Source organism: Rattus norvegicus, chromosome 8, assembly GCF_036323735.1.
Source record: "Rattus norvegicus strain BN/NHsdMcwi chromosome 8, GRCr8, whole genome shotgun sequence".
NCBI classification, from domain to species: Eukaryota; Metazoa; Chordata; class Mammalia; order Rodentia; family Muridae; genus Rattus; species Rattus norvegicus.
Window position 1 is genome coordinate 7,849,270 of NC_086026.1, and position 129,650 is coordinate 7,978,919.

Consider the following 129,650-nt stretch of genomic DNA (forward strand, 5'->3'; position numbering starts at 1 on the left):
GATACTGATTTCCATTTTTCCTTCTATCCCTTCATGATTGACAGATTACATACACTTCTTACTCTGGGGTTCATACTGACCATTTTTTTCCCAAATGCAAGAAGACTGAAACTGACACTGTAGTTAGATGCTGGGTCTTCAACAGTGACTATGGAAGAGCTGACACCTGTACTTGATGACTAGTTCTATGGTGCATTTTCCAATGGTTTTTCTATCAAAATACACCTCTAGCATATTCCTGCAGTCTTATTCAACAAATTTCATGTTGTTTTGGTACTGCTATGGTATGACAGGAACAACATAATTGATAACAAGGCATGGAAATTCACAGGTTAAATCCCAGCTCATGAGAGGAAGAAGCAGAAGGACTTGTATGATTTTGAAAATAAATTGTTCTACTTAGTGGGATTACCTACCAAAACAGTGGAAGAAATTTATTTTATACTTTCCTACATCTCCCTTAGTAGTACATTGCCCTTACCTTTTCCAAACGAACACCCTGTCCAATTTTTCCAGTTTTATTCTTTATATAACATGGGTCCTCCTATTCCCAATCTCTATCTCATTTAAGTTCATTGTTTATGTTGTGAACATTTTCCTTTAGTCAATAATCCTTTAGGTGTTCAACAATTTCTTTCCAAAAGCAACAGCTATGGATTGTAATATCTTTACTTAGTTTCATTTTGTTGGTTGGATAAAACATTGTGATGGAAAATGACTTAGTGTTGATAATGTTTATGTCACTTATGGGCTACTGTTCACTGTCAGGTTCACTTGACTCTTATGAACCAGATGTGTGTATCACCAAGGATACATGTGTTGGAATCGGATTAGTAAAACTTGGAGGTGAGGTTGCTGGGAGACCATTAGGTCATGAGCAGAGAACTATAACAGATAAGACTCACGTTTCTATTCAGGAAAAATACAAAGGGACTCCTCTGTGTGAATACACAGAAGAGGGTCATTTAGGAATCAGAAAATGGCCTCACGAGGCCATTGAATCTGCACAAACTTTATGCTATACTTCCTAGACTTCGGATACATGAGAAAATTTTCTTTTGTTCAAGACAGAGGCCATTTCATAAAACCAAAACAGACCAAAAGGAGCTATGGAGTCCAGTCACAACAGATATACCTACAAAGGAACCACTAGGCATAAGGATTTGGCATCTTGAAGGTGTAATTGAAAGAGGATAAGGGCCAGAGTATCCTGGAGTTTGTTGTGAAATTGTGTCAGCTGTCAATGTCAGACAGTACACCCACGATGTCTTATCAACTTGACTGTTTAAACATGGGCTGAACAGGGACAAAGATAGTTATCTAATATAGATATGAGGGATGTGTCTTCTAAGTTTGTTCCTTTTAAAATTATTTTGTAGGATTTTAGGTCCTTTGTTTTGCCATGGGCATTTCAAATCATTTTATTAATTTGTACTAAAAATTATTGAGAAAATTGTTATTGAGTTTAAAGAAGGTAAGTAGATTAATTAGCACACATTTGAAAGGCCTTCTTCAGTAGATTTTAGAACAAGTCGCTGGAAACTTTAATATAATATGAGGTCGAAAGTTTGCTTACTTGTTAAGGTCATGTAATATTCTCATAAAGGACATAATTTACTTCACAACATATACTTCAGGGGATCACAACCACCGATAACTACAGATCAAGTGTATTTGTAGTTAAGTACCTCTTTATGGTTCAGAAGGCATCTAAATGTGCTTATTATACAGAGTAAGAAGAGGATATGCATATATGTAAATACATAAATTAATAAATAAGTAAATGTAAGGAAAATAGTGCTAGATGTATTAGAAATTAAATTCATATATACTTAATAAGATAGAGTAAAGGAAAATAAATCTTAAATAAGATGTACAACCAGCTTAGGGTTTTTGGAGTTTGTATATATAGGATTTGAGAGAGGACCACTCTACAATGTACAACTGTATGTGAATTCATCTCTGGAAGATGCTAATTCTCCTCCTCTAAGTAGTTAATACTTGTTTACAATACTTTTCCTAGGGATGGGACTCCATGAATTAACTTTCATTTTCTGAGATAGTTTAAATGTTCTTATGCTAATGTAGGACTCCGCATTTTAAATGTCAATGTCATGGTAAGCCTGCTCTCCTTTTTTTCATATATATAATAAATTTTAACATATATACTCAGTCTTAGTTTTAACACAATTTGTTAGTTTCTCCTTTTAAATGGAATAAGCTATATTTCCATTTATATATCAATATTATTTGATTAATAGTTACCACTTTTCATCTTTTACTACCTTTTTAGACTCAACAGTTTAATTTTGAGCATCTGTCAATTTAGAAAGCAAGAAACAGTCTATCAGAATGGGAAGGTCAGAGGCCTTATAGGTTGAGAGTATTAATAGAATACATGTGCTATGAAAGTAGTGGATTCACTGTTCCCTGCTCCCAAACCGCTTGGGAGAGAAAGCTCACTGCCCGGACAGGTGGGCACTCCTGAGACTACAGAGTGGGAGAGACCACCAATACTGCCTACCCTTGCCCACATCCCTGGCCAAGAGGAAACTGTATAAGGCCTCTGGGAACAGGAATATAGAGGCACTCAAGCGGCAGGTCCCCTGCAGTCCAGACACTGCCCAGAGCTGAAGGGACCTGATCAAAAGCTCCCTGCACCCCAATCTGTGGGAGGGAGAGCTAAACATTCAGAGGGGCAGACATGCCTGGGAAGCTAGAAGAGACTACATTCTGCTCACATTTATGACTTCAGAGGAAAACACCTAACATCATCTGGGACCCTGTTGCACAGGAGTCCCAGGAAAAGGCTGCACAGGCCCTCCTGGTTGCTGTCATCATGGAGAGCTCAAACGCAGCCCACTGGAGGAACTTCAGCAATGGGGTCACAGGTAAGACCAACTTTTCTACTCCAAGCAACCTGCCTGGTGGACTCAGAACACAGGCCCACAGAAACAGCTGAAGACCAGTAGACAGGTAAGACTACACACAAGAAACAGAACACTCTGTTCCCATTACTGGCTGAAAGAACACAGGAAAACAGGTATACAGCATTCCAGGAACACGGGCCTAAAGGATGGTCTAGCCACTGTCAGAAATAGCAGAACGAGGTAACACCAGAGAAAACCTGAGGACAAGAGGCAAGTGCAGGAAACCAAGCAAGAGAAACCAAGACTACGTGGCATCATCAGAGTCCAATTCTTCCACCAAAGCAAACACTGAATATCCAAACACACCAGAAAACCATGATCTAGGTTTCAAATCACATTTGCTCATGATGATGGAGGATTTCAAGAAAGACATAAATAACTCCCTTACGGAAACGGAGGAAAACATAAATAAACAAGTAGAAGCCTATAGTGAGGAATCACAAAAATCCCTGAAAGAATTCCAGGAAAACACAATCAAACAGGTGAAGGAATTAAAAATGGAAATAGAAGCAAGAAAGAAAGCACAAAGGGAGAGAAACCTGCATATAGAAAACAAAGGAAAAGAGAAGGAGCAATAGATACAAGCATAATGAAGAGAATACAAGAGATAGAAGAGAGAATCTCTGAAGCAGAAGATTCCATAGAAAGCATTGACACAACTGTCAAAGATAATGTAAAGCAGAAAAAGCTACTGGTCCAAAACATACAGGAAATCCAGGACTCAATGAGAAGATCAAACTTGAGGATAATAAGTATAGATGAGAGTGAAGACTCCCAGCTCAAAGGACCAGTAAATATCTTCAACATAATTATAGAAGAAAACTTCCCTAACCTAAAGAAAGAGATGCCCATAAACATACAAGAAGCCTACAGAACTCCAAACAGATTGGACCAGAAAAGAATCTCCTCCTGCCACATATTAGTCAAAACACCAAATGCACAAAACAAAGAATGAATATTAAAAGCAGTAAGGGAAATAGGTCAAGTAAAATATAAAGGCAGATCTATCAGAATCACTCCAAACTTCTGACCAGAAACTATGAAAGCCAGAATCGTGAACAGATGTCATACAAACACTAAGAGAACACAAATGCCAGCCCAGGTTACTGTATCCAGCAAAACTCTCAATTAACATAGATGGAGAAACAAAGATATTCCAAGACAACACCAAATTTACACAATAAATTTCTACAAATCCAGCCCTACATAGGATAATAAATGGCAAAGCCCAACATAAGGAGGCAAGCTACACCCTAGTAATAGCAAGAAACTACTCATCGTGAGAATAAATCAAAGAGAAGAAAAGCACACAAACATAATCTCACATCCAAATACAAACATAACAGGAAGCAACAATCACTATTCCTTAATATCTCTCAACATCAATGGACTCAACTCCACAATAAAAAGACATAGATTAACAAAGTGGATACTCAATGAGGACCCAGCATTTTGCTGCCTAAAGGAAACACACCTCAGAGACAAAGACAGACACTACTTCAGGGTGAAAGGCTGGACAACAACTTTCCAAGCAAATGGTCTGAAAAAGCAAGCTGGAGTAGCCATTCTTATATGTAATAAAATCAATTTTCAACTAAAAGTCATCAAAAAAGTTAAGGAAGGACACTTCATATTCATCAAAGGAAAAAAATCCACCAAGATAAACTCTCAATCCTAAATATCTATGCTCCAAATACAAGGGCAACTACATACATAAAAGAAATCTTACTACAGCTCAAAGCACACATAGTACCCCACACAATAATGGGAGGAGATTTCAACACCTCACTCTCATCAATGGACAGATCATGGAAACAAAAGAAAATAAATAGAGACATAGACAGACTAAGAGAAGTCATGATCCAAATGGACTTAAATGATATTTATAGAACATTCTATCCTAAAACAAAAGGATATACCTTCTTCTCACCACTTCATGAGGTGTGGAGGGCCGTCCTCACATTCTCCACTGTAAGATGGCGCCGATATCCGGCAGGATGCACCTAATAAAAGGGCAATACGCAAGCGCCTGGTAAATTCCTCACTCAGGGGGACACGTATGCTGTGGTATGTCATCTGGCACATTTGGCAGCGACCAGCCAGAGAGTGACATGTCCTAGGTGAGGATAGTTTCCTATATAAGGGATGGTCTTTCCCTCACTCGGGGTCTCTGTATTGTAAGCTTGTGCTCTCACTCTCAAGATGCATTAAAGCTGTTTCTGCAGAAGGATCCTTTGTGTCCTGCGTCATTCTTGCTGGCGAGACGTAGCGTGGGACATTTGGTGCCAGAAACCCGGGAAAAAGACCTCATCAGCACCTCCGGAGACCCCTTGGTGACAAGGAGGATTCAGAACTGCAGGTAAAAAAAAATACGTTCAGAGAGGCATGCCTTTCTTGGATTTTGGTCTGGGGTTGTCGCTGCCTTGGGAAGGATTTGTTGAGGCTATGGTATTTGTTCTCGGAGCCACCCTACTCTTTCTTATTATTATGTACTGTTTTCACCGTTTCTGCTGCTAAAAGGACAGCAGCTGGAGGCGCGCCTCAGTCTCTCATAAATAAGTGAGCTTCACGCAGCTCCCTTTTACTGTTGGGGAGCAGGGACGCGATAGCACCGCCCGGGAAGTGCGCATAAGACTCCCGTATATAAGAGAGCAGCGTGTCTGTTTCTACTCATGCCTTGTCAGATGGACGTAGATAAGCCGCCGGGCATTCTTGGTCCCTCATGGGATCCTCACAGTCTGTGATCACGGCTTTGGAAACGGTGCTAAAGCAGAGGGACATTAAAATTGGAGGAAGAACACTTAAAAACTTTGTGAAAGAAGTGGACAGGGTGGCGCCTTGGTTTGCCTGTTCAGGATCGTTTACAATCACCTCATGGGACAAACTTGGAAGGGACCTAGACAGAAAATTGGTGGAGAGAGATCTGCGGCTAGGAACTAAAGCCATATGGAAACTAGTCAAAAATTGCTTAGTAGATGAAGTGTGTAAGGCAGCAGTGGTAGGAGGTCAAACCGTACTCAAGATGGTCCAGGATGGGATGTCAGAAACTGAACGTAGTGAGAGATTAGGCACGTGCAAGAGAAAGGACGTCCTGAAAAAGAAAAAGAGCCCTCCCGTTAAATCCGCGGACAAGGAAGGGTTAAAGCTTTCAGATTCCGGCACTTCCCTCTCTACACAGCAACCGGGAGGGGGAGCCAGCATATACCCTGTGAAAGAGCTAGAAGTGCTGAACCTCCACAGTTCTGATAGCTCTGAGAATGGAATCTTAGATTCAGAGGAGGAGGCCGAGTTAGATGAGGAAGCAGCTAAATATGAGGAAGAGAGATATCACCCCGAGGAACGAAAGGTAGATAATAGAAAGCTTCTGCCGCGGCAGTCGCCAACCGCGCCCCCTCTGTATGAGGCGCGCTCTTGCGCATTCTCTTTAGTCCCCAATAGGGTGAGAAGGAAGCTGCGCATGATGTTCCCAGTCTTTGAGACGCAGGAGGGTGAGCGGGTTCATGCCCCAGTCCAATATAACCAAATAAAAGAGCTGGCGGAGTCTGTCAGAAAGTACAGAGTTACAGCCAATTTCACCCTAACCATTCTTGAAAGGCTGGCCCTAAATTATTTGACACCCGCCGATTGGCAAATGATTGCAAAAGCGACCCTTGTGAACATGGGCCAATATATGGAATGGAAGGCCCTTTGTTATGAGGCGGCTCAAACACAGGCCAGAGCTAATGCCACGGCGTTAACGCCTGAGCAGCGAGAATGGACGTTTGAACTCTTGACAGGACAGGGTCGCTTCGCAGCGGACCAAGCTAATTACCATTGGGGCGCTTATGTTCAAGTCTCCAGCTCGGCCATTAACGCCTGGAAGGCACTCACCAAGAAAAAAGGGGCTGATAATCAACTTACTCGTATCATCCAGGGACCTCAGGAACCATTCTCAGACTTTGTAGCCAGAATGACAGAAACTGCGGGACGAATATTTGGCGATGCGGAGCAAGCAGCGCCTCTTATAGAACAGCTCGTTTTTGAGCAAGCCACCCAGGAATGCCGGGCAGCTATAGCCCCCAGAAAAAATAAAGGATTACAGGACTGGCTCAGAGTCTGCAGAGAACTCGGCGGGCCCCTTACTAATGCAGGCTTGGTGGCCGCCATTCTCCAGTCCCGGCCATGCCCCCTTAAAGGGACAGATACAAGATCATGTTTTCAATGTGGAAAAATGGGCCATTTAAAAAGAGACTGTAGGATAACCAAGGGAGACAGGAGGCCTGCAACTATCTGTGTCCGATGTGGCAAGGGATACCATAGGCCTGACCGGTGCCGCTCAGTGAGGGATATTAAGGGCAAACTACTCCCTCCCTTAGAAGCTCAGCCTAATGAGATGTCAAAAAACGGATCGTTGGGCCCCCGGTCCCAGGGCCCTCAAAGATATGGGAACCGCTTTCAGAAAGCCATGACCCTGACAGAGGAGACTCCCCAAGAGGTGACACAAAACTGGACGTGTGTGCCGCCTCCGACTTCTTTCTAATGCCCCAGATGGGCATTCAGCCAATTCCTGCTCAGACTGTGGGGCCTTTGCCCCCAGGAACCATAGGCCTTGTCCTTGGGAGAGGATCTCTCGCCCTACAAGGACTGATAGTCCATCCAGGCCTTGTTGAAGCTCAGCACTCTCTTGATATTCAGATTCTTTGTTCAAGTCCCGATGGGGTTTTTTCCATAAGTGAGGGAGATAGAATAGCACAGTTATTACTCCTTCTGTGCTCCCAAACCACAATACAGGATACCAAGGGGCCCATGGTGTCCACTGGTAATGATTTGGCATATTTGGTGGTTCATCTTAACAACCGCCCAAAATTGAGCTTAGAAATAAATGGATAGAAATTTGAAGGCATTCTGGATACTGGGGCTGATAAAAGTATAATTTCCTCAAAATGGTGGCCTCCATCATGGCCTACCATAAGATCTTCTCACTCACTACAAGGCTTAGGCAACCAGTCGTGCCCTAAAATCAGCTCTACCACTCTAACTTGGACGACTGTCGATGGCTGACAGGGACAATTTGTTCCCTATGTACTTCCCCTACCTGTTAATCTTTGGGGGAGAGATGTTATGCAGACCATGGGACTAAACTTATCTAACGAATACCCCCCACAAGTGGCCCACATGATGTCCAGGATGGGCTATAAGGAAGGGAAAGGCCTAGGGCGATTAGAACAGGGCTGTTTCATGCCCATTGAACCAGTCGCAAACCCCCATAAACAAGGCCTGGGTTTTTCCTAGGTGCCATTGAGGGTTCTATGCCCATACCCTGGCTTACAGATGAGGCTATATGGGTTCCTCAATGGCATCTATCCTCTGAAAAATTAGAAGCTGCCACTAAATTGGTTAATGAACAATTGCAGCTTGGTCATTTAGAACCGTCCATTTCACCATGGAATACTCCTATTTTTGTGATAAAGAAAAAATCAGGAAAATGGAGACTTCTCCATGATTTGAGAGCCATTAATGCACAGATGCGTTTATTTGGCTCGATCCAACGAGGCCTACCCTTACTCTCCACCTTACCTAAGCAATGGAAGATAATAATTATAGACATTAAGGATTGTTTCTTTTCCATCCCCTTGTGTCCACAGGACAGACAGAGGTTTGCATTTACTATACCAGCTACTAATCATCTTGAACCTGATAAGAGATTTCAGTGGAAGGTCCTACCTCAAGGCATGGCCAATAGCCCCACTATTTGTCAGCTATATGTGCAACGCGCCCTTGAACCTATAAGGAAGCAATTTCCATCTTTGCTTCTGGCTCATTACATGGATGACATTTTAACATGTGATAAAGATTTAACAACCTTACAGACCTCATATCCCATCTTAATCAAAACATTGGGACGATGGGGACTACAAGTCGCTGTAGAAAAGGTTCAAATTGCAAAAATTGGCTCATTTCTGGGATCGGTCATTTATCCTGAAAAAATAGTTCCCCAGAAATTAGAGATTCGCAGAGATCATTTACATACCTTAAATGATTTCCAAAAGTTATTGGGAGATATAAATTGGCTGAGACCATTTTTAAAGATTTCCTCTGCTGAGTTGAAGCCCTTATTTGATATTTTGGAAGGGGACTCTCATATCTCCTCTCCGAGAGCATTGACCCCAGCTGCAAACCGGGCCTTACAAGTTGTAGAAAAGGCCTTACAGGATGCTCAATTGCAGTGCATTGATGAAACCAAACCTTTTGATTTGTGCATTTTCAAAACTGTGCAATTACCAACAGCTGTCTTGTGGCAGAATGGGCCTTTATTATGGATCCATCCCAATGCATCTCCTGCTAAGATTATTGACTGGTATCCCGATGCAGTCGCTCAGCTTGCACTCCGCGGGTTGAAGGCAGCTATTACTCATTTTGGGAAAGAACCCAAAACTTTGATAGTACCATATACAGCCATTCAGGTTCAAACTTTAGCAGCTACCTCAAATGCTTGGGCAGTGTTAGTTACTTCCTTTGCTGGACAGATAGATAATCATTATCCTAAACACCCCCTATTATGTTTTGCTAGATCACAACCTGTTGTTTTCCCTCGCGTCACATCCCACAGACCGTTAAAAGAAGGGATAACAGTGTATACGGATGGGTCAAAAACAGGGGTGGGAACATATGTGGTAAATTCCCAAGTGTTCTCACGACAATATTTTGAAACCTCACCCCAAGTGGTAGAATGCCTAGTGGTCATGGAGGTCCTTGAAAAATTCCAGATGCCTCTAAATATTGTTTCAGATTCCTCCTATGTGGTCAATGCTGTTAATATCCTTGAAACCGCCGGCGTAATTAAAACAACTAGCAAGGTAGCAGAGATTTTCCAAAAAATCCAAATTATTTTAATAAATAGGAGATTCCCTGTATATATTACTCATATACGGGCCCATTCTGGACTCCCTGGTCCAATGAGTTCAGGGAATGATTTGGCTGACAAAGCCACAAAAATGATAGCTGTGGCCCTGGCCTCTCCTCTAGAGGCCGCTAAAACTTTTCATGGCAATTTCCATGTTACCTCGGAAACTTTACACTGCCGCTTCTCGCTTCTCTATAACTAGAAAAGAGGCACGTGATATAGTCACCCAATGCCAACAGTGCTGCCAGTTCCTCCCAGTTCCTCACATCGGGGTCAACCCGAGAGGAATACAGCCATTGCAAATCTGGCAAATGGATGTTACTCATAATTCTACTTTTGGAAAATTACAGTATGTGCATGTATCTATAGATACATGTTCTGGCATTCTACATGCCACCCCAATTACAGGAGAAAAAACAACACATGTCATTCAGCACTGCCTTGAAGCATGGAGTGCTTGGGGAAGGCCAAGATGTGTAAAAACTGACAATGGCCCCGCCTATACATCTCAAAAATTCCATCAGTTTTGTGCTCAGATGCAGGTTACCCATCTGACGGGACTGCCCTACAACCCTCAAGGACAGCGAATCATAGAGCGCGCTCATCGGACGCTCAAATCATATTTAATAAAACAAAGAGGGGGAATTATGATAGAACTTCCCCCAACAACCCGAGTGGCCACTGCTTTGGCCCTTTTTACCTTAATTTTTTTAAATCTTGATGAAGCTGGGAAAACAGCGGCTGAGCGACATTGCTCAGAGCCCAAAAGGACAAAAGAATTAGTTAAATGGAAGGGTGTATTGACAAACAAATGGAAGGGCCCGGATCCTGTTTTGATAAGATCCAGGGGAGCTGTTTGCGTTTTTCCACAGGATAATGATAATCCAGTTTGGGTTCCGGGATGACTTACTAGGAATATCAAGACAGAGGACCAAGAAGATGACAACTCTGGTGATCCTCATGCTGATCCAGGGAGTGCCAATAAAAGTGCAGAGCGAACTACGGTAGGGAATAATGTCAACCTTCCCCCTCCCAATGCCGGTGATGTATAATGCCCAAGTTTTTTCCACGTTTCTTTACTACCAACAAAGAGTTGGGACTAGCCTATTTACCATTAGATTCCCAAATACAGCAAGTAAAAGAAAATAGGACTATTCCCCTTAAGGGCAGCCTTTGTTTTGGCATATTCAACAAAACATCTTCTGATCTTCCTTGCATTATGTTGAGTAATCAATCTTCTGCTTGGTTAAGGGAGGCCACATGGGGAACTGGTGAGGAAGACATTGTGGCTAATGCCACAGTTCTCTATGGTTGGTGGCCTTACATTAACTCCTCCACCTGCCCTCTCTGTCAACCAAAGTTGGCACCCTTTTGTAGAGGGACCCAGGATGAAAAACTTACTTTGCCGTGGACTGGTTGCCAGTCCTGGGACTCTGCCTGGGCAGTCCAGAATTTTTTCTCCTTCTCCCCTGATTTGGGAGGCGGAGTGAACTTCACCACCATTGATCCTAGACGGTCCAATAATAATCCCTTTGATCAATGGATGCTTTGTGGCGTTAATGGTAGCTGCACTGATCTTACGCCCATGGTGATGCTACTTGGAGGAAAGGGCGAAAAGGGACGGTTATCATTTTTCTGGACGGGGAATATCCACCCTTCAGCCTCTGTCTGGACAGCTACTCATATAAAATATAAACCTTACTGGAGCACGGGGTTTAACCCTGCTCCGGTTTGTGTCTGGCCACCATTTGTGTGGATTATAAGTAATGCCACTAAAGTTTCTAATTTGAATTGTACATACAGTTCATGTTTTTATGCCCTGTGTTGGGATGCTAGCCAATATTCCATAGCGGTAGTTACCCGCATGCCTCGCTTTATCCCGGTCCCAGTTGAGACTCCAGGGACCCTGACCTTATTTAGAAGAAAAAGAGATTTTGGCATTTCTGCGATCATTGTTGGCATTATTGCTACAATGGCAGTTGCTGCCTCGGTTACCGCCTCGGCATTGGCCTTGTCAAACTCAGTAGAGACAACCCAAACTATCAATGATTTATCGGCTACCGTCTCTGTGGCTCTGGACAGACAGGCCTCGGCTAATACTCAGATACAAGGAGGCCTCATGCTTGTTAACCAACATATAGATCTGGTCCAAGAGCATCTAGACATCCTATGGCAACTGGCCCAGCTTGGCTGTGAACAAAAGCTCCCCGGCCTTTGTGTCACGTCTATACAGTATGAACAATTTACCAAAGCTGCCAATTTGTCTAAAACCCTTTCACAGCATTTGTTACAGAATTTGACCTCGGATTTTGAGCAGACACTCAGGGAACTGAGAGCGGCCATCATTCAAGTAAACTCTACCCAACTGGATCTGTCTTTGACAGAAGGATTGTCATCCTGGATCACCTCAGCAGTCTCTTATTTTAAGGAATGGGTGGGGGTGGGACTGTTTGGAGTAGTTCTCTGCTGCGGATTAGTGTTACTCCTCTGGTTGCTTTGCAAATTGAGATTTCAAACAAAGAGGGACAAAATTGTGATCGCCCAGGCGCTTATAGCCCTTGAACAAGGTGCGTCAGCCAATATTTGGTTAACCATGCTAAAGCAATAAGTCGCTGGCTGGACAGCTCTTGCACTCCTAGAACCTCGGTTCATTGCACAGGATTAGAGTGTCCGGCTTGAGCAGCCCATGAGGGATGACAAGCTTAGTATCGCACAGGGAAGTTCTACCAAACATGCTCCCTGGAAGGCATGTCATATTACATGAGGGTATCTGCCCCAGTTTTCCCTCCCTTGAAAAATGGCAGTGTGATGGGTCGGGAGTGCCCTGGGTCTCAACAACAGCTTAAGGGTATCTCTCTTGTACAGGTTCGCCAACTTTGTGCGAGGATATGACCTCTGCCTTCACCCTCCTATTTATGGGTGTCCTATTTGCTTAAAAACAGAAAAGGGGGAGATGTGGAGGGCCGTCCTCACATTCTCCATTGTAAGATGGCGCCAATATCCGGCAGGATGCACCTAATAAAAGGGCAATACGCAAGCGCCTGGTAAATTCCTCACTCAGGGGGACACGTATGCTGTGGTATGTCATCTGGCACATTTGGCAGCGACCAGCCAGAGAGTGACACGTCCTAGGCTAGGATAGTTTCCTATATAAGGGATGGTCTTTCCCTCACTTAGGGTCTCTGTATTGTAAGCTTGTGCTCTCGCTCTCAAGATGCATTAAAGCTATTTCTGCAGAAGGATCCTTTGTGTCCTGCGTCATTCTTGCTGGCGAGACGTAGCGTGGGACATGATACTTTCTCCAAAATTGTCCATATAATTGGTCATAAAACAGGCCTCAATAGATACAGAAAGATAGAAATAATCCCATGTGTCCTATCAGACCATGACGGGCTAAAGCTGGTCTTCAAAAACAATAAGGGAAGAACGCCCACATATACATGGAAGTTGAACAATGCTCTACTCAATGATAACCTCAGGGAAGAAAAAAAGAAAGTAACGATTTCTTGGAATTTAATGAAAATGAAGGTACAACATACCCAAACTTATGGGACACAATGAAAGCTGTGCAAAGAGGAAAACTCATAGTTCTGAGTGCCTGCAGAAAGAAACAGGAGAGGGCATATATCAGCAACTTGACAGCACACCTAAAAGCTCTAGAAGAAAAAGAAGCAAACACACCCAGGAGGAGTAGAAGGCAGGAAATAATCAAACTCAGAGCTGAAATCAACCCCGTAGAATTAAAAAGGACCATACACAGAATCAATACAACCAAAAGTTGGTTCTTTGAGAAAATCAACAAGATAGATAAACCCTTAGCCAGACTAACGAAAGGACACTGAGAGTGTGTACAAATTTACAAAATCAGAAATGAAAAGGGAAACATAACTACAAAATCAGAAGAAATTCAAAAAATCAGATCCTCCTTTCAATATTCAACAAAACTTGAAAATCTGGAGGAAATGGACAATTTCCTAGACAGATACCAGGTGCCAAATTTAAATCATTGAACAGATAAACCATTTAAACAACTCCATAACTCCTAAAGAAATAGAAGCAGTCATTAAAAGTCTCCCAACTAAAAAAAGCCCAGGCCCAGATCTGTTCAGTGCATAATTCTATCAGAACGTCATAGAAGACCTCGTAGCCATACTATCCAAACTATTCCACACAATTGAAACAGATGGAGCACTATCGAATTCCTTCTATATTTCCACAATTACACTTATTCCTAAACAACACAAAGACACAGCAAAGAAAGAGAACTTCAGACCAATTTCCCTTGTGAATATCGATGCAAAAACACTCAACTAAATTCTGGCAAACCAAATCCAGGAGCACATCAAAACAATCATCCATCATTCTCAAATAGGCTTCATCCCAGGCATGCAGGGATGGTTTAATATTCAGAAAACCATCAACATAATCCATTATATAAATAAACTGAAAGATAAATCCACATGATCATTTCATTGGATTCTGATGAAGCATTTGGCATAATTCAACACCCCTTCATGGTAAAATAACTAGAAAGAATAGAAATTCATGTCCAATACCTAAACATAGTAAAGGCCATATAGAGCAAACCAGTAGTTAACCTTAAAGTAAATGGAGAGAAACTTTAAGCAATCCCACTAAAATCGGGGACTAGACGAGGTTGCCACTCTCTCCCTACTTATTCAACATAAGATTGAAATGCTAGCCAGGGCAATCAGACAACAAAAAGAGATCAAAGGAATTCAGATTGGAAAAGAAGAAGTCAATATATCGCTATTTGCAGATAATATGATAGTGTATTTAAGTGATCCCAAAATTTCCACCAGAGAACTACTAAACCTGACAAACACCTTCAGCAAAGTTGCTGGGTATAAAATTAACTCAAATAAATCAGTTGCCTTCCTCAGCACAAAACATAAACAAACCGAGAAAGAAATTAGGGAAACGACACCCTTCATAATAGTCCCAAATAATATAAAAACATTGGATTTGGTTTGCCAGAGGTGACTTTAATCTAGCAAGTGAAAGATCTGTATGATAAGAATTTCAAGCCACTGAAGAAAGAAACTGAAGATCTCAAAAGATGGAAAGATCTCCCATCCTCATGGCTTGGCAGGATTAATATAGTAAAAATGGCCATTTTACTAAAAGCAATCTACAGATTCAATGCAATCCCCATCAAAATACCAATACAGTTCTTCAGAGAGTTAGACAGAGCAATTTCCAAATTCATCTGAACTAACAAAAAACTCAGGATAGCTAAAACTATCCTCAAAAATAAAAGGACTTCTGGGTGCATCACTATCTCTGAAATCAAGCATTATTTCAGAGCAATAGGGACATAGGCCATTGGGATAGAATTGAAGACCCAGAGATGAATCCATACTCCTTGATCACTTGATTTTTGACAAAGGAGCCAACACCATCCAATTGAGAAAAGATAGCCTTTTCAGCAAATGGTGCTGGTTCAACTGAAGGTCCACATGTAGAAAAATGCAGATCGATCCATGCTTATCACCCTGTACAAAGCTTAAGTCCTAGTGGATCAAGGACCTATACATCAAACCAGATACACTCAAACTAATAGAAGAAAAAGTGGGGAAGCATCTTGAATACATGGGCACTGGAAAAAATTTCCTGTACAAAACACCAGTGGCTTATGCTCTAAGATCAAGAATCAACAAATGGGATCTCATAAAACTGCAAAGCATCTGTAAGGCAAAGGACACTGTTAGGATAAAATGAAAACCAACAGATTTGGAAAAGATCTTTACCAACCCCACAAGTGATAGAGGGCTTATATCCAAAATATACAAAGAACTCAATACGTTAGACTTGGGAAGAGACAAATAACCCTATCAAAAAATGTGGTTCAGAGCTAAACAAAGAATTCAGAGCTGAGGAATGCCAAATGGCTGAGAAACACCTAAAGAAATGCACATCTTTAGTCATAAGGGAAATGCAAATCAAAACAACCCCAATATTTCACCTCACACCAGTGAGAATGGCTAAGATCAAAAACTCAGGGGACAGCAAATGCTGGTGAGGATGTGGAAAAAGAGGAATACTCCTCCAATCCTCTGGGATTGCAGACTTGTACAAACATTCTGGAAATCAGTCTGGAGGTTCCTCAGAAAAAATGGACATTGAACTACTTGAGGACACAGCTATACCTCTCTTAGGCATATACCCAAAAGATGCCCCAACATATTACAAAGACAAAATCTCCACTATGTTCATATCAGCCTTATATATAATAGTCAGAAGCTGGAAAGAACCCAGATGCCTTTCAACAGAGTAAGGGATACAGAAAATGTGGTACATCTACACAATTGAATAATACTCAGCTATCAAAAACAATGACTTTATGAAATTCATAGGCAAATAGATGGAACTGGAAAATATCATCCTGAGTGAGGTAACCCAATCACACATGGTATGCACACATTGGTAAGTGGATATTAGCACAAATTCTTGAATTACCCTAGATGCACAGAACACATGAAACTCAAGAAGGATGACCAAAATGCCAATGCTTCCCTCCTTCTTTAAAAAGGGGAACAAGAATACCCTTGGGAGGGAATAGGGAGGCAAAGTTATAGAACAGAGGCAGAAGGAACACTCATTTAGAGCCTGCCCCACATGTGGCCCATACATATACAGCCACCAAACTAGATAAAATGGATGAAGCAAAGCAGTGCAGGTCAACAGGTAGCAGATGTAGTTCTCTCCTGAGAGACGCAACTAGAATATAGCAAATACGTAGGCGAATGCCAGCAGCAAACCACTGAATTGAGAATGGAACCCCCATTGAAGGCATCAGAGAAAGGACTGAAAGATCTTGAAGGGGCTTGAGACCCCATATGAACAACAATGCCAAACCAGAGCTTCCAGGGACTAAACCGCTACCCAAAGACTATACATGGACTGACACTGGGCTCCAACCTCACAGGTAGCAATGAATAGCCTAGTAAGGGCACCAGTGGAAGGGGAAGCCCTTGGTTCTGCCAAAACTGAACCCCCAGTGATCGTGATTGTTGGGATGGTGGTGGTAATGGTGGGAGGATGGGGAGGGGAACACCCATAGAAAAAGGGATGGGGAGGGGTCAGGGTGATGTTGGCCTGGAAACCAGGAAGGGGGAAAAAATCGAAATGTAAATAAGAAATACTCAAGTTAATAAAGATGAAAAAAAGTAGGGGTTAAAAGTGTAAGCACAGTCAGGAATGGTGATATATAAGAAAGTGTGGGGTTTGGATAACAAAAACAAAAAAGAAAAAGAAAAATCGATTATTTTCAGATCTACTTTGCACACTAATTTAAAAGTGTAGTAGTGGCTACTTAGAAGGCTGAGTGGTTAAATTTATGCAGTGCTCTTATAGCATATGAAAGTTTGGTTTCTAGCACCCATGTGTGTGACACAAAACTCTCTGTAACTCCAGCATCATGGAATCTGATGCCTCTAGACACAGAGGGCACTTGAATCCTCATGCACATAACTACATACACAGACATGGACATTAAAGTTAAATCAAATATTTTTAAAGTATAATTTATAAGAAAGAAGCCTTTAATGGCATGTACCATAAATGGGAGACAATGTTTCTCCCATAAGATATGGGATGATAACTGAATACTCAATGCCAAATGTGAGATATTTCCCTATGACTCAAGGAGGCCCCAGAGGGTTCTAAAACAGAAAGGACATCTCCACTGCTCTTGGTTGTCTCCGTGAACAAAAGAATAAGACACTGTACCTGAAGACAAATTTTATTCTGGCTGTAGCATATGGAGAAATCATGTTGGAAATGACCTAGAAAATTTCCTTTCTGCTGGGCACTTTTCATTGTCTTAGAACCTGATGTGCAGACTACTGTGGGAGAAAAGTTATCAGTAGTTTTACTCAGCAAGTTATATTGAATGCTCTAATGCCTATTTGCCAGGCAAGATGTGCATACTGGTGCTATCATTGCACAAATGTTCTGGGAGCAACAAACTCCACTTATAGTAACTTTGAAGCTTCTACCACAAGAGTAAAAGAATTCATGGCTGGCAACGTAAACTTGGTAAAAACTCATGGCTGAGAAGTGAGAGCCAAAGGTTTGTGAGTATATAAATGCAGTTTGACTTTTTAAGGACATTGGGTTAAACTGCTTTTTAAATATTTATGTTTGTACATGTTCATTAGTGTTCTCCACTTTGGACATAAAAACTTCTAGGTAGAGTGGGCATCAATACATGCAATGACAACGCCATCCTCTGCTACATATGCAGCTGTAACCAAGAGTCTGCCCATGCATAGTCTTTTAATAGTGGTTTAGTCCCTGGGAGCTCTGGTTTGTTGGTACTGTTGTTCGTATTGGGTTGCGTGACCCTTCAGTTCCTTTAATACTTTCTCTAATCCCTTCAATGGGCACCCCGTTCTCAGTTCAATGGTTTACTGCTAGCATTCACCTCTGTATTGGACATGTTCTGGCTAAGCCTCTCAGGAAACAGCTGTTAAAAGGCTGCTGTCAGCATGCACTTCTTAACTTCAAAAATATGAAACACATCACAAATTTGTGTGTCATCCTTGTGCAGGGTCTGTGATATATCATTCCCCTTTTAGTATATTTGCTGCCGAGACAAGCACATGACATACTATCTTTTCCTTCAATGTATGATCCTGTAAATGGCAGATTCTTAATAGAATCTCCATCTTGTGGGGTATTTCAGTCCTTGTCATTCATCCTGAAATCACTTACACAGGGAACTAATCATGGACACTACTGTACATATTAACTGAACTTTTGCCCTCAACTGTCAAGGTCCTACATTCTGGATCTGGCCTCATTGTTTCTCTCGATTATATGCTTTCATCCTTGCTAGCATTTGCTTAAACGTTCCTAAAACCATCTTTCAGTTAATAAATCTTCAATTTCTCTATTCTTGGTGCAAACATGTGAGTGTTTTGTGGATTCTAGTATAGGAGTTGACTGAGAAATAGTACTATATGCTTCCACAATTTTGGAGTTTTTTCCAAAGAATTATTTTGCTTATAGAGATAGATATTCTATATACCCATACCATCTAGCAAGGCCAATACAAAATTTGGCAGAGGGATAAGGAAACTCTCACAACACATAGTGAAGCATCAGAAATGAAAGTAAAATTATGATGTTAACTAGATTCTGTAATGTTGATATGCTGGGAAACTTCAAGCCTCAGTGGTTACCATGTGGTCCATGCTCATTGTTAAGTCGTTGTACTTGAACATTAAGTAAGCCAAAGGTGCAAAATAGGGTAAAGAAAAAAAGAAGCTATAGGAAGAAAGAGAGCCTAAGCTAACTGAAAAAAAGGTATGCAAGAGCTGTCCTAACCAGAAGATCTGTACTAATTCTTGAGTTATTCCCTGTCAGGATTGAATGTTTGTTTGATTTTTCAGAGATTTTCCCCCTGTTGTTTTGAATTATTGATGCAGAAACAACAAGTTTCATTAATAAGGGCATATACAGATCTGACTTCTGCAGAAAGGGTGTCTAGAGTTTCTTTATTCTGGAGGACCATTTCTGTCAGGAGCTGAGGTGTTGTTTGTACATCTTTAGTAGAGACTGTGGTCTTCTAGGTTATGTGATAGGAAAAGTAATTGTTAATATTAATTTTTGCAACTGTGGTCATCCTTGACCAAAATAATTCTCTGAGATTATTGCAAATTTGCCCACTTCTGACCAGTTTCTGCCCAAAGCTACAGACATTTTGTTTTTCTCATATTTTCTGCTAGGGACTGAACATAGAAATTCCTTCTTTAGAGAAGTTCAGATGGAGAAAAGTTACAGGGGATGGGAACTCTTCTAAATCTCTTAAGTATGACAACATCTTAAGTTTTAGGTCTATATATAGGTCTTCGCTACACAGAAAGTAATTGCCTTTCTCTTTAAGTGTTACTCCACTGTTTGGTTTCTGAATCTAAATGAGCTGTAAGCTGTTGTAATTTACTAGGATAGAAAAGTCATAAGTTTTGAGGAATAGGATCATTCCTCTCTGATGTTTGCAGGTAATTAGAAAAAAAGCAGGGGCAGTTCAGAAATCTGCCCATGATTAGCTTACAGATCTATCCAGGCACTTGCATTAGTTTTTACCTTTCTCCTCCTACCATGCTTTTTGCCTCAGGCAAATTCTTTTCTTTCCTTTTGGAAATTTCAGACAAGACATCATACTGTATCCTTTGGTAACCTGGATTTTCTTATATAGACAAGGCTTATCAGTCACTCACAGATCTCTGTCTGTCTGCCTTAGAAGGGTTGAAATTACATTGCAGGCCACTATGCTTTTAATTATTTTCTTTCATAACTTTACTTTTTTTCTTTCAAAAAATATTTTAAACGCATAGCATATGCGTATTTTACCTAAAAGCATGTTTTGTGTAACATGTGTATACCTACTGGATTTAGTGTCCAGAAGAGAGCATATTATTCCCTGTAACTAAAATTATAGATGATTGTGAGCCACCACATGGATGCTAGGACTTGAGTAATTGTCTTTGAAAGAAAAGCTGAATAATTTCTTCAGCCGCATTAATTTAATTTTTTTCATTTAAGCTTGATAATGTATACGATGAATTTTAGGTTAAAAAAACTCCTATTACCTTGTCTGCTCCTCAAAGGCCCTCTCGAGCTCAATATTCTTTCCAAGAAATTCTCATATCTTCATCATGTTTGAGACATAAAATGCTGCTATCACATCATGGATATAGGATACAATGGAGGTTTTGCTTTTTTTCTGATTCTTTCACAGAAATCTAAAGGAGGCACCAGAAATAATCCATGATAGATTCGACTGTGTGCTTTCTCTTGAGATGATAGCATGGTAAAGGGTGCCACATCTGTCTTTCTGACCAAGTCTAACCACCATCTATGCAGACACTATTTTGTTGCATCAGTACCTCTTGCCTTCCCTCTCAGATGCAAGCTTTTCATTAAAGGCTGAGGTTGCTTGGGGAAGCTGGGACCAAATGCTATACATTTTCATTTTCACTATATATGCTAACTATTAGAGGAAGCAGTTTTTGTTAACCTATAAGAAAGCAATTATAGGAATATGAAGAACTCTCCTGTGAACCAGTAGTCTGGATGATGAGAACCTGGCTTCAGAGGCTGAAGGCTTTCAACACTTGCAGGTGACAGTGCAAAGGGATTAAGAAATGATCTCTATGAAGGACTAGACATATCATTTGTTTGATCTGGAAAAGAGAAAATGTTGAGCCTTGTTTACTAAAAAATAAAATATATAAAAATGTTTTAAATGTAAGAATTTCAAGGTGTTTACATCATTTTAATGATATGAACCTATGTACCTATTCCTGAGTCATCCATGATCTTTGTGTCTGGTTATAATGTCTAACTAGTAAGTTACACATAAATAATGCCTCAAAACATAAGTGTAAGAAGTGGAAGACTTTGCCATTAACACTGAAGTCACCTGGATGAAGGCATTGATTATCTAGGTTTACTCAACAGAGATTTTCACCATTCTTCCAGATTGTCTATTTGGAAAGTTCTGTATGTATGAAAGTAGGAGAAACTCTCATGTGCACATCACAGATCTTAAACAATTACACATGGAAGACTAATTATCCCTATCACTTCTCAATCAACCAGCTTCCTTGGGAAGCAAACCTGAGTGTAGTTTTTTAATTTTTTTCCTCATTAATTTATGTATTGAATCACTGTGCATTCTGATCACATTACCTCCTCTCAATCCCTTCCCCTACCTCCCTTGTCCTCTTCAGCACTGAGAAGGGAGTAGATCCCTCTTGGGTACTAATCCACCTTGGCACCTCAAAACACTGCAAGACTAAGCAGTTTTGCTCTCTCTGAGGCCAGACAAGGTAGCTCACTCAGGAGAACAGGATGCTCAGACAAGCAACAGAAATAGGAGCCCCTGCTCCAGTTGTTGGGGAACGTGCAAGAGGACCAAGGAGTTTAACATCAATATATGTGACCCCTCATATATGCCAGTTCTCATCTTCTCTCTGACACATATTCCTTCCAGCATCCACTTGTGATGACTATTTCATTTCATTTTCTGAGTGAGATTCAAGCATCCTACCATCAGTCCTGCTTGTTATTTAGCTTTGGGCATATGGATTATAGAGTGAATATTCTGTACTTTATGGCTTATATACAGTCATGAGTACATACAGTGCATGTACCTTTGACTCAGGTTACTCCAATCAAGATGTTTTTTTACTTCTATCCATTTGCCTGCAAAAGTCATGATGCCCTTATTTTTAATAGCTGAGTAGTGCATTGTATAAATGAACATTTTTATTAATCTATTCCGCTGAGTGACATTTTTTGTCTACTACAATTAAAGCTATGTTCATAGCAGTCTTATTTATAATAGCCAGAAGCTAGAAAGAACCCAGATGCCCTTCAACATAGGAATGGATTCAGAAACTGTGTTATACCTACACAATAGAGTACTACTCAGTAATCAAAAGCAATGACTTCATGAAATTCATAGGCAAATGGAATGAAGTAGAAAATTTCATCCTGAGTGAGGTAGCCTATTCACAGAAAAACACACATTGTATGTACCCATCGATAAGTGGATATTAGCACAAAAGCTCGAATTACCCAAGATGTAATGCACAGACCAAAGCTCAAGAAGAAGGAAAACCAAAATGTGGATGCTTCCACTCCTTCTTAAAAGGATGAAAATATCCATAGGAGGAAATATGGAGGCAAAGTTTAGAGCAAAGACTTCAGGAAAGTCCATTCAGAGCCTGCCCGACATGTGGTCCCTATATATACAGCCACCAAAACTAGATAAATTTCATGAAGCTAAGAAGTGCATGCTGACAGGACCAGATATAGACATTTCCTGAAAGACAAAACCAGAGCATGTAAAATACAGAGGTGAACACTAGCAGGAAAGGAGGAATTAGAGAAAGGATTCAAAGAGCTGAAGGGCCTTGCAACCCCATAAGAACAACAATGCCAACCAACCAGAGCTTCCAGGGACTAAATCACTAGGGAAAGACTATACATGAACTGACCTATGGCTCCAACTGCATATAAAACAGACAATAGTCTTGTTGGAGCACCAGAGGAAGGGGAAGCCCTTTGTCCTGCCAAGGTTGGACCCCCAGTGCAGGGGAATGTCAAGTGGATTTGTAATGGGGGTGAATGGGTGGGAGTACCTTCATGGAGAAGGGAGAGGGGATAGGGGGCTTATAGACAAGAAACTGGGAAAGGGAATGTCATTTGAAATGTAAGTAAAGAACTATATCCAATAAAAATGAATAAATTAATTAATGAAAAAAGTATTGAACAATTGACTGCAAGCTAGGTCACTACATCTACACATGTCCAAAAGAGCCAAATAGTATTCATTGCTAGTCAAGGTAAAGGAAATAATTTTTTAAATTTTTATTAGATATATTTAATTACTTACATTTCAAAGATTATTGCCCTTCCTGTTTCCTATTCATAAACCCCCATGCATTCCCCTCTCCTTCACCCATATGGGTATTCCCCCTATACATCCCCCATATTGTCTCTTCTTTATTCCCCTGCACCGGGGGTCCAACCTTGCAAGGACCAAGAGCTTCTCCTTCCCCTGGTGCCCCAACAAGTCTATTCTCTGCTACATAAGCAGTTGGAGCCCTGGGTCAGTCCATGTATAGTTTTTCCCTAGTGGTTTAGTCCCTGGAAGCTCTGGTTGTTGGCATTCTTATGTTTTATAGGGTTGCAAGCTCCTTCAAATCTTTCAATACTTCCTCTAATTCCCCCTTAAGAGGGTCCTATTCTCAGTTCGGTGGTTTGCTGCTAGCAATGACATGGTCTGGATGTATTTCAGAAGAGATCTATATCCGGTCCCTTTCAGCATGAATTTTCTAATTTCATAAATCTTAATTAGTTTTGAAGGCTGTATACATATATTGGCCACATGTGGGTCACGCTCTGAATGTCCATTCCTTGAGTCGCTGCTCTAAACATTGCTTCCATATCCCCTCCTGTGGATTTCTCCCCCCCCTTTAAGAAGGAGTGGGAGCATCTGCATTTTGGTCATCCTTCTTCTTCAGCTTCCTGTGGCCTGTGGATTGGCTTCTTGGGTAATTCATGATTTTAGGCTAATATCCACTTATCAATGAGTTCATATCAATTGTGTTTTTCTGTGATTGAGTAACGTCACTCAGGATATTTTCTAGTTCCATCCATTTGCCTATGAATTTCATGAAGTCATTATTTTTGATAGCTGAGTAGTAAACCATTGTGTAGATGTAACACATTTTTTAAATCCATTCCTCTGTTGAAGGGCATCTGGATTCTTTCCAGCTTCTGGCTATTATAAATAAGGCTGCTATGAACATAATGGAGCATGTGTCTTTGTTTTATGTTGGAGCATCTTTTGGGTATATGCCAAGAGTGGTATAGCTGTGACCTCAGTTAGTGGAATGTCCAAATTTACCAGTTTGCAATTCCACTAATAACAGAGGAATGTTCCTCTTTCTCCACATCCTGGCCAGCATCTGCTGACACCTGAGTTTTTCATCTTAGCCATTCTGACTGGTGTGAGGTGGAGTCTCAGGGTTGTTTTGATTTGAATTTCCCTGATGACTAAGGATGTTGAACATTTCTTTAGGTGCTTTTTGGCCATTCGAAAAGTACATAATTTATATACTGTTTTATGATGGTTAATCCTCATTGTAAACTTGACAAGATTTAGAAATACTTGAGAAATACACTTATAGCACCTTCATAGTGTGTAGGAGGGAATTTCCATGCATATTTAATGAAGGAAGTACACTTGAAATATACACAACTCTATGCCACGTGATGGATTCTTAGTATGAACAAAAATTGAATAATAAAGCAAACAAGAAAGCTGAGCACTGGCATCCATTTTTGTGCTTCCTGACTATGAAAAGAACATAACTATTACTTCACATTCCACCCACCATGCATATCCTGTCAGGACGGGCAATATCCACTTTAGTTGTAAGCCTTTCCTTACTAAAGGTGTTTTTGTCTGGTCTGTGGTAACATGGCAGGATATAAAATATAGAAAGGTACCCAATACAAGTTTCTGCCTACTGTGAATCACATTGAACAACAAGAAGGCAAAAATTCAAATTGTACCACTTTATTTGGGGTACTATCCGGTTCTCAGAAATATTTACAGAATTTTTTCTTGTAATCATACCAAGATTATAATAATCTAACTATCCTTAATATAGGAACTGTATAAATTGTGTAGAAATCACACAATAAAATAATGTTCAGAAATATGAAGAATGCACATTCATGTAGTAAGATATGATAATCTCGAATTGAGCTATGAGTATATTGTAAACACACAGCAGTGACACTAATTGGGCTTGAAATGCAGCTCAGGCAGCAAAGTGCTTGCTTGGATGTAATTTGATTCCCAAGTAACATACACAAACCAGTAAACCAAACCCTATGTGGTGGGGTTAGAATTCAAGTCAATAGTAGAAAGCTTCTCTACTATTGACTTGATTGAGGTCCAAGATTGAGGTCATGGGTTAAAGCCCAATGTTAGAATAAACAAAGGATACAGGATAAGTACTGTAAGAATTAAAAATATATAACTAAGAAATTTGGCAAGATTCTTCTGAATCTTCAGGCAGAAATCTTTTACTGTGTTCCTGGAATAAGGCAGTACCACTGGAGATGTGCAAACTATAACTGACAATTGGATTTGGTGTAAATATTCACTAGTTTCAGATAGTCCCAGGTATGAAACATAAATCTCAGAAAGTGGGTAAAGACCATACATTGGAAGATAAAAATCTCCTTCAGAATATGTAGAGTTGAAACCCTGTTTCCAACTGCTGGGAGGCCACAGATGTGTTCCTTACAACTAAGTACCAACCTCAATCCCTCTGTTTTTGCCAGCCACTGGACTGGAATGTAGGGGCAGATATGGAAGATTCCAAACTGGAACATCATTTGCCTCTCTCTCTCTCTCTCTCTCTGTCTCTCTCTGTCTCTCTCTCTCTCTCTCTCTCTCTCTCTCTCTCTCTCTGTGTGTGTGTGTGTGTGTGTGTGTGTGTGTGTGTGTGTAACACACTGCAATGGACATTTTGGGAAGAGCAGCTGTAAATCTATAGAAATCTGTCCTCATCTTCTATATTTTGGGTGCCAGTAATATAACTCCCGTCATTAGGCTTTATATCCCAAAGTTTTACACACTAAGCAAACCACCAGCTACCTAATTATCTGATTTAAAATTTGAAAGCTGAGATGACTCAGGGTATAAGGGACCAAGTGCCAAGCCAGACTACTGACCTCAAACTTCAGACCCAACGTGGTACAAAGAGATCATGGAGCTCAAACGTTGTTTAGAACATCTATACATCTGTCATTTCATGTGAATAATCTGAACACAAACACAGAGGCTGACACCCATCCACATATTAATAAAAGTGAAAATTTTTAAATTGAATTTTTAAATGGCTGAGAAGCACTTAAAGTAATGTTCAACATCATCCTTGGTCATCAGGGAACTGAAAATCAAAGCAACCCTGAAGTCCCATTTTATACCAATTAAAATGGGAAAGACCAAAAGCTCAGGTGACAGCATATGCTGGTAAAGATATGAACAGAGAGAAATACTTCTCCACTGCTGGTTGAATTGTGAATTAGTACAAACAATCTGAAAATTAAGCTGGCTTTTCCTGAGAAAATTGGAAATAGTTCTATCTCAAAACCCAGCCTTACCACTCCTGGACATATATGGAAACAATGCTCTACCATACCACAAAAACATGTGTTCCACTATGTCAAGACAGCCTTATTCATAATAGCCAGTAACTGGAAACAACCCAGTTGGACCCGAACCAAAGAATGGATACAGAAAATGTGATTCATTTACACTATAGAATATCATTCAGCTATTAAAAATGAGAATATCATAAATTTTTAGGTAAAGGGGTGGATCTAGAAAATATCGTCCTGAATGAGCTATACAAAATGACATGCATGGCATATACACACTGATAAGTGGATATTAGCCATAAAGTACAGGATACCCATCATACAACCCAGAGATTGAAAGAAGTTTTTCAAGAAGAAAGGCCCAAGTGAGGGTGCTTCAATGCCACTTGGAAAGGGGAACACAATACTCATGGGAGGTAGATGGAGAAAACTACCTGAGTGGAAAGGGGGGCACATGATCATATATTGGAGAGAGCTCAGAGAAGCCCAGAGGGTCAGGAGAAAGAAGGGAAATATATAGCTGCCAGGGGTAGGGAGGGTGAATGGGAAGAACCTCTAGAATGTTCTAGATACCTGGGATGTGAAAGGCACCCAGGAATCAATGTGGGTGACCCTAGCCTAAATGCACAACATAGGGAGATGGAGAGTCCATACTGAAGAGTCCAGCTTATGTAATTCAAAGGAGCCCCCAGTAGAGGGATGGAATACCAACCCATTTTCAAATTTGTGGCCCAGAATTGTTCCTCTCAATGAGAAATGCATGGACAGAAATGGACCCAAGAGTGAAGGAATGACTGGTCTGTGACTGGTGCAACATGTGATTTTGGAGCCTAGCATGGTTGTCCTCTGATAGGTTGTACATCCACCTGACTAAGACATATGGAGAAACTTACAGCCAACCAATGGTCTGAGGTAAGCAACCCCTATGGAAGAATTAGGGAAAAGATTTAAGGGGCCATAGGGGATGGCAACCCCAATAGGAAGTGAAACAATGTCAACTAACCTGGACTCCAGGATACTACTAGAGTCTATACCACCAACCAAAGACCATACATGTGCTGTTCTGAGAATCTTGAAAAATATGTAGCAGAAAACCTACTCTCTTGCCTGGCCCCAGTGGAAGAAGATGTACCTAATCCTGTAGAGACTTGATGTCCCAGAGTAAGAGATGCCATGGTTTGGGGAACATTTTCTCTGAAATACAGAAGAGGGTGGATAGGGTAAAGAACCCTGAAAGGGGGGACAGGGAGGAGTAGCAACAGTATGGATGTAAATAAATAAATTAATTTCAAAAAATAATTTAAACAGCATATAGTTCAAATTAAAATTTTTAAAGCCTTCAATTTATTACAGATCATGCAAAAACATATGATGATATACATTTAGTCAGAAAACATGATGTAGAAATCATAGTGAATTCTCCAGATATGGTCATTAGACAATTCTTTCCAGCATGCTCCAGGGTTAAGACTCAATAAATAGCACTGAAAAAAAGTTATAATGATATCACTATTTGTAAATATATGACTTTAAAATTTACAATATATAAAAAATTTATTATGACCTATTCAAAAATTTAGAAGGCAACAAATATATACTGTATATGTAATAGTGTAAGCAAGCTATGTTGCTATAAGATTATAAAAAATGATACTGTCTTTTACTCCACACTACATCCTCCACCACAGTGCCCCAAGATATCTGGTAGATATCCTCATCTCAGTCAGCAAACCCTCTAACCTGCTTTGTTCTATTCCATATCACACTGCTGATGACTTGTCTCTGAGACTGTCAATAATCTCTTTACTCATCTAGTTCCAAGGCAGGTTGCACCATGCCCAAAATATATATCCCAATTCTGTGGCAGCCTAGTTTCACCAGCCACCACATACTCTTCTGAAGTTAAATCACCATATGAAAGAACACACAATACCATAACCTCTGATGAAATTGATAAGATTGAAGAAATTGCCCACCTAGTCATCAAAAGCCCTGTACATATCAATCTCTTACGTATATTCCTAACACCCTGTAAATATGCAGAGAGGAATCTTAACATCAGCCTCCATGTTCTCTCTGCTACTTCCTCTCCTGCCTCACACCAGTCTCCTCTCTAAAAAACTTCTCCCACTTATCTTTCCTTCTATTCCAATGATATGCCTTGTTCTATCTTGTACCTGCCTTTGCCTGTATGACATATTACAAAGCTATTTCTTGGCAGAGTGTCATGGAATTCCTAGAAATTTCATTTGTTTACAATATTGTCTGCACATTTTAGGTTGTCCAAAAATGTAAATGTACTGGTACAAATAGAAAAGTAAAGAAAAAATTGAAATAGAACTGACTTCAAAATCTATGGAATTATTAGGAATAAATCTAAAAAATTAGAAATTTTTGAAGGATAAAGAAGTACATGTGCATGTGACCACCCTGGGGAAATGAACTCTGGAAAGGGAGTGCTCTCAGTCTGTGATATCTGAATCTAGTCACTACATGGAACTGAGAATGTCTGTTATATCACATTCAAATCTGTCTGTGCCTGTGAGATCATTTCTAGAGATGCGGTAGATATATCTGACCTAACCTCTTGATGTAATATAATAATGAATTTGAAAATTGAATAGATTATTGATAGATCTATATCTTGCTTGGTGGATATAAGCCACTTAGGGTAAACCCATAGTGGTTGAATCTTGTAATCATCCCTTCCTATTTTACCCTGGTTCCATAAGGCCAAGAGTTGAACATCTCTGTTCCAAAATAGCCTAACATTATAAGGTAGAAACTATCTCAAATCATGAGCTTAATAAATTTTTTCTCTCAAACATCATTTTGTTAAAATCACAGGAAAGAAACACTTCCTAAAATATCCTCTTATGTGTATGGGTTAGATTGAAGACAGGGAAGTTATATTTATCTGGCCACCCTGTCAGATACAGAATCTTCATAGAGGATGGGTCTCAGGACTGGACTGTCATATTCAATACTTTTCAAAAATCAGTGCTCAGTGCCCAGTGCTGTGTGAAACAGTCAGAATGTGTATGTTGAATAAGTACAGAAAAAGTAGAACAAGCAACTTGTGCCGTGCATCTATTGTGTTGGAGGGACAGAGGGGAAAAAGGAAGGAAATCATGATGTGAGAATGAGGGAGTGCCAGGGCCGGTGGGAAGCAGAGAACTTCACTCCAGCCTGTTGGACTTTTGAAACATCAACAAATCATGCTGACCAGGGCTATGAGGTTACAGGAGCACAGTAGAGACTCACCTAAAATCTTTCAGTACAATTAAGTATCAGGTATATGCTCTATTGCAGAAAGAGCTGCCTGAGCAGCAGTTTGTTGTTACTGTCCGACTTCCATGCTCAATAGTCCCACTGAAGCACTCAGCACACTTCTGTCTTCCATAGTCAAATTTTCCATCTATAGAAGAACAAATTCAAGAGGCAAAAATGTGAATATCAGTGGAAAGAGTGGTTGAGTCAGTAAAGGCTCAGATGGAAAGTACTTTAGAAATAAAAGCATAACTGAGGTGGGCTCACTGGGACATGATCCTTCAACCATTAATCTACCCCACAGGTGGGATGTCATTTCCAAGAGTGTTGAATGGAATTTTAGAATCCAATCCCTACAGTACTAGACAATATTAACCCAGAATTTCCCTGAGGATCAACCAGACATCTTTCAAAACATTTTTTCATCATTTGTTTGTTGGTCTGACTATCGGTCGGTGGGATCCATTAAGAGAAGCAAAGGGGCTTTTCCCTCCTTGCCATCAGTATCCTGGTGATGGGTTAATCACTGCAGGGCAAGCAAGATTACTTTCAGAGCTCCTAGAGCTTACATACCTTTATAGATTACAACTGTGGCACAAATCTCATCAGGTTTAGTCTGGCATATAAGTCTTCCAGTCACACAATTCCCTTCAGAACTGTACCTATTACACAGGAAACACTGCAAAGCTGAAATACAAAAGCCAATGTAAGTCACTCATTCAGGATCCAAATTCAAGCACCAATTGTAGCTGAGCTAGTGGCTCTGGTGAATTAATAAGCAATACCCAAGAAAAGATCTGGCTGTATGCTGAGATAACACATTCATGAAGGTTCGTGACTACAGGACTCCTCAAAGGAAATGTTGGAAAATCAATGCAACCTCATACCATGAGAATAGACCAAGTTATCAGAATGAAAAATAGAAGTTCTGATGTGGGGTCCCTAATGCACCATACAGAATGATGATTCTGAAGCATCTAAAAGAGAGAGAGGTGGCAGAAAGGGACAATAGTCTGACATTATTGGGCAGGATTGTATTCAAGGCACAAACAACAAGGGAATGCATCTCTGATACAGGAAATCCTCATGGCAATCCATTTTAAAGTTAGTATTCTATCATACTGGATTGGATGAACCAATATTTTCATTGTTTTCACCCTGGTAATGAATATCATTTCCCACTTACAATCCAAATATAAGCCAATTTGTATGTAAACTTGAGGAAATGAACATGTTTAAGCACTACAGAGAACAGACATGAAGAGAGGTGGAAAGGAGAAAGAGAGAGAGAGAGATTATGACATGGAACAGGAGAAAGTATAAAGAGAAGGACAGGAAAGTATCTTTGAGTGTGCACAGCTGAAGCAAGGCGAGGAAGTGGGTATGTATATCAGAATGAAGCAGGGTCAGTTCTAATGTTATCTGATTTCATGCTACTCACATCCCCTAATCTGTAGAATCAGTGTGTCTGCCCATCAGTGCCAACCATTACCATGTGCCAGGACGTTACCTTGAAGGGAGATCACCATCAAAGACACGCCCAGTAGAGGAAACAAGATATGCTTTCCCATCGCAGTGTGATTGATCTTCAGACCAGAAATCAACAGAGGAGAGGACAGAGTGCACAGGACCCTTATTAGGAAGGCAGGTTAATATTGTAGCCTAGGTTAGGATGAACAGCCAATTGGATACCAGGAAATGGACTGAGCATACAGCCAGAGTGGAGCACAGATTTTTACTAACTTTATGGTCCTAAAATTATCATCTGTAATGCTTGCATTTAGGGAAAACTTAAATTCAAGAAAAACCGAGTCAGAGATAATCTTTCCCTTGGTGCTTCCAGATCTTTTCAGGAACCTGCAGTGCAATCTACTGGCCAGAAGGAAAATTGCCTTCAGGTACTTTTTTTGTGTGGAAGTATGTTAAGTTATATCTTGAGCACTGGTGACTTTTGAAACTCTAGATAAGGCCTGAGACTCCGAATATCCAAGCAAATATTCTCTCCCCTTTTAGAATACTAAATTGAAGTATGTTATTCTCTTTTTAATAACAACAACCAAATGCTCAAAACCAAAAAACTGATAATCTATATATCTTTCTGTGTTTAATCACTGCATCTCGGTACTCAAAGTTTTATCTCTTGCTGCACTTGCCACAAAAACTTTCAAATAGGTACACATGGCTCTGAGATTCAATCCTGTGATCTGATGGACAATACATTGGAAGCATGATATGCACTCTACTCTGAATTTCTATGTAGAAGAAAACTACTTGTTTCAACTTAATATATCAAACTTAAATTTCTGTGTTCATGGGAATGGGATATATGCCTACATATGACTTTCATAGTTAAATAAAAAAGTTGTAAAACAAATAGCACATTTATGTTTGTCTTCCAGAGTCATTCTCCTAATAGAGGATATGAAAAAATGAAAATTAAAGATATTTGGGAAAAGTGTGAGAAAGGAAAACAGCCCTTCATTGAGGGTCTGGTTTTCCTGTACTGTTGATGATTCAGTAAGCTTCAGGAATCATGGATAAAGTCTTAAGAGATAATAGATTTCCTTAACACATATCTGATGCCCTAGTTAGACTTTATTGCCAACCTGGCATACCCTAGTAAAGGGAATATTAATTGAAAAATTGCCTGAATCCTATTAGTCTATGATTGTGACTGTGAGTTGTTGTTGTTGGCCAGTTGAGGCACAGTATTACATATGCAGTATCAGCATTAGGCAGTAATAATCTATCTGAGAGAAATGAGCAAGTCAAACAAGAACAATGTGCCTCTATGATTTCTGTTTCAGTTCTTGAGCCCTTGCTCTTAAGTCCTTCAAGAATTACCATGGCCTGGAAATGTAAGCGAAAAATAAGCCTTGACCTCTTTCAAGTTGCATTTGGTGATAGTGTTTGTCATAGTAACAGAAAAAAAATGTTGGAAAACATAGGAAAGATTATAAATTAACTTCATTTTTTACCACCCAAATGATACATTACATTGAGTTTCTCATATTTACCTTTAATTTTTATAGTCATAAATCCTCCTGACATCTTTGTTTTATATGAAATTTTTCTAAACATTTAACATTGTAGTAAACTGTAGTGTGAACAATGTTTAAAGGTATATGGTTCCACTTTTGAGAAATAATATCCTCAAATAATTCATTTTAAATACAGTTTACACAGACACTCCCTTAAGGAGCCCATTTTTACACATTTGTATTGTGAAAACACAGGCTTTCTGTTTTAAAATGTGCAAAAAGAAAATGTTAGAACATGATTCATGCCTCTGCTTGTCTTCCTTCCCATGCTTCTCTGTAAACTAAGACTGTAACAGGATTATCAAAAATATGTGATTGCATTTCTCTATTTCTCTTGGGTGGGTGGAGTAAGCAGTTTGGAGGGCCTCCTGGAAATTAGGTTTTAGCTATAGCCAAACTTCCTCCCCTCCAGAAAACATTATACATTTTCAAATTTTAATCTATCTATCTGAATTATGAACACCCAAACACAAGTGCCCGCAAGCAAACACACACGCACAATGAGAGAGGGGAAAAGGGGAAAGGGAGGGAGAGAGGGAGGGGGATGGAGACAGAGAGGGAGAGGAACAGAGACAGAGACAGAGACAGAAACAGAGACAGAGACAGAGGCAGATTGTGCCAAAAGGAAAGGTTGGATAAAGACGGAAATCTCATTAGATTACAGTATAGGACTAAGTGGAACTTTGTCCAAGTCTTTTCCTGAGAGAATTTCTTTGTCAAAAACCTAACTTAGAGTCAGTGTTATATATTTATTGTATATTTTTATTTAAATTTCAAATGTTAAACCCTTACCTGATTTCCCATCCATAAGCCCCTTATACCATCTGCTTCCCCTTACTTCTATAATGGTGTTCCCCTCTCCAAAGCCCCCTGCTTCCAGCCTCGCTGCCCTGATATTCAAAAGCACTATGGATCCAGTATTAGCAGAACCAAGGACTTCTCCTCCCATTGGTGCTCAACAAGGCCATCCTCTGATAGATATGCACTATCCTCTGATAGATAACCACTACCCAGTATACACATGGACAGGCCCATGTGTAGTGGTTTAGTCCCTGTGAACTCTGGTTGGTTCGAATTGTTATTCTTATGGGGTTGCAAGCTCCTTCAATACTTTCTCTAACACTTCCAATGGGGACCCTAATCGCTTTTCAATGTTTTGATGCTAGCATTTGCCTCTGTACTTGTCACACTGGCTGAACCTCTTAGGTGACAGCTATATCATGATCTTGTCAGCATGCACTTCTTGGCATCAGCAACATTGACCAGGTTTGGTGAATGTATATATATAAGCGCTGGATCTCCAGGTGGGACAGGCTCTGAATGGCCATTACTGCAGTCTCTACTACAATCTTTGTCTCCATATCTCCTCCTAGGAATACTTTTTCCCCCTTTTATGAAAAAGTGAAACATCCATATTATGTTAGGCCTTCTTGAGCTTCATATGGTCTGTGGACTGTATCTTGGGAAAATTGAGCTGTTTGGCTAATATCCACTTATCAGTGGGTGCATACCATATGTGACTTTTGTGATTGGGTTATCTCACACAGGATTATATTCTCTATTCCATCCATTTACCTATGAATTTCATGAAGTTGTTGCTTTTAATAGCTGAGTTGTACTCCATTGTATAGATGTACAATATTTTCTATGTCCACTCCTCTGTAGAAGTGACTCTGAGTTTTTTCCAGCATCTGGCTATTATAAATAAGGTTTCTTTGAACATCGGTGATCATGTGTCCCTGTTATATGATGGAACATCATTTGGATATATGCCAAGGAGTGGTATAACTGAGTCCTGAGGTAGTACTATATCCAATTTTCTGAGGAAACACCAGACTGATTTCCAGAGTGGTTGTATAGCTTACAATCCTACCAACAATGGAGGAGTTTTCCTCTTTCTAGACATCTGTACCAGCCTCTGTTGTAACCTGAGTTTTTCATCTTAGCCACTGTGACTGGCATGAGGTGGACTCTCAGGGTTGTTTTGATTTGAATTTCCATGATGACTAAGGATGTTGAACATTAATTTAGGTACTTTTCAGTCACTCAATATGCCTAGATGAATATTCTTTGTTTGGGTCTATACCACATCTTTTAATAGAGTCATTTGAATCTTGGGATTCTAACTTCCTTTGTTCTTTGTATATATTGATATTAGCCCTCTATCACATGTAGGATGTGTAAAGATCTTTTTCCTGTCTTTTACTTGCCATTTTATCCTATTGACAGTGTCCTTTGTCTTACAGAAAGTTTGCAATTTTGTGCGGTCCCATTTATCGATACTTGATCTTAGAGCACAAGTTATTGGTGTTCTGTTTAGGAAAGTTTCCCCAGTGTCCATGAGTTCACGTCTCATCCCCACTTTACTTCTATGAGTTTGAGTGTATCTTGTTTTATGTGGAAGTCCTTGATGCAATTGGACCTATGCTTTGTGCATGGAAATAAGAATGAATTGATCTGCATTCTCCAACATACTGACCTACAGTTAAAACAGTACCATTTGTTGAAAATGCTATCTTTCCAGCTTCTGGCTATTATAAATAAGGCTACTATGAACATAGTGGAGCATGTGTCTTTGTTGTATGTTGGAGCATCTTTGTTTATTTTCCCAAGAGAGTTATAGCTCTGTCCTCAGGTAGTGGAATGTCCAATTTTCTGAGGAAACTCCAGACTGATTTCCAGAGTGGTTGTACAAGTTTGCAATCCCCCCAACAATAGAGGAGTGTTCCTCTTGCTCCATATCCTTGCCAGCATCTGCTGTCACCCGAGTTTTTTATCTTAGCCATTTTGACTGGCGAGCATTGGAATCTCAGGGTTGTTTTGATTTGCATCCCTGATGGCTAAGGATGTTGAATATTTCTTTAGGTGCTTTTGGTCAATTCGATATTCCTCAGTTGAGAATGTTTTGTTTATCTCTGTACCTCATTTTAATGGAGTTATTTGGTTCCCTGGAGTCTAATTTTTTGCGTTCTTTGTATATTTTGGATATTAGCCCTCTATCTGTTGTGGGATTGGTAAAGATCTTTTCCCAATCTATTGGTTGCTGTTTTGTCATAATGACAGGGTCTTTTGCCTTAAAGAATCTTTGCAGTTTTCTGAGGTCCCATTTGTCTATTCTTGATCTTAGAGAATATGCCATTGGTGTTTTCTTCAGGAAATTTTCCCAGTGTCTATGTGTTCAAGACTCATCCCCACTCTTTCTTCTATTAATTTGAGTGTATCTGGTTTGATTTGGAGGTCCTTTATCCATTTGGACCGAAGCTTTGTACATGGTGATTAGAATGGATTGATTCACAGTCTTCTACATGCACACCTCCAGTTGAAGCAACACCATTTGTTGAAAATGTTATCTTTCTTCAACTGGATGGTTTTAGCTCCTATGTCATATATCAAGTGACCATAGGTGTGTGGGTTCATTTCTGGGTCTTCAATTCTGTTCCACTGACCTATCTGCCTGTTTCTGTACCAACACCTTACAGTTTTTATAACTACTGCTCTGTAATACGGCCTGTAGTTAGGGATGGCCATTTTTACTATATTAATCCTGCCAATCCATGAGCAAAACAGTCTTTCAATTTCACTTCATACCAGTCAGAATGGCTAAGAGCAAAAGCTCAAGTGACAACAGATGCTGACAAGGATGTGGAGAAAGAGTAACACTCCTCCACTGTTGGTGTACACCACTCTGGAGATCAGTCTGGAAGTTCCTCAGAAAATTGAACATTACACTACCTGAGGACTCAGCTGTACCTCTCCTGGGCATAAAACCAAGAGATACTCCAAAATACAACAAAGACACATGCTCCACTATGTTCATCATATCCTTATTTATAATAACCAGAAGCTGGAAAGCACCTAGATGCCCTTCAACAGAGTAATGAATTTTAAAAAAAAAGTGGTACATCTACACAATGGAGTAATATTCAGTTTTCAAGAATAACGACTTCATGAAATTCATAGGCAAACGGAATGAACTAGAAAATATCATCCTAGTGAGGTAACCCAAGCACAGGAAAACACACTCGGTATGCACTCATTGATAAGTGGATATTAGACCAAAAGCTCTAATTACCCAAGATGAAATTGACAGACCACAGGAAGCTCAAGAAGAAGGATGACCAAAATGCGGATGCTCCCACTCCTTCTTGACAGGGGAAGTATTGAAAGAGCTGAAGGGCCTTGCAACCCCATAATAACAACAATGCCAACCAACCAGAGCTTACAGGGACTAAACTGTTGGGAGCAATGCCATTAAAACCCTCCATTATTAATGTTATTGTTATGATTAGATTTATGTACGACTGGGTTCATGGAAAATCCCCAGCCAGCTGCAGAACAATATACATCCTGGTGGTCAGGATGAATAATGATATGATAAATTTCTGACCTTGCTGAGAAATACTTCTTATGTCAAGATACCCAATGTGATTACCTGTAACTTTTCTGAAAAACCAACATCCTGTTGACATCAGCTGATCACACAAATACTGTGTCCTTGGCCTGCATAAATATTTCCCACTTGCCCCCTCTCTCTCTGTTACCCCTGTTATGGTATAAATTCAGCCTTGGGAAAAAATAAAATTGTTGCCTTGATCAGACTCTTGTCTTGGCGTCCTTTTTGTGTCTCTTGTTCCCCATTCTCTTCCAAGTACACTCAGCACCCTCGTTGACACTAAACCACTGCTGAAAGACTATACATGGACTGACCCAGGGATCCAACTGCATATGTAGCAGAGAATAGCCTTGTTAGGGAACCAGTGGAAGGGGAAGCCCTTGGTCCTGCCAAGGTTGGACCCCCAGTGCAGTGGAATGTCGGGAGGGGGTGGTAATGGAGGTAGATGGGGGAAACACCCATATGGGGGATAGAATGGCGATGTGGGCTTATGGACAGGGAACTGGGAAAGGGAATAATATTTGAAATGTAAGTAAAGAAATATATCTAATAAAAAAAGAAAAAAAAGAAAATCCTGTCTTTGTTCTATGGGATAGTTTTGGCTCCTTTTTCAAAGATCAAGGGACCAAAGTTGTTTGGGTTCATTTCTGGGTTTTAAATTCTATTCCATTGATCTACCTGCCTATCTCTGTACCAATACCAAGCAGTTTTCATCGGTGATATAGATTGAGGTCAAGGATGATGACTCCCCCAGAAGTTCTTTTATTGTTAAGGATAGGTTTTTCTATCCTGGATTTATTTTTATACCAAATAAATTTGCAGATTGTTCTTTCTAACTCTATTAAGAATTGACTTGGAATTTTGATGGGTATTGCAGTGAATCTGTGTAGATTGCTCCGGGCGAGATGGTCACTTTTGCAATATTAATCCTGCTAACCTATAAGCCTGGAAGATCCCTCCATCTTCTGAGATCTTCTTCAATTTCTTATCCAGAGAAATGAAATTCTTGTCATACAGATCTTTTACTTGGTTGGTTAGCATCACACCAAGTTATTTTATATTATTTGGGACTATTGTGAAAGGTGTCATTTCCCTAATTTCTCTCTCAGCCTGTCTATCCCTGGAGTAGAGGAAGTGTACTGATTTTCTAGAGTTAATTTTATATCCAGCCACTTTGCTGAAGTTGTTTATCAGGCTTAGTAGATATCTGGTGGAACTTTTGGGGTCATTTAAATATACTATAATATCATCGGTAAATATTGATATTTTGATTTTTTTCCTATCCAACTTGTATTATTTGACCTCCTTTTGTTTTCTGATTGTTATGGCTAGAACTTTGAGTACTATATTGAATAAGTGGCAAGAGAGTGGACAGCCTTGACTAGCCTTGATTTTTGTAGGATTCCTTCAAAATTCTCTTCATTTAGTTTGATGTTAGCTATGGGTTTGATAAATATTTCATTTATTATGTTTAGGCATGGTCTTTGAATTCCTGATCTTTCCAAGCCTTTAACATGAAGGGGTGTTGAATTTTGTCAAATGCATTCTCAGCATCTAATGAGAAGTTCATGGTTTTTTTCTTTGAATTTGTTTACATAGTGGATTATATTGATGGATTTCAATCTATTGAACCATTCCTGCTTCCCTAGGATTTATCCTATTGATCATGATGGAAGATCACTTTTATGTATTCTGGTTTTCAGTTTGTAAGGATTTTATTCAATATTTGTGCATACATATTCATTTTTTTGACCCAATTGGTAAGATATAATTGCCCACTTAAACATACAATGCCCGGTGCTATCCATCCCTTAGGAACATTGATAACCTGTAAATACACAGAGCAGAATCTTAACATCACTTGCCATCCTGTCCTGCCACGGCTTCTCTCCCTCTCTCCCTCCTGTCTCTCTCTCTCTCTCTCTCTCTCTCTCTCTCTCTCTCTCTCTCTCTCTCTCTCCCTTAGTCTCCTCCTGGGTGCATACATATTCATAAGTGTAAATGATCTGATGTTCTTTATCTTTGTTGGGTGTTTGTGTGGTTTAAGTATATGCTATAATTGCTGCTTCATAGAAAGTATTGGGGAGTGTTCCTTTTGTTTCTATTTTGTGGAATAGTTTGAACAGTATTGATATTAAGTCTTCTAAGAAGGTCTGTTAGAATTCTTTAGTAAACACATCTGGTAATGGGACTCTTTGATATTGTTGTTGGGAGACTTTTAATAACTGCTTCTAATTCTTTAGGAGTTATGGGACAGTTTAGATGTTTTATCTGATCCTGATTTAACTTTGGTACCCGGTAACTGTCTAGAAAATTGACCATTTTATCTTGATTTTAAGGTTTTGTAGAATATAGGCCTTTATCATAGGATCTGATGTTTTTTTTTTAATTTCCTCATATTCTGTGGTTATTTCTCTCTGTGCCTTCTGGTTAGTCTGACTAAGGGTTTATCTATATTGTTGATTATTCCATTCTTTGTATAGTTTTTCTTGTTTCTACTTGGCTGATTTCACCCCTGAGTTTGATTATTTACTGCCAACCACTCCTCCTGGGTGTATTTCCTTCTTTTTGTTCTAGGGCTTTAGGTGTGTTTTCAAGCTACTAATGTATGTTTTCCAAATTCCATGTGGAGGTACTCAGAGCTATAAGGATTCCTCTTAGCACTGCTTTCACTATGTCCCACAAGTTTGGGTATGCTGTGCCTTAATTTTCAATATACTCTAAAAAGGATTTAATTTCTTTTTTTATTTTTTCCTTGACCAAATTATCATTGGGTAGAGCGTAGTTCAACTTCCATGTGTACATGGGCTTTGTGTCAATATTGTTGTTATTGAAGAAAAGACTTAGTCTGTAGTGATATGATAAGATGCATGGAACTATTTCAATCCTCCTGTATCTGTTGAAGCCTGTTTTCTGACGAATTATATGGTCATTTTTTGAGAAAGAACCATGAGGTTCTGAGAAAAAGGTATATTCTTTTGTTTTAGGATGAAATGTTCTATAAATGTTTGTTAAGTCCATTAGGTTCACACATTCTGTTAGTTTCTCTATGTCTCCATTTAATTTCCAATTCCATGATCTTTCCATTGATGAGAGTGGGATATTGAAATCTCCTACTATTGTTGTTTGAGGAACAATATGTGTTTTGAGCTTTAGTATGGTTTCTTTCATGAATGTAGTTGCCCTTGCATTCGAAGCATACATGTTCACTTTTAAGAGCTCCTCTCAGTGAATTTTTTTCTTTGATGACTATGAAGTGTCCTACAGAACTCAAAATAGATTACATCAGATAACAATTCCTCCTGTCACATAATACTCAAAACACCAAATGCACAAAACAAATAAAGAATTTTAAAATCGGTAAGAGGAAAAGATCAAATAACATATAAAGGCAAACCTATCCGAATTACACCAGACTTATCACCAGAGACTATGAAAACCAGAAGATACCAGGCAGATGTCATACAGACCCTAAGAGAGCACAAATGCCAGCCGCAACCAGTATATCCAGCAAAACTCTCAATTAACATAGATGAAGAAACCAAGATATTTCATGACTAAACCAAATTTACAATATAACTTTTTTTAAATCCAGCACTACAAAGAATAATAGATGGAAAACTCCAAGACAAGGAGGGAAACTCCAGCCTAGATAAAGCAAGAGAGTAATCTCCTTGAAATGAAACCAAAAGAATAAAGAAACACAAACATAGATCCAACTCTAACAACAAAAATAACAGGAAGCAAAAATCATTATAACTTAATATCTCTTAACATCAATGGATTCAATTCCCCAATAAAAAGGCATAGAATAACAGACTGGATATGTAAAGAGAACTCAGCATTTTGGTACATACAGGAAACACAACTCAAAGACAAAGACAGACACTACCTCAGATTAAAAGCCCGAAAAACAGCTCTCCAAGTCAATGGTTCAAAGAAACAATATGTAGTAGCCATTCTAATAACCATTAAAATCGACTTTTACCAAAAGTTATCAAAAAGGATAAAGAAGGACACTTCAGATTCATTAAAGGTAAAATCCACCAAGATGAACTCTCAGTCATAAATCTCTATGCTCCAAATACATTCATAAAAGAAACCTTACTAAAGTTCAAAGCACACATTATACATCACACAATAATAGTAGGAAATTTCAACATCCCACTCTTATCAAGGGACAGATCATGAAATTGGAAATTAAAGAGAGAAATAGAGAATCTAACAGGAGTTATGAACCAAATGGACTTAACAGACGCTTACAGAACATTCTTCCTAAAACAAAAGGATATGCCTTCTTCTCTGCACCTCATGGTACTGTGTCCAAAATTGACAATATAATTGGTCACAAAACAGGCCTCAATAATTACAAGAAGATAGAAATAATCCCGTGCATCATATCAGATAACCACAGACTAAGTCTAGTCTTCAATAACAAAAGAAACGATAGTAAGCCCACATATCCATGGAAGTTGAACAATGCTCTACTCAATGATAATTTGGTCAAAGAAGAAATAAAGAGAGAAATTAAAGCCTTCTTAGAATTTAATGAAAATGAAGGGAAAAGTTTCCAAACTTATGGGACACAATGAAAGCAGTGCTAAGAGGCAGAAGCAAATACACCTAAGAGGAGCTGAAGGAAGAAAATAATCCATATCAGGGATGAAAACAACTGTGTAGAAACAGAAAGGAATCACCAAAACTAGGCACTGGTTCTTTGAGAAATTAGATAAACCCTTAGCCAGACTAACCAGAGGGCACTGAGAATGTATTCAACTTAAGAAAATCAAAGAAAAGGGAGAGATAACAACAGAACCTGAGGAAATTCAAAAAATAGTCAGGTCCTATTACAGAAGCCTATATTCAACAAAACTGGATAATATGGAGGAACTGTACAATTTTCTAGAAAAATATGAGGTATCAAAATTAAATCAGGAACAGATAAACCATCTAAACAACCCCATAACTCCTAAAGAAATAGAAGCAGTTATTAAAAATCTCTCAAACAAAAAGAGCCCAGTTCCAGAAGGGTGTAGTGCAGAATTATATCAGACGTTCATAGAAGACCTCATAACAATACTGTCCAAACTATTCTACAAAATAGAAACAGACAAAGCACTACCAAATTCCTTCTATGAAGCCACAATTATGCTCACACCTAAACCACACAAAGCCCCCAAAAATAAAGAGAACTTCAGACCAATTTCTTTTATGATTATTGACCCAAAAATACTCAATAAAATTATCAAAAACTGAATCCCAGAACACATCAAAACAATTATCCACCATGATCAAGTAGGCTTCATTTCAGGGATGCGGTGATGGTTCAATATACGTAAATCCATCGATGGCAATGAAGCTTATTTGATCATGGTAGATGATGGTTTTGATATATTCTTTATTTTGTTTGCAAATATTTTATTGATTGTTTTTCTTTAATGTTTGTAAGAAAAATTCTTTGTGAAGTCTTTGTGTGGTTAAGGTACGAATGTGATTGTTCCCTCAAAGAATGAATTTAGCAAAGTTTCTTCTGTTTCTACTCTGTGCAATGCTTTGAGGAGTATTAGCAGTAGCTCTTCTTTGAAAGACTCATAGAACTCTGGGCTAAAACTATCCTTTGGCCTTTTTTTTTGGTTTGGGAATCTTTTAATGCCTGCTGCTATTTCCTTCTCAATCAACAGACTATTTAGTGTTTCTTATCATGATTTAACATTGGTAAGTAATGTATATCTAGAAAAATGTTCCTTTTATTTAGATTTTCCAATGTTGTGAAGTACAGGCATTTGAAGTAAGACCTAATGACTGTTGAATTACCTCTATGTCTGTTATATCTCTCCTTTCATTTGATTATGGTGATTTGGGTACTGTCTCTCTGTGATGTAGTTTGTTTGGTTAAGGATTTGTATTGTTGATTTTTCTCAAAAATCATGTTCTTGGTTTCTTTGGTTCTTTGAGTGGTTTTCTCTGTTTCTAATTGATTGATTTCAGCCATGTGATTAATTATTTTCTGCGACCTACTCCACTTGAGTATGTTTGCTTCATTTAGTTCTAAAGTTTTCAGATGTAAATTTAAAATGTTAGTATGAGAATTCTCCAATTCTCCTATGAAGGCACTTAGTACTATGATCTTTTCTCGTAGCACTGCTTTCATATTGTCCCATGGTTTGGGTATTTTTGATTATTTCCTGCCTTCTACTCCTCCTGGGTGTATTTGCTTCTTTTTGTTTTAGAGCTTTTAGGTGTGCTGTCAAGCTGTTGACATATGCTCTTTCCTGTTTCTTTCTGCAGGCACTCAGCGCTATGAGTTTTCCTTAATATCTCTCAATATCAATGGCCTCAACTCCCCAATAAAAAGACATAGATTAACAAACTGGATACACAACGAGGACCCTGCATTCTACTGCCTACAGGAAACACACCTCAGAGACAAAGACAGACACTACCTCAGAGTGAAAGGCTGGAAAACAACTTTCCAAGCAAATGGTCAGAAGAAGCAAGCTGGAGTAGCCATTCTAATATCAAATAAAATCAATTTCCAACTAAAAGTCATCAAAAAAGATAAGGAAGGACACTTCATATTCATCAAAGGAAAAATCCACCAAGGTGAACTCTCAATCCTAAATATCTATGCCCCAAATACAAGGGCACCTACATACGTAAAAGAAACCTTACTAAAGCTCAAAGCACACATTGCACCTCACACAATAATAGTGGGAGATTTCAACACACCACTCTCATCAACGGACAGATCATGGAAACAGAAATTAAACAGTGATGTCGACAGACTAAGAGAAGTCATGAGCCAAATGGAATTAACGGATATTTATAGAACATTCTATCCTAAAGCAAAAGGATATACCTTCTTCTCAGCTCCTCATGGTACTTTCTCCAAAATTGACCATATAATTGGTCAAAAAACGGGCCTCAACAGGTACAGAAAGATAGAAATAATCCCATGCGTGCTATCGGACCACCACGGCCTAAAACTGGTCTTCAATAACAATAAGGGAAGAATGCCCACATATACGTGGAAATTGAACAATGCTCTACTCAATGATAACCTGGTCAAGGAAGAAATAAAGAAAGAAATTAAAAACTTTTTAGAATTCAATGAAAATGAAGATACAACATACCCAAACTTATGGGACACAATGAAAGCTGTGCTAAGAGGAAAACTCATAGCGCTGAGTGCCTGCAGAAAGAAACAGAAAAGAGCATATGTCAACAGCTTGACAGCACACCTAAAAGCTCTAAAACAAAAAGAAGCAAATACACCCAGGAGGAGTAGAAGGCAGGAAATAATCAAACTCAGAGCTGAAATCAACCTAGTAGAAACAAAAAGGACCATAGAAAGAATCAACAGAACCAAAAGTTGGTTCTTTGAGAAAATCAACAAGATAGATAAACCCTTAGCCAGACTAACGAGAGGACACAGAGAGTGTGTCCAAATTAACAAAATCAGAAATGAAAAGGGAGACATAACTACAGATTCAGAGGAAATTCAAAAAATCATCAGATCTTACTATAAAAACCTATATTCAACAAAACTTGAAAATCTTCAGGAAATGGACAATTTCCTAGACAGATACCAGGTATCGAAGTTAAATCAGGAACAGATAAACCAGTTAAACAACCCCATAACTCCTAAGGAAATAGAAGCAGTCATTAAAGGTCTCCCAACCAAAAAGAGCCCAGGTCCAGACAAGTTTATTGCAGAATTCTATCAAACCTTCATAGAAGACCTCATACCAATATTATCCAAACTATTCCACAAAATTGAAACAGATGGAGCACTACCGAATTCCTTCTACGAAGCCACAATTACTCTTATACCTAAACCACACAAAGACACAACGAAGAAAGAGAACTTCAGACCAATGTCCCTTATGAATATCGATGCAAAAATACTCAATAAAATTCTGGCAAACCGAATTCAAGAGCACATCAAAACAATCATCCACCATGATCAAGTAGGCTTCATCCTAGGAATGCAGGGATGGTTTAATATACGGAAAACCATCAACGTGATCCATTATATAAACAAACTGAAAGAACAGAACCACATGATCATTTCATTAGATGCTGAGAAAGCATTTGACAAAATTCAACACCCCTTCATGATAAAACTCCTGGAAAGAATAGGAATTCAAGGCCCATACCTAAACATAGTAAAAGCCATATACAGCAAACCAGTTGCTAACATTAAACTAAATGGAGAGAAACTTGAAGCAATCCCACTAAAATCAGGGACTAGACAAGGCTGCCCACTCTCTCCCTACTTATTCAATATAGTTCTTGAAGTTCTAGCCAGAGCAATCAGACAACAAAAGGAGATCAAGGGGATACAGATCGGAAAAGAAGAGGTCAAAATATCACTATTTGCAGATGACATGATAGTATATTTAAGTGATCCCAAAAGTTCCATCAGAGAACTACTAAAGCTGATAAACAACTTCAGCAAAGTGGCTGGGTATAAAATTAACTCAAATAAATCAGTTGCCTTCCTCTATACAAAAGAGAAACAAGCCGAGAAAGAAATTGGGGAAACGACACCCTTCATAATAGACCCAAATAATATAAAGTACCTCGGTGTGACTTTAACCAAGCAAGTAAAAGATCTGTACAATAAGAACTTCAAGATACTGAGGAAAGAAATTGAAGAAGACCTCAGAAGATGGAAAGATCTCCCATGCTCATGGATTGGCAGGATTAATTTAGTAAAAATGGCCATTTTACCAAAAGCAATCTACAGATTCAATGCAATCCCCATCAAAATACCAATCCAATTCTTCAAAGAGTTAGACAGAACAATTTGCAAATTCATCTGGAATAACAAAAAACCCAGGATAGCTAAAGCTATCCTCAACAATAAAAGGACTTCAGAAGGAATCACTATCCCTGAACTCAAGCAGTATTACAGAGCAATAGTGATAAAAAACTGCATGGTATTGGTACAGAGACAGACAGATAGACCAATGGAATAGAATTGAAGACCAAGAAATGAACCCACACACCTATGGTCACTTGATTTTTGACAAAGGAGCCAAAACCATCCAATGGAAAAAAGATAGCATTTTGAGCAAATGGTGCTGGTTCAACTGGAGGTCAACATGTAGAAGAATGCAGATCGATCCATCCTTATCACCCTGCACAAAGCTTAAGTCCAAGTGGATCAAGGACCTCCACATCAAAGCAGACACACTCAAACTAATAGAAGAAAAACTAGGGAAGCATCTGGAACACATGGGCACTGGAAAAAATTTCCTGAACAAAACACCAATGGCTTATGCTCTAAGATCAAGAATTGACAAATGGGATCTCATAAAACTGCAAAGTTTCTGTAAGGCAAAGGACACTGTGGTTAGGACAAATCGGCAACCAACAGATTGGGAAAAGATCTTTACCAATCCTACAACAGATAGAGGTCTTATATCCAAAATATACAAAGAACTGAAGAAGTTAGACCGCAGGGAAACAAATAACCCTATTAAAAATGGGGTTCAGAGCTAAACAAAGAATTCACAGCTGAGGAATGCCGAATGGCTGAGAAACACCTAAAGAAATGTTCAACATCTTTAGTTATAAGGGAAATGCAAATCAAAACAACCCTGATATTCCACCTCACACCAGTGAGAATGGCTAAGATCAAAAACTCAGGTGACAGCAGATGCTGGCGAGGATGTGGAGAAAGAGGAACACTCCTCCATTGTAGGTGGGATTTCAGACTGTTAAAACCATTCTGGAAATCAGTCTGGAGGTTCCTCAGAAAATTGGACATTGAACTGCCTGAGGATCCAGCTATACCTCTCTTGGGCATATACCCAAAAGATGCCTCAACATATAAAAGAGACACGTGCTCCACTATGTTCATCGCAGCCTTATTTATAATAGCCAGAAGCTGGAAAGAACCCAGATGCCCTTCAACAGAGGAATGGATACAGAAAATGTGATAAATCTACACAATGGAATATTACTCAGCTATCAAAAACAACGAGTTTATGAAATTCGTAGGCAAATGGTTGGAACTGGAAAATATCATCCTGAGTGAGCTAAACCAATCACAGAAAGACATACATGGTATGCACTCATTGATAAGTGGCTATTAGCCCAAATGCTTGAATTACCCTAGATCCCTAGAACAAACGAAACTCAAGACGGATGATCAAAATGTGAATGCTTCACTCCTTCTTTAAATGAGGAAAAAGAATACCCTTGGCTGGGAAGGGAGAGGCAAAGATTAAAACATAGACTGAAGGAACACCCATTCAGAGCCTGCCCCACAGGTGGCCCATACATATACAGCCACCCAATTGGACAAGATGGGTGAAGCAAAGAAGTGCAGGCCGACAGGAGCCGGATGTAGATCGCTCCTGAGAGACACAGCCAGAATACAGCAAATACAGAGGCGAATGCCAGCAGCAAACCACTGAACTGAGAATAGGTCCCCCGTTGAAGGAATCAGAGAAAGAACTGGAAGAGCTTGAAGGGGCTCGAGACCCCAAAAGTACAACAATGTCAAGCAACCAGAGCTTCCAGGGACTAAGCCACTACCTAAATACTATACATGGACTGACACTGGACTCTGACCCCATAGGTAGCAATGAATATCCTAGTAAGAGCACCAGTGGAAGGGGAAGCCCTGGGTCCTGCTAAGACTGAACCCCTAGTGAACTAGACTATGGGGGGAGGGCGGCAATGGGGGGAGGGTTGGGAGGGGGACACCCATAAGGAAGGGAAGGGGGGAGGGGGATGTTTGCCCGGAAACCGGGAAAGGGAATAACACTTGAAATGTATATAAGAAATACTCAAGTTAATAAAAAAATAATAAATAAAATAAAAAAAATTATAAGGAATATTGGGGACTATTCGGGCAGTCATCTGTCTCTGTCACCCGTTAAGTTTTGGAAGCTGTGTCGTTGTGCTTCCTGCATATTCAGGCAATATTTAATTTATTGTCAAAGGTTTGACAGAGTTGAATACTAGCTATAGTCTCACAATTGAACTTAAGTTGTTTTGCATTGAAGCTGTTCTACATTTAGAAGGATGGTTTAAATACAAATTAAATTTCGTATAGAATTGTAAGCTCTTTGAGTTAGGATAGATGATGAAATATTTTATCTATATTGCCAAGTATATTGGACTAAACCTTATAAGTATAATTTATGTTTAATAATTCTCATGATTGTTTCAAAAATAGTTTTCTGCTGTGTACTATTTGTTATTCTAAGAAAAGAGCCATTTTAATTGTGCAAAAAATGGAAAATGTAGTGGTTTGTCCAAAAGCTGATTGTATTCTGATGTTAATACTGGTTCCTCAAGATTTGTTACCTTGTTGAGCACACAATTACATACACAGGTAATGTCAGGTAGTTGGCCAATAAAAAGTTAGAGCTGGTTATTGGATAGTGGAGGAGAATGTGGAACTCGAGGCTTGGGAGTGGGGCACATGTGAGAAGAGAAAAGTTAGTGAAGGAAGGAAAGAGGATAGAGGAAGAGGAAGAGAACCCTCAATGGACCAGAATCATGTATCTGGGAGAAACTTCAAGTAGCAAGATTTGTTATACATTGGGAATAAGCTAGTATAGTACTAGATCTGACCAGTCTAGGCATGTAACTCATAATTATAAATCTCGGTTTTCTGTTTTTTAAATGAACTTAATGGAGCTGGGAAGTCCAGCAACATAAAATCTACAAAACAAAGAAAAATTAAAAGCTGAAAGTGAAAAGGGCAAAGTGATATACAAAGTCAGAATTATCAGAATTGCATGAGACTTCTCAAAACAGTATGTAAAAGCTAGAGGTTCCTGGACAGATGTGATACAGTCTTTAAGAGACCATAGAAGCTAACCTAGACTACTATATCCAGTAAAAACTATCAGTCACCATAAATGAAGAAAACAATGTATTCCAAGACAAAACCAAATTTAAACAATATCCATCCACCAATCCATTCCTACAGAAAAGTAAAAGAAGGTTAATTACAACAGTGGAAACACGATAAAATTAATTTCACACCAGGAAAAACAAAAGAAGGAAAGTATGTACACATACATGCATGCATGTGCACATACCCAAATTCCATTTGGCTCATGACTTCTCTTAGTCTGTCGACATCACTGTTTAATTTCTGTTTCCATGATCTGTCCATTGATGAGAGTGGTGTGTTGAAATCTCCCACTATTATTGTGTGAGGTGCAATGTGTGCTTTGAGCTTTAGTAAGGTTTCTTTTACGTATGTAGGTGCCCTTGTATTTGGGGCATAGATATTTAGGATTGAGAGTTCATCTTGGTGGATTTTTCCTTTGATGAATATGAAGTGTCCTTCCTTATCTTTTTTGATGACTTTTAGTTGGAAATTGATTTTATTTGATATTAGAATGGCTACTCCAGCTTGCTTCTTCTGACCATTTGCTTGGAAAGTTGTTTTCCAGCCTTTCACTCTGAGGTAGTGTCTGTCTTTGTCTCTGAGGTGTGTTTCCTGTAGGCAGTAGAATGCAGGGTCCTCGTTGTGTATCCAGTTTGTTAATCTATGTCTTTTTATTGGGGAGTTGAGGCCATTGATATTGAGAGATATTAAGGAATAGTGATTATTGTTTCCCGTTTAATTCTTATTTGGATGTGAGGTTATGTTTGTGTGCTTTCATTCTCTTTGTTTTGTTGCCAAGACGATTAGTTTCTTGCTTCTTCTAGGGTATAGCTTGCCTCCTTATGTTGGGCTTTACCATTTATTATCCTTTGTAGTGCTGGATTTGTGGAAAGATATTGTGTAAATTTGGTTTTGTCATGGAATATCTTGGTTTCTCCATCAATGTTAATTGAGAGTTTTGCTGGATACAGTAACCTGGGCTGGCATTTGTGTTCTCTTAGGGTCTGTATAACATCAGTCCAGGATTTCTGGCCTTCATAGTTTCTGGCGAGAAGTCTGGTGTGATTCTGATAGGTCTCCCTTTATATGTTACTTGACCTTTTTCCCTTACTGCTTTTAATATTCTTTCTTTATTTTGTGCGTTTGGTGTTTTGACAATTGTGTGACGGGAGGTGTTTCTTTTCTGGTCCAATCTATTTGGAGTTCTGTAGGCTTCTTGTATGTCTATGGGTATCTCTTTTTTTAGGTTAGGGAAGTTTTCTTCTATGATTTTGTTGAAGATATTTACTGGTCCTTTGAGCTGGGAGTCTTCACTCTCTTCTATACCTATTATCCTTAGGTTTGATCTTCTCATTGAGTCCTTGATTTCCTGTATGTTTTGGACCAGTAGCTTTTTCCGCTTTACATTATCTTTGACAGTTGAGTCAATGATTTCTATGGAATCTTCTGCTCCTGAGATTCTCTCTTCCATCTCTTGTATTCTGTTGGTGAAGCTTGTATCTCCAGCTCCTTGTCTCTTCTTTTGGTTTTCTATATCCAGGGTTGTTTCCATGTGTTCTTTCTTGATTGCTTCTATTTCCATTTTTAATTCCTTCAACTGTTTGATTGTGTTTTCCTGGAATTCTTTCAGGGATTTTTGTGTCTCCTCTCTATGGGCTTCTACTTGTTTATTTATGTTTTCCTGGAATTTTTTCAGGGATTTTTGTGTCTCCTCTCTATGGGCTTCTACTTGTTTATTTATGTTTTCCTGGAATTCTTTCAGGGATTTTTGTGATTCTTTCAGGCATTTTTGCGATTCCTCTCTGTAGGCTTCTACTTGTTCTCTAAGGGAGTTCTTCACGTCTTTGTTGAAGTCCTCCAGCATCATGATCAAAAATGATTTTGGAACTAGATCTTGCTTTTCTGGTGTGTTTGGATATTCCATGTTTGTTTTGATGGGAGAATTGGTCTTGGTTTCTGTTGCTTGGGTTCCTGCGCTTGCCTCTCGCCATCAGATTATCTCTAGTTTTACTTTGTTCTGCTATTTCTGACAGTGGCTAGACTGTCCTATAAGCCTGTGTGTCAGGAGAGCTGTAGACCTGTTTTCCTCTCTTTCAGTCAGTTATGGGGACAGTGTTCTGCTTTCCGGCGTGTGCTTTTTCCTCTCTACAGGTCTTCAGCTGTTCCTGTGGGCCTGTGTCTTGAGTTCACCAGGCAGCTTTCTTGCAGCAGAAAAGTTGGTCTTACCTGTGGTCCCGAGGCTCAAGTTCGCTCTTGGGGTGCTACCCACGGGCTCTCTGCAGCGGCAGCAACCAGGAAGACCTGTGGCGCCATTTCCGGGAGCTTCAGTGCACCAGGGTTCCAGATGGTCTTTGGCTTTTTCATCTGGCGTCCGAGATGTGTGTGCAGAGAGCAGTCTCTTCTGGTTTCCCAGGCTTGTCTGCCTCTCTGAAGGTTCAGCTCTCCCTCCCACGGGATTTGGGTGCAGAGAACTGTTTATCCGGTCTGTTTCCTTCTGGTTCTGGTGGTGTCTCAGGTACAGGGGTCCTGCCGCTCCTGGGCCCTCCCCCACGGGAGCCCAGAGGCCTTATACAGTTTCTTCTTGGGCCAGGGATGTGGGCAGGGGTGAGCAGTGTTGGTGGTCTCTTCCGCTTTGCAGCCTCAGGAGTGCCCACCTGACCAGGCGGTTGGGTCTCTCTCTCACAGGGTCTGGGGGCAGAGAGCTATTCCTTATAATTTTGAAGCATCTATCTTCAGTCATCTTGCCTAAACATCTGAAAGACCTTAAGAGAATCTGGTATTATGAAAGACTAGCTACTCTGTCTTGGCAGAGCTTAGCAGTTGATGACCCTTCATCTGTTTGCATTTTGGACAGCAATGTGTCTATAGATGAAATTAGGGTATTTCTTGCTTATAGGCTAGTCTGCCACAATTAAAGCAACTCCACATGGAGGTATTGAAGCTCAATACATTCTTTGAAGTGGAATGGGTATAATGTAAGGAAGGAGCAGACATGTCTCATAGTCAAAAGATCTTTTAATATTGAAACAAAATTGAGTGTCATATTCTATGGATCTCTGATGGCTTGAAGACCATTCATCTATGTGTAACACAAGTGAATTGTTAAACATTAATTTTAAAGATTATTTTATATATGAATTACCCTGAAAACATTGTATTGTATCAGCAGCTGACTGAGATAGATGCAGATGGTAACAGACAACTATTGGTCTGAGATTGGGAACAATTATGGAAGAATTAGGTGAAAGGTTGAAGGGGATGGGAACCTCATAGGAAGAAAAACAGTATCAGCAAACCTGGACTCCTCAGAGCTCTTAGAGACAAAGCTGCTGTGGAGAGCATACCATGACCTGTATGGCATCTAGGACCCTGAGAAGCAGAAGACACTTCCCTGCAGGGGAGCTATCATCAGGAATAATGAACTGGCTGCAGCAGGCCTGGATGGAGATATCTTAGAAGCCCACGGCAGCTCCTTTTAAAAAAAGTTGGTCTCATTTCTCCTGACAGTTCTCTCAGCCCTGGATGATGGCTGTATAGATTTCATTTGTGTTTAGCTGCTTTTGAATTGACCTTGCTGTGTGTGAATAATTATTCCATTATATCTGACTTTCCTATATCTTTCTTCTGTTCTGGTGAATTATGTGAAACTAGATGTTCCTTAATGTAATGATTCTTAAACAATTAAAAATTGAGGCATAGGGAAACAGCACAGTCATAATGGTCCAGGTGTTTGCTGTGTGCTCTCATTTTGGAAACAATGTTATTAACTGCACAATGGTAATTCCAGATTAATTTTGACTTGCATGAAAGTTGAAAGAAATCATGTTTAGTAATATCAGAAAATGAACAGAGCTATGTATTACTAGAGTCATACTGGGTTTATTACCAAAAAGTGAGGGAATTTGCTGGAATTATGAAAAGGATTAGTATGAGAGATAAAGTCATGGGATAGGGGAAAAATGTAATAAGGGAACAGAAACATGAGTCACTTTAATTCAGAAAGGAAAAAGCAGTTGAAATTTTGAAATGAGTTATACACATTTGAGAGTGGTTTCTTGTAGTGTTATGTGGGTCCCATGTCCACTCCGCAACTGCGCATAGCTGCTCAAGGGGGTAGGATCCAGGAAGTTGACCATGCTTACCCCATGCCATCTCCAGGTGGGTGTCAGGCTATAGAAATGCTGCAGGACACTGCTCCAGTGGTGGGAAAGTACAGTCTGAAGTACCTGACAGTTGGACCTGGCTGGGGTTCCCCGGGCCAGCAAGAAGGCTGGGGCTGTCTGGTTCTCAGACTTTTAGGCATCCAGGCACTGCTGGAAGCCCCAGAAGAACTGACAACAGAGGATTCAGATTCCACATTTGGATCTAGCCTGAGGTTGAAGGGGAACGAGGGGAGCTCCAGCTGGTTCCATAAGGATAGTTCTTGGCTTGACAGTGGCGAGCTTAGTCTGGCTTGGTTGTAGTGGCAGCCATGGCTGGGAGAGCAGAGAGACCTTTTTCGGAAGATTAGATAGTGGCTCTGTAGGCAAAGGCCTTCTCTGTTGTTCACCATGTTGAATCCCAATAAAAAGAGTCAGTCCATGGTTGAAGACATTATTGTCATGGCAGAGAGTGTATGTGTAAAAGTGTACCACATTTCTCAGAATGGATCAGAGAGTGTCTAGGAAGGAAAATTTATTGGCTAAGCCTCCAGGTATTTAGGTGCCTCATTATAATGGAAATCTGTCTTGAGCTTTTGTGACCTGTGGCCATAACCTCTACCTGTAGAGGGGCTTGAGGCATTGCCCTTACATGACTGATGGTCTCAAATTTATGGGGGCCTGCTTTCCTAGGAGTCAGGCAAAATATGTACTGAATTTTCAGTGTCACTGGGGGATTTCTAGCTGAGCTACACCAGAAACCAGGCCACCTTTTACAGGTCCACAGTTCCTTGTTTCCTTTGGATATGTATGGATAATAAATTATAGAATTCATAAAATTATATATTAGTAAATTATGTCAAAACACTGGAACTCTTAGGAGAGTCTTGTGTACAATTTACAGAATCAGAAAGCTAGCAGAACTGCTGAGATAAGGGATAACTTGATTCTAATCACTGCAACCTCAAACTTTGAGTGAGTGAGTAGAGAGAGAAAGGGAGAGGGAAAGAGAGAGAGGGGGAAAGGGAGAGAGAGAGAGAGAGAGAGAGAGAGAGAGAGAGAGATAGAAACCTCAAACCTGAAATTTGCCTGTCAGCTTGTACCCAAAAAAGTTGTTTGTGTGTGTTTATTATGCACCTTCCAGATATCTCTGCTTCCAGTGGAGAATGTAAATCCAATGTCATTGAGACTGTGTAGGGCTCAAAGTGAGCCTTAACTACTGGGAAAACCTCCACCCCAAATGAGACATGAGAACAGAGCTCCATGCAATCAGCCCCTTGTAGTGAGTAACTAGAAGGCAACCCACAATGGCTTTAAAAACCACTTTTTATACTTTTAGGGGTACAGGTGATATCAGCAAGGTTACAGTTTAAACTTATTGGCTAAGCATACTGACCTTTGAATCTATTGGCTAGCAACCATATGACAGGCTTTTGAACTCTATCTGGGACCAGAGAATCAGGTGACTATCAGTCAGTGCATGCCACGTTTTTATAAGAATGCTCCTACTCTTCCCAAGAACTGTGGGTGGAGAATGGAACTTGGCCTATTCTTGACCCAAGGCAGGAAATTGGTACTCAGCCTAGTCTTGACCTGAGGCAGTGAGTGTAAGGCTGGCAAAAGTCCCGAGTCCTTCAACTGGACCCCAACATTAAACCACCAACTACATACACCAAAGCATACATAGGCTGGTCTGTGCCTCCTTGGCACATATGTAGCAGAGGACTACCTTGTCTGACCTCAGTGGGAAAGGATATGCTTAATCCTATAAAGACTTGATGTCCCAGAAAAGGGGGATGCTGGGGCAATTTTGTGGTGAGTGGTTGGGTAAAAATGGGTAGGTTGTGGGGGAGAACCCTCTCATAGGCAAAGGGGATTGAGGGTATGTAATATCAATTTAAAAAGAGAAAGAAGTGTGTCATAGAGGGAAGGAAATATCCTTAAAATAAACAGGCTGTTTTAGCTCAGCAGTGTTTTCCAAATACAGTGTTTTTCAGAAGTCATAGTTTTTTGTTCATTAGCATTTAAAAATTTTAAGGTTACTAAAGTACTATGTAATCTATCTCTGGGAAGGGTCTTTGTTGCTCCCTATTGTCTGTTAAGCATCTCTTTAAAGTACAATTAGACATATCCACAATTGACTGTCTTATAGGATTATCTGGTATGCCTGTTGACCAAGCCAGCTCAGTCAATAAACAGGGTCTTAGGGAAGAAGTGAGGATTGTAAAGGAAAAGAGAATTCAACATTATAACATGATTCCAGCCGGTTCTGAGCCTAAAACTGAAACAGGTTAATTTTCTCCAGTCTGATTTTATATCATTCTAGATATATACAAAGGCTATGATCAGTCCTAAAGCATATACAAAATGGTCAAAGAACAAAGCATAAGCAAAACTCCCATGATTACAGTATTCAGATTGTTAACAAGATCCATCAAGATACAAAGAACACGTTCCTCAACTATATTCATCTTGAGTCTACTTCTTTGTCGTAGCCAATGTCAAATTCTTGCCAAATTCCTAGAAGGTGACACTAAAAGCACTCCACAGCTTGTAACATACTATGTGTTATACTATGTAAAAAAATTGTCTCATGTCATTAGCGATAAAAGCCAGATCAAAGTCAGTTTATGCTTGTATATTTATTCCGTAATGGCCATAACTTCTAACACATGTATAATGTTAGAATCAGCTGATTCTGAAGCTTGACGGTTGCTCATTACCACCCTGAATATGTGTCTATTGTATGGTGCACATATCTTAGTATACTAAATTTGTAAAATTGAAAAGATTTATTTGCCAAATTTCATTTCTTTGGGTACCCTTAGGAATAATTCTTGTACGTAATGGAGTTTGGTGGTATAATACACAAGTGAAACATCACCACACAATTTCCTTGGTTTATTGCCAAGTTATAGAGAATTGTATCTTTAAACCTTTGCTCTTAATATGGTGAGTTTTCTGAAATTCTGAAGTCTCTAGTACACTTCTTATCCATAGCCGATCAATTTTAAAATTACCTTGTGCCAGAGGGCCTGGCAGACCTGTATAAGATCTGGTATGTGTTATATACAATGGATAATTCCTATTTCAGATCATTTGTTGTAGTTGAATAAACAGTGAAGGCAATTCAGAATCATTCTGAATAAGTTTGGCAGCCTCTATGGGTAAAACACTCTCTCTCTGCATATGGAGAGTCAGGTACTACATTAAGAGACTCTTAAAAAAAATCTAGTAACACTGTAAGTATTGCATATAATTCTGATTTCTGAACGAATGTATAAGGACTCTTAACCACCTTACTTACATATGATTTATATCCTGCCTTTCCTGATTTATTTGCATCATTGTAAAATGTCAAGGGTACAGATATTGTAAATCCTTTTGTTATACAAGGTAGAATCAAATTAGTTCTTTTTATGAACTGAAATTATTTGCTTTTAGAGTATTCATTGTTAATCTCTCCCCAAGAAATTACTGCAAGCTCTTTGCCAATGTTAATTTTGTATCCATAATGAGACAATCTCAGCATTAGTAAAATGTACCACAATCTCAACCACCTCCTTTGCAATTGTCAAAGTCTCATTTTCCTTTAATATCAATTCAGACACCTTTCTCCATAGGTTTTCAATTTCTTACATTTTGCACTAAAACTATCCATTCTAAAATATAATCTTCCCTCTGCATAAAGAATTGCTATAGAGGATTAAGAAGTAGAAGGCAAGATAACTACGATGCAGAACATCCATGCAACAGAATGATCTGGATGAGTATCCTGTAATTTTCTTTCTATCAAAGCCAACACCTTCTCACCCATGGTTGATAGGATTTTTTTATATCTTTATCACCTTGTAAGATTTGAAATATATTACTTAGGTCTTCAGTAGGCAAGCCAATTGCAGACTACCACCAGTTATTATTTCCCTAGTAGCTTCTGGAAATCATTGAGTCATTAATTGGTTTCTTCTGATTTGCACCTTTTATAGCCTAACAGTTTGTAGACTTCTTCTATATTCTAGATAACTAATAGAATCCCCTCTTTGTATTTTTCAGAGGAAATTTGCAATCCTCAACAAGGCAAGGATATTTTTCTTCAAGAAGCATTCTTTCCAGGGTATTTATAACCAAATCAGTCAGTAGGATATCATCCATTGACTTTGATGATATTGGCATTCATATATTGGTACATAGTAGAACTGTTTAACCTTCTTTGTAGTAGGACAAAATGTCAAAGTTTCTTGATCATATTCAGCATGCTCCTCTGCCTTAAAAAATAACATTTACCAAGCAGCTGATCCTTAGAAATATTGATAGTTTTGACTTTATATTGTTGCATTATGTCATTCACATCTTCTCTCCACCATTAGAACAATTTTCAATGTGGTGCAGGTTCTAATATTGCTCTTGCCATGTCCTTCCAGTTTTGGGACATTCTTCCATCTTTAATAGCCCCAAAAGTCAGGATTTGCTTTACAAACAAAAAAATGCATTCTAAAATTTGTGACACTTTCCTTAAATATTCTCAGTTCTAATACATCCACTGGTTAACATTCAAATTCTTGATTATTTTGTGAATGACTATCATCTGCTGGACTTTGTTTAATACTAACTAAATAAACTAAAGTTTGTTTTAGAAAAACCTTTGATTTTCTTTAATTCTGTCTTCAGTCTCTACCTAAGTATTTTCCTCAATTAATATTTTCAGTCCTCTCAAGGTATTTGCCCATATTTCATATTTGTTTTTCATCCTGTTCCATAAGTTCCTGTGTCCTCTGTTCAAGGTTCTGTTTCTACATTTTAATTTTTATATATATTGTAATTTTGATATTTCGATGTCTATTTTATTTTCTTTTATTAATTTAAAAACATTCTCCTCCAAGCCTTTCTTCCAATGCTCATTATTTGTTCTCTGGTGCTCACTCTGATCTTTCATCTGTTCTAGCCTTTATTCTAGGACATTCTGTAGCTCCTGTCTCCAACCTTTATTTTCCTCTTTCTGTAACTTTTGTTCTAGGGTCTTTTCCAATTCCCTTCTCTAACCTTCATTTTCCTCCTTCTGTGTCTTGGTATTTTTCTCACTCTGATTTACTAAATCTTCTAATTTCTTCTCTAACAATACTAAAATTTTATCTAGGGCCCAGTTTTTTAAGAAGACATAGTAAAACAAGGCACTTAACATTATAATAATGATAACTGCTAAGGTATCAATTTCATTTAAATCCATCCATTTCAAACCGTTTAAAATAGCATCACATAAAATTCAAAAAGTATTGTTTCTCATCTAAAGTATTTAAAAATATTATTATCATAAATTTATAATTCTTATTCCCTGATCTGAAGATTCTTGTTCCTTTGTTTCCCTCTGGTATTTGATTCAGAACACTTCAGTCCTCTCTGATTCTTTAATTCACAGTAAGGTGCTAACTGTAGGAAGATCTGCCTTTTCTGTGATTCTGAGCAATTTCTTTTTTGTGTTTGTGTTGCAGCCCACAGCATAGGCACCCACCTCAGGCAGCCTGTAGTACCAGCAGTTGTCCTGTATCTGGCCATCCATGAAAGCAAGTACTGGAAATCTGGATCCTGGTGATGTTCAGATCAGTCTGTGAGAAGGTTGTAGCTAACTGCCATTTTTTAGCTGTTGTTGCACAGCTGTGAAGGCCGTATTTAAAGCAGTCATGCCCCCTGGTCCTTGGTCCTTCTTTAGGCTCTGGAAACATCAACTGTGTTCCAGCTCTGGTGCTGCCTATGTCCCAGCTCTGGCTGGGGTGCCAACTCTGGTTGCTGAGATTTGCTTAGGAATTAGGGAGGGAACTTTTCAGTTAGCTCTCTGTAGACCTCTTAGTCCCACTGGATGTTTAATTTCCACCCTTATGCTATAGGGGATAGCTCTAGTTATTTATGTGAGGAGGGGATGTAAAATAGTAATTAAAGTTAGTTTGATTCTAAGCCTGACTTAAGCTTCACCAATTTGTTGCTGGAATTCCCAACCCTGTCAAGACCACATAAAAAATATCATCCAGTTATTATAAGCAATATGAATAGATTGGTTAGATCTATCACTATACTAACGTATTCCCCAACTATAAGACCCCTTAGTACTTGCAGTTTCCCCTGACCACCACTGCCACATATCTTCCACTTTCTACATCCTCCTGTCTCCTCTCATTTTCCTCCTTTCATCCTACCTTTCCCCTTCTCTTAAGCCTCCAGTTCAATCTTCCCATCCACTGCCCTATCATTAGCTTTCACCTTTGATTTACCAGTTAATATGGGGTGGAAATTCACATGACATAACCTGCTCCTCAGAGGTTACCTCTCTTGAGGAAACATTATCAACATAAGAATACAAACACCATCAGGACATCCTAGTACAATTTAATGCTTTGGTTATTATACAGTGGGAGTATATACTTCTCTATTCCAATCTAATTGGTGTTCTGTATGCTTCTTGTATGTTTAGAGGGATTTTTGAGGGGTGATTGTGATTACTTTGTTCTATGATTTTGTTGAAAATATTTTCTGGTCCTTGAAGCTGGGCCCCTTCACCGTCTTCTATTCCCATTATTTTTAGGTTCCATCTTTTTACAGTATCCCAGATTTCCTGGACATCTGTGTCATGAATATTTTTAAATGTAACATATTTTTGACGAAAGTCTCATTTCTTCTATCACATCATCTATTCCTGACATTCACTAGCCATCTCTAAGAATCTGTTGCTCTATTTTTCCTGGTCTCTTTCCTGATATTTCTAGTTTCAGAATTCCTTTATCTTGTGTTTTCTTTCTTCAATTTCCTTCTCAGTTCTTGAAGTGTTTTATTCATTTATTTTACTTGTTGGATGGTATTTATGCCTCGATCATCTTTACAAGATTGGATTTTAGGTCATTTATTGTCCTTTGCTTTTATTAGGCTATCTAAGTCTTGTTGTAATAGACCTGGAGACTCTGCATGTGTCACAACCCCCTGGTTGCTTTTTATTGTGTTATTTTACTGTATTCTTTAGCAATCTGGTTGTTTGTGTAGGAGCATATTTTTTTTCTGATGGGGGAATTTTCTTATATGATTTTGGAATAGCACGTTTCCATGAAGGCTGCTCCAACTTGCATGATTCTGATGCAGTAAGGCCTTGTTTGGGAATCTTATGCTGCATATTTCTGTGGCAGCAGACTTGGTGAAGTAGGTCAGAAAATTGACCAGACCATGGAGCTCGTAGCCTCACAGCCTGATGCTCAGGGAATCTGTGTGAGCACCCTGGGTACTCTGTGGGGAGGGGATTTGGGGTTTAATGGTGCTAACCTGGATGCTCCTAATGCAGCAGACCTAATGAGTTCAGATAGAGCAAGGAACAGACTATGGAGCTGGGCAAGGACAACATGTAGTGTAGGGCAGCTGTGTGTGCCACAGAGGACATTTTGGTCAGGATATTAGGGGAGAAAATGGATATAAACTGATTTTTCCTGGTGTAGGAGGCCTGGTAAAAGCAGGCAGAGCAATGGCCACACCTCTACGTGACATTTTTTAACATGCATTATCAGTATAGGTATTAGTAAAGAGGTGCTCAGTGAAATAGGACATTTTTGTTAAAAGATAAAGGATTAGAAGTTCTGAAAATTAGCAGACATGAAAGAGCCTTCAGTAAAGCCCTTTAGTGAGTAGACCTGGTGACTGAGAGGTGTCATAACAAAGCATCACATTCAAAGCAGCATGGCCACTCTTTGGTGGAGACCATTACCAATACATCCAAGACATTAAAAAAGCTAACTTAGGAATGAAATAATAGTGGAAATAGGAACTGTGAATAGCATGAGGAAAGGTGGGATAAGAGAGACAGAGAAAGACCTAAAGAAACAGGGGGCATGCATTTCTCATGTGGAAGGATACCAGTGTTACCAGGGTAGAGTGAGAGTGGAAAGCCTATGAATCTCTAATGAATTGAGGACCCTCACCAGTACACAAAGTCTGCTTTTAAGTTCTATGCCAGTCATTTCTGCTCTTGTAAATCACCCCTTACCCATATTTCGGTAAACAATCCCCATAAAATTTTTTCGTTCTGCTAATTGGACATTAGAGGTAGCCATACTTTGGTCTACTCGGAGTTTACTATCTGAGGTGAGTAGATATGTTTTGCATTTCCTATGAAATGTTTTCTCAAACAGCATCTGAGTACCAGATTTTATGATGACAATTGATTCATCAGAATAGAGTTTTTTTTTTTTTTTCAGGGTGATCCAGGTTAACTAGGTCCTTTCCTGCTAGGAACACCATTAAGAACATAGTTTCATTCTTCTGTATTTAAATTTATCTCTCCATTTTGAGCAGATGCATTTGATAAAGATGCTCTTTTTCATATATCTATCTATCTATATCGATATCTATCTGTCTATCTATCTATCTATCTATCTATCTATCAATCTATCTATCTATCATCTATCTATCTATCTATCTATCTATCTATCAATCTATCTATCTATCATCTATCTATCAATCTATCTATCTATCTATCTATCTATCTATCTATCTATCTATCTATCTATCTATCTACCTACCTACCTCTCTATCTCTCTATATCTATCTCTATAAATACATGGTTGATTTCAGCCATGTATTTGATTATTTCCTGACTTCTACTCCTCTTGGGTATATTTGTTTCTTTTTGTTTTAGAGCTCTAAGATGTGCTTTCAACCTGCTAATGTATGCTCTCTCCTGTTTCTTTTTGCAGGCATTCAGAGCTATGATTTTTGCCTCTTAGCACTGGTTTCATTGTGTCCCATAAGTTTGGATACATTGTGCCTTCATTTTCATTAAATTCTAAGAAGTCTCTATTTTCTTTCTTTATTTATTCATTGACCAAGTTATCATTGAGTAGAGCATTGTTCAACTACCATGCATATGTGTGCTTGTTGTCATTTTTATTACTATCGAAGACCAGCGTTATTCCATTATGATCTGATAGGATGCATGGGATTATTTCTATCTTCTTGTAATCGTTGAGGCCTGTTTTGTGACCTATTATATGGTCAATTTTGTACAAGGTACCATAAGGTTCAGAGAAGAAGGTATATCCTTTTGTTTTAGGAAGAATGTTCTGTAAATTTCTGCTAAATCCATTTGGTTCATAACTTCTGTTAGTTTCTCTATGTCTCTTTTTGAATCTGATTCCATGTTCTGACAATTGATAAGAGTGGGTGTTGAAATGTACTATTTTTGAGTGAGGTAGAATGTGTGCCTTAAGCTTTAGTAGGTTTGTTTTATGAATATAGGTGTCCTTGCACATGGAGCATAGATATTTAGGATTAAGAGTTCTTCTTGGTGGGTTTTACCTTTGATGAATATGAAGTATCCTTCCTCATCTTTTTTGATAACTTTTGGTGGAAAGTTGGTTTCATTGGATATTAGAATGGCTACTCCAGCTTTTTCCTCAGATAACTTTTGCTTGGAAAGTTGTTTTCTAGCCTTTTACTCTGAGGTTGTGTCTGTCTTTGTCTCTGTGTTGTGTTTCATGTATGTAGCAAAATGCTGGGTACTCTTTACATATCCAGTCTTTTAGTCTATGTCTTTTTATTGTGGAATTGTGTCTATTGATTTTAAGAGATATTGAGGAATAGTTATTGTTTTTTCCTGTTATTTTTGTTGTTAGAGGTGGAATCATGTTTGTGTGTCTCTCTTCTTTTGGTTTCGTTGCAAGAATATAAGTTTTTTTTTGCTTTTTCTACAAGGTAATTTCCCTCTTTGTGTTGGAGTTTTTGGTCTATTATTCTTTATCCACCTGGATTTATAGAAAGATACTGTGTAAATTTGGTTTTGACTTGGAATTTCTTAGTTTCTTCATCTATCTTAATTGAGAGTTTTGCTGGATATACTAATGTGGGTTGGAATTTGTGTTCTCTTAATGTCTGTATGACATCTGCCCAGGATCTTCTGGCTTTCATGCTCTCTGGTAAGAAGTCTGGTATAATCCTTATAAGTCTGCCTTTATATGTTACTTGACTTTTTTCCCTTACTGCTTTTAATATTCTTTTTTTTTGTTTTTTAATCATATTTTTACTAGATATTTTCTTTATTTACATTTCAAATCTTATCCCCTTTCCCAGTTTCCCCTCTGGAAAACCCTATCCCATCCTCGCAACCCCAACTTCTATGAGGGTGTTCCTCTATGCACCCATCCACTCCCTCACAGCTCACAGCCCTAGAACTCCCCTACACTGGGGTATCTAGCCTTCACAGGACCAAGGGCCTCTCCTCCCATTGAGGTCTGACAAGGCGATCTTCTGCTACATATCTGGTTGGAGCCATTGGTCCCTCCATGTGTACTCATTAGAGTGTGGTTTAGTCTCTGGGACATCTGGGGTATCTGGTTGATTGATATTATTGTTCTTCTTAAGGGTTGCAAACACTTTCAGCTCCTCAGTCCTTTAACTCCTCCATGAAATGGAGATTTGTAACTACTTTTCAAAATGAAAAATATTGATCAGTGTGTTAATGCCATTAGTGTTTTGTTTTGTTTTGTTTTTCATCTTTATTAATTTGAGTATTTCTTACATTTCGATTGTTTTTCTCCATCCCATTTTCCAAGCCAACATCCCGCTATCCCCTTCTCCATCCTCCCCCCATTACTGCCCTCCCCAAAACAATCACATTCACTGGGGGTTCAGTCTTGGCAGGACCATGGGCTTCCCCTTTCACTGGTGCTCTTACTAGGCTATTCATAGCTACTTTTGGGATTGGAGCCCAGGGTCAGTACATGTATAGTCTTTGGGTAATGGCTTAGTCCCTGGAAGCTCTGGATGGTTGGCATTGTTGTTCATATGGGATCTCAAGCCCCTTAAACCTCTTTAAGTCCTTTCTAAGATTCCTTCAACGGGGTCCTGTTCTCAGCTCAGTGATTTAATGATGACATTCTCCAATGCATTTGTTATATTCTGGCTCTGTTTCTCGGGAAAGATCTACATCCAGTTCTTGTTGGCCAGCACTTCTTTGCTTCATCCATCTTATCTACTTTGGTGTCTGTATATGTATGGGACACATGTGGGGCAGGCTCTATATGGGTGTTCCTTCTGGCTCTGTCCTAAACTTTGCCTTCCTATTCCATCCCAAGGATATTCTTGCTCCCCCTTTAAAGAAGAAGTGAAGTATTTGCATTTTGGTCATTCTTCTTGACTTTCATGTGTTCTGTGCATCTAGGGTCATTTGAGCATTTGGGCTAATATCCACTTATCAATGAGTGCATACTATGTGTGTTTTTCTGTGATTGGGTTACCTCACTCAGGATGAAATTTTCCAGTTCCAACCATTTGCCTATGAATTTCATAAAGTCATTGATTTTGATAGCTGAGTAATGTTCCATTGTGTAGATGTACCACATTTTCTGTATCCATTCCTCTGTCGAAGGGCATCTGGGTTCCTTCCAGCTTCGGGCCATTATAAATAAGGCTGCTATGAACATAGTGGAGCATGTATCTTTGTTATATGTTGGGGCATCTTTTGGGTATATGCCCAAGAGAGCTATAGCTGTGTCCTCAGGTAGTTCAATGTCCAATTATCTCAGGAACCTTCAGACTGATTTCATGAATTGTTGTACCAGTCTGCAATCTCAGCAACAATGGAGGATTGTTCCTCTTTTTCCACATCCTCACCAGCATTTGCTTTCACCTGAGTTTTTTAATTGAGTCATTCTCACTGGAGAGAGATGAAATCACAGGGCTGTTTTGATTTCCATTTCCCTTATGACTAAAGATGTTGAACATTTCTTTAGGTGTTTCTAAGCCATTCGGCATTCCTCAGCTGTGAATTCCTTGCTTAGCTCTGAACCCCATTTTTAATAGGATTATTTGTCTCCCTGCGATCTAACATCTAGAGTTCTTTGTATATTTTGGATATAAGCCCTCTATCAGATGTAGGATTGGTAAAGATCTTTTCTCAATCTATTGGTTGTCCTTTTGTCCTAACAACAGTGTCCTTTTCCTTACAGAAGCTTTGCAGTTTTATGAGATCCCATTTGTCGATTCTTGATCTTACAGCCTACGGCATTGGTGTTTTGTTCACGAAATTTTCTCCACTACCCATGTGTTCGAGATTCTTCCCCACTTTTTCTTCTATTAATTGAAGTGTATCTGGTTTGATGTGGAGATCCTTGATCCACTTGTACTTAAGATTTGTACAGGGTGATAAGCATGGATCGATCTGCATTCTTCTACATGCTGACCTCCAGTTGAACAAGAACCATTGGCTGAAAATGATATCTTTTTTTTCCATTCAATGGTTTTGGCTGCTTTGTCAAAAATCAAGTGAGCATAGGTGTATGTGTTCATTTCTCAGTCTTCAATTCTATTCTGCTGGTCTATCTGTCTGTCTCTGTACCAAAAACATGCTGTTTTTACTACTATTTTTCGGTAATACTGCTTGAGTTCAAGGATAGTGTTGGCCTCAGAAGTCATTTTTTTAAATTTTTTTATTAACTTGAGTATTCCTTATTTACATAATTTCTTCTTCGGCTTGTTTCTTTTGCGTAGAGGAAGGCCACTGATTTATTTGAGATAAGTTTATACCCAGCCACTTTGCTGAAGTTGTTTATCAGCTTTAGTAGTTCTCTGATGGAACTTTTGGGATCACTTAAATATACTATCATATCATCTGCAAATAGTGATATTTTGACTTCTTCTTTTCCAATCTGTATCCCGTTGATCTCTTTTTGTTGTCTGATTGCTCTGACTAGAACTTCAAAAACTGTATTGAATAAGTAGGGAGAGAGTGGGCAGCCTTGTCTAGTCCCTGATTTTAGTGGAATTGTTTCAAGTTTCTCTCCATTTAGTTTAATTTTAGCTACCGGTTTGCTGTATATGGCTTTTATTATGTTTAGGTATGGGCCCTGAATTCCTATTCTTTCCAGGACTTTTATCATGAAGGGGTGTTGAATATTGTCAAATGCTTTCTCAGCACCTAATGAAATGATCATGTGGTTTTGTACTTTCAGTTTGTTTATATAATGGATCACGTTGATAGTTTTCTGTATATTAAACCATCCCTGCATGCCTGGGATGAAGCCTACTTGATCATGGTGGATGATTGTTTTGATGTGCTCTTGCATTCGGCTTGCTAGAATTTTATTGAGTATTTTTGCGTAGGTATTCATTAGGGAAATTCGTCTGAAATTCTCTTTCTTTGTTGGGTCTTTGTGTGGTTTAGGTGTAAGAGTAATTGTGGCTTCATAGAAGGAATTCGGTAGTGCTCCATTTGTTTCAATTTTGTGGAAAAGTTTGGATTGTATTGGTATGAGCTCTTCTATGATGGTCTGATAGAATTCTGCACCAAACCCGTCTGGACCTGGGCTCTTTTGGTTGGGAGACCTTTAATGACTGCTTCTATTTCGTTAGGAGTTATGGGTTTATTTAAGTGGTTTACCTGTTCCTGATTTAACTTCAATACCCGGTATCTGTCTAGGAAATTGTCCATTTCTTGCAGATTTTCAAGTTTTGTTGAATACAGGCTTTTGTAGTAAGATATGATGATTTTTTGAATTTCCTCTGATTCTGTAGTTATGTCTCCCTTTTCATTTCTGATTTTGTTAATTTGGACACACTCTCTGTGTCCTCTCATTAGTCTGGCTAAGGGTTTATCTATTTTGTTGATTTTCTCAAAGAACAAACTTTTGGTTCTGTTGATTCTTTCTATGTTCCTTTTAGTTTCTTCTTGGTTGATTTCAGCTCTGAGTTTGATTATTTCCTGCCTTCTACTCCTCCTGGGTGTATTTGCTTTTTTTGTTCTAGAGCTTTTAGGTGTGCTGTCAAGTTGGTGACATATGATCTCACCTGTTTCTTTGTGCAGGCACTCAGAGCTATGAGTTTTCCACTTAGCACATCTTTCATTGTGTCCCATAAGTTTGGATGTGTTGTACCTTCATTTTTATTAAATTCTAAGATGTCTTTAATTTCTTTCTTCATTTTGTCTTTGACCAGGTTATCGTTGAGTAGAGCACTGTTCAACTTCCATGTATATGTGGGCATTCTTCCCTTATTGTTTTCTTTTTTTTTTTTGTTCTCTTTTCTTTTTATTAACTTGAGTATTTCTTATATACATTTCGAGTGTTATTCCCTTTCCCGTTTTCCGGGCAAACATCCCCTCCCCCCTACCCTTCCTTATGGGTGTTCCCCTCCCAACCCTCCCCCCATTGCCGCCCTCCCCCCAACAGTCTAGTTCACTGGCGGATCAGTCTTAGCAGGACCCAGGGCTTCCCCTTCCACTGGTGCTCTTACTAGGATATTCATTGCTACCTATGAGGTCAGAGTCCAGGGTCAGTCCATGTATAGTCTTTAGGTAGTGGCTTAGTCCCTGGAAGCTCTGGTTGCTTGGCATTGTTGTACATATGGGGTCTCGAGCCCCTTCAAGCTCTTCCAGTTCTTTCTCTGATTCCTTCAACGGGGGTCCTATTCTCAGTTCAGTGGTTTGCTGCCGGCATTCGCCTCTGTATTTGCTGTATTCTGGCTGTGTCTCTCAGGAGCGATCTACATCCGGCTCCTGTCGGTCTGCACTTCTTGACTTCATTCATCTTGTCTAATTGGGTGGCTGTATATGTATGGGCCACATGTGGGGCAGGCTTTGAATGGGTGTACCTTCAGTCTCTGTTTTAATCTTTGCTTCTCTCTTCCCTGCCAAGGGTATTCTTGTTCCCCTTTTAAAGAAGGAGTGAAGCATTCACAATTTGATCATCTGTCTTGAGTTTCATTTGTTCTAGGCATCTAGGGTAATTCAAGCATTTGGGCTAATAGCCACTTAGAAGTGAGTGCATACCATGTATGTCTTTCTGTGATCGGGTTAGCTCACTCAGGATGATATTTTCCAGTTCCAAACATTTGCCTACGTATTTCATAAACTCGTTGTTTTTGATAGCTGAATAATATTCCATTGTGTAGATGTACCACATTTTCTGTATCCATTCCTCTGTTGAAGGGCATCTGGGTTCTTTCCAGCTTCTGGCTATTATAAATAAGGCTGCAATGAACATAGTGGAGCATGTGTCTTTTTTATATGTTGGGGCATCTTTTGTGTATATGACTCAGAGTGGTATAGCTGGATCCTCAGGCAGTTCAATGTCCAATTTTCTGAGAAAACTCCAGACTGATTTCAAGAATGGTTGTATCAGTCTGCAATGCCACCAACAATGGAATAGTGTTCCTCTTTCTCCACACCCTCGCCAGCATCTGCTGTCACCTGAGTTTTTGATCTTAGCCATTCTCACTGGTGTGAGGTGAAATCTCAGGGTTGTTTTGATTTGCATTTCCCTTATAACTAAAGATGTTGAACATTTCTTTAGGTGTTTCTCAGACATTCGGCATTCCTCAACTGTGAATTCTTTGTTTAGCTCTGAACCCCATTTTTTAATAGGGTTATTTGTCTCCCTGCCGTCTAACTTCTTGAGTTCTTTGTATATTTTGGGTATAAGGCCTCTATCTGTTGTAGGATTGGTAAAGATCTTTTCCCAATCTGTTGGTTGCCGTTTTGTCCTAACCACAGTGTCCTTTGCCTTACAGAAGCTTTGCAGTTTTATGAGATCCCATTTGTCGATTCTTGATCTTAGAGCATAAGCCATTGGTGTTTTGTTCAGGAAATTTTTTCCAGTGCCCATGTGTTCCAGATGCTTCCCTAGTTTGTCTTCTATTAGTTTGAGTGTGTCTGCTTTGATGTGGAGGTCCTTGATCCACTTGGACTTAAGCTTTGTACAGGGTGATAAACATGGATCGATCTGCATTCTTCTACATGTTGACCTCCAGTTGAACCAGCATCATTTGCTGAAAATGCTATCTCTTTTCCATTGGATAGTTTTGGCTCCTTTGTCAAAAATCAAGTGACCATAGGTGTGTGGGTTCATTTCTGGGTCTTCAACTCTATTCCATTGGTCTATCTGTCTGTCTCTGTACCAATACCATGCCGTTTTTATCACTATTGATCTGTAATACTGCTTGAGTTCAGGGATAGTGATTCCCCCTGAAGTCCTTTTATTTTTGAGGATAGTTTTATCTATCCTGGGTTTTTTGTTATTCCAGATGAATTTGCAAATTTTTCTGTTTAATTCTTTGAAAAATTGGATTGGTATTTTGATGGGGATTGCATTGAATCTGTAGATTGCTTTTGGTAAAATGGCCATTTTTACTATATTAATCCTGCCAACCCATGAGCATGGGAGATCTTTCCATCTTCTGAGGTCGTCTTCAATTTCTTTCTTCAGTGTCTTGAAGTTCTTATTGTAGAGATCTTTTACTTGCTTGGTTAAAGTCACACCGAGGTACTTTATATTATTTGGGTCTATTATGAAGGGTGTCATTTCCCTAATTTCTTTCTCGGCTTGTTTCTCTTTTGTGTAGAGGAAGGCTACTGATTTATTTGAGTTAATTTTATACCCAGCCCCTTTGCTGAAGTTGTTTATCAGCTTTAGTAGTTCTCTGGTGGATCTTTTGGAATCACGTAAATATACTATTATATCATCTGCAAATAGTGATATATTGACTTCTTCTTTTCCGATCTGTATCCCCTTGACCTCCTTTTGTTGTCTGATTGTTCTGGCTAGAACTTCAAGAACTATATTGAATAAGTAGGGAGAGAGTGGGCAGCCTTGTCTAGTCCCTGATTTTAGTGGGATTGCTTCATGTTTCTCTCCATTTAGTTTAATGTTAGCAACTGGTTTGCTGTATATGGCTTTTTCTATGTTTAGGTATGGGCCTTGAATTCCTATTCTTTCCAGGACTTTTATCATGAAGGGGTGTTGAATTTTCTCAAATGCTTTCTCAGCATCTAATGAAATGATCATGTGGTTTTGTTCTTTCAGTTTGTTTATATAATGGATCACATTGATGGTTTTCCATATATTAAACCATCCCTGCATGCCTGGGATGAAGCCTACTTGATCATGGTGGATGATTGTTTTGATGTGCTCTTGGATTCGGTTTGCCAGAATTTTATTGAGTATCTTTGCGTCGATATTCATAAGGGAAATTGGTCTGAAGTTCTCTTTCTTTGTTGGGTCTTTGTGTGGTTTAGGTATAAGAGTAATTGTGGCTTCATAGAAAGAGTTCTGTAGTGATCCATCTGTTTCAATTTTGTGGAATAGTTTGGATAGTATTGGTATGAGGTCTTCTATAATGGTTTGATAGAATTCTGCACTAAACCCGTCTTGACCTGGGCTCTTTTTGGTTGGGAGACCTTTAATGACTGCTTCTATTTCCTTAGGAGTTATGGGGTTGTTTAACTGGTTTATCTGTTCCAGATTTAACTTCGGTAACTGGTATCTGTCTAGGAAATTGTCCATTTCCTGTAGATTTTCAAATTTTGTTGAATATAGGCTTTTATAGTAAGATCTGATGATTTTTGAATTTCCTCTGAATCTGTAGTTATGTATCCCTTTTCATTTCTGATTTTGTTAATTTGGACACACTCTCTGTGTCCTCTCGTTAGTCTGGCCAAGGGTTTATCTATCTTGTTGATTTTCTCAAAGAACCAACTTTTGGTTCTGTTGATTCTTTCTATGGTCCTTTTTGTTTCTTCTTGGTTGATTTCAGCTCTGAGTTTGATTATTTCCTGCCTTCTACTCCTCCTGAGTGTATTTGCTTCTTTTTGTTCTAGAGCTTTTAGGTGTGCTGTGAAGCTGCTGACATATGCTCTTTCCTGTTTCTTTCTGCTGGCACTCAGCGCTATGAGTTTTCCTCTTAGCACAGCTTTAATTGTGTCCCATAATTTTGGGTATGGTGTACCTTCATTTTCATTGAATTCTAAAAAGTTTTTAATTTCTTTCTTTATTTCTTCCTTGACCAGGTTAGCATTGAGTAGAGCATTGTTCAATTTCCACGTGTATGTGGGCATTCTTCCCTTATTGTTATTGACGACCAGTTTTAGGCCGTGGTGGTCTGATAGCACGCATGGGATTATTTCTATCTTTCTGTACCTGTTGGGGCCCGTTTTTTGACCAATTATATGATCAATTTTGGAGAAAGTACCATGAGGAGCTGAGAAGAAGGTGTATCCTTTTGCTTTAGGATAGAATGTTCTATAAATATCCGTTAATTCCATTTGGCTCATGACTTCTCTTAGTCTGTCTACGTCTCTGTTTAATTTTTGTTTCCATGATCTGTCCATTGATGAGAGTGGGGTGTTGAAATCTCCTACTATTATTGTGTGAGGTGCAATGTGTGTTTTGAGCTTTATTAAGGTTTCTTTTACGTATGTAGGTGCCCTTGTATTTGGGGCATAGATATTTAGGATTGAGAGTTCATCTTGGTGGATTTTTCCTTTGATGAATATGAAGTGTCCTTCCTTATCTTTTTTGATGACTTTTAGTTGAAAATTGATTTTATTTGATATTAGAATGGCTACTCCCACTTGCTTCTTCTGACCATTTGCTTGGAAAGTTGTTCTCCAGCCTTTCACTCTGAGGTAGTGTCTGTCTTTGTCTCTGAGGTGTGTTTCCTGTAGGCAGCAGAATGCAGGGTCCTCATTGCATACCCAGTTTGTTAATCTATGTATTTTTATTTGGGAGTTGAGACGATTGATGTTGAGAGATATTAAGGAATAGTGATTATTGCTTCCTGTTATATTCATATTTGGATGTGAGGTTATGTTTGTGTGCTTTACTTCTCATTGTTTTGTTGCCAAGACGATTAGTTTCTTGCTTTTTCTATGGTATAGCTTGCCCTCTTATGTTGGCCTTTACCATTTCTTATGCTTTGTAGCAGTGGATTTGTAGAAAGATTTTGTGTAAAATTGGTTTTGTCTTGGAATATCTTTGTTTCTCCATCTATGTTAATTGAGAGTTTTGCAGGATACAGTAACCTGGGCTGGAATTTGTGTTCTCTTAGGGTGTGTATGACATCTGTCCAGGATCTTCTGGCTTTCATAGTCTCTGGCGAAAATCTGGTGTGATTCGGATAGATCTCCAATTATGTGTTACTTGACCTTTTCCCCTTACTGCTTTTAATATTCTTTCTTTATTTTGTGCATTTGGTGTTTTGACTATTATGTGAAAGGATGTGTTTCTTTTCTAGTCCAATCTATTTGGAGTTCTGTAGGCTTCTTGTATGCTTATGGGTATCTCTTTCTTTAGGTTAGGAAGTATTCTTCTATGATTTTGTTGAAGATATTTACTGGTCCTTTGAGCTGGGAGACTTCACTCTCTTCTATACCTATTATCCTTAGGTTTGATCTTCTCATTGAGTGCTGGATTTCCTGTATGTTTTGGACCAATAGCTTTTTCCACTTTACATTATCTTTGACAGTTGAGTTGATGATTTCTATGGAATCTTCTGCTCCTGAGATTCTCTCTTCTATCTCTTGTATTCTGTTGGTGATGCTTGTATCTACAGCTCCTTGTCTCTTCCTTTGGTTTTCTATATCCAGGGTTGTTTCCATGTGTTCTTTCTTGATTGCTTCTATTTCCATTTTTAATTCTTTCAACTGTTTGAGTTTTCCTGGAATTCTTTCAGGGATTTTTGTGATTCCTCTCTGTAGGCTTCTACTTGTTTATTTATGTTTTCCTGTGTTTCTCTAAGGGAGTTCTTCATGTCTTTCTTGAAGTCCTCCAGCATCATGATCAAATATGATTTTGAAACTAGATCTTGCTTTTCTGGTGTTTTTGGATGTTCCGTGTTTGCTTTGGTGGGAGAATTGGGCTCCGATGATGCCATGTAGTCTTGGTTTCTGTTGCTTGGGTTCCTGTGCTTGCCTCTCGCCATTAGATTATCTCTAGAGTTACTTTGTTCTGCTATTTCTGACAGTGGCTAGACTGTCCTATAAGCCTGTGTTTCAGGAGTGCTGTAGAACTGTTTTCCTGTTTTCTTTCAGCCAGTTATGGGAACAGAGTGTTCTGCTGTCGGGTGTGTAGTTTTTCCTGTCTACAGGTCTTCAGCTGTTCCTGTGGGCCTGTGTCCTGAGTTCCCCAGGCAGGTCACTTGGAGCAGAAAAGTTCGTCTTACCTGTGATCCCGAGGCTTAAGTTTGCTTGTGGGGTGATGCTTATGAGCTCTTCTCAGGGGTAGCAACCAGGAAGATCTGTGCCGCCCTTTCCAGGAGCTTCCTTTTACCAGGGTTCCAGATGGCATTTGGTGTTTTCCTCTGGAATCAGTAATGTGGGCAGAGTGTAGTCTCTTCTGGTTTTCCATTTGTGTCTGCCTCTGTGAAGGTTTAGCTCTCCCTCCCACGGAATTTGGGTGCAGTGAACTGTTTATCTGGTTGGTCCCTTCAGGATCCAGCGGTGTCTCAGACGCAGGGGACCTGCTGCTCCTGTGCCCTTATCTACGGGAACCCAGAGGCTGTATACAGTTTCCTCTTGGGCAAGGGATGTGGGCAGGGGTGGGCAGTGTTGGTGGTCTCTTCCACTCTGCCGTCTCAGGAGTGCCCATCTGTCCGGGTGGTGAGCACTCTCTCCCATGAGGTTTGGGAGCAGTGAGCTGGGGGCAGGGATCTGCGAGGTTCAGTAATTGCTATTTTTAAAAATGTCCTACAGTGTCTGTAGCCAACAGTCAGAGTTTATAGAGGTATTTTCTCAATTCAGGTTTCCTCTTTTAAGATGACTCTAACTTTTTTCGAGTTGACATAAAACTATCTATGTAAACTTATTATTAAAAGTGTGGTGCTAATTTATATGTTTAGTTCTAGTACTGTACTTTCATGAAATTGGGTGCACCAGAGTATGGTGCATGTATGTTTATGACAGCAATAATGTCTTCTTAGCTAATTTTTCTCTGATTATGAGGAAGTGACCTTCTTTATATTTTCTGATTATTATTTGGCTTGACATATAATTTAGATATCATCCTAGCAATACTTGATTTCTTCCTAGTTTATTTTTAATGGAATAATTTTTGAATTCTTTCACTTTACGATGGTGTCTATTTTTAAAGCTTAGGTGAGTGTATGATAATATGCTTTTTTGTCACATTCAGACTGATTGTGTTTTTGACTGATAATTGAGGCCATTGATATTGAAGGTGACTATTGAAAAGTTTGTTTTAATTGAAGTTATCTATCTAGCTATTTATACTGTTTATGTACTTAGTCATGCTTTGTGTTTCCTTAACTATAGCTTCTTTATTTTCTTTCTAGGTTTCTTGGCAGTGTTTTATCCTCTCTTTAGTGTGATGCATGCTCTTTGTTTATCATTCTATTTGGTAGCCTGGGACAGGGGGCCTAAATATGAGGCAGACTAAAATTTCATTCAATAACCCACTTTATTCCATGCACCAGAGTATGTATACTTTGAGTGCTAAGGAAAGGTACCTGAAAGTCTATTTTATTAGCTATTAGAATGATTACTTCAGCTTTTTTCTTGAGACTATTTGCTTAGAAAAATTTTTTCCAGCTCTTTACTCTTGGATGTGGTTCATCTTTTCATCGTGGAAAAATTCTACATTCTCCTTCAACTATGATAGATAGTTCCATTCGGTACAGTAGTGTCTGTTGGCAAGTGTGACTTTCTATACTTTGAGGTGCATTGCTTCAGGCTTTTCTAGCTTTCAAGGTGTCCATTGAGAAATCACCAGTTTTTCTAATGTGTATTCTTCTATGTGTGACTAGTATGTTTGTCTTGCAATTTTTAATACATTTTATTTTGTTAGTTTGTTTATGATTTAATCAGTGCTATTCTGTGGGGAAGTGGTTTTTGTTTGGTTGTTTTTAGTTTATGGTTTTTAATGCCCTTTCCTACTTAGTGTTCTATGTGCTTCTTGTATCTGTATGAGTATGTAACCATTGTTTCAGAGGTGTTTTTTTCCTAGGATCTTGTTGAGCATTTGCTTTATGTCATTGATTTTTTCCCCCTCATGTCCGCTTATTAATCAAAGTTTTGGTCTTTTCATGCTGTCCCATGATTATTACATCTTCACTTCCTGTGCATTAAACAATTATTTCTGTATCTTTGATCGTCTGGTCCATTTACCCTATTTTATGTTCAAGTTCTGATATGGTATCTTCTATTTGATCCATCCTACTTGTTATGTTTTCCCTTGAGTTTTTTAGTTGGTATATTTTGTATTTCAATACCATGTTTATTCCAACTTGAATTCCAATCAATATTCTTCTGTATATAAAGAACTTTGTTTTCAAATCCTGTAATCACCTTGTCCTTTCAGTCTGTCTCATTTTTCTTTGTGCTTCTATAACTGTTAGGCTTATGTTCTGTTTCAGTTCCTTCTGTTTAAGTTCATGGAGCTGTATCTTTTTATCTTCTTTAAAGTCTTTGAATTACTTGGTTTAGTTTGTTGTTGTTCATTTAAATTCCATGTCTGTATAGTCATCTAGGTACTTCTCATTGGAGAAAATTTTATAGAACTAGTCAGTTTGGGCTAGGATATGTTATGTTGATTTTTTTATATTGCTCATATGTTCAAAATGAAATCTGGGCCTGTGGACATCTTGTGTTAGTTCTTTCTCTGATATGGACACAGGTAGGTGGGACAGAGCACAGGATATGTGTATTAGGTTGGGCCTGAGAGTGGCTTAAATGAAATGAGATCATGCAGACATAGGTGGAACCAGCACCATTTGCTATAAATGCTATCTTTTTTGGATTGGATGGTTTTTGGCTCCTTTGTCAAAAATCAAGTGACCATAGGTGTGTGGGTTCATTTCTGGGTTTTCAATCCTATTTCACTGGTCTATCTCTCTGTGTCTGTAGGAATACCGCACAGTTTCTTCACTATTGCTCTGGAATACTGCTTGAGTTAAGGGATGGTGATTGCCCCGGAAGTCCTTTTATTGTTGAGGATACTTTTAGTTATCTTGGTTTTTTTGTTATTCCAGATGAATTTGCAATTTGTTCTGTATAACTCTCTGAAGAATTGAATTGGAATTTTGATGTGGATTGCATTGAATCTGTAGATGGCTTTTGGTAAAATGCCCATTTTCACTATATTAATCCTACCAATCCATGAGCGGGAGAGATCTTTCCATCTTCTGATATCTTCAATTTCTTTCTTCAGAGACTTGAAGTTCTTATCATACAAATATTTCGCTTGCTTGGTCAAAGTCGCCCTGAGGTATTTTACATTATTATGGCCTATTATAAAGTGTGTTGTTTCCCTTATTTCTTGCTCAGTTTGTTTCTCTTTTGTGTAGAGGAAGGCTTCTTATTTATTTGAGTTTAGTATCTCTTTGACCTCCTTTTGTTGTCTGATTTCTCTGGCTAACTTTGAGAGCTATATTGAATAAGTAAGGAAAGAGTGGGCAGCATTGTCTAGTCCCTGATTTTAGTGGGATTGCTTCAAGTTTTTTCTCCATTTAGTTTGATATTAACTACTGCTTTGATGTATATGGGTTTTACTATGTTTAGTTATGGGCCTTGAATTCCTGTTCTTTCCAGGACTTTTATCATGAAGATGTGTTGAATTTTGTCAAATGCTTTCTCAGCATTTAATGAAATGATTATGTGGTTTTTATCTTTCAGTTTCTTTATATAGTGGATTACATTGATTGTTTTCCATATATTAAACCATCCCTGTATACCTGGGATGAAGCCTCCTTGATCATGATGAATGATTGCTTTGATGTGTTCTTGGATTCAGTTTGCAAGAATTTTATTGAGTATTTTTGTGTAAATATTCATAAGCAAAATTGGTCTGAAGTTCTCTTTCTTTGTGAGTCTTTGTGTGCTTTAGGTATAAGAATAATTGTGACTTCATAAAAGGAATTTAGTAGCACTCTGTCTGTTTAAATTTTATGGAATAGTTTGGATAGTACTGGTATGAAATCTTCTATGAGGTTCTGATAGAATTCTGCACAGAACCCATGTGGACTTATGCCCTTTTTGGTTGGGAGAATTTTAATGACTGCTTCTATTTCTTTAGGAGTTATAATGTTGTTTAAATGGTTTATCTGTTCCTGATTAACTTTAGTACCTAGTGTTTGTCTAGAAAATTGTCCATTTTTTTCATATTTTCAAGTTTTATTAAATATAGGATTTTGTATTAGGATCTGATAATTTTTTTTAATTTCCTCTGATTCTGTTGTTATGTCTCCCTTTTCATTTCTGATTTTGTTAATTTGGACACACTCTCTGTGTCCTCTGGTTAGTCTGGCTAAGAGTGTTTCTATCTTGCTGATTTTCTCAAAGACCAGCTTTTGGTTCTGTTGACTCTTTGTATAGTCCTTTTTGTTCTACTTGGTTGATTTCAGCACTGAGTTTGATTATTTCCTGCTTTCTACTCTACCTTGGTGTATTTCCTTCTTTTTCTTCTATGGCTTTTAGGTGTGCTGTTAAGCTGCTGATATATGCTCTCTCCTGCTTCTTTCCATAGGCACTCAGAGCTATGAGTTTTCCTCTTAGCACAGTTTTATTGTGTCCCATAAGTTTGGGTATTTTGTACCTTCATTTTCATTAAATTCTAAGAAGTCTTTAATTTCTTTCTTTATTTCTTCCTTGAACAGATTATCATTGAGTAGAGCATTGTTCACCTTCCATGTGGGAATTCTTTCCTTATTGTTAAATTGAAGACCAGCCTTTGCCCATGGTCATCTGATAGGATGCATGGTATTATTTCTATCTTTGTTTATCTTTTGAGGCCTGTTTTGGGACTGAGTATATGGTCACTTTTGCAGAAGGTACCATGAGGTGGTCAGAAGAAGGTATATCCTTTAGTTTCAGGATAAAATATTCTTTATAAACCTATATAACTATAAAGTCAATTTGGTTCACAACTTCTTTTAGTCTGTCTATGTCTCTGTTTAATTTCTGTTTCCATTACCTGTCCATTGATTAGAGGGGGTTTTGAAATTTCCTCCTATTATTGTGTAAGATGAAATGTGTACTTTGTGCTTTATTAAGGTTTCTTTTATGTATGTAGGTGCCCTTGTATTTGGAGCACAGTTATTAAGGATTGAGAGTCCATCTTGGTGGATTTTTCCTTTGATGAATATCAAGTGTCCTTCCTTATCTTTTTTGATGGCTTTTTGTTGAAAATCGATTTTTTTCGATATTAGAATGGCTACTCAAGCTTGCTTCTTCAGACCCTTTGCTTGGAAAGTTGTTTTCCAGCCTTTTACTCTGAGGCAGTGTCTGTGTTTGTTTCTGAGTTGTTTTTCCTGTAGGCAGCAAAATGCTGGATTCTCATTACATATCCAGTTTGTTAAATCTATGTCTTTTTATTGGGGAATTGAATCCATTGATGTTGAGTGATATTAAGAAATAGTGATTGTTGCTTCCTGTTATCTTCGTTTTTGGAGGTGAGATTATGTTTGTGTGCTTGTTTTCTCTTTGTTTTGTTGCAAAAATATTAGTTTCTTGCTTTTTCTAGGGTGTAGCTTGTCTCCTTGTGTTGTGCTTTACCATTTATGATCCTATGTAGGGCTGGATTTGGAGAAAGATATTGTGTAAATTTTGTTATGTCATGGAATATCTTGGTTTCTCCATCTATGTTAATTTAGAGTTTTGCTGGATACAGTAACCTACACTAGCATTTGTGTTCTCCTAGGGTCTGTATGACATTTCTCCAGGATCTTCTGGCTTTCATATTCTCTAGTGAGAAGTCTGGTGTAATTCTGATTGGTCTTCCTTTATTTGTTACTTGTCATTTTTCCTTACTGCTTTTAATATTCTTTCTCTGTTTTGTTCCTAGGATATTTTGACTATTATATGATGGGAGAAGTTTCTTTTCTGATTCAATCTATTTAGAGTTCTGTAGAATTCTTGTATGTTTGTATGCATCTCTTGTTTAGGTTAGGGAAGTTTTCTTCTATGATTTTGTTGAAGATATTTACGGGTACTTTGGTCACTCTCTTGTATACCTATTATCCTTCGGTTTGATCTTCTCATGGATTTCCTGTATGTTTTGGACTAGTAGCTTTTTCCGTTTTACATTATCTTTGACAGTTGTGTTGATGTTTTTATGGAGTCTTCTGCTACTGAGATTCTCGGAGTCTTCTGCTACTGAGATTCTCTCTTCTATTTCTTGTATTCTGTTGGTGAGGCTTGCATCTGTGACTCCTGATCTCTTCCCTAGATTTCCTATCTCCAGGGTTGTCTCCCTTTGTGCTTTCTTTATTGTTTCTATTTCCATTTTTAACTCATGGATGGTTTTGTTCATTTCCTTCTCCTGTTTTCTATTTTTTCCAGTAGCTCTTTCAGGGATTTTTGTGTTTCCTCTTTAAGGTCTTCCAGTTGTTTACTTGTGTTGTCCTGTATTCCCTTAAGTTAGTTATTTATGACCTTCTTAAAGCCCTCCATCATCATGTTAAAATGTGATTTTAAATCTATATCTTGCTTTTCTGTTGTGTTTGGATATTCAGTGTTTGCTTTGTTGGAGAATTGGGCTCTAACAATGCCATGTATTCTTTGTTTCTGTTGCTTGGGTTCCTGCGCTTGCCTCTTGCCATCAGGTTGTCTCTGATGCTACCTTGTCTTGCTGTTTCTGACAATGGCTTGACCATCCTGTAGGCCTATATATCAGGAGTGCTGTGGACCTGTTTTACTGTTTTCTTTCACCCAGTTATGGGAACAGTGTGTCCTGTTCTCAGACATGTAGTCATTCCTGTTGGCTGCCTTTCAGCAGTCCCTGTGTTTGTGAACCAGAAGGCCCTGCCACTACCTCTCCGACGTTTCTATGCACAGGGATCCTAGATGGCACAAGGTGTTTCCCTCTTGAGTCAGGACTGTGGGCAGAGAGTAGTCTCCTCTGATTTTCCAGGAGTGTCTGCCCCTCTGAAGGTTTAGCTCTCCAGATTTTAGACCAGGGAGCTGTTTGACTGTTCCTATCTTCCTGTGTCCAGAGGCACTATACAGTTTGCTCTTGGGCCAGGGATGTGAACAAAGGTGGACATGAGTGGCAGTCTCCCTGCCCTGCAGTCTCAGGATTGCCCACAGTTGTGGGCAATCTGCTCTCTCTCCCACAGGGTTTGGGAACAGGGAGCTGTGAGCCAGGATCAGCATGGTTCGGATGACAGCTAGAAACCAGAAGTATCCAGTCTCAGAGGAATTTTGACTTTGTGTGTCCTGAGTCTACCAGGCAGGTCACTTGGAACAGAAATATTGGTCTTACCTCTGGTCTTAGGCCTGAAGTCGCTCCTCGGGGCTGGTTTTCAGCTCTCCATGAGGGTAGCAACAAGTAGCCCCCCTACTGTTCTTGGGTCCCTCTGTGTAGGGGGCCCGATGACAATAGGCATTTTCCTCTAGAGTCAGAAATGAAGGCAGAGAGTATTCTCCTCTGGTTTCCCAGGAGTGTATGCCCCTCTGAAGGTCTAGTGTTCTCTCTCTCTCTCTCTCTCTCTCTCTCTCTCTCTCTCTCTCTCTGTCTCTCTCGGGATTTGGGTGTAGGGAGCTGTTTGATCGGTTCATTCAGATCTGGGCGCAATCTGGACCACTTATTTTCTTTTTTGATGATGAGACTACATGGACTTTTGCCTGCTAGGCAAATGATCTAATACCAAGCTAATTCAACACCTACTAGCCAGGGTTTGGTTTGTGGTAGTTAGGATCAAATGAAGGGCCTGTGAATTAGGCAAGTGTGCTCTCACTGAACTATATTCACAAGCATTTATTATATTCATTATTTCACTTATTCCATTTCTGCATAGCTTCATATGAGCGTTTTGTGAATATATGTGTATTCCTTTTTAATTTGTGAGTTTTTTCATGTTTTACATTTGCTTTCTAAACTATATTTGTATTATAATTTCTGTGATTATCAGAAGAACTTCCCTGCCTATTTATGTATACAAAATATCCTGTAATTTACAAGAGCAAAGCCTGGTTTTCAGACCAAGTCCTTAACATATTGCATAGTGTATGGCATGATTCTACCTGAAATCTGAGTGGTTCTCCTCAGTTATACCTCTTTGTAGCTCTTCCAGAAGTCCCTACTTGAACATGTTTTAGGAAATCTAAATGTAGTCACATTAGCAAAGAATATTAAACACCACAAATACATATCCATTTTTTTCTTCTTTCTGACTAGCAATAAATACTAGGAAATTATTTTAAGATGTTGAACAGGTACAGTTACCCCAGCTCACAGAGAAGTATGTGATCTTTGGTTACTGAACCTAAAGTAGCTTCTTTTTTCCATGATTTTTCAACTATAGGCTGAGGTAGGCCAGAGGCAGATATGGTGTTTGGTAAGATGGGATAATTAACTGTGATTTTCAACTAGGATGGATGTATTTGCACACACCCCATCAAAGGCCATGGGTTATCATCATTTATTACTGCTGCATGCTTTCTTTTTTTTTATTTTCACATTCCAGATATTATTCTTTTCCCGGCCTACCCCTCCCAAACAGTTACACATCCCATATCTCCTCCTCCTTCCCTTGCCTCCACAAGGTTTACTCTACCCCACCCACCCCAACAGACCTCTAATCATTAATTAATTGAGACTGCTGGTCCTGCTACAATGTTTCCCTGCTCCTCAGCTTCCTCCATCTTTTCCCTAATTCAACCACAGAGTCAGAAGCTTCTGTTCATTGGTTGGGTGCTCTTATCTGCACTTACTTTTTCAGGTGCTTGTTGGGTATTTTGGTGGGCAGTAATGATAGCTTCCTTTTTTTGAATGCCCCATAGAATAAGTAATGGTGTCAGATCTAGGGTCCACCGCTTGAGTTGGATCCTACATTGGGCCTGTCATTGGACCTTCTTTTCCTCAGGCCCTTCTCCATTTCCATCTTGCATCTCTTTCAGACAGAAAGAAATATGGGGTTAGAGCTTTGACTGTGGAATAACAACCCCATCTCTCACTTGATGCCCCATCTTTCTGCTGGAGGTGAGTTTAATAAATTCCCTCTCACCACTGGAGGGCATTTTATCGAGGGTCACCCCTTTGGATCCCCGAGTCTCTCACTTGAAAGGTCTCTGGTATGTTCTAGAGTGTCCTCCCAACCTCATTCCTCCTGAGGTAGCCTGTTTCCATTCTTTCTGCTGGCTCCCAGGGCTTCAGTATTTCCCCCCACCCAATGACAGATCATGTTCCCCTCTTCCCCTATCTTCAATACCTTTCCCTCACCTGTCCTTCCCTCCCACTTTGTGCTTGCTTTCTTCTCTTCACCTCCAGAGTGGGTTTGAGCCATCCTTACTTGGGACCTTCAGTTTTTTTTTACCTTTTTGTGTTCTGTGGACTGTATTGTGGGTATTCTGTACCATTTTTGGCTAAAATCCACTTATTAGTGAGAACATACCATGCATGTTCTTTTGGATCTGAGTTAGTTCACTCAGGATAATATTTTCTACTTCCATCCATTTGCCTGCAAAACTCAGGATGTCCTTGTTCTTAATAGCTGAGTAGTATTCCACTGTGTAAATGAACGACATTTTCTGTATCCATTCTTCTGTTTTTGTTGTTTCCAGCTTGTGTCTATCACAGATAAGGCCACTACGAACATAGTGGAACATGTGCCCCTGTGGCAAGGTGGAGCATCTCTTGGGTATCTCCCTAAGAGTGGTAATTCTGGGTCTTTAGGAAGGTTTATTTCCAATTTTTTGAAGAACCACCATATTGATTTCCAGAGTGGTTGTACCAATTTGAAATATTACCAGCACTGGAAGAGTGTTCCTCCATCTCCACATCCATGTATCCTCATCTGAGGTTCTGACCTTAGCCAATCTTAATAGTGTAAGGTGGAATCTCAGGGTCAATTTAATTTTCATTTCTTGGATCACTAAGGATTTTGAACATTTCTTTAGGTGCTTATCACCCATTCAAGATCCCTCTGTTGTGAATTCTGAGTTTAGTTCTATACCCCATTTTTTGATTGTGTTATTTGTGGTATGGTGGTTAGCTTCTTGAGTTCTTCATGTATTTTTGGATCTTAGCCATCTATCAGATGTGGGGTTGAAGGTTTTTCCCAATATGTAGGATGCCAATTTTTTTCTTGACTCTGAGCTATGCCTACATAAGATTTCCAGTTTCACGAGGTCCCATTTATAAATTCTTAATCTTAGAGCATGAACCATTGGAGTTCTGTTTAGGTCATTTCCACCTGTGCCAATGAGTTCAGTGTTCCTTCATACTTTCTCTTCACTGTATCTGGATTTATTTTGAGGTTCTTGATCCACTTGCACTCTAGCTTTGTGTGTGGTTACAAATATGGATCTATTTTCATTTTTTACATACAGTTGGCCAGTTGGACCAGCAGCCTTTATTGAAGATGCTTTCTTCTTTTCACTGTATATTTTTGGATTCTTTGTTAAAGATCAAGTCTGGTAAGTTTATGGTTTTATTTCTGGGTCTTTGATTCTATTCCATTCATCAAGCTGTCTGATTCTGTATGAATACAATGCAGTTTTTATCACTATTGCTTTGTTGTATAGCTTGAGGCTAGGCATGGTAAATTTGCCCAGACATTCTTTTATTTTTAAGAATTGTTTTAGTTATTCTGTGGTTTTGCTTTTGCAGATGAATTTGAGAATTTCTCCATCTAAGAATACATCAAAACTGTCATTCGCCATGAAGAGGTAGCCTTCATCCCAGGGATGGAAGGTTGGTTCACTATATGAAAATCCATTAGCATATTCCATCATATAAACAAATGTAAAGAAAAAGTAAATTATCATCTCCTTAGATGCAGAAAAACATTTGACAGAATACAACATCACTTCATGTTAAAAGTATTGGAGAGATCAAGAATTTGAGGCCCTAGCCTAAGAAAATTACGTAACCTAAACATAAGAAAAGCAATTTACTACAAACCAGCAGCCAATACCAAATTAAATGGAGAGATACTTAAAGCACTCCTACTAAATCAGGGACAAGACAAAGAAGCCAACTCTCTCCATATCTATTCAATATAATACTTGAAGTTCTAGTTAGAAAAATAAAACCACAAATAGAGATCAAGAGGATACAAATTGTCAAAGGAGAAATAAAGGCATCACTATTTGCAGATGACAAGATAATTATATATATGACCCCAAAAATTCTATCATAAATAAACAAATTCAACAAAGTGGTCAAATGTAAAACTAACTCAAATAAATCATACAAATGAAATCAGGCTGAGAAAGAAATTAGGGAAACAGCTCCCTTCACAATAGCCACAGATAATATAAAATCTCTTGGGGTAACTCTAATCAAATAGGTAAAATATCTTTCTAATATGAACTTCAAATCTCTCAAGAAAAAGATCAGAGAAGATCTTAGAAAATGGAAATATTCCCCATGCCCATTGATTGGCATAAATAACACAGGCAATCTACAGATTCAATGTTTCTAATTGCTGTTTTGGATATTTTTATTTACATTACAAATTTAATCCCCAACCCAACCACCTACCACTACCCACCTTCCTGCCCTGACATTCTCCTACACTGGGTGGGGGGTGTGTATAGCCTTGGCAGGAACAAGGGCTTTGCATTGCTTTGGTGCCCCAAAAGGCATTTCTGCTACTTATGCAGCTGGAGCCATGGGTCTATCTGTAGGAAGCGGCTAAAGATGGCTCCGACATCCGGTGGTCGTTGGTGATAAACACCTTCAATGCGCATGTGTTAGCATTTCTCTGGCAGTTATCAGACTGGAGTGATATTCATGCTAATAAGGTATTTCATACTCCACCAATCACCAGAGGACAAGTTTACAGCCACAGCCTGTCTTGTATTTAAGGCAAGTGCCTTTGTTTCCTGGGGTCCCCCGTATCAAGAAAGAGGTGTTCCTGCAATAAAGGCTGTTGAGAAGAATACAACGGTGTTGCGTCTTCCTTGCTGGTCGAGGTGGGCGCTTCATCTATCCATTGTACTCTTTGGATAGTGGTTTAGTCCCTAGGAACTCTGGTTGGTTGTTATTGTTCTTGTTGAGTTGCAAACCCCTTCAGTTACTTCAATCTTTTCTCTAACTCATCCAATGGGGACCCTGTTCTCAGTTAAATGGTTTGCTGTGCGCTTTCGCCTATGTATTTGACATGCTCTGGTAGAGCCCCTCATGAGACAGCTATATCAGGTTCCTGTTAGCACGAACTTCTTGGCATGAACAACATTATCTGGGTTTGGTGACTGTAAGTTTTTGGGATGACTCCTCAGTTATGGCATCTCTGGATGGTCTTTCTATCAGTTGCTACTCCAAACTTTTCCTCTGTATCTCCTCCTATGAATATTTTTGTTCCCCCAAATAAAAAGTACTAAAGCATCTGCACTTTGTTCATTCTTCTTCTTGAATTTCATGTTGTCAGTGGATTGTATCTTGGGTAATCCAAACGTTTGTGCTAATACCCATATATAAGTGAATGTATCCCAGGTGTATGTTGGGTTACCTCACTCAGGATATTTTCTAATTCTATTCATTTGCCTATGAATTTCATGAAGTCATGTTTTTAATAGGTGAGTAGTACTCCTTCGTGTAGTTGTACCACAATTTCTGCATACATTCCTCCATTGAAAGACATCTGGGTTCTTTGGAAACAGATCACTGTATGGTTGTTTTTGTTATGGTTATGCTGGAATCTTGTCCTGAAATTGATGTTCCCTGTGAAGTTTAAGGGGGGAATGGTGTTGGTACCATGGTTAAAGCTGATGGCTTTGGTGATTTAACTATCTAGACATTCACCAGCTGAAACTGATGGCTTCTGGAAATTATCTCCTGCCCATAGGAACAGGGCCTTTTTTCTTTGACTCAGGATCTCTTTCTGGCCAAAGAAGAGGATCAGAGTTCCCTAATTCTTCATGAGTCACAGGGAAGAGATGATAAATAGAGGAGAGGAAAGGAAAGGAGAGGAGAGGAGAGGAGAGGAGAAGAGAAGACAAGAGAAGAGAAGAGAAGAGAGAAGGAAAGAAGAGAAGAGAAGAGAAGAGAAGAGAAGGAAGAGTAGAGAAGAGAAAGTCATGTTCGCATAGACACACAGATACTGAATGAAGCAAAAAATTACTATACTGCCACTTTATTTTTGTTCTCAACTTTTATACCTTCTCATGATAATTGATAACATTGTTTTTGTAACCATTTTTGCATTCCATAAGTTCATGTCATATATCAATAATGCTTAAGAAGTGACAGCAAAACTGTTTACATCCTTTTCCATTAAGATTAGTACCTGATTAACTATTTGTTATCTATTTCTAGGTCCATAAATTCAGTATATGTTTAAAGCAATAATTTTTACCTCAGAAGTTAGTACAGTTTTGTCAGGAGACAAATCATCTATTTTAAATCTTATTATTTTGAAGTCTTATACAGATAAACTAGTTCGTCATTTATTTTCTGTCCTTGTACTTCCAATAAATTGCTCATTCCTGGTCTATGATGTTTAGTTACCAGATAGTGACAACATTCCTAACCTAGTATGAATGATTTCCTTGATTGTAAATATGTTTCAATATTGTTTCTTTTTCAAATGCTATTGCCCAATGACACTTGAAGGATAACAAAGTTCTATTTGCAGCTTTTATTTTATAGAGGGCTTGAGGTTATGTGTATCAATTTAGGAGTTCTAGAAAATCATTATCAAAAATTAGAAAATCGTCAATTCATCTAAATAGCATTACTACATGAAAGTATATTTCCCTGTTAATCTGCAGGAATTTTCCCCAATGTGGTGGGCTGATGCCCAGGAATCATTAGGCTATATAATAATAGCAGGAAAATCATATCAGTCGCTAGAACCACTCTTGGGATAAAGTCTCTGAGGACCCTGCTGCTCATAATAAAGCCATACAAAATGGTGGGCCATCTGCAGAAAACACTTACTTGGCATAGCTATCCCTGAATTAATTCTGAACCTGTTTTATTGTTGTGACTAGATAGTTGTAAATATTGAATTGGGGGTTTGTTTGCAGTTTCAAAGGTAGCTAGTCCATGATAATTGTGGTGGAGAGAATGGCATCAGGCAGGCAGGCAAGGTCCTCAGGCCAGAGGCTGACTGTTTACATATGATCTACAAGATATGTGCAGAAAGTAAGTGATACTGGACCTGGCCCAGTGATTCTGAAACCTGAAACCCATGCCTAATAACATTTCTCCACCAGCTGTGCTACACTTATTTTAATAAGCCATATCTCCAAGGTCTTTCCCAAAGACTTATAGTAACTGTGGACCAAATCCTTCAAATAATTAGGCACATAAGGTCCATTCTCATATAAACCACTATAAGGCCCAATTATAAGTAAGTGGTTAGTTTCACAGGACACTGCCAGGATCTCTGCATAGCAGGGCATTCTCAAAGTATCTGCTGCATGTCTATGCCAGTATTTGACACTGTCATTCTTTTCTGTGCTCATTCTATTGTTTTAGACATCTAAGAAATGGGAAGTGGTTTGGATTTAGGTTTTTTTTTAAAAACTTTTAGACTTAATCAAGAATAACACATGTTAAAAACAGGCCTATTAACTTTACGATAACCAGAAAAGCTTTAATAATAAAAAGTAATTTATGGGTGTCACTTATATTTTTACCCTCACAATTTCTAAATGACTTTTTTTAGTTATAGGGCTTAAATAATGGATAAGAATGAAGAATCCACCTTGGGTGACCTAGTTTTTAACAAAGTTGAAAGGTTGAAGATTCGCATAAGCAGGAAATGAAAATATGATGGCTTGATGTGTACATGACTAACTTTTTACGTTTATTATTTTAAAAAACTTTACACATTTATTTAATTTGCATTAAATTCTTATGCTCCTACAAATTATTACATGACCTCAATTTTTCTTAATGTTATGACATATTCTTTATTATTACATATTTATAAACACAGCCTGCTAGCTTTATTCAATGCTGCACAAAGAAAATCACAGAGACTGGATGGTGGACCCCAGCCCAGAGCTGGGATTTAAGGCAGAAGCCATGGCAAAATACAGTCATGGATTAGCTGAACCAAAGAGAAATACTAAGACATTGGGGCATGGCTTCCTGAGAAGTTGCCTTCAGAGCTAAGGATGAACAGCTGACAACTTGCAGCAACATTTCCAATACCTTCTCACAGGCACAGCAGTCTGCCTTGGTCATCTCAACCTAGAGCTAGCCTTCCTGTGATCACTCTCCCATATGCCAACATTTAAACAGGACATGGGACTGCTAGACCCCACTCTTCTGCCTGCTTGCACTGAGGGCCATGCGGCATCAGTGCACATGCTGCCAGCTGCAGCTTAGCTCCACACTGCAGCATAATAAACAAAACATAGCATAAGTATCAAATCAGAGGCACAGAATCCTCAGTGTTTTTTTTTTCTATATTCAGCCCCTTCCTTTATGTAAAAGAATCAGCTTGGACTGCAGTGTTCTAAACTAAACTTTATGGAGGAAAAAAGTACAGGAAACTCCAGGTAGTAAGACAAATATCCAGCCCTCCACACCTCACTCACATCCAAAGACACTTCAGGCAAAGGAGTTCTGACACCCTCAAAATCACTGTGATCCCTGTCCCAGAGAAACAGAACCTCCCACCCTACCAGAGAAACAGACTTTCTTCTTTTGGTTCACTAAGGAGCAGAGTTGACCTTAGCACAGCCCACTCTGCCCATATTGAGAGATAGCTTGACACCCCCCAGCAGGAGTTCTGACACCTCCAGACTCCCAGAGAAGACTCTTCAAACATGCCTCCCACACCAAAAGACAAACTGACCCAAGGAGGCTCACCTTAACCAGGCTTACAGAAGGGACAAGCTCCAGTCAGAGACAACAAGGCCCATTAGCACCAGAGATAACCTGATGGTTAGAGGCAAATCAAAGAAAATAAGCAACTGAAACCAGCACCATTTGGAAACATTAGAACCTGACTCTCTTAACATGGATGGATACCCAACATGCATGAAAAGCAGGACTTTGATCTGAATCCCATTTTATGAAGATTATAGGGGGACTTGAGGAGGACATAAATAACTCCCTTAACGACATATACAAGAACAAAGGTAAACAAGTAGAAGCCCTTAGAAGGTGCACATAAATCCCTTAAAAAATTAAAAGAAAAGTTATCAGTCAGGTAAAGGAATTGAACAAAACTGTCCAGGATCTAAAAATGGAAATAGAAATGATAAAAAAATCACAAAGAAAGACAACCCAGGAGATAGATATACTAGGAAAGAGATGAGGAGTCATAGATGAGGGCATAACCAAGAGAATATAAGAGATAGAAAAGAGAATCTCAGGTGTAGAAGATAACATAGAATACATTAAGACAACAATCAAAGAAAATACACAGTTTAAATAGTTCCTAACCCAAAACATCCAGGAAATTCAGGACAAAATGAAACGACCAAACTTCAGAATAAGAGGAATAGAAGAAAGTAAAGATTTTCCATTCAAAAGGACAGAAAACAACTTCAATTAAGTTACAGAAAACTTCCCAATATTAAAAAAAGGGATGTCCATAAACCTACAACAATCCTACAAAATTTCAAAGAGATTGGACCAGAAAAGAAATTCCTCCAGTCACATAATAATGAAAACACCAAATGCACAGAACAAAGAAAGAATATTAAAAGCTGTAAGGGAAAAAGGTCAAGTAACATATAAAGGCAAACCTATCAAAATAGCTTCTCAACAGAGACTCTAAATGTCAGAGGCTCTTGGATAGATGTCATACAGACCATCAGCGAACACTAATGCCAGCCTAAGCAACAGTACCCAGAAAAACTTAAAATTAACTATAGATGAAGAAACCAAAAAAAAAAATTCCATGTCAAAACAAGTTTTAAGTAATATCTTTCCAATACACCAGCCCCAGTGAGGATAATAGAAGAGGAATACCACCCCCATACACCCAAGACAAAATAAAAAAATCTTCTTACAACAAACCCAAAAGAAGAGAAGCACACAAACATAATTCCACATCTAACAACAAAAATAACAGTACAATCAATGGTCTTTAATGTCTCTCAACATCACTGGACTGTATTCCAGAATAAAAAGACATAGAATAGCATAATAGATACAAAAATAGGACCCAGCATAATACTATGTATAGGAAAAACACCTTAGTGACAAAGACAGAAATGACCTCAAAGTAAAAGCCTGGTAAAAAAATGTCCAAGTTAATGATCCGAAGAACCAGGTCATGTAGCCATTCTAATATTCAATAAAATAGATTTTCAAGCAAAAGGTAGTAAAAAATAAGGAAGGACAGTACATACTGATCAAAGAAAAAATCCACAAAGTTGAACTCTCAATTATGCACATCCATCTCAAAAATGCAAGAAAAACAACATTTGTAAAAGAAATGATACCAAATCCCAAAGAACACATTGAAGTATGTCTCATAGTAGGAGACTTCAACACCCACTCTTACCAATAGATCATGGAAAGAGATACTAAATTGAGAATCAGTGAAACTAAGAGAAGTTTTTAAGCAAATGGATTTAACAGATATCTGCAGAAATTTTGATCCTAAAATAAAGAAATAAGTCTTCTCAGCATCTCAAAATACCTTCTCAAAAATTGACCATATAATTGGTCACAAAATAGGTCTCCACAGATAGAAAGAGATTTAAATTATCCCATGTATCCTATTAGATCACCATGGGATAAGGCTGGTCTTTAATAATGACTAAAAGAACAAAAATCCCACATATTCATGGAAACTGAATGACTCATTACTCAATAATAACTTGGTCAGGAAAGAAGTAAAGAAAAAAATAAAAGACTTTTTAGAACTTAACAAAAACAAAGGCACAGCATACCCACAATTATGGGACACAAAAATACAGTGCCAAGAGGATATCTCATAGCCTTGAGTGCCTTCATAAAGTAATTGGAGTCAGCCTACTCTAGCAGTTTAAACCATATATCTAAAAGCTGAAGAATAAAAAGGATAAAATATAAACAAGAAGAATAAATGGCAGGAAATAATGAAATTCAGAGCAGTAATAAACCAAGAAGAGACAAAGAGAGCTATACAATTATTCAACAAAACTAAGCTACTTTTCAGAGAAAATCAACAAGATAGATAAACACTTATCCAGACTAACCAGAGAGCACAGAGGCATTATCCAGATTAGCAAATTCAGAAAGGAAAAGGGAGAATTAACAAAAGAAACTGAAGAAATTTAAAAAATCATCAAAACCTATGACAAAAAAACTATACTCAAAAAACAGAAAAATCTAGATGAAAAGGAAGATTTTCTAGAGATACCAATTACTAAAGTTAAATCAGGAACATTAAAACAATCTGAACAGTCCCTTAACTCCTAAAGAAAAAGAAGAAGTCATAAGAAGTATCCAACGCGCCCCCCCCCAAAGAAAAAGCATAGAACATAATGGTTTTAGTGCAGAATTCTATCAGACATTCAAAGAAGACTTAGTACCAATAAATCTCAAACTATCCCATAAAATAGAAACAGAAGTAACACTACCCAATTCTTTCTATGACGACTCATTTACTATGTTGGAGCACTATACTCAGGAGTGGTATAGCTGAGTCCTCAGGTAGTGCTATGTCCAATTTTCTGAGTAGCCAACAGTGTTTGTACCATCTTGCAATCCCACCAACGATGGAGGAGTGTTCCTCTTTCTCCACATCCTCACCAGCATCTGTTGTCACCTGAGATTTACATCTTAGCCATTCTGATTGTTGTGTGAGAGAATCTGAGTTGTTTTGATTTGTATTTCCCTGATGACTAAGGATGGTGAACATTTCTTTAGGTACTTCTTAGCCATTTGATTTTCCTTGGCTAAGAATTTTTTGTTTAGATCTGCACCCATTTTTAATAGGGTTATTTGGCTCCCTTGAGTCTAGATTTTTGAGTTCTTTGTATATATTGGACAACAGCCCTATATCAGATGTAGGATTGGTAACGATCTTTTCCCAATCTGAAGATGGCCATTATGTTCTACTGACAATATCCTTCGTTTTACAGAGCTTTGCAGTTTTAGGAGGACCCATTTGTTGATTATTGACCAGGAAATTTTCCCCAGTGCCCTTATATTCACATGGCTTTTACCCACATTTTCATCTATTAGTTTGATTGTATTTCATTTTATGTGAGGTCCTTTATCCACTTGGATGTGAGTTTTGTACAGTGCAAAAAGAATGGATTGATTTGCATTCTTCTAGGTGCTGAACTCCAGTTGAACCAGCATCATTTGTTGAAAACGCTATCTTTTTTCCACGGCATGGTTTTAGCTCCTTTGTCAAAGAGCAAGTGACCACAGATGTGTGGATAATTTCTGGGTCTTTAATTCTATGCCATTGACCTACCTGCCTGTCTCTGTACCACTACCAAACAGTTTTTATCATGATTGCTCTGTAATACAGCTTGACGTTAGGGATGGTGATTTCTCCAGAATTTTGTTTATTTTTGAGAATAGTTTTAACTTTGCTGGGTTTTTTGTTATGCCGTATGAATTGGCAAATTGCTCTTTCTAACTCTATGAAGAATTTTGTTGAAATATTGATAGGGATTTCATTCAATCTGTAGATTATTTTGGCCATTTTTACTATATAAATCCTGTTAATCCATGAGCATTGGAGATATTTCTATCTTCTGAAATCTCCTTCAGTTTTTTTCAGAAAAAAAGAAACTTCAAGTTCTTGCCATACACATCTTTCACTTGCTTGGTTAGAGTCACACTGAGGTATTTTACATTATTTGTGATTATTGTAAAGGGTGTCATTTCCTTAATTTCTTTTTTGGCCTGTTTATCCTTTGAGTAAAGGAAAGCTACTGATTTGCTTGAGTTAATTTTATATCCAGCCACTTTGCTGAAGCAGTTTTTCAGGGTAGGAGTTCTCTGGTGGTACTTTAGGGGTCAGGTAACTATACTATCATATCATATGCAAATAGTAGTATTTTGACTTCCTACTTTCAATTTGTATCCCTTTGACCTCCTTTCATTGTCTGATTGCTCTGGCTAGGAATTCAAGTACTATATTCAATAAGTAGAGAGAGAGTGGGCAGCCTTGTCTAGTCACTGATTTTAGTGAAATTGCTTCAAGTTTCTCTGCATTCAGTTTGATGTTAGCTGCTGTTTTGCTGTATATGGCCTTTACTATTTTTAAGTATGGGCACTGACTTCCTGACCTTTCCAAGACTTTAACATGAGGGGTGTTGAATTTTGTCAATGCTTTCTCAGTATCTAGTGAGACAATCATGTGGTTTTTTTTAATTTGAGTTTGTTTCCATACTAGATTACATTGATGGATTTCCATTCATTTAACCATCACTGCATCCCTGGGATTATGACTACTTGATTATGATGGATGATTGCTTTGATGTGTTCTTGGATTTGCTTTGCAACAAGTTTATAGAGAATTTTTTGACAATATTCATAAGGGAAATTGGTTTGAAGTTTTCTTTTTTGCTGGGTCTTTTTGTGGTTTAGGTATAAGTGTAATTGAGGTTTCATAGAAAGAATTGGATAGTGTTCCTGCTGTTTCTATTTTGTGGAATACTTTGGGCAGTATTACTACTATGTCTTCTACGAAGGTCTGATAGAATTTTTCACTGAACCCATCTGGTCCTGGGTTATTTTTGTTTTGTTTTGTTTTGTTTTGTTGTTGTTGTTTTGTTTGTGAGATTTTAAATAACTGCTTCCATTTCGTTAAAATATATTGGAATGTTTAGATTGTCTATGTAACCCTGATATATCTTTGATACCTGTTATCTGTCTCAAAAATTGTCCATTTCGTCTACATTTTACAGTTTTATTTATTAAACCTTTTGTAGAGGATCTCCTGAATTTTTTAATTTCTTCAGATTCTGTTGTTATAGCTCCCTTTTCTTTTCTTATTTTGATAATTTGGATACACTCTTTGTGCCCTCTTCATATTCTGGCTAAGGTTTATCTATCTTGTTGATTTTCTCAAAGAAGCAGCTCCTGGTTTTGTTGATTCTTTGTGTAGTTCATTTTATTTCTACTGGGTTTATTTCAGCTCTGCATTTGATCATTTCCAGCCTTCTCCTCCTCCTGTGCATATTAGTCCTGGTTTCTGTTGCTTAGGATCCTATGCTTGCCCCTCACCATCTGATTATCTCTGGTGTTAGCTGGTGTTGCTGTCTCTGACAGTAGCTTGACCCTCCTATAAGCCTGTGTGTCTGTACTCCTGTATACCGGCCTTCTCCCAGTGGAATCTGTATACAGATAGCTGTGGACTGAGTAAGCTTTGGGTACAAGTGGAAAGCAGAAGGATACTTTCCCAGTCTGCTCCTAGGTTCCTCTGTCCAGAGGGCTCCAGGCAGATTCCTCTTGGCCCAGGAATGTGAGCATAAGTAGTGGACTTCCATGTGCTCTCAGGATTGTCCACACTTCTGAGACTCTTGTTCTCTCCCCCAATGGATCTGCATAGAGTGAGTTGTGAGACAGCGTCAGCTCCAGGCATAGGCTGAAACCAGAATTATCCTGTCCCAGATTACTCCTCAATTCCTATGTCCAGAGTTACTTCACACCACCAAAACTCAAAAGAAAGTCACACACACACACAGACACACACACACAACCATGACCAACATCAAAATAACAACAATTAAATATCATGGGCCATTAATATCTCTCAACATCAACAGTTTTAATTCCCTAATAAAAAGACACAGACTAACAGAGTGCATGCATAAATCAATGATCAGCTACATGTTAGAAACAAACCTTAGCAACATAGATATTACCTCACATTAGAGGGCTAGAAAAAGGTTTTCCAAGCAAATGAATTCAAGAAACAAAATGGATTAGTCATTCTAATATTTAATAAAATAGACTTTGAACCAAAAGTAATCAAAAGGGTTGGAAAGGATAGCTCATATTCATCAAAGAAGATACCAAAGAAAAAATCCATCAAAATGACATCTCAATTCTGAACATCTATGCCCAAAATGCAAGAGTACCTTCATTCATAAAATAAACGTTGCTAAAGTTTAAATCACACATTGAACCACAGTGATATTTAAACCCCTGACTCCTACCAATGTACAAACCATTAAAATAGAAAATAAACAAAGAAATAGTAAATCTGACAGACTTGAACCAAATGGACCTAATAGATACCTACAGAAATATTTCACCAAACACAAATGAATATACCATTTTCTCAGTATTTCAGAGAAGCTTCTCCAAAATTGACAATATACTCCTTTACAAAGAAAGCCTCAAAAGATACAAGAGTATTAAAATAACCCCTTATATCTTATCAGATCAACATGGATTAAAGTTGAGTATCAACAATAGAAACAACAGATATCCTACAGTTTCACAGAAACTGAATAACTCTGCTCAATGATTATTAAGTCAAAGAAGAAATTAAAGACTTTGTAGAATTCATTGAAAATGAAGGTACAACATAACCAAACTTATGCAATACAATGAAAGCAGTGCTAAAAGGAAAATTCATAGTATTAAATGCCTTTCTAAAGAAACTGGAGAGATCTCATAGTTGCAACTTAACGCATACCTGGAATCTCTAGAGCAAACACAAGCAAACACACACAAGAGGACTTGCTGGCTGGAAATAATCAAACTCAGGGCTGAAATGAATAGATTAGAAACAAAGAACAATTCAAAGAATCAATGAAACGAACAGACATTTTTTGAGAAAACTCAACAAGATAGAAAAAGTCTTAGCCATACTCACAAAAAGCAAAACAGACCATATTCAAAATAAGAAAATAAGAAATAAAAAAGGGTTCATAAGAATGAATAGTCAGGAAATTCAAAGAATTAAATTTTAAGTCAAAAGACTGTGCTCCACAAAATTGTGATAGTGAATGAAATGGGTGATTTCCTTGATAACTTTTAAAAAAAATTTCCCATTTTTATTTTAAATTGGGTATTTCTTATTTACATTTCAAATGTTATTACCGTTCCAGGTTTCCAGTCCATCAGCTCCCTAACCTCATGCCTTCCCTTCTATATGGGTGTTCCTCTCCATGTCCACCCTCATTCCACCTCACTGTGGAATAATAATCCTGTTCACTGGGGGTGCAGTCTTGGCAGGACCAAGGGCTTCCCCTTCTACTGGTGCCCCTACAAGTATATTTATTGCTACTTATGAATTTGGAGCCCACGGTCAGTCTATTTATACTCTTTGGTTAATCGTTTATTTCCTGGAAGCTCTGGTTGGTTGGCATTGTTGCTCTTATGGGGTTGCAAGCCCCTTCAGCTCTTTCAGTCCTTTCTCTAACTCCTCAAACAGGGACCCTATTCTCAGTTCACTGCTTTGCTTCTGGCATTCGCCTCTGTATTTGATATATTCTGGCTGTGTCTCCCAAGAGAGATCTATATCTGGTTTCTGTCAACCTGCATGCCTCAGTTTCATTCATCTTATCTAGTTTTGGGTGCTGTATATGTATGAGCCACATGTGGGGCAGGCTCAGAATGGCTGTTCCTTAAGTCTCTGTTTTAAACTTTGCCTCCTTATCTCCTCTTATGGGTATTTTTGTTCGCTTTTTAAAGAAGGAGTAAAGCATCCACATTTTGGTCATCTTTCTTGAGTTTCATTTGGTCTGTGCATCTTGGGTAATTTGAAAATTTGGGCTAATATCCACTTATCAATGAGGGCATACTGTGTGTGTTTTTCTGTGATTGGGTTACCTGACTCAGAATGATTTTTTTCTAGTTCCATTCATTTGCCTATGAATTTCATGCAGTCATTCTTTTAGATAGCTGAATCATGCTCCATTGTGTAGATGTACCATATTTCTGCATCCATTCCTCTGTTGAAGGGCATCTGTGTTCTTTCTAGCATCTGGCTATTATAAATATGGCTGCTATGAACATAGTGGAGCATGTGTCTTTTTTGGATGTTGGAGCATCTTTTGGGTATATGCCCAGTAGAGGTATAGCTGGGTCCGCAGGAAGTGCAAGGTCCAATTATCTAAGGAACCACCAGACTGATTTCCAGAATGGTGCATCAGTTTGGAATCCCACCAACAATGTAGGAGTGTTCCTCTTTCTCCACATCCTTGCCAGCATCTACTATCTCCTGAATTTCTCATCTTAACCATTCTGACTGGTGTGAGTTGTTTTGATTTGCATTTCCCTGATGACTAAAGATGTTGAACATTTCTTTAGGTGCTTCTCAACCATTTGATATTCCTCAGCTGTACATTCTTTGTTTAGCTCTGTACCCCACGTTTTTTTAACCTTTAATATGTCTTTTTTTATTATTAACTTGAGTATTTCTTATTTACATTTCCAGTGTTAATCCCTTTCCGGTTTTCGGGCCCTCCCTCTAGCCCCTCCCCCTCACCTTCTATATGTGTGTACAGAGACAGACAGATAGACAAGTGGAATAGAATTGAAGACCCAGAAATGAACCACACACTTATGGTCACTTGATTTTTGACAAAGGAGCCAAAACCAGCCAATGCAAAAAAAGATAGCATTTTAAGCAAATGGTGCTGGTTCAACTGGAGGTCAACATGTAGAAGAATGCAGATCAATCCATGCTTATCACCCTGTACAAAGTTTAAGTCCAAATGGATGAAGGACCTTCACATCAAACCAGTACACTCAAAGTAATAGAAGAAAAAGTGGGGAAGAATCTCGAACACATGGGCACTTGAGAAAATTTCCTGAACAAAACACCAATGGCTTGTGCCCTAAGATCAAGAATCGACAAATGGGATCTCATAAAACTGCAAAGCTTCTGTAAGGCATAGGACACGTTGGTTAGGACAATACAGCAAACAACAGATTGGGGAAAAAAATCTTTAAAAATCCTAAAAGAGATAGAGGGCTTATATACAAAATATAAAAAGAATTCAAGAAGGTAGTCCACAGGGAGACAAATAACCCAATTAAAAAATGTGGTTCAGAGCTCAACAAAGAATTCATAGCTGAGGAATGCCGAATGGCTGAGAAACCCGGAAAGGGAATAACAATCGAAATGTAAATAAGAGATAATCAAGTTAATAAAGAAAAAAATAAACTTCTTTTAGGATCATAGCCATAAGTCTTCACTTCAATGTTAATAAAACATTTGTGAGAAGAAAGCCAAAAGTACCTGACCACTGACTGTGGCAGTGCAGGGCCAGACGAAGTGAAATTGTACAATACAAAGCAGATGGACTTACTTCTCCCAGGGTATCTGCTCAGTCCCTGGCCTGGAACCCCAGTTGCTTCCCTTCCCTGCCTGGGCTTTGAAGATGCTTGACCAGACATGACAGGCCTCAAGCTCTGTCTTGTCTTTGGCTGCTCTCTGAGCCTAGGATCCCACTGCTAAGAGGAAGTGCTTCCTTTGGCTCTGAATAGGCGTCTCCCTCCTGGTAGGCTTCCACTAATGTCAGAATCTGACATATGTTAGGAGCTGAGGTTAGTGGGCAGACACAGTAGTTATCACACAGTGTGTTTCTCTTTGAAGATGTGAAGAGTAGGAGTTAGGACCTGACTCCCCAACAGCGATCCATGTACTCTTCATTCCCAAATTGCCACACCCCCTTTCTTCCATTTCTTCTTCAGTGAACAATCTAGTCTCACTTTCCTCCACCTTTTCTTCAAGCCCCTCACTTTTCTTCTCTTACTTTCTTCTTTACAGCACCAGAATGTGAAATCTTCTTAATTTCTTTAGCTTCACTGGTCATGGGTGTAAGTTTGGGTTGAAAGTTGGGCATGCAAATTTCTTGATGAGATTACAACAGTGAAAGAATAGAATTTTACTAGTCAAGTTGGTATGATCAGCCTTCCTGCATCAGACCTTTTATCTTCCTCCATACAGACTGTCATTTCACAGGACTTAAGATAGAAAAGCCCTCTGGTTCTCCTCACCTTATTATGGACCTCCCCGTAAGGGTCATCTCTGTATGCAACACCTCCTGACCTGACCATTGTCTTACTTCTTGATCAGGGTCACAAATTCAGATCTTGTGTAATTCTTGAAGCCAGGCTTTGAATGAGCACCTTGCTTTTTCTTCTGCCCTTCATCTTTGACACATGTCTAGTGCTGTTCAAGTCTTCTGAAGTTTGTGGTGAGTTCTGTAGGTAAAAGGAAATGTACATTCATGGAAACTCCATGACTAGAGTTCTCAAATAAAGTGTTCAGCATGAAGATTTATTTGCCCAATATAGACAGAAAACAGGGAAAGGGGGACAAAGAAATTGAAAAGAGGGAGAAGGGAACAAATGTAAGAGCAGAAAAGAGCAAGAGAGAGGTAAGAGGTATTTATAGTGAGGGACAATGGACTGCCAATAGATAAGAAGAGACAATGTAGCATATAGAAAAACCATGGATTTTAAGGGTAAAATGGAAAATTTCATGTTAGACTGAGGTGTTAATTCTTTTTTCCCCCGTTTTTGCTTTATTAACTTGAGTATTTTTATTTACATTTCGAATGTTATTCCCTTTCCCGATTTCCGGGCCAAATCCCCCTCCCCTTCTATATGTGTGTACCCTCCCCATCCTCCCCCCCAGTAGCGCCCTCCCCCCAAAAATCACGTTCACTGGGGGTTCAGACTTAGCAGGATCAAGGGTTTCCCCTTCCACTAGTGCTCATACTACGCTATTCATTGCTACCTATGACGTTAGAGTCCAGGGTCAATCCATGTATAGTCTTTGGGTTGTGGCTTAGTACCTGGAGGCTCTGGTGGGTTGGCATTGTTGTTCATATGGGGTCTTGAGCCCCTTCAAGCTCTTCCTGTTCTATCTCTGATTCCTTCAACAGGGATCCCATTCTCACTTCAGTGGTTTGCTGCTGGCCTTCACCTATGTATTTGTTGTATTCTGGTTGTGTCTCTCAGGAGAGATATACATCCGGTTCCTGTCGGCCTGCAATTCTTTGCTTCATCCATTTTGTCTAATTGGGTGGCTGAATATGTATGGGCCACATGTGGGGCAGGCTCTGAATAGGTGTTCCTTCTGCATCTGTTTTAATCTTTGCCTCTCTCTTCCCTGCCAAGGGTATTCTTGTTCCCCTTTTAAAGAAGGAGTGAAGCATTCACATTTTGACCATCCCACTTGAGTTTCATGTGTTCTGTGCATCTAGGGTAATTCAAGAATTTGTGCTAATAGCCACTTATCAATGAGTGCATACCATGTGTGATTTTCTGTGATTGGGTTACCTCACTCAGGATTATATTTCCCAGTTCCATCCATTTGCCTATGAATTTCATAAAGTCATTGTTTTTGATAGCTGAGTAATATTCCATTGTGTAGATGTACCACATTTTCTGTATCCATTCCTCTGTTGAAGGGCATCTGGGTTCTTTCCAGATTCTGCCTATTATAAATAAGGCTTCTATGAACATAGTGGAGCATGTGTCTATGTTATATGTTGGAACATCTTTTGGGTAAATGCCCAAGAAAGGTATAACTGGGTCCTGGTAGTTCAATGTGCAATTTTCTGAGGAACCTCCACACTGATTTCCAGAATGGTTGCACCAGTCTCCAATCCCACCAACAATGGAGGAGTGTTCCTCTTTCTCTACATCCTCGCCAGCATTTGCTGTCGCCTGAGTTTTTGATCTTAGGCATTCTCACTGCTGTGAGGTGAAATCTCAGGGTTGTTTTGATTTCCATTTCCCTTATGACTAAGGATGTTGAACATTTCTTTAGGTGTTTCTCAGCCATTCGGCATTCCTCAGCTGTGAATTCTTTGTTTAGCTCTGAACCCCATTTTTAATAGGGTTATTTGTCTCCCTGCAGTCTAACTTCTTAAGTTCTTTGGGTATTTTGGATATAAGCCCACTATCTGTTGTAGGATGTTGTAGTTCTTTTCCCAATCTGTTGTTTGCCATTTTGTCCTAAACACCATGTCCTATGCCTTACAAAAGCTTTGCAGTTTTATGAGATCCCATTTGTCGATCCTTTTTTTTTTTATTAACTTGAGTATTTCTTATATACATTTCGAGTGTTATTCCCTTTCATGGTTTCCGGGCAAATGTCCCCCTCCCCCCCTTCCTTATGGATGTTCCCCTACCCACCCTCCCACCATTGCCGCCCTCCCCCCAATTGTCTAGTTCACTGGGGGTTCAGTCTTAGCAGGACCCAGGGCTTCCCCTTCCACTGGTGCTCTTACTAGGATATTTATTGCTACCTATGAGGTCAGAGTCCAGGGTCAGTCGATGTATAGTCTTTAGGTAGTGGCTTAGTCCCTGGAAGCTCTGGTTGCTTGGCATTGTTGTACCTATGGGGTCCCAAGCCCCTTCAAGCTCTTCCAGTTCTTTCTCTGATTCCTTCAATGGGGGTCCTATTCTCAGTTCAGTGTTTTGCTGCTGGCATTTGCCTCTGTATTTGTTGAATTCTGGCTGTGTCTCTCAGGAGCAATCTACATCTGGCTCCTGTCGGTCTGCACTTCTTTGCTTCATCCATCTTGTCTGATTGGGTGGCTGTATATGTATGGGCCACATGCGGGGCAGGCTCTGAATGGGTGTTCCTTCAGTCTCTGTTTTAATCTTTGCTTCTCTCTTCCCTGCCAAGGGTATTCTTGTTCCCCTTTTAAAGAAGGAGTGAAGCATTCACAATTTGATCATCTGTCTTGAGTTTCATTTGTTCTAGGCATCTAGGGTAATTCAAGCATTTGGGCTAATAGCCACTTATCAATGAGTGCATACCATGGATGTCTTTCTGTGATTGGGTTAGCTCACTCAGGATGATATTTTCCAGTTCCATCCATTTGCCTACAGATTTCTTAAAGTCATTGTTTTTCATAGCTGAGTAATATTCCATTGTGTAGATGTACCACATTTTCTGTATCCATTCCTCTGTTGAAGGGCATCTGGGTTCTTTCCAGCTTCTGGCTATTATAAATAAGGCTGCGATGAACATAGTGGAGCATGTGTCTTTTTTATATGTTGGGGCATCTTTTGTGTTTATGCCCAAGAGAGGTATAGCTGGATCCTCAGGCAGTTCAATGTCCAATTTTCTGAGGAACCTCCAGACTGATTTCCAGAATGGTTGTACCAGTCTGCAACCCCACCAACAATGGAGGAGTGTTCCTATTTCCCCGCATCTCGCCAGCATTTGCTGTCACCTGAGTTTTTGATCTTAGCCATTCTCACTGCTGTGAGGTGAAATCTCAGGGTTGTTTTAATTTGCATTTCCCTTATGACTAAAGATGTTAAACATTTCTTTAGGTGTTTCTCAGCCATTCGGCATTCCTCAGCTGTGAATTCTTTGTTTAGCTCTGACCCCATTTTTTAATAGGGTTATTTGTCTCCCTGCCATCTAACTTCTTGAGTTCTTTGTATATTTTGGATATAAGGCCTGTATCTGTTGTAGGATTGGTAAAGATCTTTTCCCAATATGTTCATTGCCGTTTTGTCCTAACCACAGTGTCCTTTGCCTTACAGAAGCTTTGCAGTTTTATGAGATCCCATTTGTCGATTCTTGATCTTAGAGTATAAGCTATTAGTGTTTTGTTCAGGAAATTTTCTCAAGTGCCCATGTGTTCGAGATGCTTCCCCACTTTTTCTTCTACTACTTTGAATGTATCTGGTTTGATGTGGAGGTCCTTGATCCACTTGGACGTAAACTTTATCCAGGGTGAAAAGCATGGATTGATCTGCATTCTTCTACATGTTGACCTCCAGTTGAACCAGCACCATTTGCTGAAAATGCTATCTTTTTTGCATTGGATGGTTTTGGCTCCTTTGTCTAAAAACAAATGACCATAGGTGTGTGCGTTCATTTCAGGGTCTTCAATTCTTTTCCATTCGTCTAACTGTCTGTCTCTGTACCAATACCATGCAGTTTTTATCACTATTGCTCTGTAATACTGCTTGAGTTCAGGGATAGTGATTGCCCCTGAAGTCCTTTTATTGTTGAGGATAGTTTTATCTATCCTGGGTTTTTTGTTATTCCAGGTGAATTTGCAAATTGTTCTGTTTAACTCTTTGAAGAATTGGATTGGTTTTTTGATGGGTATTGCATTTAATCTGTAGATCGCTTTTGGTAAAATGGCCATTTTTAGTATATTCATCCTTCCAATCCATGAGCATGGGAGGTCTTTCCATCTTCTGAGGTCTTCTTCAAATTCTTTCTTCAGAAGCTTGAAGTTCTTATTGTGCAGATCTTTTACTTACTTGGTTAAAATCACACCGAGGTAATTTATATTATTGGGGAGTATTATGAAGCGTGTCATTTCCCTAAGTTCTTTCTCGGCTAGTTTCTCTTTTGTGTAGAGGAAGGCTATTGATTTATTTGAGTTAATTTTACACCCAGCCACTTTGCTGAACTTGTTTATCAGCTTTAGTAGTTCTTTGGTGGAACTTTTGGGATCACTTAATTATACTATCATATCATCTGCAAAGAGTGATAATTTGACTTCTTCTTTTCCGATCTGTATCCTCTTGTTCTCCTTTTGTTGTCTGATTGCTCTGGCTAGAACTTCAAGAACTATATTGAACAAGTAGGGGGAGAGTGGGCAGCCTTGTCTAGTCCCTGATTTTAGTGGGATTGTTTCAAGTTTCTCTACATTTGGTTTAATGTTAGCTACTGGGTTGCTGTATTTGACTTTTACTATGTTTACGTATGGGCCTTGAGTTCCTATTCTTTCCAGTGCTTTTATCATGAAGGTGTGTTTTATTTTGTCAAATGCTTTCTCAGCATGTAATGAAATGATCATGTGGATTTGTTCTTCCAATTTGTTTATATAGTGGATCATGTTGATAGTTTTCAGTATACTAAACCATCCCTGCATGCCTGGGATGAAGCCTACTTGATCGTGGTAGATGATGGTTTTGATGTGCTCTTGGATTCGGTTTCCCAGAATTTTATTGAGTATTTTTGTGTCGATATTCATAATGGAAATCGGTCTGAAATTCTCTTTCTTTGTTGGATCTTTGTGTGGTTTAGGTATAAGAGTAATTGTGGCTTCATAGCAGAAATTCAGTAGTGCTCTATCTGTTTCAATTTTGTGAAATAGTTTAGATAGTATTGGTAGAAAGTCTTCTATTAAGGTCTGATAGCATTCTGCACAAAACCCATCTGGACCTGGGCTCTTTCTGGTTGGGAGAACTTTAATGACTGCTTATATTTCGTTAGGAGTTTTGGGGTTGTTTAAATGGTTTACCTGTTCTTGATTTAACTTCAGTACCTGGTATCTGTCTAGATAATTGTACATTTTCTGCAGATTTTCAAGTTTTGTTGAGTATAGGCTTTTATAGTAGGATCTGATGATTTTTTGAATTTCCTCTGATTCTGTAGTTATGTCTCCCTTTTCATTTCTGATTTTGATAATTTTGACACACTCTCTCTGTCCTCTCATTAGTCTGGCTAAGGGTTTATCTATCTTGTTGATTTTCTCAAAGAACCAACTTTTGGTTCTGTTGATACTTTCTGTGGTCCTTTTAGTTTCTACTTGGTTAATTTCAGATCTAAGTTTGATTATTTCCTGCCTTCTACTCCTCCTTGGTGTATTTGCTTCTTTTTGTTCTAGAGCTTTTAGGTGTGCTGTCAAGCTGGTGACTTATGCTTTCTCCTGTTTCTTTCTCCAGGAACTCCTAGCTATGAATTTTCCTCTTAGCACAGCTTTCATTGTGTCCCATAAGTTTGGGTATGTTGTACCTTCATTTTCATTAAATTCTAAGAAGTCTTTAATTTTTTTCTTTATTTCTTCCTTGATCATGTTATCGTTGAGTAGAGCATTGTTCTACTTCCACGTATATGTGGGCATTCTTCCCTTATTGTTATTGAAGATCAGCTTTAGGCTGTGGTGGTCTGATAGGACGCATGGGATTATTTCTATCTTTATGTCTCTGTTGAGGCCTGTTTTTTTGACCAATTATATGGTCAATTTTGAAGAAAATACCATGAGTTGCTGAGAAGAATGTATATCCTTTTGCTTTAGGATAGAATGTTCTATAAGAATCTGTTAAGTTATTTTGATTCATGACTTTTCTTAGTCTGTCTACGTCTCTGTTTAATTTCTGTTTCCATGACCTCTCTATTGATGAGAGTTGGGTGTTGAAATCTCCTACTATTATTGTGTGAGGTTCAATATGTGTTTTGAGCTTTAATAAGGTTTCTTTTATATGTAGGTGCCCTTGTATTTGGCACATAGTTATTTTGGATTGAACGTTCATCTTGGTGGATTTTTCATTTGATGAATATGAAGTGTCCTTCCTTATCTTTTTTGATGACTTTTAGTTGAAAATTGATTTTATTCGAGATTAGAATGGCTACTCCAGCTTGCTTCTTCCGCTCATTTGATTGGAAATATTGTTTTCCAGCCTTTCATTCTAAGTTAGTGTCTGTCTTCATCTCTGAGGTGTGTTTCCTGTAGGCGGCAGAATGCAGGGTCCTCATTGTGTATCCTGTTTTTTAATCTATGTCTTTTTATTGGGAGTTGAGACCATTGATGTTGAGAGATATTAAGGAATAGTGATTATTGCTTCCTGTTATATTCATATTTGGATGTGAGGTTATGTTTGTGTGCTTTTCTTCTCTTTGTTTTGTTGCCAAGACAATTAGTTTCTTCTTTTTTCTAGGGTGTAGCTTGCCTCCTTATGTTGGGCTTTACCATTTTTTATCCTTTGTACTGCTGAATTTGTAGAAAGGTATTTTGTAAATTTGGTTTTGTCATGGAATATCTTGGTTTATCCATCTATGTTAATTGAGAGTTTTGCAGGATACAGTAACCTGGGCTTGCATTTGTGTTTCTTAGTGTCTGTATGACATCTGTCCAGGATCTTCTGGCTTTCATAGTCTCTGTCGAAAAGTCTGGTATGATTCTGATAGGTATGCCTTTATATGTTACTTGACCTTTTTCCCTTACTGCTTTTAATATTCTTACATTGTTTTGTGCATTTGGTGTTTTGACTATTATGGGTCGGGAGGTGTTTCTTTTCTGGTCCAATCTATTTGGAGTTCTGTAAGCTTCTTGTATGCTTATGGGTATCTCTTTCTTTAGGTTAGGGAAGTTTTCTTCTAGGATTTTGTTGAAGATATTTACTGGTCCTTTGAGCTGGGAGTCTTCAATCTCTTCTATACCTATTATCCTTAGGTTTGATCTACTCATTGAGTCCTGGATTTCCTGTATGTTTTCCTGTATGCTTTTTCCACTTACATTATCTTTGACAGGTGAGTCGATGATTTCTATGGAATCTTCTGCTCCTGAGATTCTCTCTTCTATCTCTTGTATTCTGTTGGTGAAGCTTGTATCTACGGCTCCTTGTCTCTTCTTTTGGTTTTCTATATCCAGGGTTGTTTCCATGTGTTCTTTCTTGATTGCTTCTATTTCCCTTTTTAATTCCTTCAACTGTTTGATTGTGTTTTACTGGAATTCTTTCGGGGATTTTTGTGATTCCTCTCTGTAGGCTTCTACTTGTTTATTTATGTTTTCCTGTGTTTCTCTAGGGAGTTCTTCATGTCTTTCTTGAAGTCCTCCAGCATCATGATCAAATATGATTTTGAAACTAGATCTTGCTTTTCTGGTGTGTTTGGATATTCCATGTTTGCTTTGATGGGAGAACTGGGCTCCAATGATGCCATGTAGTCTTGGTTTCTGTTGCTTGGGTTCCTGCGCTTGCCTCTCGCCATCAGATAATCTCTAGTGTTACTTTGTTCTGCTGTTTCTGACAGTGGCTAGACTGTCCGATAAGCTTGTGTGTCAGGACTGCTATAGACCTGTTTTCCTGTTTTCTTTCAGTCAGTTATGGGAAGAGAGTGTTCTGCTTTCGGGAGTGTAGTTTTTCCTATCTACAGGTCTTCAGCTGTTCCTGTGGGCCTGTGTCTTGAGTTCAACAGGCAGGTCACTTGGAGCAGGAAGGTTTGTCTTACCTGTGGTCCCGAGGCTTAAGTTTGCTCGTGCGGTGATGTTTATGAGCTCTTCGTGGGTCAGCAACCAAAACGTTCTGTGCCGCCCTTTCCGGGAGCTTCTGTGCACCAGGGATCCAGATGCTGTTTGGTGTTTTCCTCTGGTGTCAGAAATGTGAGCAGAGTGTAGTCTCTTCTGGAGATGTTACTTCTAATTGGCGTGTGGTTCATCACTTGACTTTAGTTCTTTGGTCACTGAACCGTGGAACTCATCCTTCAGGAGAAAGGATTGGCCAATAAAAGAATAGAATTTTAAGGCTAGTGATATGTTTGTAATTTAATGGTTTTTAGCAAGGTAGAGCAAATTGGGTAAAAGGGCAGGGTAAAAGCAAAGTGTATAGGGCTTTTATATTCTAGAGTGGGAATTAAGTCAAACAGATATTAGTTAGTTACCCACAAGCTCTTTGCTGCTATTGACCTAGCATATCTTGTAAACAGAATACCATTGTAGATCCAAGCATTTGTAATTAGGTTGGCATTTACATTTCTTTTTTGTTAGTGTGCAGAGTACTTTCCTATACCAAAGGTGCCGGGAACTATATAGGGTGACACTCTATGTAGGCAGCATCTTGACTTCTCCATTTTCTGTGAGTCCTATAGATGTTGTATTGAGGAATGGGTCCTTGCTGTTAATTTGCATCAAGTAACCTATAGTCTTGGCAACAGCCTTGATTGTTTGGGAATTCCCATGGGACTCTTTTGAATAACTATTCAAATAACTCAATCCTGGGAGTGGAAGCTTAATATGATATACAGAGATAGCTAATTTGGGCTCAGTCTCCCTGATAATTTGATGATTTCATTTATATCACCACCACATATGCATATAATTTAAGAATACCTACTGTATCAGGTTTTCATATTACCCTTCAAATGGCCCTTAATTAATCTATAAGTATCTGTCCTATTTTGTTTTCGTAGAGAGACATATCTGTCTCTCCTAGACCCTTCCTCTCTACCCAACCTTTGTGGTTCTATGAATTGTAGCTTGGTTATCATTGTATATTGTATCCATGTACACCTGAATTCATACCATATTTCTCTTTCTAGATCGGAGCTACCTTACCTAGGATGATATTTTTATTTATATCTATCCATTTGACTGTGAATTTTATGATTGCATTTTAAAATACCTAAATAATACTCAGTTGGGTAAGAAAATGAAACAAAATCTACTCTTCTGCAGAGAGACATCTAAGTTCTTTGCAATTTCTGGTTATCATGAATAGGACAGCAATAAACATGACTGAGCAAATGTTTCTGGGGTAGGATAAAGCAGCATTTGACTATATGAATAAGAGTGGCATAGCTGGTCATTTCAGATCCAAGGAATAATTTTGAAATATTAATAACACAAGCTACATTAGGGTTTCTTTTGGGTCACTTCTCTTTCCATAGGATTGAAGGTAATATTAATTGGTTTTTACACTTTTTGTATTAAAAGCAAAATATAGTATAAATGTGTTTCACTTTGAATGGTTATGACAAAACCCCAAAAGCCTGTGTCCATTACCATAAATTTTCCCTAGTTATTCTTAAAAATTAATGCAACAAAGCCTCCATTAAAATCTTCATAATTACTTATTTGGAGGAATAGCTTTTTTGATAACTTTCTGCACCACAGGCATGTTATTATGAATAGGATTATTAAATTGTTCACAGAAACAGACACAGAATTAAACGCTATTATATATTTATTTATTTTTCTGTGTGTGTTTATGTGTGGATATTTTCAAAGTGAGACCTTTGCTAGAAGTTCACAGGTCACAATACAAGAATCATTGGGGGTTCTAACATTTGAATTTAGATGTTCATGCTGGCTGTTTGGGGATGTTGCTGCTTAGTCATTCCATAGGTTTTCAGTATTTAAATTGGATAATCACAGACCCAGAGCAGTGGCTTGGTAATTTATGGTGACTGTTGTTAACTGTGATAATTTAATTTCAATTCCTGGAATCCACGTTGTGGGAAGAGAGAATAAGTTCTAAAGGTCCACACACCATAAATGGCAAATGAGTGCATCTGTGCATCCCCGCGCGCACCCCCAAACACACACACACACTCAAACCTTGAATAAATGTAATAAAATATAAAAGCAAAATAATCACCTTGTGACTTAAATGCAACATTTTTATGATTTTCGTTCTTTGAGTATATCATCTTTTACAATTCACACACTCTTCCACTGCAACAAAATCTAGATGATTGGCCACATTACTGGAAATTCCTTCATCCTGTTACTGTCAGATCTCATACCTTTAGCAACCTTTCTCAATCACTACATTTTCCACTTTTTTCCTACTAATTTATTTATTCACATTATATCCAGATAACAGACCAGCCGCTTCTTCTAGTCCCTCCCCCACACAGTATCTTCCCTTGTTCTCATCTCTTCTCATCTGAGAAGGGGGAAGTTCTGCCTGCATTACAACCCACTCTGGCATATCAGTGAACTACAAATCTATTCACACACTTTCACTCTGAGGCCTGGCAAAGCAGCCTACTTAGGGGAACAGGGTGCACAGTGAGGCAACAGAATCAGGGACAGTACTCTCTCCAGTTATGGGGAAAGCTGCATGAAGACTGAGCTTCACATCTGCTACATATGTGGATGGACCTAGGTTCAGTGCATGTATGCTCTTTGTATTACCCAGCTGTCAAATGTGCATGCTAAAATAGCAAATCTCCTGGACAAAATATTTGTATTGGAGAAAGACTAGTACTAAGTTCTTCAAGAAATGAACTGATTTCTGTTTATAATGAAAACTTGTTCCCCAAATAGAAATATAAACCTGTTATTCTAACCAGATCAGAATCTTGTGTCTTAGGAGTTTATAGGGCAGATGTACAATTGCTGTCTTGTTAAGTGAATATTTAGTCTAATTGCCTTTCAAGCATTAGTTATAATAAACATGGATTAGTTCTGCACTCTACAGTGGACAAAAAGCCTCTTTCTGCAGTTAATACAGTGACTCATAGGTGGACAGGTGACTGATGAGTGCTCTGTTCTATTTGTGACTTGAATGTCAACCTCCCCAAGCTCAGAAGACACTTTGGAAGAGAGGCAGTGTTGGGGGAAGAATGTAAGAGCCAAAAAATGGGGAAGAATGATGTGAAGCACTGTCATCTGGACATGGTATGGCCATTGCTCTCATGTCCTTACAACATCTGTGGTTGCATATGTGGGAAGAAAGGTCACTTGGGTACTCTCAGAAGGAATGGAAGGGGCATCTGTGGTTAATAACATTAAGCATTATATATATATATATATATATATATATATATATATATATATATAAAGGAAATGCCAAAGAGTAAATAAAAAATATTTCAAAATAAGCTAAAATTTACTGATTTGTTCAACGGATTTTTCATTTTACCTGCAAAACAATACAGATATATTCAGTGCGTTGATGAAAGAGTGGCACTGAGTTCTTTGAGAAATGATCTGATTTCTGATTAGAATGAAAACTTGTTTTCCAAATAGGAATATATGTCCGGGATTCTAGCTAGATCAAAATTGCAAGACTTAGGAGGTCATACAGACACAGGAGTTCACAATACAGATACATTACTTTGCATTGATTATAAGTATTTTACAAAAAAATCAATGTTGTTCCATTTACTGTGTTAATTAGTTTTACCCATTTTCCATGTGAAAAATTTTGTAGGTCTGGGGTTCACAGTGTAAGAAATATTTGCTCTGACCATTTTCAACGGAGTTCCTGGAGGTGTTAGACCTCTTTCCAACCTGTTACCTTCTTGCATCATGACTATGGAATAAAATATAATATGACTTAGCCAAAGAACAGAAAAAAAGGGGACCAGATTGAAGCCCAAAGTTGACCATTGACAGTTGTTTTGTGGTCTAGGGGAATTATAAGGCAAATTTGAGAAGGTGCAAGTTCTGACCTATAGAAGAGGGACCAGGAGATTTAAAACCAGTTTTTGTACCAAACCATCATGCCAGTAGAAAACTTTGCAAATCTTTATTCCTTGGTGCTTCTGAAAATCTGTATATTAAAAACTACTTCATTTGTTTTATTCTCTTGAATTTGTTACTTAAGATTTCTGAAACTTTATACATTTTCAAAGCTTCCTTTAAAGGAATATAATAAACTATACATGAGAAAAGTACTCTGAAAAGCAGCTGTGCTAGTTTGTGTGTCTATGCTACCAACCTACATAAAAGAAATTATCTAAAATTAAAAGTGTTCCATTAGAAAGTGTTTGATGTTTCATCAGAATCTTCCTTTTAGTTCTGTCATTTATAAACAAATTGTCTAAAAAACCTCTAGTCCTTCAGCTCTGGTAGGTAGCAGGACAATGTGACACAGAAATTTTGAGTAAAATATATTTGATATTTGACATTGAGATGGATACCATAAATAATGAGCAGTATAGCAAAAACTCTGAGGATCATTTAGGCATACATGGCAGAGAACAAGGACGTTTTTAAATTTCAGAAGAAGCATGGGGGTTTTGAACCATATGAACTGTAAGTAGTAGATAGTATCTGCTGTAGTCAGGCTGTGTCTGATGCCTGTAGGGAAAAGAAAAAGTCTGTCAGTCTATGGTCCATATGAGAGTCAGAGAGAGAGAGAGTTGCAGACAGGATGGGAGCTGCAGCCATGTGGAATCTAAGAAACTGATTCATATATTATTTTTGTAGGAAATCAGGTTAACAGGATGCAATGGGCCCAACTCCTTCATCATCTCAGTAGGATCTGTGGCCCATTCTCTAACCACAACTTTGTACAAGGAAACACAACCAGAGAACATTACTGGTTTCCAACTGGGGTTAATGCACAATAGATGTGAGGGATACAATTTGAGGCCACAAAGAATGTTATGAGAGGTTGTTCTTTTGGAAAGAAATATTTAGGATACTTAGTTTCATAAAACACACTTCAGAAGTGGAAATGTAATAGAATTTTGTATGGGCATCTAGGGACAAAAACAATATGACAAACTCTCAGTGGGTATGATTTCCATACAAGACAAGAAAGTTTAGTCTCTTAGATAACTTGTTAGCCATTGCTTTTTAAAAGAATTGGGTGGATTCTGAGTGTCTTTGGGTAACAGAATGTGGAAAGATCTGATATTAAGTCTATATGGTGTCTGCTGTTGTACTAGAAACAATAAGACCAAATTCACTGGAAAAATAATTTCTAGAAACAAATTTATAGAAACCATTGGATATGAGTTTAATAGAGAGAAGCTGGGAAAATTAATAAGACCTATTTCTTAAGAAAACATGAACAGATATTTGAAAAGAATCTGACATGAATTTACTCAAGAAATAATTTCTGTTGAGAGATAGATGACCCATTTCAACGAAGAGGGGTGAATCATAATTAGACCTTAAAGTCACAGATCATTGGGATACATAGAACATTATACAAGAGGTAACAAGATGGGGATGTGAGTTTGGGCAATAGTAAAGACAACCTAAAATTGCTAAGGGGGTTAACATAAAAATATAGTCATAGCTGCCACTGCCTACATGGGTGGAGAACCTGAGAAGTGAAGAAGAGGAGGGAGAAAGAGTAAGAAGGAAGGAGAAAGGCTATGAGAGATGGACAAACAAGTGTTAGAATTTTATTACTTTTAAAATATTTCTGAGATAGGGATGAGCATGACAAGAGCTAGAAAACAGTTTCTTACAGGGTGTGGCTGCCGATGCATTTACAAATCAGGAATCAGAGAGCAGAAACCATCAGACCTGTGTGAATTTGAGCACAGCAATGGTTAAATAGTGAGACCCAGAATTAAATAAAATAGTGTTCTGGGGTGTGCCTCTGATTGGTTTATTTGGAGTGGCAGAAAAACTGAAGCACATGTAGGAATTTCTGTTATGTCTGTAGGAGACAGAGATTAAACCAACCAAGTGGGAGGAGAGAACATCATTTGATTTTCTTGACTTTAAATGACAGGACAGTGATCCAACAATGTCCAAGTGTAGTTATGGGCTTCCCAAGGGAGATTCTTTTCTAATTTTACAATGGCTGTATATTATTTGAGGAGCTCCAAAAGTAGTTTTATATGATGATTATTTCTTCAACTTAGCAATGTGAGGAAAATGATAGAAAATTGACACACTTTGGTACTAAATAAGCATAATTTATTTTTGTCATTCAACATGTTTAAGAGGTTAGAAAATGAGTCTGATCCCTGTGTAATTTAGATTTTATTGGTGGTGATTTAAGTTTCCTGACTTAATTAGTAGGACAAAGAAGCAATACCAGAACAGAAATCTGGTTTTCTTACCATGATTTCCTTCCATGACCCTACAGTTTCCTTGTCTTCCATCTGGCTCCAAGGAATATTACTATAGTATGAATGTAAGAATAGCCCAAATCTTAATCAGATTTCAGTGATCTATTGAGCAATTAAATGTTTACCTAGACTTATAGCCTGTTCTCACAGAGTCAGGGGATATAAATCTGATTATCTGGAGACTTATGGTAACAATTTAGTTCTGTGTGATGCATTATAGCCTAGTGTGTAGCACAATCTAGGCTCCTCAGCCACAAAGACTCAAATTTTGTTATATTTCAGAACTGCTAATCCTCATTGGAAAGTTAATGAAATAACTTGTGGGCAGGAATCCAAAAGAGATTTAACCGATGGGTAGTTGTATAGATGTGAGCAGACATAGTGAATCAAATAATCAAATAGGGTCTGTGCTTTGCTCTAGGCTATCTGCTCAACCACAACAGCTTCAGATCCCATTAGCTTACCCTTCCAGCCTGAACTCATATATAAGCATGCATAGTTGAGGACCGGATTGCTCTGCCTTGTTCTTGTAGGTCTCTCTTTACCTAGGATCCCAAAGCCATGGGAAAACATCTCCTGATGTACCTGTTGGGCCTCTCCTTTGTGGTGGGCTTCCTACAAGGTAAGATCCTGGCAGATGGTAGGGGCTGATGCTGGCAGCAGACAGTCAGTTGAGAGTATGGGGCTTTTCCCAGTGAGGAATAAGATACAACACTGGACTACATTTATAAGTGACTCCACACCCTTAATCTCCACATACCCACATCCTTTCTTTCTCTACCCTCTGTTGTATCCAATTCCTCCTCCTCTTTATAATAGCTCTGGTCCTGGTGTCCTTTCCCCTAGTATTTCAGTTCTCTGTCTAAGGTTTTAAGAAACTAATATTCACAATTCCTCCAGCTTGCCTGTTCGCAGGCCTATATTTGCATTGGAAATGATGTTTGAAAGTCCTTCAGAGAATGAAGATAATGATGTGATGGGAAGCACCTATCTAGTAATAGGTGGTAGGCTCAAGCACCTGCAGCACAGCTCTGACCTTCCTCACTACAGCCCTGTCCATTCACATTATTTAAATTGGGGAAACCTGTCTCTTACTCAACCCTTCCAAAGACATGGGCCACCCTCTAGGGCTGATCTCAGCATAAATGCAATTTTTTCCTCAGTCATTGTTTTGTATTCATTGAGCATAGCCACAGGATCAGCCTGAACCTGATCCCTGAATGATCCTCTTATCCTTGATTTTTCCTTTTCAGCTCTGACATGTTGGGACTGTGACATGTTAAACTCTGATGGAATTTGTAAGACAGGATACTCTACCTGTAAAGCTAAAGATGACCAGGAGTGTTGCAAACTGGTAGTGTCTACAGGTGGGTCAGGCCTGGGAGACCTCAGGGTTACTCTGTTTGCTGCTGACAAATGAAATAGCACTTGCTGCACTCCTAGGGACAAGACACAAACTGTGTTTGGGACTGCATTTCTGAGTAAACTAAGGGACAAGACTCCTTTGCAGTAGATATAGTTGTTCTTTTTTGGTCAGATGAAAAATAATTTTGAGGGTCATAAAGTCTTTACATGGTCTTTAGGAGATTTCTTGAGGAAACATATCCAGAGATAAGAGAATTTGAACTGTAAAATTCCATCAGTACTTTTGGTTGCGACAAATATTCCTATGAGCCAGATTACAGGTTGGCTACTGATAACTACACTCATCTTGGTGTGACTGACATAAATTTCCTCGTGTATGTGGACATGGGTCCTGACTATTCATTTACTGAGACTCTGATTTCACAACTATTTATTTTTTGCCCTGGATTTACTTCTCGTACAGGTGATAAAATCCTGTATTGGATGCAAGACTGTTCATCCATGTGCTTGAATAAGACGTTCACCCATTACCGTCTAACACTGAATTTTACATGTTCCCATGACCAATCACTCTGCAATGAGTTTTAGAGACCAGGCTATTTCTTCCACAGTTTTGCTGCAGGTGAGTCCTTACCCCTTTGCTGTGCTCTTATATCTTCACAATATCTGTTCCCCTGCACAGACCAAGTCCTGAACCATGCTTGAAATCAGAATTCACTGCTGTTGTGTCAGGAGTTCAGCTAGGGACAGAAAGATGCTCTCTGCTTTCCACACACCAGTGCTTCGCCTTTTAGATTCATGTTCCTTCCTGTCTTCCTCCATCCTTCCATCAATAAGTGATATATGCTATACTTTTCCATGTCCTTTATCTGTAACATTTTTCAATACTGAATTTTATACTTGTCAATATGACAGATCTCACACACATTCTTTATGAAACTTCTGCTTATTAATACCTCTCCTGTCAAGGTTGCTAGAAAACATTAGCTGCCATACATATCCTCACTCTTATTCATTAAACAAAAGTCAAAAACTACTGTACCTTGAATAAAGAAATATAATGATGTGATGATATATTTTAGTTTATAATTACGAAGGTTTTCCATGTAGAGGTAGCATGTACTGAAACAGTTTTTCACATCATGGCATGTAAGACATACAACTGAACATAGTTATAAGGTACCAGGACAGTATAAAATATGCAAGGCCACAACCCCAATGAATGCTTTCTCCAACCTTCACCTGTAGTACCCTTAATAATCTATTCAAAATTTGAAGGAATCCATGACTTAAATCATTAACTGTGGCAGAGACATCATTTCCTAATCATGGCTAGAAATGTCACAGACATACCCACAGTGGTGTTTAAGTAATGTTGGGATATCCTTAATACAATAAAGTTTACATTATCATTAACCATCACACAGGCTGATGTCACTTCAGCACATCACTACACAGCATCGAATTCTATATTGTATACACACTGAAAAACTGCCCATTTTACCTTTATTCCTTGTAAGGAATAAAAGAGAATGTTTGTGTTAGTTCAGATGATAAGGAAAAATGGTGGAGAGTGTCCTTTTACAGATTTATGGAATCTTCGTTTTCTGTGAGCTCACAGGAAGAAGCCAATGGGGGTTCTTGGAAATCTACAGTAGTAAAAGTTCTGATAGAATATAAGCAGTCAGACAGTGATGTGCATATGAAGCTTGAGAAACTGAAGCATTTTGGGAGACTTCCAGTTTGCAGCAGAAATGACAGTGTAGTCAAATCAATGAAAGGTGTAATCATAGCTGGGTTGGGGATAACAGTGAGGTTATATATGAAGAACATAATGCTTCTGCAGGAATACTTCTATAGAAGGCTAAGTAGTAATCCAAAGATTACCTTGGCCCACTAACAGAGTATGCATGGTAAGGAGATGATGATATATACTTAATCATTCACGAATCTAGAGATCTTTGATATATGATCTGGGTATATGTGTCATACAGTTTGGAAGTTCTATCAGCAAGAATAAGTCCATTTTGGTTTGGATTCAAAAGAGATGCCTGTAAATCTGTTCAATTAGCACATGAGTTAGAATGGCTATACACATTGATGTAGAAAAGGAAAGATGCAACCAGCAATTGTTTGCTCATTCAGTGTTAGAAACATTAAGTAATTGGTAAGAAAAATTTAGAGCATGCTTTATGTGATTAGAAATAAGTCTCTTTAACATGAGGCAGGCAAAATGAACTAGAAAAGAACCTTTTACAAGAAAAGACCCATGTGGATATAAAATGTTTTAATTGCAATGTTTTTAATTTTTCTGGAGCAAAATTTATCAGATTTCCTGCACCCAATGTTCAGGTATAAATTTAAGACAGTTATCAGTGTTAATTCATGTGGCTAGCTGCAAGTAAAATATCCCATGAGATTTATCCGAAAGAATTCTTTTTTTTCTCTCTGATACAGAGACATCATACAAGGGTGAAAGGGAAGAACTCATTTAATAAGGTTGATTTATAAGTAGAATTGGGAAACAGTCGAGGTATCTGCAGAAGTAGAAGAGATGAGAACATGAATGAGAATTGACCTCTTATCTAGTTTTACCAAAACAGTATGTTCTCGTGTAACTGTAGTTGATTTTAACCCAGAAAACAAAAAGAAATATATTAAGGCCTGGAAACATTGCAGGACTGAGAATGATAAGAAGGCACTGATAAGGACCCACCCACAGAATTGAAGAACTTGAAGCTAATTTTTACATATATACACTACTCTGGGTGGATTTGGAGAGATATTGCACAATAAAAAGAGGTTGGGAGAAGTTTGTCAGTTGTGAGTCCTATGAAATGTCTGATGGTGGAAATGGCAAGAATGTAATGTACCAAAGACTGGGCAGTAGAAGACAGTTTCCCAAAGAAAGAGGCTGTCCAAAGGACTTCAAAAGGGTCATGACAATATGAGGCTTTGCACATTAAGTGCATTTTCATAAGAGCATATAGAAATGATTAATTCAACTGATTTGAGTTTGTATCATTTAATATGATGACTTTTTATAATACCATTTATTCATTCAACCTTTCCTGTAGATCAAAGACTCAAGGAAGACTCCAGATTTTCTGGAGAGTATTACTGGCACTTTGGATGAATAATGATAAAAATACCAAGTTTTAAGATGATTGGAGGTAATGATACCAACAACCTAAAGTTGAAACGGAAGAAGGGCAAAGTTGCCCATACGTTCAATAATGGCAGAATAAATGGTGTTCTGAAGCCTGAGATAAGACTAAAGCATACTTGTGTCTATTATTTGTACTGTGGGCTCAATGCTTATTATCATAATGGTCACCAGAGCTGAGATTTCTGAGTCTCTTCATCTTCAGTTTACAGTGGCAAGAAGTTGTTAATCATGGTGCAGGGTTGGAGTTTAGAATAGGTGGCCATTTGCCCAGAATCAGGACGATACCTCTGTTTCTGGTATTCCTAAACTTCATACCCTGTGGACCTCATAAATTTAGGTGGGCTCCTTTCCTCTCAATAACACTTGTAGTAAGATTAAAAAGTCATTCAGTTAGGATGAGATGTTTTGGGACTGTCTGGTGTAGAGTTTTGTTATTTGCTATTTGGTCTGATCACTTTTCAATTTTTTTGGTGTTTTTGCTTCTTCCTCTTATGATTAAATACCTTGAATTTTTATAAAGGTCAGTTTAGTGAGATATTTTGTGGAATTAAAGTTTTATCCTCTAATTTTAAAGCTTTCTTCTAATAAAGATTGGGGGATAATTGGGGGATAAATGCTATTATACACAGCATTTCAGCCTTTAAACTTAAAGTCTATATTCATGTACCTATTGCTTTTAATATTCTTTCTCTGTTCTGTGCATTTGGCATTTGACTATTATATGATGGTAGGAATTTCTTTTCTCGTTTAATCTATTTTGAGTTCTGTAGGCTTCTTGTATGTATATGGGTATCTTTCCTTGAGGTTAGGAAAGTTTTCTTCTGTAATTTTGTTGAACATATTTACTAAGCTTTTAATTTGGAAATTTTCACTCTTCTATACCTATTATCTATACCTATACACCTATCATCTTCTTATTGTGTCCTGGATTGCCTGGATGTTTTGGATTAGGAGCTTTTTGCATTTTACATTTCTTCAACAGTTGTGTCAATGTTTTCTATTGTATCTTCTGCCATGGAGATTCTCTCTTCTATCTCTTTATTCTGTTGGCTTGGCTTTTGTCTATGACTCCTGATCTCTTTCCTAAGGTTTCTATCTCCAGGGTGGTCTCCATTTGTGGTTTCTTTATTGTATTTATTTCCATTTTCAGATGCTGGATGGTTTTGTTCAATTGCTTTACTTGTTTGGTTTTGTTTTCCTGTAATTCATTAAGGGATTTTTGTGTTTCGTTTTAAACACTTCTCCTTGTTTACCTGTGTTGTCCTATATTTCATTAAGGGAGCTATTTAACTCCCCTATCATCAAAATAAGATTTGAGTTTCACCCCAAATCTTGCTTTGCCAATGTGTTTGAATATCCAGTATTTGCTTTGGTGGTAGAACTGGGCTCTGATGATGCCAAGTAGTCTTGGACTCTCACCATCTTCTTGTCTCTGGTGTTAGTTTGTCTTGCTGTGTCTGATAGGAGCTTGACCCTCCTGCAAGCCTGTGTGTCAGCACTCCTGTAGACCTGTTTCCTTTCAGCATATCTGGGTACAGAGTTCTGTGGAACTGGATCAGCTCTGGGTGCAGGAAGAAACCAGAAGACTCCTGTCCAATACTATTCCTAGGTTTGTGTGTCCTAAGGACTTGAGGTGGGTGCTAAGAGCAGAAGAGTTGGTCTTACTTCTGCTCTTGGTGTGTCAGTTCTTTTGGTGACTGGCTTTCAGCTCTGGGCTCAGGCAGAAACTAGAAGGTCTTGCCCCTGACTGCTTCTAGGTTTCTCTGCCCTGAGGGCACAGAAGACACTAGGTGGGTTCCTCTTGGTTCAGGAATGTGAACAGAAGAGGTAGTCTCCCCTGAGTTCTCAGGATTTTCTGCACTTCTGAGAGTCCAGCTCTCTCCTTCATGGTATTTGGGTACAGAGAGCTCTTGGACTAGTTCGTCTCTGGGCACAGGCAGAAACTGGAAGGTTCGTTTCCCAGACTGCTGTTGGGTTTGTGTGATCTGAGGCCTCTAAGTGGGTCACTCAGAGCAGAAGTTCTGTCTTACATTCGCTCTCAGGTTGGCTGTCTACATTCTTAAGAACTTCTGTATCATAGGTACCATTGTCAGGGCACTAAGCGACATTTTCTATTCAATACTCTGGGTAGGTTCTGTTGGTAAAAGAGCCCAAAAAGTGTCTTGTGAAATAATGTAAGTGAAAGAGAGTAAGGGAGACACAAGTTTCTTGCCCTTAAATTCACAGCCTATTGGTAGTCTCAAATCTGAAATATTGTATAATAGAGGTAGACTGGCATGGGGAGTAACCTGACTTAACACTCAGATTTTATCTGTGCCAGAAGTGGAAAAGTGACCCAAAGACTTGGAACACCAGAGATGAAAGGACCCATTGTTGATTCAAATAAATTGTGTCCTGGGTAAAAGGTATGAGGATAGGATGCCTCAATGGGGAATTCTATGTTTATGAAACCTCTATATAAGTCACAGGGCACAATTATCAAAAATCTTAAATTTTACAGAGAAGAAAATATTACCCTGGAGGCAAGAAGGTTTAGTTAAATCCAGAAAAATTATAGTAAGATCCAAAGATACAGAGAAATTTAGAACTTAGGAAACTAAGGATGCCTGCTTTAAAGCATTTAGGACAAGAAGTGACAGCACTTTCGCTTATAGTATATGAAAGTGAGAAATCGAGAATATGTGATGAAGACATGAATGAAAAATTCCTTACATGAATCTTCTAGATAGACCTTAGTTTTTGTGTCTGATGCATCCAAGTTCCTAGGCTATTGTCATTCTTTTGGAATCGAGATACCTAGAGGGTTTTCTTTACAAATATAGACAAAGAATTTATCTGTCTTTATAGGACCAGCTAATCTAGAACAAAGAGTGGGGTCTTTCACATATAGAAACACAGGCCAAGAAAGAAATTAGGGAAATGACACCCTTTGTAATAGTCCCAAATATTATGAAATGCCTCGATGTGACTTTAACCAAGCAAGTAAAAGATCAGTATGATAAGAGCGTCAAGCCTCTGAAGAAAGAAATTGAAGAAGACCTCAGAAGATGGAAAGATCTCCGATGCTCATGGATTGGCAGGAATAATATAATAAAAATGACCATTTTACCAAAAGTGATCTACAGATTCAATGCAATCCCCATCAAAATACCAATCCAATTCTTCAGAGAGTTAGACAGAAAAATTTGCAAATTCATCTAGAATCACAAAAAACCCAGGAGAGCTAAAGCTATCCTCAACAAAACAAGGACTTCTGGGGGAATCACTATCCCTGAATTCAAGCAGTATTACAGAGCAATAGTGATAAAAAACTACATGGTATTGGTACCAAGACAAACAGATAGACAAATGGAATAGAACTGAAGACCCAGAAATGAATGCATATATATATATATATATATATATATATATATATATATATATATATATATATACTTGATTTTTGACAAAGGAGCCAAAACCATTCAATGGAAAAAAGATAGCATTTTAAGCAAATGATGCTGGTTCGACTGGAGTTCAGCATGTAGAAGAATGCAGATTGATCCATGCTTATCACCCTGTATAAAGCTTAAGTCCAAGTGGATCAAGGACCTCCACATCAAACCAGATACATTCAAACTAATAAAAGAAAAAGTGGGGAAGCATCTCGAACACATGGACAGTGGAGAACATTTCCTGAACAAAACACCAATGGCTTATGCTCTAAGATCAAGAATTAACAAATGGGATCTCATAAAACTACAAACCTTCTGTAAGGCAAAGGACACTGTGGTTAGGACAAAGCAAAACCAACAGACAGGGAAAAGATCTTTCCCAATCCTACAAGTGATAGAGGGCTTATATCCAAAATATACAAAGAACTCAAGAAGTTAGACTTCAGGGAGACAAATAACCCTATTAAAAATGGGGTTCAGAGCTAAACAGTGAATTCACAGCTGAGGAATGCCGAATGGCTGAGAAACACCTAAAGAAATGTTCAACATCTTTAATCATAAGGGAAATGCAAATCAAAACATCACTGTGATTCCACCTCACACCTGTGAGAATGGCTAAGCTCAAAAGCTCAGGTGACAGCAAATGCTGGCAAGGATGTGGAGAAAGAGGAACACTCCTCCACTGTTGGTGGGATTACAGACTGGTACAATCATATAGATGGGGAGTTTTAGGGTTTAGGGGGATGTTGGCACGGAAACCGGGAACGGGAACAACAATCGAAATGTAAAAAGGAAATACTCAAGTTAATAAAGATAGAAAAAAAAAAGAGAGAGCTGCTACACATCAGTGATCTAGCATTTCCAACAAAAATGTGATAATGAAATCTATTATACTATGAAATTGTTTTGTGCCCATTGTGGTTTGAATGAGAATAGCCTCAATAGGATCAAATATTCGAAAGTTCAGATCCAATGTTAGACACATTTTGGAAAGATTACAAGGATAACCCTATTGGAGACATTGTTTGGAATCTGGAGGTTTGAGGTTTGAAAATCCTAACCAGGTCTAGTTTTGCTCTCAATAGCCTGCCAATTACAGATCAGATATCTGATGGCTGCTTCCATAGAACAATTAAAATTCATAGGGTATGGAGTTGGTGATTAATCAGTCAGCAGACTTTTCTTTGAGAAGGAATACTTAATTATCTGGGCTAGTGGAAAAGGGAGGGAAGCACACACACACACACACACACACACACAAACACAATTAGTTCATGGATGAAGCTCCAACAAATTCCAACAACTTAATTTTTTTAGCCATTTTATATCTCATAAGGCAAAAATTATGCCAAACCATGAGTTACATATTTACTATATACAATCACTACAAAAACATGATCTTCAAAAACAGATAAAATCATAACAAAAATGGAAATTGCTACAGGTTATTGATTACATATTCTTCTTTTGAAGTTCATACCTAATACATACTATACCTTTTCCTTCTTTCTTTCCACAAGTTCATTATAACATCAAAGCAATAATCCTACTGTCATTGATTAACAAAGTTTTAGCAAATAATTTATAGTAGCAATTTTTTACTATACTTAACTGACCACAATTTGTATTTACAAAGAAATAGATCTTCCATCTTACATCTTATGTTTGCAATCTTGTTCATGTTAAATGACTAATTATTTTATTCTCTATTCTTATATTCACAATGGAAGTGTTTGCTGTTTGTTCATAACCTTTTTTTCATGGTACACACTGTAACCTGTGACTTTATTCCTAGATCTTGTGATCTAGGAACTCAGACTCAATCTAGAATGAGTGTTTTCTTTTATCATTAACTTGTACACATCTATTTTTCATTTCCAAATGTAATAACATCCTTATAATCCATGAAAGCTCACTGTTATGTTCAGGTCTGTACTTCCACTGGGAGGAGATTTGCATACCCATTCCCCTCTTACACCTTACGGCCTGTCCATCAAAACCAGGTACACAGTTGAGAAGGCTAACCCAATGCCATGTGGGATACACACAGAACTCAGCTGAGGCAGGAGGTATTTCCTATGCTCAAATTCCATCGTTCTTCTGGTGTCCACCTCGATCAGCAACTGGGCAGATCCTGCCCCTGGAACCCAAAGCTTGACTGCCTTTCAGAGTGTTCTCCCAAGCAAAGAACACAGGAGGTCATCCATGAGCAAAAATACAGGAAGATTTCTATAACCAGGAACATAGAAGCCCTGCTCTAGCCAGGGATAAAGAAGCCCCCACCCTATAAACATAGATAGCAATACCTGTCTCCCAGGAAGCCCCTTTAGGGCAGATCACACAGCTCTACTTGCCTGAAAGTAGGTCTGCTTCAGTTTAAAACACTCAGGGCAGTTAACAATACAGATAACTAGATGGAAAGCAAGCCCTGGCTAAACTAACAAATTTGAAGAACAAGATTCTGACCTAAATTTCTCATCTCATAAGGAAAATAAAGTCCTTTAAGAAGGATATAAATAAATCACTTAAAGAAATACAGGAAAACAGGTAGAATTCTTTTAAAAGGAAACAAATAAATACCTTAAAGAAATACAGGAAAATACTGTAAAACAGGTGAAGGAACTGAACAAAAATCCCAAGACCTAGAAATAAAAGCAATAAAGAAATCATGAATAGAGGCTACCCGGAAGAGGAAAAAATGTAGAAAAGAGGTCAGGAGCTACACATGCAAGGATTACCAACAGAAGACAGGAGATGGAAGAGAGAATCTCAGGCATAGAATATACCATATAAGATATCAATCAATCAAAAACTAAAAATAAAAAGGTTAAAAAGTTCCTATCCCAAAACACACAGGAAATTTGAGGCACAATAAATAAGAATTATTCACTGAGACACATACCTAAGAATTATAGGAAAAGAAAGGGTGAAGATTCCCAGTGGAAAAGGCCAGAAAACCTCTTGAACACAACCATAACAGAAAACATCCCTAAAGAAAAAAAAAAAAGAAAAAGAAAAAGGTAGTGATAAACATACATGACTTCAGAACACCAAATAGTTTGGACCAGAAAAAATATCCTCTTGTCATATAATAATTAAAACACTAAATGAATAGAATAAAGAATAGTAAAGCCTGAAATAGAAAAAGACTAACATAAAAAGGCATACCTATTAGAATTACACCAGACTTTTCAACATAGACACTAATATCCAGACTTGAGGAGACCCTAAGAGACAACAGATGCCAGCCCAGATTGTTATACACAGCAAAACTCTCAATCACTATAGATGGAAAAACCAATATATGCCATGACAAATCTATTTTAAATCAATTGCTTCTACTAATCCATTCATATAGAAAATGCTAGAATTCCAACGTAAGAAGGGTAACTACTCCCAATAAAATACAAGAAATTAATAATGTCACACCAAGCCCAAAAGAAGAGAAACACACACACACGCACGCACTGTCACCTCCAACAACAAAAAATAACAGGAATTAGCAATCATTGTTCTTTAACCTCCCTGTGCTGTACCTACCACAGCTGTCTTCCTTCCTCTTCACCCTTCAGGGTCCAGTGCTCTCCACCCAATTTTCTGTCTTCTTCATCCTCTGTTCTCCACCATATGCTTCCAACTTCTCTCTCAAGACCAATACTTATCGGCTACTTATTCCAGCTTATTTTTTATGGTCTGAAAGTTGGGTTTGACTCCAGGCAAAGAAGGTTATTTTTATTTAGTTTTAATTAATTATTTTACTTATTTACATTCCAAAGGTCGCCCGCCTCCCAGAGTTCTTCACCCCATTTCCTTTCACCTTTTTCTCTGAGAGGGTGCTCCCACATCCCACTGTCATCCTCTTTCCAGGGTGCATCAATCCTCTACAGAATTAGGCACATCCATTCCCACTGAGTACAGACAAAGTAGTCCTTTTGTTATTCATGTTCCAGGAGCCTCATATTAGAACTTGCACTCTCTTTGGCTGTTGACTAAGTCTCTGGGAGATCCCAGGGGTCTGGGTTAGGTGAGAATATTCATCTTCCAATGCAATTGCCATCTCCTTCAGCACCTTAATTCCCTCCTGTATCTCTTCCATAGTGTTTTTTAACCTCAGTCCAATTAAATGTCTAAAAGTACTTGCATCTGTCTCAGTCAACTGCTGGTTGAGCCTGTCAGAGGACAGCCATCCAAGGCTGTTATCTATAAGAGCACATAGCATCAGTTATAGTATCAGGGTTTGGTGCCTGGTAATGAGAAAGATCTTAAGTTGGACCCATCAGTGGACAGCCTTCTCTTTAGTCTCTGCTCCAATTTTGTCCCTGCATTTCTTTTAGACAGAAACAATTTTGGGTCAATAATTTTGAAGTTGGGTTGGAAACCTAATCTCTCCAATGAGGGGTCATGTCTGATTATTGTAAGTAGACTCTACAGGTTCCATTTGCCCACCATTGTGCATTTTGGTTAAGGTCACCTCCACTGAGTCCAGGGAGCATTAAACATCTCAGATCTCTGGAATTTTCTCGAGGTTCCCACTACTCCCAACCCCCAGAAGGTGCATATTTCATTATTCTCCTGGCCCTCTGGGCTTCTTCCTTCTCTCCCCCATAGCTGATTTTGTCTTTCTTCACATTCTCCCTCTTCTCTCCTACCCAGATCTCTCTTTCCCTCTGACTTCCATGAATATTTTATTCCACCTTCTAAGAGGGATTGAAAAATTAACAATTGGGACTTCCTTCATGATATATTCCATTCAGTCCATGGGTTGTATCATGGGTTTTCTATACCTTTTGGCTAATATAGACTTATAAGTGTGTACATACTATGTGTGTTCTTTTGGGGTTGGGTTGTGTCACTCAGGATAATATTTTCTACTTCCATCCATTTGACTGCAAAATCCATAATGCCCTTATTTTTAATAGCCAAATAGTATTCCATTGTGTACATGAAACACATTTTCTGTATCCATTTTTTGACTGAGGGACTTCTGGATGGTTTCCAGTTTTATTACAAATAAGGCTGCTGTGAACATGGTGGAGCATGTGTCTCTGTTATATTTTGCAGTATTTTGGGGGTCTATGCCTAGTAGTGGTATACCTGAGTCTTTAGGAAGATGAATTTCCAAATTTCTGAAGAACTGCCACATTGTTTTCCAAAGTGGGTTTACCAGCTTGCAATCCCAAAAGCGATCGACGAGTGTCTCATTTTCCACATTTGTACCAGCATCTGCTGTCAACGAATTCTCATTCTTAGCCATTCTGATTGGCATAAGGTAGAATCTCAGGTTTGTTTTCGTTTGCATTTCCTTGATCACGATGGATGAAAAACATTTTTAGGTGCTTCTGGGAAATTAGAGGTCTCTCAGTTGAGAATTCTTTATCGATTTCTATATCCCATTTTAATTATGCTGTTTAGTACTCTGGTGTTTAACTTCTTGAGCTCATTGTTTATCAGGGAAATTAGTCCTCTATTGGATGTAGAATTGCTAAAGATATTTCCCAAACTCCAGCTTGCCAATTTGTCTATAGACAGTGTCCTTTACCTTAAAAGAGCTTTTGAATTTTATAAGGTCCCATTTATCAATTTGTGATCTTAGAGCATAATCCATTAATGTTTTGTTCAGGAAATGTTCTCCTGTGCAGTTGTTTCCAAGGGTCTTTCTTACTTTATCTTCTATTAGATTCACCTTATATGTTTTATGTGGAGGTCCTTGATCCACTTTGCTTTGAAATTTGTAAAAGAAGATAAAAATGGATCAATTTGCATTTTTCTACATGCTTACCACCAGTTGAACCAGCATAATTTCTTGAAAATGCTATCTTTTTTCTATTGTATGGTTTTGGCCTCTTTGTCAAAAATCAAATGACCATAGGTGTGTGGGTTTATTTCTGAGTCTTCAATTCTATTCTGTTACTCCACCTGCCTGCTCTGTACTAATAGCATGCAATTTTTATCACCATTCCTCTGTAGTGCAGTGCACTTATAGCCATCTCTTTTCCTGCATTAGGGAAGTTTTCTTCTATGATGTGTTGAAGATATTTTCTGGCCCTTTGAACTGGAAATCTTCACACTCTTCCATTTCTATAATTCTTAGGTTTGGTCTTTTCATGGTGTCCTAAATTTACTGGATGTTTTGGGTTAGGAACTTTTTACACTTCGTATATTTCTTTCTCCAATGTGTCAATATGTTTTATGCTATATTCTATGACTGAAATTCCCTCTTCAGTATCTTGTATTCTGTTGGTAATACTTGCATCTGTGATTGCTTATCTCTATCCTAGGTTTTCCATGTCTAGAATTGTCTGCGTTTGTAATTTCATTATTTTTTCTATTTCTGTTCTTAGATCCTTGAAGATTTTGTGCAATACCTTCACCTGTTTGATAATATTTCTTTAAGGGATTTATTTGTTTCTTCTTTAACTGCTTCTAACTGTTTACCTCTGATTTTTATATTTCTTTAAGGGAGTTACTTATATCGTCCTCATTGGCCTATAGATCAAAATGTTGCTCTTCAGGTAGGTCAGGGTATAGAGGGTTTGGAATGTTGGTGTAACAGAAATGTGTTCTGGTTGTACCAAATTATGCTATTCCATTGCTTATGTTCGTGCACTTCCCACTCCCCATCTGGATACATGTGTTATGTGGTCTGGATATCTTGAACTGGAACAGGCCTCCTTGTTAGTGAGTACAGCAGTGTGACCTGAGAATGATCAGGCCTTTTGGGAGGTAGGCAGTGTTGTCTCTGATTAGGTCAGAACTTCTATATTCCTGGTTACAGCAGACCACCTTTGTCCAAGGTTAGAGTATTCCTCCTGTGTCCCTGGCTAGAGCAGTTCTCCATTGTCCCTGGTTAGGGAAGAACTCCTGTAAGACTGTATATTCAGGCTATTGGGTCCAGCGTAGGGGTAGGCAAACTGATCTGTGCATTTTTCTTGTGACCATGGTTAGGGTAGACATTCTGGCAGGCATTCAGGCTGTGGGGTCAGCAGCGGGGCAGGTATAACAATCTATCCTCTGTGCATGTATAGGTGCATACCAGAAGGACAATGAGTGCAAAGAGGTTTCTTAACATGATGGGGTTGGTGAAAGAATCTGAAGAGTTTTTGGATATCCCATGTGGTCAGATCAAGAACTCTGTGTGACATCTTTGATCTTTCTCCTTACTGTCTTGTCAACACTCAAATTCTAGGCTCAATAAGTTTCCTTGCTGGCTTGAAATAATTCCTTTCATGAGTCAAAATTCTTGAACCTCCATCAAGGAGTCAGCTAAGTATTCATTTCTTTCCTTCCTTCAGCTTTCATTTGTTTTCCACCATGGTCATTTTTTCATACTCATTTATCAGAATGATTGGCTCACATCTGTCTAATATTTAAATACCAACTCTAAATAACTGACTTGCACTTACTTATTATTTTTATCCGCTGATATGTCCTCAGTGTTTATGTCAAATCTTAGGGAATTTGTGAGAAAAGGAAAAGTACTCTGAGATTAAAAGTACCCAAGAACGTGTGTTTTCGGTAATCTTTGCAAGTTTATAAAGTACGGAACTTCTTAGGGTGATCCCCTTAATCTCTCAACCATTTCTACATTGCTGGAGGAAAGCAGAGAATGTGGGATAGTGTTTCAGTGTGTTAGAGTAGAAAACATTTCCATCGTGTCTATATTGGTTGCTATTGGCTTCTAGTCAGAACAACATGCTATGAAGAGAAAGTGGATGCCCTTAAGAGAGTCTGGGTAGTTCTTGGGGGACTTTTGGATGAACATAAACAAAGACAGCCAGATGTAAATTCTGTAGATTTACTTAGACCTCTTAGAAATTTGAGTTGTGCCTTTTGGAAAGACTAGTGGGGGTGAGAAATGTTGCACAGAAATTTCATTAGTCATCTCAGAGTAGCATCTGAGAGTTTGGACTATCCATTTACTGACTAACTGATTCTTTTTACAGATCCCTGACCTTTTTATTGTGTCACCTGACCAACTTCACTAAGTTCCTGGATAGAGTTTGTATTATAAAATTATGCTGATGGAGGATTCAGTGAGACTCTCACTCTGAAACATGTGAAAGGAAGATATGTACTACTAAGACAAATTATTCTGTAATAGGTTCAGAATGTCTGGGTATTTGTGCTGTTCTACTTTATGTAAGACCTCAGAACCTTTCTGAGGTCTGTCGCCTCCAAACACTTGGCAATCTATTACTAAGCTATGAAAATTTCTTGTCCTCTTCCTGAATGTGTATTGATGTTTCGCTGGCTAAACTAGGGCTAGACAAATGTTCTTTCCTTCTTTCCATCAAAGATTTTCTTCATTTTTTTCAGATTTTCTCGATTTCTCATATATCTGGTTTCCTCCCTTCCCTCCACACATCTATACAGCATTTAGCACATAACATGTTCTTCACCCCCTTTCTTCATTCTTATTCATTTTGAAGAAACACGTCATGTTTGAAAAACACTAAATTTTCATGAAGGTTCTTCAATGGTAAACATGACAGATTTGATGACAATCTATCATATAAGTTGTGAATATTCTGCCACGCTAACAAGCAAACAATAGCTTCAGAATCTTCTTCCCTAGTCAGAGTTCAGGGCATATTATAAGATAGTTT

The 129,650-nt window shown here is 38.6% G+C and overlaps 1 protein-coding gene and 1 pseudogene across 4 annotated transcripts; one reads left to right on the forward strand and one right to left on the reverse strand.

Moving 5' to 3' along the window:
- Positions 1 to 18,343: 18,343 nt before the first annotated feature.
- LOC120094419 (U6 spliceosomal RNA) lies at positions 18,344 to 18,440 on the reverse strand (annotated as a pseudogene).
- A 12,967-nt stretch (positions 18,441 to 31,407) lies between these two features.
- On the forward strand, positions 31,408 to 121,006 carry Patel14l3 (prostate and testis expressed 14-like 3). Of its 4 annotated transcripts, XM_063266158.1 has the most exons (6): positions 80,274 to 83,404; positions 83,598 to 83,681; positions 113,610 to 113,698; positions 114,330 to 114,443; positions 114,905 to 115,063; positions 117,519 to 121,006. In XM_063266158.1, the coding sequence occupies exons 3-5, from the start codon at positions 113,638 to 113,640 to the stop codon at positions 115,027 to 115,029; spliced, it is 300 nt and encodes a 99-aa protein (XP_063122228.1). In that variant the 5' UTR covers positions 80,274 to 83,404; positions 83,598 to 83,681; positions 113,610 to 113,637; the 3' UTR covers positions 115,030 to 115,063; positions 117,519 to 121,006. The 4 variants fall into 4 exon arrangements, with proteins under 4 accessions (XP_063122227.1, XP_063122226.1, XP_063122228.1 ...); XM_063266157.1 differs by lacking the exons at positions 80,274 to 83,404; positions 83,598 to 83,681 and adding an exon at positions 31,408 to 31,703; NM_001256150.1 differs by lacking the exons at positions 80,274 to 83,404; positions 83,598 to 83,681; positions 117,519 to 121,006 and having other exon boundaries at positions 113,638 to 113,698; positions 114,905 to 115,029.
- Positions 121,007 to 129,650: the final 8,644 nt, after the last annotated feature.

Coding starts and splice junctions, on each gene's coding strand:
- Patel14l3 (XM_063266156.1), top strand. CDS start 44,037: ATGAGCCAAATGGAATTAACGGATATTTATAGAACATTCTATCCTAAA.